The sequence below is a fragment of the Eucalyptus grandis genome, chromosome 2 (assembly GCF_016545825.1).
Source record: "Eucalyptus grandis isolate ANBG69807.140 chromosome 2, ASM1654582v1, whole genome shotgun sequence".
NCBI classification, from domain to species: Eukaryota; Viridiplantae; Streptophyta; class Magnoliopsida; order Myrtales; family Myrtaceae; genus Eucalyptus; species Eucalyptus grandis.
The window spans coordinates 35,150,920-35,290,931 of record NC_052613.1 but is presented as its reverse complement, the minus strand read 5'-3'; the positions used below and the strand labels follow the sequence as shown (position 1 = coordinate 35,290,931).

The 140,012-nt window shown below is 40.7% G+C and overlaps 10 protein-coding genes, 12 non-coding genes and 3 pseudogenes across 38 annotated transcripts; 7 read left to right on the top strand and 18 right to left on the bottom strand.

The window, feature by feature from the left end:
- Positions 1-4,123: 4,123 nt before the first annotated feature.
- LOC104430398 (DNA damage-repair/toleration protein DRT102) lies at positions 4,124-5,035 on the top strand. Its single transcript, XM_010043131.2, has one exon. The coding sequence runs from the start codon at positions 4,124-4,126 to the stop codon at positions 5,033-5,035; it is 912 nt and encodes a 303-aa protein (XP_010041433.1).
- Positions 5,036-7,459: 2,424 nt separating this feature from the next.
- Positions 7,460-10,980, top strand: LOC104430466. Of its 3 annotated transcripts, none has more exons than XM_010043214.3 (8): positions 7,460-7,563; positions 7,674-7,816; positions 7,971-8,083; positions 8,469-8,534; positions 9,413-9,495; positions 10,077-10,117; positions 10,315-10,393; positions 10,497-10,980. In XM_010043214.3, exons 1-8 carry the CDS (start codon positions 7,486-7,488, stop codon positions 10,584-10,586), a joined length of 693 nt encoding a protein of 230 aa, XP_010041516.2. In that variant the 5' UTR covers positions 7,460-7,485; the 3' UTR covers positions 10,587-10,980. The 3 variants fall into 3 exon arrangements, 2 of the variants coding, with proteins under 2 accessions (XP_010041516.2, XP_039161919.1); XM_039305985.1 differs by having other exon boundaries at positions 7,460-7,587; XR_005548048.1 differs by having other exon boundaries at positions 7,460-7,587; positions 9,413-10,194; positions 10,497-10,548.
- A 2,010-nt stretch (positions 10,981-12,990) lies between these two features.
- LOC104430475 lies at positions 12,991-14,543 on the bottom strand (annotated as a pseudogene).
- A 25,083-nt stretch (positions 14,544-39,626) lies between these two features.
- On the bottom strand, positions 39,627-41,566 carry LOC104430483. Its single transcript, XM_010043235.3, has 2 exons — positions 41,119-41,566; positions 39,627-40,142 (listed from the first exon to the last, which is right to left on the bottom strand). Exons 1-2 carry the CDS (start codon positions 41,496-41,498, stop codon positions 39,974-39,976), a joined length of 549 nt encoding a protein of 182 aa, XP_010041537.2. The 5' UTR covers positions 41,499-41,566; the 3' UTR covers positions 39,627-39,973.
- Positions 41,567-43,436: 1,870 nt separating this feature from the next.
- On the top strand, positions 43,437-45,697 carry LOC104430501 (40S ribosomal protein S24-1). Its single transcript, XM_010043249.3, has 5 exons — positions 43,437-43,640; positions 44,463-44,504; positions 44,634-44,804; positions 45,187-45,273; positions 45,365-45,697. The coding sequence occupies exons 1-5, from the start codon at positions 43,569-43,571 to the stop codon at positions 45,401-45,403; spliced, it is 411 nt and encodes a 136-aa protein (XP_010041551.1). The 5' UTR covers positions 43,437-43,568; the 3' UTR covers positions 45,404-45,697.
- On the bottom strand, positions 45,615-50,259 carry LOC120290674 (formin-like protein 14). The gene is made up of 4 exons (XM_039307029.1): positions 50,159-50,259; positions 49,119-49,776; positions 48,444-48,897; positions 45,615-45,712 (listed from the first exon to the last, which is right to left on the bottom strand). The coding sequence occupies exons 1-4, from the start codon at positions 50,257-50,259 to the stop codon at positions 45,615-45,617; spliced, it is 1,311 nt and encodes a 436-aa protein (XP_039162963.1).
- Positions 50,260-52,320: 2,061 nt separating this feature from the next.
- On the bottom strand, positions 52,321-55,855 carry LOC120290673 (protein IQ-DOMAIN 14-like). Its single transcript, XM_039307028.1, has 2 exons — positions 55,487-55,855; positions 52,321-52,653 (listed from the first exon to the last, which is right to left on the bottom strand). The coding sequence occupies exons 1-2, from the start codon at positions 55,853-55,855 to the stop codon at positions 52,321-52,323; spliced, it is 702 nt and encodes a 233-aa protein (XP_039162962.1).
- Positions 55,856-57,561: 1,706 nt separating this feature from the next.
- Positions 57,562-63,370, top strand: LOC104430524 (cysteine synthase). Of its 7 annotated transcripts, none has more exons than XM_039306323.1 (12): positions 57,581-57,794; positions 58,199-58,279; positions 58,593-58,644; positions 58,757-58,866; positions 59,445-59,502; positions 59,794-60,057; positions 60,164-60,301; positions 60,400-60,451; positions 60,785-60,864; positions 62,295-62,354; positions 62,491-62,571; positions 62,756-62,848. In XM_039306323.1, exons 3-12 carry the CDS (start codon positions 58,603-58,605, stop codon positions 62,846-62,848), a joined length of 978 nt encoding a protein of 325 aa, XP_039162257.1. In that variant the 5' UTR covers positions 57,581-57,794; positions 58,199-58,279; positions 58,593-58,602. The 7 variants fall into 7 exon arrangements, 6 of the variants coding, with proteins under 6 accessions (XP_039162257.1, XP_039162255.1, XP_039162256.1 ...); XM_039306322.1 differs by lacking the exon at positions 57,581-57,794 and adding an exon at positions 57,804-58,079; XM_039306321.1 differs by lacking the exon at positions 58,199-58,279 and having other exon boundaries at positions 57,583-57,794; positions 62,756-63,370.
- A 3,239-nt stretch (positions 63,371-66,609) lies between these two features.
- LOC108954014 (guanosine deaminase-like) lies at positions 66,610-68,075 on the top strand. Its single transcript, XM_039307027.1, has 4 exons — positions 66,610-66,671; positions 67,082-67,262; positions 67,725-67,826; positions 67,917-68,075. Exons 1-4 carry the CDS (start codon positions 66,610-66,612, stop codon positions 68,073-68,075), a joined length of 504 nt encoding a protein of 167 aa, XP_039162961.1.
- Positions 68,076-70,462: 2,387 nt separating this feature from the next.
- Positions 70,463-75,058, top strand: LOC104430566 (cysteine synthase). Of its 9 annotated transcripts, XM_010043351.3 has the most exons (12): positions 70,585-70,646; positions 70,728-70,815; positions 71,300-71,351; positions 71,452-71,561; positions 72,148-72,205; positions 72,532-72,795; positions 72,922-73,059; positions 73,153-73,204; positions 73,556-73,635; positions 74,240-74,299; positions 74,460-74,540; positions 74,653-74,745. In XM_010043351.3, the coding sequence occupies exons 3-12, from the start codon at positions 71,310-71,312 to the stop codon at positions 74,743-74,745; spliced, it is 978 nt and encodes a 325-aa protein (XP_010041653.1). In that variant the 5' UTR covers positions 70,585-70,646; positions 70,728-70,815; positions 71,300-71,309. The 9 variants fall into 9 exon arrangements, with proteins under 9 accessions (XP_010041637.1, XP_010041660.1, XP_018723897.1 ...); XM_010043335.3 differs by lacking the exon at positions 70,728-70,815 and having other exon boundaries at positions 70,463-70,646; XM_010043358.3 differs by lacking the exon at positions 70,728-70,815 and having other exon boundaries at positions 70,463-70,646; positions 71,255-71,351.
- Positions 75,059-75,471: 413 nt separating this feature from the next.
- LOC120291017 lies at positions 75,472-75,631 on the bottom strand. The gene has a single exon (XR_005548825.1). It is a non-coding gene; the product is annotated as a U1 spliceosomal RNA (small nuclear RNA).
- Positions 75,632-76,445: 814 nt separating this feature from the next.
- On the bottom strand, positions 76,446-76,611 carry LOC120291019. The gene has a single exon (XR_005548827.1). It is a non-coding gene; the product is annotated as a U1 spliceosomal RNA (small nuclear RNA).
- Positions 76,612-78,194: 1,583 nt separating this feature from the next.
- On the bottom strand, positions 78,195-78,357 carry LOC120291014. Its single transcript, XR_005548823.1, has one exon. It is a non-coding gene; the product is annotated as a U1 spliceosomal RNA (small nuclear RNA).
- Positions 78,358-79,401: 1,044 nt separating this feature from the next.
- LOC120291001 lies at positions 79,402-79,564 on the bottom strand. Its single transcript, XR_005548811.1, has one exon. It is a non-coding gene; the product is annotated as a U1 spliceosomal RNA (small nuclear RNA).
- Positions 79,565-80,512: 948 nt separating this feature from the next.
- Positions 80,513-80,675, bottom strand: LOC120291006. The gene has a single exon (XR_005548816.1). It is a non-coding gene; the product is annotated as a U1 spliceosomal RNA (small nuclear RNA).
- Positions 80,676-81,587: 912 nt separating this feature from the next.
- Positions 81,588-81,750, bottom strand: LOC120290999. Its single transcript, XR_005548809.1, has one exon. It is a non-coding gene; the product is annotated as a U1 spliceosomal RNA (small nuclear RNA).
- Positions 81,751-83,132: 1,382 nt separating this feature from the next.
- On the bottom strand, positions 83,133-83,294 carry LOC120291015. Its single transcript, XR_005548824.1, has one exon. It is a non-coding gene; the product is annotated as a U1 spliceosomal RNA (small nuclear RNA).
- Positions 83,295-84,898: 1,604 nt separating this feature from the next.
- Positions 84,899-85,045, bottom strand: LOC120291013 (annotated as a pseudogene).
- Positions 85,046-86,371: 1,326 nt separating this feature from the next.
- Positions 86,372-86,533, bottom strand: LOC120291000. The gene has a single exon (XR_005548810.1). It is a non-coding gene; the product is annotated as a U1 spliceosomal RNA (small nuclear RNA).
- Positions 86,534-88,209: 1,676 nt separating this feature from the next.
- Positions 88,210-88,369, bottom strand: LOC120291018. Its single transcript, XR_005548826.1, has one exon. It is a non-coding gene; the product is annotated as a U1 spliceosomal RNA (small nuclear RNA).
- A 12,274-nt stretch (positions 88,370-100,643) lies between these two features.
- LOC120291016 lies at positions 100,644-100,787 on the bottom strand (annotated as a pseudogene).
- A 1,811-nt stretch (positions 100,788-102,598) lies between these two features.
- Positions 102,599-102,761, bottom strand: LOC120291009. The gene has a single exon (XR_005548819.1). It is a non-coding gene; the product is annotated as a U1 spliceosomal RNA (small nuclear RNA).
- A 912-nt stretch (positions 102,762-103,673) lies between these two features.
- Positions 103,674-103,836, bottom strand: LOC120291010. Its single transcript, XR_005548820.1, has one exon. It is a non-coding gene; the product is annotated as a U1 spliceosomal RNA (small nuclear RNA).
- Positions 103,837-105,017: 1,181 nt separating this feature from the next.
- On the bottom strand, positions 105,018-105,183 carry LOC120291011. Its single transcript, XR_005548821.1, has one exon. It is a non-coding gene; the product is annotated as a U1 spliceosomal RNA (small nuclear RNA).
- A 2,627-nt stretch (positions 105,184-107,810) lies between these two features.
- Positions 107,811-134,241, top strand: LOC104430613 (protein MON2 homolog). Its single transcript, XM_039305894.1, is given in 45 exon segments — positions 107,811-108,061; positions 108,617-108,802; positions 109,796-109,885; positions 110,950-111,023; positions 111,229-111,384; positions 111,529-111,649; positions 111,803-111,858; positions 112,507-112,561; positions 112,655-112,673; positions 112,676-112,710; positions 112,812-112,913; positions 113,226-113,306; positions 113,391-113,443; positions 114,249-114,318; positions 114,920-114,983; positions 116,072-116,220; positions 116,317-116,444; positions 116,527-116,584; positions 116,769-116,866; positions 118,289-118,379; positions 118,498-118,563; positions 118,638-118,697; positions 120,250-120,336; positions 121,238-121,424; positions 122,048-122,091; positions 122,163-122,294; positions 122,391-122,519; positions 122,620-122,672; positions 122,772-122,820; positions 123,256-123,314; positions 123,835-123,980; positions 124,069-124,250; positions 126,549-126,677; positions 126,754-126,839; positions 126,932-127,047; positions 127,173-127,285; positions 127,449-127,572; positions 127,747-127,868; positions 128,612-128,795; positions 128,887-129,106; positions 131,629-131,953; positions 132,513-132,652; positions 132,977-133,101; positions 133,189-133,393; positions 133,900-134,241. Coding segments are annotated over 45 exon segments (4,977 nt in total). The 5' UTR covers positions 107,811-107,956; the 3' UTR covers positions 134,003-134,241.
- The last annotated feature ends 5,771 nt before the right edge of the window (positions 134,242-140,012 follow it).

The window sequence follows — 140,012 nt, the reverse complement described above, 5'->3', positions numbered from 1 at the left end:
CATGGAATCAACCAACACACTATTGGAATACCTCAGGAGTCGGGTCTCTTAGGGAGTTTATCCAATTTAAAAAATTTTGGTTAGTATGGTCCTAAAACCATAAATTTCTATAATAGATTTTCGAAAGTATTTGTTTCAGACGATCGCATGAAGCATTGAAATTCGCTTATGTGAGAAAAGAACCAAACTTGTAAAATTTCTAGGGAGACCCACATAATTTTTTCCATGTTTTCTTTAAACCGATTAAAGGACAAGAATGTTTCGGTTAAAATCATGTTGACATAATTTTGCCCCCTTGAGATCTGATCAACTATTCATGTCATCTTTGGACTTATGACGTTTCTTTGATGGGGGGAAATGATGAACCCGAAAAATGCCAAGAGGAAAATCTCACTTTTTTAGGTCATGAGTTGATTTTCAAAACAGGCAGTCAAAAATGCCAGTGGGTAAGTATTATTGTTGTTTTCAAGAATTTGCCTCATAACATAGACTTCAGTTCTTAAAAGTCATGCTAACCCTCACAACGGAATAATATATGTTGATGACCTAACAAGCTTATTCTCAAGAGATATTCCAGTGATGATAGTGTATTCTTCCAGAGTTGGGGTTAGCTCAAACCCACCAAACATAAAAGTAGTCGACTTCAGGCACCAGAAATGTGCCATGACCTGTATGACTTCAAGATGAAAAAAAATTTGGATCAACGATAGAATATGATTGACTTTGGCTTTCACGCACTCTTGGGCATACTAGTCCAATTGACCCCGCCATCTAAAGAGCTCTACTTTGGGAGCGGGAATAAACTAGATATCATCTTCTCCCATCGCATATAAATTGGGACTCGAAAAACATACCCTAAATTGCCATAGGCCAATAAAAAGACTGGGTAAAAGTAGAAATTACTTTACTTTTAAAGAAAATGGCAAGCACAGAGACACGCGCATGGGATGTGCGGCTCGATTTCTAACTGAGGAGGTTTGTTCAAATTAAAAAGGTGTCTACCTATCGCAGTCTCGCACTGGCAGCATACCCTCTTAACCTCGGCTCTACCTAAAGAAATTTGGGGAAAAGAAATGCAACATCTACATCGCAGTCTCGTGTTCAAGGTCGTATCTTTTTTAATACTATCCTAAATATCCTATGGCGGCCCAGATCCGGCGACCGGAGTGTGTGCTATGTGTAGTGCTAAAAACAGTAAAGCATGCACCACAATTTATAATCACAAAACATTCTAAAAAATAAACCTCTAAGCTACTGACCTGCATAAAAACAATAACAAGTCAGTAAAGTATCTAAACAAGATAAAACGGCCTAAGTCCTAAAGTGTCCCTGACGAAGTCGCTAAGCTGTCGCGACCTCTTTTTTTCAGCGCCCAATCAAGGATAGCGCTTGCGGAGGCTAATGCTTTGGTTAAGTCTATTAGGCTTAATCTAGACTCTCCCAAGTCCACCAATTCACGATTTAATAATCTAAGTTTTTAACTTATGAGTTAATTTTAAAATGGAGTCGCCACTAATCAAATTGAAGTAGGTCGATTAGGAACCCAAGCAAAAAATCGGGAGAAATGCTCGCTCCTACGTAACCAGAGAAATTAGAATCGGGGACTTGATTATACTAGTTAATCACTAATGCCCTTTCAGTACCTAATCTTGTTTAAACCCTAAGACATTTTAGATTTTTTAGGGGATTTTCCATACTTTTAAGGAGGAAAAACATTTTTGTCTTTTTCTCATTTTTTGAACACAAAACTTTTTTTTTTTTTTGGATTTTTGATCTTCTAGAAAATATAAGTCTTTTTGGGTTTTTTTTTTTTTTATTCTTTTGGCTTTTTTGAGAAAATATGAGTTATTTTTATTTTTTATTTTATGGAAAATAAATTATTTTTTGTTTTTTATTAAAATATTATATTATTAATATATTATAAAAACGAATTGGGTCGGATTCCTGGGTTGGGACTGACCCGGTTTGCTGGCCCTTAGCCCGAATGGCCAACACCTGGCCCGAATGGGCCTAAAGCATGGGCTTGGCCCATAATTTTTCAATTAAAGCCCGCACGAAAAGACAAAAGGGTCACTTGCTTCTGGGCCCACGAGAGACCAACCCACTTGAGACTGGCCCAATTGATTCAAAATTGCAAAAACCCAACCTGAAGAGCAAAACCAAGCCCGACCCACGCGAGAAAACCCTAGGGTGACCGGGTCATGCACCCGACCCGACCGAGGCAGTTCTTGGGAACCCTAGGGCTTGACAATGTGCAGCGCCGAGAAGGGAGGGTAGTGACGTCACCCGGCGGTGACTCGGTGGCGGCGACATAGATAGACAATGGCTAGGGTTTCAAGGGGGTGGAACGATGGTGACGGCGCGAGTGAGACTCATCGTTATGTGCTGACGAAAAGGGTTTGCTATGGAGAGGAATAAAAAGACATGGGGTTTCTTCTTGACAGTAACCACACAATAGACTTCTTAGAAGGACAGACGAGAAGGACGGACGCGATGACACTATGACAGTCACTCTTGAGTTCTATACACAATGATTTTGTGCTTTGGATTTACATCTAAATTGAGTTATTTATTTGTAAATACTTTAAGTTTGTGTTTAAATCTAGGTGTGAGAAACATTTTGAGCATATGAAAGATTGTAAACTCTGAAACTTGGATTATAGTAAATTATTTGCTACTGACTTTCTCAGTGGATGTAGACTTCGATACTTGAATCGAATCACGTAAATATCTAATATCCTTATTATTAATTGTTTATTTCTTTTATTCTATCGCATTGCCTAATTTGCAACATCTTGTCGTTTTCGCATTAATATTTACAACAATATATTATTATACATCAAGGCAGCACCTCATAACTAATTAATTAGAAAAAATTGCTAGACTGTGAAGCACTGATTTTGCACGCCATGCATGAGAAAAATCGAGCCCATTGAAAGTTACAAGACCTCTCCTCCCCCCCCAAAAGTTAGGCTTAATAAATCTGGTTTATAAAACCGGTCTTCAAAAGTATTATGCCAAACTATTATCGATTCTCGAATATAATTCACTTGTGTAACGAGACCAATGCCTGTTACAGCTGTACATCATTTTCTGGTGGATGAGCCCTTTTGCGAACCATTTATGTTGTAATTGGCAATATATTGCAAGATGAAACATTTTCCCATTCCAGTCACTTTAGTGTGCACCTTTGGGGATGATGAGTAAGCGGTACAAAACTATGAGACTCAATGTTAGTCATTTAGGTATCAACGCAGACATGCTTGACTTACTTTTCCAAGTCTTCATCACTCAATTCAAATCAACCATTTTCCACCGATTTGCTTGACATGTCAATTTCAATGAAGAATAGGAAAAGTAAGTCAAGAATGCCTGTCTCGATACCTCATGTGAATTTCAATGAAGAATAGGAAAAGTAAGTCAAGTATGCCTGTCTCGATACCGAGAATTTCAATGAAAAATAGGAAAAGTAAGTCAAGCATGCCTGTCTCGATACCGAGAATTTCAATGAAGAATAGGAAAAGTAAGTCAAGCATACCCGTCTTGATACCTCATGTGAATTTCAATGAAGAATAGGAAAAGTAAGTCAAGCATGCCTGTCTCATACCTCATGAATTTCAATGAATACCTCATGTCGAATATATATTTGACTGGAAAATGCTCGTTAATGGACTTCCCTGCCTGTGAGAACCAAAGGGGACACGAGTGTGTACGGTTGACAGGATCACACCCCTCCCTGGATTCGCGACACGTGGATCGGATTCACGATGGGTGGGGGCCCACGCTTCAGTTTCGAAAGTACTTATTCTATTATTGCTCTCATTGGACTTCTTATGTCAAGATATGAATCAAATAGTCAATATTCCTTTTAGGTGGTCTATGAGCCGGTGCTTGATGGATTAGTTAAAAATACCTCGCCCACGCACCAAAAGTCGACCACTCGCGATTACCGCTTGACGTTGCTGTCGGATCATTGGAGGCGGACTCCCCTTTAAAGACCAAATCTTTTTCTCCTCTCTCACCCATCTGCAAGCAGCCCCTCCAGCTCAACGCTCTCCATCTCTCTGCCCCCCTTCGCGGCCGACATCCTCCGTCGTCCCCGAGTTCTCGACCGCCGCCGCCAATGGCTGGTTTCCCCGTTGCTGCCGCCGCCATCGCCCGCCCCAACAAAATCATAGTGGGGGCCACTCCTTCCGGCGCTCCGCTCAAGGACGCCCTCGTCCCCCGCATCCGCGAGGAGCCGGGCATCGAGGTCCAGGACCTCGGCATCGGCTTCACCATCGCCGCCGACGTCGGCCGCCGCGTCTCGTCCTCCCGCGGATCCGGGGCCCGCGGCCTCGTCGTCTGCGGCTCCGACCACATCGGCTCCATCCTCGCCAACAAATTCTCCGGTATCTTCGCGACGGCCTGTCGATCCGTCGACGACGCCGTCGACGCCCGGTCCATTTCCAATTCCAACGTCCTCGTCATCTCCCCCAATTCCACGCCGTGGGACTTCGCCTACGATATCTTCCGCGCCTGGCTAAAGACCCCCTTCAAGTCCCCCTGCCCTGCCTCTGGCGGCTGGCCCTGGGGCGACGGCGTCCAGGAATCCCTCGATCGAGCCCAATTCGAAATGGCCCAGATAGGTGTGCGGATCTCGGAGCCGGATGTTTGCGTTTCCTGGCCATTTTGCTGCCTGGCGAATTCCCCGGTGACGAGTCCGTTCGAAAAGATCCCTGGGGGATCAGTGAAGATAATCCGAGAGAACCCGACATCGGCGACCGTGAAGTTCAACGCCGGGAGCTTGGAGCCACCTCATCACCATACCTCCGGGCACGAACGGCTGTTGCTGCAGGGCGAGATGAGCGTCTGGAACTTGAGCAAGAAGAAGAGGTACGACTTGGGGGCTGGGAATTACTTGTTCACGCCCGGTGGGGATGTGCACATGGTGAAATACCATAAGGACACGAAGTTATTTGTCAACTGGTTCGGCCCCTGCAACATGTTCTTCGACCGGGAACTCGACACTGCTGAGATGGCCATCGACGAGTAATCAGTGGCAGTGGCGGCGGCGGCGCGGTCGTTGGTCGCGTGCCCCATGGAATTGGTGTTAAGTTTGCTTCTTTTTTTTTTTGGTCGGTGTGTTAAGTTTGCTTTGCTTTGCTGTAGTCTTTGCCTGCGCTCTGGTGTCGATGGGCTTGAATTAAGCATAATGCCATTTATGAAGTGTTGTTGCATTTACCGAAAACTTCATCGAAGTGGCAACATCTTTATCGACAACTGAACTCGTTTAAAAAAACTAGATCAAACAATCTCGTCTCCAGAAACGGACGAAGAAGCACTTATACTCCTCACGACCATTAAACATCGCACGCGGCGTCAAAGAGATTTCTATTGCCTTCCTCTCGAATGTTCCGTGTGGTGGAAAACGGAGGAAAAAGAGCTCCGATGTTCAAAGTCAAAACCATCTCTGCATCCTTTCCCCTTCTCTCTTTTTACTTTTTCGTCTTTTTATCGTATAATCCCAAGTTCTTTTTCCTTTTTTTTTTTTTTTTTTTGGTCGAAGTATAATCCCATGTTCACAATAAAAGAAAAATAGCCCTTTTCCACTCCGCCGGTAATGTTAAAGAAAAAAAGAAGAAGCAAATGCAATAATAATGATATTAAAATGAGGTGAGAAAGATAAAGTGAACAGATTCCTAATTTTTTGATGAGATTTTCACGTGTCCCCTTGCCTGCTCTTTTGAGAGGTAATCATTACTGCCGTTAATCTGGAGAGAGAGAGACTCTTCGTTTGACCGGTAGTTTCCGGCGGCTGAATTGGGAGAAAATATAGGGTACCATTTTAAAGTATTTATACAAGTATAGATGTTAAGTGATTCCTTTTTTTTGGCCATCAATGTTAGGCAATTAAAGAGATTGATCATTATATCATTTAGAATCCAACATGTATGTATGCAAATTAGGTGCTAGATATTAATATTTTCCATCGGTAAAACAATGATTACTTTTTTTATTGAAAAAATATCATTGTTTTTGTTGCAATTGATGAGTGACACCTCATATCAAAACTTTGACTTAATGTGCAACATGGTCTCTAAATTTTTAATTATATTCAATGTAATCCTCAAACTTGAATTAATGAAAGGACAATACTAAATATTTTCATATAATTTAAGAACTAATTAAATATGTATCAATGATTTGGGGATCACATTAAAAAAAGAAAAAGTTTATGGATCACATTTATATGTTGGGTCAAAGTTCATTGACAATTCATTTCATTATCTCAAACGCAATTAAGATGGTAATCTAAATATCAATTTAATTTCTCATTTTATTTTAATTTTTTTGGAGCGTACGATGAGGGGTAGCCCACTTCGCATGAATCCTTCCCAGCTATCGATGAGACTTAAAAACCTACTCAAGCCAATCATAGATCGCATTTTAAGGATATTATATTATGTGGATTTTCGGAAATGTTGGATTTAACCAACACAAAAATATAATAAAATGAATAAGAAAAAATAAAGTTAATGGGCGTGTAAATTGATTTATGATGTCAAAAACTGCGAAGCGAGGGCGGACAAGAAACGTGGCATTTTCAGGTGGTCTTGAAGCGAAATAAGAGGGCAACAAAAGTCAAATCGAGGGTGCCGCAATTTACGGCTATCGTACGGATGTTAAGTTTTTTTTTTTTGGGACGAAAACAGAGAAAATATTATATCTTCGGTAACTTACATCCAGCCTTTAAAGCGTCAACATACACAAGGTCTAGCAAAAGGAAATGAGGAGATAATTACATAATATATATTTGCATGTATGTATGTATGTATGGACAAGAGAGGTTGATTGAAATTATAAACCCGAAATATAATTACATAATATATATTTTGCAGCATCTTTTTGTTATCAGGCCATGTTCATCATTCTCCTATTCACTTGAATGATCTCATATTGACGACGCCAAATTGATAAGGTGGAATCGCGTCAGTGGTCTCTGTACTCTCCCATGAAAATCAAGATGGTCTCTCCACTTAATTTTGTCGTTCTTGTATTTTTTTCCAGCATGATTCATCCTCGGCCCTCGAATCATTTGCACGAAGGAATTCGAAACGTGATTTTCACAATGTTAAAAGATTTGCTGTATTGAGTTTTTTTTTTAATAGTAATATTGAGTTTCTTTGCTAAGTTGGGAATTTTCACAACAAAAAAGAAAAGGAAAATTAAGGCCAAGGGCAAAATACAAACTCATCGAGAGATTACGCCAGCTGTATGATTATAAGAATAGAGGTCAATCTTCTTTTGGGCTCAGTCATGCGAGCCCAAAGTATCGCGGCATTCAGATGGGCCCCACGTTTACTCCCTGCGAGGTCAACTTTCTTTGGGCTCATGTGAGTCAGGCCCATTCCTAACATCGCTCCTTCGGCCCATTAAATCCGTCTCCGTTATTGAATCTTCGTAGGCTCATCGTCATCTTCATCGTCAACCTCTGGACCAGAAATGGCGGGAATCGCCTGCATCGCGAGGCCTTCTCCGATCACTCTGCGCTCGCCGGCGACTCTCGGCTTCCACCTCCCCGTCCGCGTTCTCTTCCACCTCCCCGTCCGCGTTCTCTCAATCTGCGGATCTCGCTTTTCTTCTTTTGTCCTTTTTGCTGTGTCGGCATCTGAGCCGCTGCTCACTCTCAGAAAGCTCGTCGCGCGCGATGGTGTCGCTCTCTGAAATCGGTCGGCGAGGAGGGAAGCACCGGACCCGCGCCGAAGTTGATCAAGCTCGCCGTGAGCGGAGTCACGGAGATTCTCAGGGTCTTGTCTCCCGCGAAGGACGGCAGGTGATTCCTGTTTCTCTCCGCTCCGGAACAACGTCGCGATGGACGCGTATGCGTTTCGGAGAAATGTTTCCAGAGTGACGACATGATACAGAGATGGTCACGATGCTTCTCGATTACTGATCTTGCTCTTCTGATTGCGTTCGACTTTCTGCAGTTCGGAGAGTGTGAGTGACGACGAAAGGGACGGGGACGGGGTTTCTGCTTCCAGCGTCGATGATGTCGTGATGATCCTCACGTCTGATTATGAGAAGGCTTATTTTGTCACAGGTGCCTTCACTTCCTTCCTTTTTCTTTATTCTGTATGCTTACTGGCAACAAACAATATCTGTCTGAGCATGCTCCGATATCGTACTTGCTTAATTGATGGATTGCTGATAATCTGAATCGAGTAAAGTATTTTCACGAGACGAGGTTTATGCTTGTTTGTATGAATTGGGAAAAATTGTTGCAAAGAATCTGGAGAAGAGATTTACAGGAATTGTCATTGAAAACCCATCATCAATCTAGGCCAGTGCTCGTTGTCTCCTGGAACTCTAGGAACTGATATTAGAACGTTCTGAGTTTGAGACAGGGGTAAAACTCATTGTTGCAGGGCCCAAAAGCACTGCATAGTCGCTCTTGTGTTTTATACTGATCTCTTTGCTGCAAACAGGAGTTTTTACTTCTGCAATTTATGCTGAAGATTGCATTTTTGAAGATCCAACAATTAGATTCCGGGGTAAGAGAATAAGCCTCTGCGCTGCAGTTTCTCTTGTTTACATGCCAAATGCTCATATTCTTTGTCGAATTATCTAGTTATATTCACATGTGGAAACTCTTTTTCTGAAGAACTGCTATGATAGAGCCCTGCAATTTCGGTTCAGCAGTTTACTCCCAGCTGGTTTGGATGATCATTTCCTAGAGTTTCTCCTAGAGTTTCTCGCATTAATAAAATACTTACAACTTGACATTTTCATCCTCTCTTGTATGGGGATTTCATTGGTTATATTCTGCTTGTTGACTCATCCGGTTTCTAATTTTGGTCTTAGATTGTGTTAATTTAAAGCCTACCTGGTCATCCCAACCAAAAAAGCCATCCCATCCTGTCCAAGCCAGTAATGTTGCTTCTTTTAGTCCTTTGTGGGCCCGGTCTTGATTGATATGCTTATTGAAGCACATCTGATGCACTAATCTTCTCTGGACGAGTCTATTAATCGTTCCCAAGAAAGTATTCACAGAAAGTCTCAAACTTTGGTGCCAGAAGAGCAGTGCTCATGTTTACTAGTCTTGCGGCTTTCTGTTTCTGTAGACACCATTTTTATTTCGAAATGAGATGCAAATGAACATGACTAGATTTTGTTTATATATTTGATGTCTATAGCATTCATAGCCTTCAAGCTAATTGCAGTCGAGTTTGGCTTTATCATGTCAAAGTACATTTTCTGAAGTCTATTATTACTTATCCAGAAAACTGGATGCAAATTTATTTTTTCCGTCCTCTGTGAGATTAGCCTTCTGAAGGAACTGAGTTATTATTAATCATTTATATATGTGCATACAAATAAAGCGCACATCCTCATGAGAAATCAACTAATTCCTCGGTGTTTGGCTGTTCAGGTAAGGGTCTGTATGAGCGCAACTTGAAATTACTTGTTCCTTTCTTTGACCGTCCATCGATAATGTTACACAGTATACAAAAGGTACTTTGTAATTTCAAATCTGGTTCAGTGATAGACATAACTAGAGTATCTTCATCAGCCCACCCACTTTGAGGTCGAACTTGGCATTTCTGTTGCCATGAGTGTCGAAGATAGCCACCAATATTTTTCCCATTAGGCTGACTGGTGCTCTTTCTTTGATACCCAGTGCTAGGGCTTCCCTTCCTTTCTGCGGGATCTTGCATATGCACATTTGTGACTCCATATTTTTGCATACAAACTTGAGAAAATTTAACCCACTAGTGAGAATATTAATCGTTACTTAAGGAAAATAAGAGATTTCCAAGTCTCATTTTCAGTACAAATGATGATATATATAATTCTTTCATAATTCTGTCTCAATGAATTCTCAGGACATGTCATTGCTTGCTAGCATTTGTTTGGAACTTGCAAATGCTCAATAAGATCAAGTCTGTCTTATGACTTGCGAAATTAGTGAATTTGTTTCGATTACTGGCTCATATGTGTAAAGCTAAAGTAATTAATACCAGATTCTGCAGATTTGTTTCATCATTGTTCTGAATCCGGGTTCTTATTTGCTGCTGATTTACCTATATCCACAGGGTGATGATGAGACTTACATTCTGGCTGGATGGAAGCTCAGGTACTTCAATTGATCACTGTTTACATCCTCCACTATTTGCTCTTTCCTCCAAGGGATCGGACCTGGCAATAAAATAGGTGGAAATGATTACGGAGACGGATGACTCGCTTGATCAATTGGAATGAATATCTATGATATATTTATTAATATATCACTATCCATCAATAGAGTCGCTCAAACAATTTCTCAACTTGCAGAACCTACTTAAAACTTCCGTGGAGACCTATCATTTCGATTGATGGGAAGACTGTTTATGAACTTGACGACAACTTTGCAGTAAGCTTCCTTTCTTTTTTCTTTTTTGGCTTAATCTCATTGTCTGAGTTCATTCTAGGCTGGCAAGAAATCATACTAATTGGTAGTGTGACCCCTTCTGCAGATAGTTAGACATGCCGAAAGTTGGAATGTTTCAGCTTTAGAAGCAATTGGCCAGATTTTTACCCCTAGCTTTGGCAGACCAAGTGACTGAAGATAAGTTTTGCCTGCAACTCTTGGAAAGACTTTATGGCAGCTCATGGTTAGAGAAAGGAAGGCTGTCCACTTTATAAAAGCAGACTCAAAATAGTCCTTCTGGCTATTGTCTGCACATCATGCTCTTCAAAACATGAACCTACATTTTTACAGTTGACCCTGAAGAGAGGTGTTGTTAGAGATAATTGTTAAGATTTAAGTTAAGTGACCTTGTAGACCTACTTGTGAATTGCTGTGCATGCAAAGGGTGTGTCGTCTCCCTCCGGTGTATATCATTCACTATGGGTTTTGTCCAATTTGTTTTCTTCAAGTAGTATCATGGTGAAATAGAACTACCACTTTTGTGATTATTATTATTATTATTATTTGGAAGTTCTACTATATTTCTGTCATCTGAAGTCATGAACTGCTACATTGTATTGAATGGGCTTCTTAGTTTAGGCCTATTCTATTATTGATGTATTATCGAGCGTGAGAAGCAGAGAGAAAGCTGCATTGGTAAGAGAACATGGCATGGTTAAACTTATGAAAGTACTTATGATTGTGTCCACGGTATACGATATATCATCACATCAAATTTTGCTGCCTGAAGGAGATGTTCAGATATATTATCATATCCATACAGAACTAAAAGTGGTACGCAAGATGCATTTTTGCTTTCCATTTGGACATTTCTCGCCGTGAATGTTTTGAAAACTCCGGAGCAAATTTGGTTGTTCTCATTTTCAGTCTGGACAGGTAAATTCTCTGATGCTTAGCTAAAAAAGGGTATTTTCTTTTTCACAAATTTGATATTTATAAATTTCTATTAAGGTCACTTGGCCTTCCTAGATAAATCGTACGAACATGCATGCATTGACCCTTTGACCTCTTCCACATCCTCCGAAAGCGCATCTGGCCTTGGATCTTTTGGCATGTGCATTTCAGCTAGAAAGCTGCCATTTCTTGTGGCAGCAGTTTTTTCCTCTCAAAAGACATGGAAGTTTCAATGAATCTGGAATCTTTAACATTGAACAAATTGACAGTTGTCTCTCTCTCTCTCTCTCTCTCTCTAAGTTTGACCCCAAATGCAGGTAGAGGTCAAGTGCGCTTAAATCAGCTTGACATATTAATGAAGCGCATGCTGTGGTCTATGATGGCCGAAACCACGGGCGGAGATTAGGAATCCCGTTCCTTTCGTCCTTTTCAATTTATGTCCCCCCTCCAGATCTCAGGATCTCCACCTGGCAGTGTTTGCACTCCGATGCACATGCAGCGATGAGCCAAATATTTGTTAGCATTCGAGCATTTAGTGCATACAAAATGAGCCAAAATTTGTTAGCATTTGAGCTTTAGTGCATACAAATCCTTATACTTTTGGCCTTGCTGCGCGCAATTCGAGAGGGCTCACTTGCGCCGACCGCACGTGTGCCGCGCGCGATTGTTTCTAAAGTCATAGCAAATAATGGAATGGGACCAAGTATGTAGGGGTTGAACCAGGTAAAGCCAAGCGAATTCGGGAGCGCGCAAATACGCCGTCGCGGCGATTCGAATTCAAATGGTTTAGAGAAAGTTAGGAGAACTAATAGACTGGAGTTACCATTGGGAGGGAGCGAGCAAAAGAGCTTTGTCATGATTGTAAAAGAGCATAAGCACGACCCCGTGTAATGATGGTAGGGAGCAATGTGACCAAATCGAGTAGAATGTATCTTTTTTGGGGTGATGGGAGCTCCTTACCTTACGCTCTCTGCTACACAAAGTCCAAGTTTTATAAAACTTTACCCAAAGAAACCCTAAAGAAAAAAAGGACAGCACCTGCAGTTTTCAATCCGCATGATGATGATGAAGTCCTCTTTATTTTATTTTGGGAGCATCCAAAGCAAGTGATGGGTGCATGCGGCCATGATTGTAGAGCTTGGCCCTTTTTCCGGGCCCCAGGTTGTGTTGGGCACGCTTTTGGATTTGAATATGATTCTCGTCCCGTGGCCAGCTCCAGATGTGCTAAACGTTCCCCTCTCAAGATCTTCACCGATTCATCATCCTGTTTGCTACTACTGCTCTTACAAATCGAACTCAAAAGAAAAAGGGTCAACTTCAAATTTTGATCAGGTCGCTCTAAATTACTTGTGCGATTTGGTCCTGATCCTCTAAGTTCGTCGCGGGACATTATGTAAAATCCGATTCTCTTTCTACATTTCCGACACGGGACATTACCACGTCGTCGAATCGTCATGGCAATTGCGACCTGTGTCCTTGTTTTGGATAAGTGGGGTTAACGGTTGCGAAGATCAGTACTCAAGCTGCTACAAGCTCCTGTTCTAAAGTCAGATCTCATTTTGAATGTACCCTTTTATTCCACTAATAGCTTTCTTACCCCCAATCATCTCAACGTCTACATCCCAACTAATTGCAAAGAAAGCTTCGGATTAGTTTCTGAAATAAGGGTCCGAACGTGACCTTAAGAACTAAAGAGATGCCAAGTTCCAAGGTGACGAAAATGGAGCTGGGAAAGATTGTTCTATTCACAAGTTCACAACAGGCTTATCTCACAAAAACATTAGCAAAATATTATTTTCACATGAAATCAATTAATCGCCAAGACCAAAAAAAAAAAAAAAAAGAGCAAGAAACGAGAAATCTCAAGAATCGATTCACTCACTCCTCCACGCATACACCATCAAAGAGAACCCCCCGCCACCGCTCCCGCTCGACCTCGTGGATGACGAGCAGCACGAGCTCCTGCTGCTCCCATCGCTGCTGCCGCTCTCCTCCGCCCACTGCAAGACGCTGGAGCACGACGGCGACGCCGGCGAGAACGTCGCCGGCTTCTGCGCCTTGGCCGGGTTCGCCAGAGAGGATTTGCTCTTCCTCATCAGCTTCTTCTCGGGCCCGATCATCTCCGGCCATATCACCCCGCAGTCGCCCACTTGGAAGACGAACACTCCGTACCCGCAGTTCCCGATCTCGCCCCCGGTAATGTTGCCGACCCAGTTCAAGACGTCCCAGAAGAAGTCGACCTCGGTGCCGCCGACCGTGATCCGCTCGTTCCCTCTGAACTTCCACGCCAGTCTCTTCACTACCAGGCTCGTCTCTCCATCGACTTTCACCTTCAACACGCCGCCGCTGCACTCGATGGAGATCTCGTGCTTGGACCCCAAGAACTGAGCCGTGCAGGCGTAGACCCGGCTCCCAACACGTGCTCTCGCCGCGACAGGAGCGTCGTCGTCGGCTCGGCGAGCTGGCGCGCCGAGGCCAGCCCGTGCCGCCGGGCCGGCTCGGCGTCTAGATCGCCGAGGTAGAACTCGAGCTTGCCATTGCACGTGAGGGAAAGGTAGAAGCGCGCCTCGGGCTCGGCCGAGCCGCGAGCGAACTCGGCCCGGGTGAAGTCCCAGTGGACCTTGATCTTGGCGTGGCGGTGGCTGTGGTGGTGGTGGTGGGGGTGGTGGGCGAGGTGTATGGATTTGGATCCGGGGCGGGTCCTGAAGAGGGAGAAGGCCGGAGGCTGGAGGGAGATGGTGAGAGAGAAGAGGTGGGGGGAGGAGTGGATGGTGAGCATGTGGGAGGAGGCGGTCCTCGACCAGGTGAGCGTGAGGTGGGCGGGGGAGTCAAGGAGGTGGGTCTGGTATATGGAGGTGACGAGGCTCTGCGGGGATTGGGAAGAGGCCGCGGCGCCGGCGGCGGGGGTGGCGGGCGAGCTCGGATTGCTGAAGCACGACTGTATCATCGTGCCAGAATCTTGGATCCTTGCGCTCTTCACAGCATCTGGGCTTACAGAAAGAGAGAGACAGAGACAGAGACAGAGGGAGAGATTCGCGGGTCTTCTTGGATTTTTCCTTTAGCTTTTCCGGGGATGTTTGGAGGAGAAGGTGGCGAGTTGAGAGCTCTTTTTGAGTCCTGAGTTTTTATGCTCTTTCTCCTTTTCTTTTCCCTGCTTGGTGGGCCTTTCTTGGAGGAGGGATCTTTTGAGTCCTTGAGCTGAATTATGACCATTTATATAAGGCCACCGTTGGCACCATCATCGTCATCATCATCATGATCATGCTATCTTCCCTGGAATATCATAAATGGATGACTTTAGATAGAGCCTTTTTCTTTTTCTCTTTCCCTCCTCGTCCTTCTCGCAAGCTGTTGTCGTCTTTGAAAAGGCGTTGCTCTTCTTACATGAGAGAATGGAGTGGCTACATAGGCCCACGTAGTCCCACGTAGCCTCGCCTTGGTCGTGATTCTTTTTTCTATGTATGTATGCCAGCGATATCTTTCCATCGCTTTCTGAAGGGCTTCGTGCGTTTCGGATTGCAATTGTCTATCCATTTGGATCCGTGAGCTGTTTTGGCATTTCGTGTATTTTTATGGAGAAAGTATGTTGTGAGCTTAATATGTGAGTTGTCTACTCTATAACGTGATAATGCATGCTTGTGATGATATTGTCAAATTTGGATGCGAATTGTCTTATAATTCCAAGCTTTACTTAGTAAGAGACATAGGATGTTGTGTAGACTTCGTCTAGTTATTTGTAAATTTCCATCATTTAATATGAAAATTATATAAAAAGTTCTAAATATATTATACTTTTACCAATTCAATCATAAACTTTTCACTTTTACCAATTGACTTATGAACATTTTTATATTTTACCAATTGTGTCCATTTGGTTAATTTTTTATCGGAATTTGTTGATATGTGAACAGCAATTGTCCAAAGTGGTAGAGTTGACACTGATACAAATAATTTTTTAATAATATTTTAATTTTTTTTTTTCCTTTTTACTTTGACTGGTGAGGATTGTTGGGCCCTCACCGGCCATTGGGCAAGGCCATCAGTGCTATAGAGAGACCATGGCGAGGCTGCCTTAGCCACGACCGGCGCCCAAAAGGCCATTGCAACCGTGGAAGAGCAAAAAAATGAAGACTTTGAAGAAGCAGCTAGAGAAGGTCATCCATGCAATAAAAACCATAGCAATTTCAATTCCACAATATTGGAAGTGAATGAGGAATGCGAAATTGGAGCAAGCTGAAAGCCCTAATTGGTGGAGAAGAAAGTAGCGCGACCCTCGCCCAAAATGCCTTGGAGGCCACGGGCAAGGCTATGAGGGTTGTGCGACCCTTGACCATGGTTGGTGTAGGTCCAATGGCCATCACAGGCGATCGATGAGGTCCAATCAAAGTAGAGAGAGATTGAAAAATATCTAAATTTATTAAAAGAATTGTCCATAAAAGCATGAGTTGTGTGCCATTTATGACAACTAACATCCACTAAGGGGTCAAATTTAGTTGGATTGATTCAATTGATAAAATGTAAAAATGTTCAAGATTCAAACGATAAAATTACAAATTTATAATTAAATTGACAAAAATACAATAAATTTAGAACCGTTTTGAATAATTTTTCCCTATTTAACAAAGCAAGGTCATTCCTTAAAAATAAAAATAAAAATGAAGTCATGATAACGGTTACACCTGGTTACTGTACATATTCAACTGTCCCCTCAGCGCTCATCAGTCTCATCATCATTAGGTAAGCGTTACATGTGGAGTTTGATATGTCTTCCTTAATTTGCGCCATTAAAGGGATCCAATCTCCCTCTCTCTCTCCCTCTCAAGTGAGCTGGGTGGCACCGAAACCTTCCCGAGTCTCGGTTGCAGGTGACATTGAACGTCCATGTCCGAAGACCACGAAAGCTTAGGGGAAAAGGCGAAACCCTTGCTTCTCTCTCTTTTTCATCTTTCTTGTTTTCTTTCTTCTTCCGCGCCCTCTTTTTCACCTGTCTTATCTCCAAAGCAGCGATGGGAAAATGATGGGGTCTATGAGAAAAGGCAAGAGGCCCAGCCAACAACTTTCGTCCGGCTTTTTTCCCTTCTCATTCGACAGAAATCAGATCCGAAACTCTATTTTAAGTAGTGTTAGGCGATGATGATAAGAGAGATTGAATTGATAAAGAAACGCCGGAACATGACAAAGACAACGATCTCGTGATGACACAGATCAGGGAGAGAATTTGAGGGGGAAAAGGCAGCGCCAGTTCTATCAAACCATGTATGCATATGTTACAATCGTCTAATTTGAATTTGTATGGTCCCAATCAATTTAATTTTTCTCTAAACCCAATGATTGCGATTGCTTCTACCACGCCAAAAATATTTATTAGAGGAATATCGGTGTGGTATTTGCTCTCATGAAAAATATGTTCTTATATGTTAGGTGTACTGGGCGCATGTACGCTCAAATATATACAAGCGCTTGGCTAAGGTGAGTTCGATTCAGTACTTTGCAGGTATTGCAAACTAATTTGAAATGTTCTTAGCCAAGAGCAAAGAGATTTTAACGTAGGATTTGCGTTTCAAATTGAGTTATTATAGATCAAATTGAAGTGCATCTTCTTCGAACCTTCCATAGTTATGCTAAAGGAGCAATCAGTGTCGGTCACCATTGTTGGGGCTAAACATATACAATTTAGATGGGAGCGGGGTGAGTAGGTTGTGTCAAGCAATCAATCTCCAATCTACTTGTAAAATTTAGTCCCAATTGATAATCTACCATGGGATTTGAAACTTGTAAATTCATTGATTCATAGGTACTTTACTAGCGGTTGATCAGATCCACTTGAAAAGTTTTTTAAAAAAGTTGATAATAAATTATGAAATTTAAAAGTGAAATTTTAAAAAGCATTTACAAGGAGTGATAAAGTTATTAAATTGCGTTTGGTGACTTACAAACTAACAACTTGTTAAATTAAAAGCTTGAACCAAACGCAGCCTTAATTGTGTTGGTGACTTACAAACTAACATCTTGTTAAATTAAAAGCAGTTGATAATCTACTATAAAATTTGAAGTTTGTAAAATCATTATTTTGTTGATAACTTAATAACAACAAGAGAATTACCAAAAAAATTTCTAAACCTATTGAAATTGTACCAATTTAATCCTAAACTTTTATTTTTTTTGTTAATTGAGTCCTAAATGTTTTGTATTTGTGTCAATTTAGTCTATTTAGCAAATTTTGGATAGAAGTTGCTAATATGGATACCGGTTGTCTTATGTGACGCGGTTGGTGTTGATGTTGGCAATTTTTTTATTTTTTCCTTTCTTTTTCCTTTTTTATTTTATTTTATTTTATTTTTTATTTTTTCCTTCTTCCTCTAGTTGATCATCGATCCAAAAATTGCCTAGAGGGAAGGGCCAGCCTCTCTTGGTGACGGCAAGGCTGAGCCTTGCCTTTTAAAAGGCAAGAGAGGCTTACCCCCTTGGCCCTTGCCTCTAACCGATTGCCGAGGTTGATGACTTGCTAGAGGAAGAAGGAAAAAAAAAAGACACAGAAAAGAAAAAAAAAAAATAACTAAAATAAATTAAATAATTCAAATATTGTTAAAAATATGCACGTTAGTGCTAGCTGCACCACGTAGGATGGTCAATGTCAATGTTAGCAATTTCTAATCAAAATTGGTTGGATAATTTTTTTTTTTTTTTAAACAGATGTTGGATCGATTGAATTAGCACAAATACAATTAGTTGGCAAAAAAAATGGGTTTTGGACTGAATTGGTGCAATGAGTTTATGTTAGTGATATAAGTGACTATTTTTAGGAAAATATTTTCAAAACATTCATTTTCAATAAAGTAAATGAAAATTAAGACTCCATTCATTTTATGGAATATGTAGTATTGCTGGAAAATGTTTTCCAAGAAGCCATTTTAAATAAAATGACAATATTTTTTTGTGTTCAACTGAATGAACTAGAAAAATATTTTTTACCATTCGGTATATAAAATATTTTCCTTCGTACACTTATTTCAGTAATTTTTTATTTTTATATTATAAATTTGATTTTTAATTATTTTTCTTTTCTTTTCATATTTTTCCTTCTTCCACCTTGGCCGATCGCTAGCCACAACAATAGTCAATGACCGGTCATAAGCAACCTTGAACCCTCACTTGATTATGTGAAGTCAAGCTCGTAACGGCCTCGAGTCAACTCTGGCCTCGCCATAAGTCAACAAGGGTTGACCTAGTTGGAATTTAGTAGGCTCGAGCCTCATTGGCTTGTGAAGAAGAAGAAGAAGAGAAAGAAAAGGAAAATTTAAAAAGAAAAATTGAAAATAATCAAAAACTCAATTTTTTTAAATGAAAAAAAAAGGAAAAAGTGTTAGGTGAAAAAAGGTTTGGTTTAAAAGTGAAAGAAAGATGGTGGAAAATGTTTTCTGCTTTCTGGAAAATGTTTTCTGCTTTTGAAATGTGGACCATTTCCCCACATTTGAAAGTGTTTTTTCCATTAGTTGAAAATGTTTTCCTTGACTAATTTATTTTTCGTGAACTGAACGCCAAAAAATCTAGAAAACATTTTCTTGAAAGTTGTTTTACATGAAATGAACGGAGCTTGATTAAGCGAACTTCTGAGAGATCACTTATGCTCATACAAGTTGCTACTTCCTTTGGAAAGATTTATGGGCTTAAGGTGCGTTTGGTAACCATTTAGTTTCCATGAACAATTTCTAATCATAAATATTTTTTTTTTTAAAATTCTATTACCTATATGAGTTTCAGAGCATTCGAAAGAGTTTAATAACTATCCAAACTTTCCATTCTTGCAACAGAAATGCGTTTGGTATGACTCTTAAATTTTTTTGTGACTTAGAATTTCTTTTTTAAAATAATTTTATTACATTTTTTCTTTTTTTTCTTTTCTTTTCGACTTTGCACTGAGATGAGAGCTAGCAAGGTCGCTAGCCTTAGGGGAGACTTACCCAGCCACTAGTGAGGCCGACCTCTCAACGATTGGGTGAGGCCGACCATTGTTAACTCCTGGTGAGGTCGCGCCTCGCCTAGCTCGCTGGCCAGTGACTGGTTAGAGGAAGAAGAAGATGAAGACTAAACGAAAGAAAAGAAAAAGAAGAAACCAAAGAGAAAAAAAAATGATTTGGGCTTAATTCTAAAGTTATTCTTCGAAAAAAAACAGTTTTTTCTTACTTTTTAATTTTGTCCCAAATTTATTCTTGAGAACAAAAAAGTTACCAAACGATTTTTTTTTTTTTTTGGAACAAAAGAATAGAATCATGTACTGCTTGACACGTTACCAAATAATGCCTCAAAGTGATGGGCTTGCCAACCTCGTATCTAGGGTCACGATTTGTGCTCAATAATTAACAGCTAAATGGGTGCACCTGCAATAACTAACGAAGTCTACTATCTACCATTATTCATCTACATGCTGGTGCACGAATTTGCTGGTAAAAGTGAGGATTTGCTTTCCATTCTATGAAGTGATTGGTGATGTTAAAGAAAAATTAAAAGAAGTTTGGAAAGAGATCAGAGATACTATAGCTCCGAGTTTCTTCCGTAATATTAATGCCAATTTATTTTACCACAATATTTTCGACTTAAATTTCATATTTGATCTGAGCTCCGTTGTTTCTGTATCAGAGAAAAAAGCGATACTAAATGACATTATAAATTGATGGAAGGTTAAATGGTAATTTTACGATAGATATCAACGCTAAAAATAGCACAGACAGATGATGCACAACACTCCTGCTTCGAAACATAAAAGGTCTTGATTATTTATTTCTTTGCTCTTGCAATTCCCGCGATGTCAATGCGGTTTGTAGGACTTCTTGCAATCTTCTGAGCAATTATCCATACAGGCTTTAGCCCTTTGGGCATCTGCATATAATGAAAAGCATTATTGTATTAAAAAATACTTTATTGATCGAGTACATATACAAAGATGACTATAGATATCGGCTTTCGTGGACTCATATAAGACCCACATGAGATCCATTATTCTTGATGATCCAAATTAAATTTAGTACATAATACATATACTATACTTATGTAAGAATTTCTCATTTTCTATGGATGCAGATTTTTTATACCTATGTGGTGGAACAATGGGCGACCCATGCTTAGGATTTTAACCGTACTCAGTCCAGCCTGATTTTCCTATTTAAAATTAATGACGCTTGTCATAATTATAGCGACCTGGCCAATTTCACGTGAATTGGATCCCTAAATGAATACTAAAATGGCGATTTTTTCGAGGCAAGTTCACTAATAAATCACTTCACAAATCTTGTCCCGTACTGCTTGTTCAAAAAAAAAAAAATCTGGTTCAAAAAAAAAAATTATTGTCCCGTACTGCAAGGGATAAGATCAGGAGAAGGCTCAGGAAATGATTCATAGGGGAGTCTCACCCAAAAGTATTCACCTCCTTGAATGTAACTTTAGGGGGCCTAGCTATGTGATCTAAGAATGAATTATTGCAATCAGATCGAGATTCAAAAAGATGATAAGAAACTCCATCTAAAGAAATGGCAAATACGATTTCAAATATAAATAAATCAACAGTGCATTCAGGTAGGCCTTAAAAGAGAGAAATTTTATGCAGATTCAAGCCGATGCAATTGACCTAGTCACCAGGAGTTTCAAGATGTGTTTCTGTGAATACCTGTATCAGGGTTTAAGCATGTGGCCGTCACACAACCGAGATCACAATGGTCAAGCGGGGTCGGGTGTGGCGAGACAGCCCCGCATTTCTTTCGGCAGCCTAAGTAGCAAAGCGGCGGACTGCCATCCTTGCCGCAGGACAGAATGCATGGTACATCGCATGCGGCGGGTCGACTTCCTTCGGAGGACACACCGAGTATGATCAACATCAGGAACACAGTCAATACCTTGCTGAGAGCTTTAATTTCCATCTCCATCAACACTTCTCGACCCTTCTTCTTCTGCTGTTGTTGGAGTATTTATGTTGGTGTAGCATTAATTGTTCAACGGCCTTTTGCTGTGAAATGGAAAAGAGAGGTTTCCGGTCTCATTTGATGAGGTAAGCCTGGTGAAGCTTGTGTTATATTTTCTTCTGCTTCCAGTCAATGCTTTTAATGACTAGCCAATAAATGCCAGAACCGGTGCAATATAAACTATTAACATCACTTATATGGAAGTTTAAGTAAAAATGAAAACTAATGATGGTTATATTTGTAATCCGCCAATCAATTTTCATACGAGTTCGATAAAATATTTATTTTGATATGTTGTATATTTGATTTAATATTTTTTGCGATCACCGAGTGCTGGATATATGCCTTTTGATAATTATAATAGGATGAAATTATAAGTTGCTCCAGGTCCATAGCGCCGTCAAATTGTAATAACACAAAAAAGCAGAAGAAATGTTTGCGTATTGAAATATAAGGATTTAGTACTTAGTAGTAAGTGCAATAGGTTTTGGAGTGAGTAGGCTGTAGGCCAAGAATATGGGACCGATTGACCTTGGAACTGGTTTGGAACCAAATCCATTAGTTCCAAGTCAATACGAAAATCATCCTACTTTAAAAAAAAAAAAAATTTTGGTCATATCCTTGAATCAACTCGGTTGCTCGCCCTTAATTAGTAAAGTGATTCGAAAGTGAAATGATTTTTTTTTACCATACATACTAGAAAAAACATATTTTTGTGTGCAGCCAAAAAATTGAGAAAATTTTTATAAAAAAAGAAAAGCTTCATCTAAATTTTTTAAGGAATGAATTTGAACTATTTCCAGCATTATTTTAATCTAATTTTATTGTATGAGTCATTTGTTAGACAAAACGACAGCTATATATTGAACGTTTTAACTTTGTCGTTTTATCAATTGTTTTGTAGTATATTATTACTGTTTGTCTTTTCTTTTGATATCAGATATGTCTTCACTCCCTCTGCTTCACGATGTAATGTAGAGATAGACGATAGAGGGTTGTTTGGATGAAGAGAAAAGCTAATCCTCCTAGGGCCCACATGCAACCAAAAAAAAAAAGAAAGTACGACCTAGAGGATTAGCTTTTCGATTTAAAATGTAAGTCCGAAATATATATCAATGTTTTAGCAACATTATTGTACTCTTCTAATTTTCAACATATTCCATGGAATCTTCTTTACTTAATTTATCAAGTAAATTCAAACTGAGATAGCAATGTAACCGGTCGACATGAAGACCCACATTGCCTCGTACCAAATAAAGCAACACCAACAATTAATAAAATTTGGAGCAGCGACCCCGTACATTTCATTGTCCCAATTTTGTTTCCCCTTTTGGTTTCTCTTGCCTCAAGTTGAAGTTTCATGTTTGTTGCCAGTTCATGTTTGGTTATTCTTGTGACAGACTAACAAGGAACGGGCAAATGTTACGAGAATATTCACACTCCCATGGGGACAATGGATCGTTGACGGACGATAATTGCGGGCCGCTTTCTTAGGGTTCTCTCATTATATATATAACTTTCGAATTTAATGAGTAAATTGTTAATTTTTTTTATCTTATTTAGGTAGCAACTAGCTTTAAGTCACGGGTGCCATTCAATTTACAAACTTTAACTGGAGTAGAGTAAATTACCACTAGTAAGATTTAGAAGCAAGTCATTATGTATTATGGAATATTAAACATGTACATTCATTGTTTCATTGGTAACTAATGGTTAATCCAATCCACCTGAGAATTAAAGGGTTGATAATGAACTACGAAATTTAAAAGTAATCAAGTCATTGTTTTTGTTGGTGTCTTGCAAGCTGGTACCCAGATCCCCCTTGGTAAAATAAAAAAGAAATGACAATCTACTATGAAATTTGAAACCAGTCAAATCTTTGTTTCGGTGTTAATTTACTAACAGCCAATCGGATCTATTCGTAAAATTCAAAAGAATGAAGTTGACAATCAACTATAGAATTTGAAAGTGGTAGATCATTGTCTTGGGTAGGACAAACAGCTAAATGGGTGCATTTTTGTGATATCTAAAGGAATTGATAATCTACTATTATTCATCTATTTATTGGTGCACTAACTTTGTAGATGAAATTGAGGATTTGATTTCCATCCGATGAAGTGATTGGTGATGTTGGAAAGAAAATAAGAGAAGTTTGAAAGAATAGGACATGTTACATCTCTAAATATCATCCATAGCGTGAATGCTTATATAACCGCAATCTACCCGTTTTCAAATTCATAATCGAGCTGAGTCGGATTAAGCGATCATTGGCACTCCAGGTTCGGGTATCCGAGAAAAGCGATAGTGAATCATATTATAGATGGAAGGTTATGCGGTAATTTTAGGATAGATACCGATGCTAAACTATCGCAGACAGATTATCCACAACACTTTGATTTCTCTCCAACTTCAAAAGGAGAAAGGTCTTGATTAATTATTTATTTGCTCGTGCAATTCATGGGATATCAGTGCGGTTTGTCAGATTTCTCGCAATCGTTTGAGTAATTATCCGCACAGGCTTTAGCCTTCTTTACATCTGCATATAACCCAAAGAAAGGTAAGAAATTCAGATGCAACATTATTCTCTATTAGAAAAATGTTCGGTGGATCTTGTACGTGTTCTAAAAATGATATTGACGGATAGATTTCATTGAAACCATGTAAGATCCATATGAGACCTATGATTTTCAATTATCCAAAATCAATTTAGTACATAGTACATAATCTACACTCATTTCTCATTTTGCATGGACGCAGATTCTTTAATCCTGTGTTGTGGCATATATATTACACATGCTTAGGATTTTGGCCCTACTTGTCCAACATAATTTTTATTTGAGAAAATTCGGTGAAGCTTGTCATACCATTCCACGTGAATTGGAGCTTCAAATGATTAATAAAATGGTTATTATTTTGAGGTGAGTTCACTTATGACTTAACAAATCTTGTCCCGCATTGGCGGAGATATGATCAGGACGAGAGTTAGACTTACAAGAGAGTCTCACCCCAAGTGTTCCTCTCGTTAATGCTCCTACTAGATAGGGGTAAGCATCAATTTAAGATAGACCTTGGACCGATCTCAAAACGGCATTGTGTGGTCCGGTTCCTACAAGAAACGGTCTAAGCCTTGGTCTCAAAAATTGAGAACCAACATTATATGGTAAGATTTTAGGGTCAGGCTGCTGAACTAGACCAACCTTGGATTGAACACATTTTAATTGTGTTTTTTGCTTATTTTATTTTCAAATGGTTAGAACGATCTTTATGGATGAATGAGAAATATTCTATAATTCATGTTCTATGTTATTTGTTTTTAGCAACTAAAGAAATTTTTTTTTTTAAACTTTCGTATTGCTTGACTAAGGGATGAGTTGGATAATTCTCTATAACTTTAGATTTCTATTTTGATTTTTTACTTGTGTTTTACTTCTTGATGTTGTGTTGCTCAATATTGCTGTTCTAAGTATTGTATTTGATGGATATGTACTTTGAAAGAGTGTGTTTAACCTTTTAAGAAATAAAAAAAAAAAAACAAAAAACAAATTCAGCCTGTCTCTTGGACCGACTTTGAAAGTGGACTGGATCAACTATATCAGTTTCCAAATTCTACCAGATTGTAACCAATTTAAGTTGTAGGGTTGGACCAGCCCAACCCTAAAATCTCTCATCCCTACTTTTGGAGGGCTTAGCCATGTGGTCTAAGACCGAATTACTGCAATATCCTATGAAAAATTTAATGAGAATGAACATATCAAGATACAGTAAGAAGATAAAAATGTCTCCATCTCAAACGGGTATGCTAGATAAAACTTTCACCATTGATTAAAGACGGTGCCTAGTGGTAGCTATCTATGCTTAACCTCTAGATTAAATAAAGTCATCTGGCAAATCACATAGGATCTATAGGCGACCGACAACTTAAATATAGACCTAACAGAAATCATGTACGATGCTAACACCGACAGTAGACTAATTAGCTTAGTCCAAATGGTTACCTAGCAACCTTGCCTTACTGGTAGGACCAATTGAAAATGCTGTCGTTGCTTATATGGTTCCATCAAACCATGGAAGGATACTTTTAAAATGACTTTAGAAATATAAAGGTCATCAATGCATTCAGTGAGACACTGAACAGAGATATTTCATACAGATTAAAGCCGATGCAATTGACCTAATCACCTAGGGTTTCAAGATGTGTTTCCGTGAATACTTGTGTGATCACAATGGTCGACCGGGCCGGTGTGGTGAGGCGGCCTCGCATTACTTCACGCAGAAGCATAGCATAGGGAAAGCTGCGGACGGCCGTCCTTGGAGCAGTGCAACATGCAAGGTAATTTGCAGCCGAAGTGTCTTCTTTCTTCGGGGGACACACCGAGTATCATCGACGTCATGAACAAAGTCATTACCTTCTTGAAAGATTTCTGTTCCATCTCTCTCACCCTTCTGGATCCTCTCTCTCTCTTTTCCTGTTATGGTCGCTTTTATGTTAAGCTAGGAGCAAGCAGTTAAATTTGCATCTGTATATGTGTATATGTAAAGGTATGGATACATGGTAGGGCATTAACTGTTCAATGGCATTTCGCTATGAAACGGTAAAATATAGTTTCCAGTCTCATTAGATGAGATAAGTTTGGTGTAGCTTAGGTTATATTTCTTCTGCTTCCGGTGAACGCTTTTTAGTGCTTTTTAATAAAATACCAGATACCGGAATTCAATTCTGGGCATCTATACGAGGGATAAGCTAGACAAAACAAGAGCTATATTTGGAAATTTTAATTTTCCTTTAGCCTTTTTATTTAGTAAAAGAGATAAAAAGAAGAGACTTGTTTGGATGGAGAAAAGTTAGTCCTCCAAGAGCCCTCATGCAACTATGGAAAAATAATTGTTCGACCTTGAGTAATGAAAGTTAAAAGAAAAGAAATGTTTGATAATTGCTGAAGATCTGCTATGAAATATTATTAGTTTCTTATCAAATATATGTATGTTTTAACAACCTAAATGGTAAAAAAAAAAATTCCAACATAAGTACGTGGAAATAAATTATGTAACATCTTTACTTAATTCGTCTGATAAATTTTAACTGGACCGTAATTTAACCAGTCCACGTGAAGAGATTGCCTCACCCTAGACAAAGTGACCCCGCGATTGATAAATTATGTAGCAGATATAAGGTACGTTTCATCACCGCAGACCTTTTTTCCCCTTTTAGTTTCTCTTGACTCGAGTTAAAATTATATGTTGCCTTACTTATGTTGGTTATTCATTTACTTGACATGGGACGCGGAAAATGTTAAGAGAATGCCCACACAACCTATAGGGATAATGTACGTCGGCAATTGGAGTGGACAGCTCTTTTAGGGTTTCGTCATGTGGGATCCGGGAAGAGGATCAAGTTGTCCTGGATGGGAATAGAGAAATCTGCTCCCGAGGGGCATGGGGGTGGAGATGAGACACTTCCTCAAATAATGATAGGGTAGGAGATGCACCTCGCTCCCACCGCCATCCTTAAACCTAATCAAGTATCATAATTACTAAGTTTGAAGGTTTAGTTTAACACTTTTTCGAATGAGGTCTTACTTCCATTATTTTCCTGTTTTGAGAGCAATATCATCTTAGATTCTTCTAGTTTGTCTTCTTTGTTATTCAAGTGTCCCTTAGGAGATTTAGATTTTAGTATCTTAATATCAAAATATTTATTGAAATTTATTTCTCTTTAAATTCAACTGTTTACTTTTTCATTGACTAGAAGATGAACCTTAAGTTAGCGAATCCAAACCCTAAGCTGATGAAATATCCTGTCAATATCAAGTAACAAAGCAAGACAGGAGTTAAATCCCAATGGGTGTCCAAAAACAATAGCAATTGCGTTGGTGCTTAATCTACACATGAAAGTCTAATAATTAACCGAGTCATGTCCATCAGTTCTTGCTTTGCAACCTGAAATATTCATTAATACTATTAGAATATTTAATTAATAAGCCACGCCTTCATCTATTAGCTTAATCTTTGAGAACACTCTGTTGTGATATCACAAAATCTCACTTGGTATCAGAATTAGAGATCTTGAGTTCAAATCTTACCAAGTCTCATTTGCCTTTTAAATTAAATTTTCATGCTTAATGTCAGGCAAAAGACTAGACTAAATATGAGGGAGAGTGTTATAATATTTAAAATAACTAATAAATCATACCTTCATAACAGCTTAAGCTTTTAGGATAATTGACTATGGTTCTATAAAATCTAACTAATACCGAAATTTCCACAACTTTATTTTCTGCTTTACACTTAACGTGGTATCAAAGGATTCTTTCCTAAGGCAAACCTAGTGCATCAGGTGCACCTCAGAAACTCCCACAAATGTCACTAATACCGAATATTCCACAACTTTATTTTTCGCTTTACACTTTACTTGGTATCAAAGCATTCTTTCAACAGGTGCACCTCAGAAACTTCTTGACTTTTTCTTTTTGCTTTATCATTCTCAACAGTGCACCCATGCATATGCAGCAAATAAATCCATCCCCTGCCGCTCGACAATGTTCACCCAAGCGAATCATTCCTATCTAAGTAGTAAGTACCATGATGGTTGTTTTAAGATGTCTTTAACACATTGCCACGTCGAGCTTTTCTTTTCCATAGAGTTATTTTTCGACACTGCAAAGATAGAATGTCTTTAATGTGTCGCCAAGTTGAGCTTTTCTTTTCCATGGAGGTATTTTTCAACGCTGCAAAGATGCGTCTTCGCACAGTGACTTTTCCCCTAGCAATGTCTAGCATACTCGCTTGCTATAATCATGTTAGTTGTATCGACTGCGTTTAAGTTACTTCTTGACAGCAAAGTCGACCGCAAAGTACGCATGTTGCTTGGCTTCCATCCTCCGATTCTCGACGTTTTGCGTGTCGTTTCAAAAAGCCACACCATCACCAAACTCACTGCTCTCAGTTCAACTAGATCTAGAAGTTTCACCATCAATAGCTGTCAAACGCCGCCTCATTTGCCACGTCTCAGTAGTAGGACATTATTCAGACTTGCATTAAAACTCAAGATGACATCTTCAAAGCACCTTGAGTTTGAGGGGATGTTAGAGTTATCTAGGAAAATTACAATGGCTTTTGTATCTCTCATTATTATGTGAATATCTTCTATGATTTTACATATCTTGATTGATATGTTATGTTATTTAGTCTTTCATAAAGCCTATAAATAGGCTGATATCTTATTTAGGAAAATTATAATGGCTTTTGAATCTCTCAAGATTATATGAATATCCTCTATGATTTTGTGTATTTTGATTGATATGTTATCTTATTTAGTCTTTCATAAAACCTATAAATATGCTAATAATCCTCATTATCAAATTATCAAAAAATATAGAAAATTCTCTATTCTCTCTTCCATATTCTTCTTAACTAATACAAATAAAGAACATTTGATTCCACATACGTTTTCTGTGGTATAAGTCACGACTACATAAATTTAAGAGATTACGACATAACTTATCTCTTGAACATTTGGTATGAGTCACGACACAGATCAGTGAAGATTTGGGGGGAAAGGCAGCGCTGTTAGAGCAAGAATTCTGAATTGGTAACTCGCAAATAAATGTTTCTGTTACTAGCTCACCGCGTCCAAGAACAAAATACGATGGCTGGACACTTGATCTTTATTGCAGGCATTGCAAACTAATTTGATATGTTTTTGATCAAGAAAAAAGAAATCTTAACGTAAGACTGTTGTTTTCCACTTCTTTGCCCTTTTTCATGCAACTATATTAACAAACAGGTGAGCTCAAGTAATTGCATGTCAAATTGGAAGTTCATATTATGGATGAATTGGACCCTTCGCAGATGATTTTGGTTATTTTGTCCTAATTAGGTTCGTTGATCAAATTTCAGCATAGTTTATTTATATTTGATTTTGAAGAGGACTTTATTTCCAAGTTTTGTCGTCGATTAAATTCCATTTGTATATACAGTTTCATTTGTAGAAAAGCCTATGATTTTCTTGTTCACTTCTATCTGGAGTCACCTCAAAACCCATTTCCTCAATAAAAACCGAAGAATGACATTTGATGAAAGATTTTTTCGCAAGATCAAATTCATATGAAACAGTCGTCGGTAAGCTATTAACAGCTAATTGCATCTATTTGTAAAATTTAGAATAATGAAATTGACAATCAACTATGGAACTTCATAGTGGTAATCATTTTCTCGATGGTAGATTATTACCAAAAATAGCCTCACTTGAAAGTGGTAAAACCTTTATTTATTCAGTAATGCGTTAACAGCCAACTGGGCGCATTTGTAACATCTGAAAAGGTAAATTCGACTACTACCTATATAAAAATGAGGATTTTCTTTCCATCCAAGGAAGCTTGGTGATGTTGGAGAGAAATTAAGAGAATTTATACATAAAGTGAATGCCAAGTCATATTGGATCATATTATATATTGATAGAAGGTTAAATGGTACTTTTGGGGTACATCAAAGCTAACTCTAGCCCAGACAGAAGATAAACAGCGCTTTGGTTTCTCTCCAACTTCAAAAGACAAAACATCTAGAATTATTCATTTATTTGCTCCTGCGATTCCAAGGATATCAGTACGATATTTAGTAGGCCTTCTTGCAATAGTCTGAGCAATGATCCATAGAGGCTCTAGCCATTTCGGCATCTGCGAATGATCGAAAGAAGGGTAAGAAACTCAGGTGCAACATTATCCAATATCAGAAAACACACAATAAATAGCAAGGTAAAATGAATGTAGACCGTTAAATTTCATTGGACCCATATATGATCCGCATAAGACCCATCAATTTCGATGATCCAAATTCAATTTAAAACATACTTGATAAAATATACCCTTGTAAATGATTTCTCGTTTTGCATGGTTGCAGATTCTTTACTCCTATATTGAGGCACATTGTATGACCCATGCTTAGGATTTTGGCCCTTCCTGTCCAACTTAATTTTCCTTCCTAGCGGCCTGGCCCATTCCACGTGAATTGAAGCTCCGAGGAATACTAGAATGGTGACTCTGTTGGGGTGAGTTCACTAATAAATCAATTCAGAAATCTTGTCCCATATTGGAGGAAATAAGATCAAGAGAAGACTTATGAAATCTTTCATAGGAGAATATAAAACATCATTTTATGAGACTCAAATAGATCGAGTTACAATGAGAGGGTATAAGAGATCTCCATCTCGAGCTGGTATACTAGATAAACTTTCATTATTAATTAAAGACAGTGCCTAATGGCATCTATCTATGCTTAACATCTAGACTATATCAACTCGTCTCGCAAATTACATGGGATCTATGGAAGACTGACAACTTAAATACGGACCTAACACAAATCACGTATTGCGTTAGGCTCAATCTATCGCAACCGAAACAGACTAATTAGCATAGACAAAATGGTTCCTAGCAACCTTGTCTTACCAGGTAGGACTAATTGAGAATGTTGTCATTGTTAATATAGTTTCATCAACTAAGATACTGTCAAAATAACTTCAAAAATATACACATCGTTAATGCATTTAATTTGACCCTATATAGTGAAATTTTGTACAAATTCAAGCCGATGTAGTTGACCTAGTTACCTAGGGTTTCAAAATGTGTTTCCCAAAATACCTGTATCAGAGTCCAAGCATGTAGATGTCATGCATCCGAAATCACAATGTTCGACAAGTGCCAGTGTCAATATCAGTGTCAATGTCGGTGTCGGTGTCAGTGTCAGTACAAGGCTTGGCAAGGTGGCCTCACATTTCTTGAAGCAGCCGATGCTGCAAAGAAGCGGATTTCCATCCTTGGCGCAGGACATAATTCACCGTACTTTGCATTCGTATGATCCACTTCTTTTAGAGGACGCACCGACGATCATCAACATCACGAACAGAGGCATTACCTAGTTGAAAGATTTAATTTCCATCTCTATTTACGCTTCTTGATTCCTTTTTCTTTTCTTTTTTTGCTAGTGTTGTTGTACTTATGTTAAAAAGGGAGCAAGCACTTGCAGCTATATGTATACAGAGATCTATATGTATTTGTACATGATAGAGCATTAATTGTTCAATGGCCTTTTGCTATGAAATGAAAAAAAAAAAACGGAGAGAGAAGGATTTCCCATCTCAATTAATGAGGGAAGCTTGGTGTAGCTTAGGCTATACGTCTTTTGCTTCCGGCCAACGCTTTTAATGACTATCCAATAAATGCTAGATTCAGAATTTAATGATGGGCTAGATTTTCATCATATCAGATATCCATACAAATTTTAATCATCACTCATGTGCAAACGAAATTTAAATTAAAAGTGCACGATGCTCATATTTATAATTTGCCCAATCAATATCAAAGTTGTTAGATAATACATGTCATGAAAACAAGCAATCAAATAATAAAATAAATTAGATCATGAAATAAATTGGACACTAGATTACATGGTTCATTTAGTATAACTTATGTCTATGGGAAAAGTAACACAACATCCATTATAGATCAAGTGATACAACAAGGATTATAAATAAGTTCGAGTCATTTAAGCACTTACAATATTTCAAGCCCCCTATTACACCTAATAAGGCCCATAATGATTAGCCTCATAATTTCTCATGAAATAAACTCTCAAACTTACAAAAGAAATAATCGATCTTAATACAAGATTTTCACGGTTTCAAAATACCCTAGATGTAATGCATGAGCACAAGCTCCTCTTGAATGATTTTCACAAAGAAGAAGACCACTTTTAATATAAATACAAGACTGGATTCAAAATAGGAAACCTTCTTCTTCTTCTTCTTCTTCTTTTAACTTTCTCCAATCAGGTAATTATTCAATTAGAAAACCCACTTGGATGAAGTAAAATTCCTTTTTTGGCTAAAACTCAATACATATTCTCAACAATCTCCACATTGGCTCAACATTGGAGCCAAGTTTCAAAATAGCCCCTCATAGACTCAATCACCATATATGCCTTTCAAGTCCAAGCTTGTTATTGCTATAGGTGTAACCTAGAGGGAGTAAATAGGTTATCAAACCAAACTTGATATAGCGAGATAATCAAACTCAAGTTTGCTTAAATATCAAGTGAAGTATAGTTGTATCGACTAAATACAAAAATGAAATAGAGAGAGATAGGAGAGTTCCATGCAAATCTTATAGAGGTTCAGCTTAAATTGAGCCTATATACACTCTCCCAACCTAACATCCATTAGTGGACTAGATTATGCTGGTAATTCGTTGAGAAGCCACAATGTAGCATGTGCCGCTTCTACACAAAACTAGCAGATCGCAGTAATGACTCCGAGAACTACTATAACATTCATACACTTCTCAACTGAGATTATAATAAGTGAATCACTTTCAGCAATAATGTACTGCTTCCTCAATAATAATTATTTGTGTATCTTAGAAAATAAAGGTTTCTCAACTTGTAAATGTTTTCGCAAGTGTGTCTTCTTTAGCATGTGTTGATCTTCTAATATAGTATGCAAGCACGCTAACAGCCGATCTTCAATGTGATCAATTTAGTGATTAAGATCTAATCACCTATACAATTAAATCTTCCAATGACAATGTGGTTTCCACGAATAAAGTTGCTTATTTAAAGGGACAATAATTCTTGGCAATTTGATTGACAACACATAAAATTTCTCTCATAAGTTTGTCTTTGGAAGGCATACTGTCGATATTCCATAAGATTTAGGTTTATCCCAAAAGAAATATCTCGATATTCACGACATGATGCATACTTATGTAGAAGACATTTTCTTCCCATATGATATGGACAATTTTTAGGACTTGATTATACCAACTTGACAAGTTTTATGATTCACTTGCAATTTTTAAAAATTTAGAACTCAATTACATTGTTGTGATAAGTTTTAAAACTTGATTACACTTTTGAATGTTTAATGACTCAATTGTACTTTCATGACAAGTTTTAGTACTTCTAATATAACCCCGAACCCTCTTGTTCAAAGAAAAGTGAGGATTTGCTTCCCATTCAATGAAGTGATTAGAGATGTCAAAGAAAATTAAGAGAAGCTAGGAAATAGATTGGAGATACTGTATCTCCAAATTTCATAATGGGAATGTCGTGTCATATAGCCGCGTTCTTGGCAGGATGAGAAATTGGAGGGATCCATCGCTGGCATATGCAGAGGAGAGGAAGGGGTGTGTGTTGGAGGCTTTATGCAGAAAATTCGAGCTCAATCGGCTTAAATGGGAGAAACCCTAGCCGTCCAACAGGCGTTAGTTTGGCTGAGGAGAAACCGAACTGGTCTGACAGAACCCTCTTCAGGCGCACGAACTGATCTGCTTGTCTCCCCCGTGTGCATCTCCAGCGATTGTATCTCAGCCGTGGATTCCATCTTGGGCCGAAATGAAGTATCTTGGGCCTCTCATCCTATTGTCCTGGACTGCAGAGAAATGTTGGCCCAAATGCCGAATGTCTCCTTGCGATATGAACCACGCCAATCCAACCGAGCTGCCGATTGGATCGCCAAATCTCACAACACAGGTTCTCTTCCGAGCAATTGGGTATCCCATCCCCCACATGAACTTTATCTTATATTATGTTTAGACTTTCGTTCTAGTTGTAATCAACCATCCCACTATTAATAAATGAAGTGTTTTCTGACCAAAAAAAAAAAAAAAAAATAGCCGCGTTCTCTCCGGTTCAAAAATCATATTTGAGATGAGTTGGGTCAATTGACCAACGGAACCCCGGCTTCATGCATACGAGAGAAGCATATTGAATCGAATCATAAATTGACGGGAGGTCAAATGATAATTTTTAGGAGAGATCTCAACGGTAAAAGTAGTGCACACAGATGATACAAAACACTTTGATTTCCATCTAACCCCTAAAGACAAAAAGTCTTGATTGTTTGTTTATTTGCCCTTGCAATCACCGGGATATTAGTGTGGTTTGTAGGACTTCTTGCAATCGCCTGAGCATTTATCCGCATTGTAGGACTCCCTGCAATTGCCTGAGCATTTGTCCACACAAGCTTTAGCCTTTCTGGCGTCTGCACGTAATAGAAAGTAGGGTAAGAGCCGTATAAGAGCCACATGAGACCCATCGATTGAATGATTCAAATTCAATTTAATACATAATATATATACTATACTCATGTAATGATTTCTCGCTTTGCATGGATGAAGATTCTTTATTCCTGTGTTGCGGCACAATGTATGAAAATGCTTAGGATTTTGACCATGCTTGTCCAACTTGATTTTCATTTTTTTTAAATACCGCAACGCTTATCACAATTACAGCGACCTGGCCCGTTCAACGTGAATCGAAGATCCAAAGCAATACTAAAATGGGTGATTATTGTGAGGTGAGTTCAGTCATTGATACTTAGCAAATTTTGTCCCCAAATGGATGAGATAAGATTAGGAGAAGGATTAAGAAATAATTCTTAAGAAAGTCTTACCCACATTTAGTAGTCCAAATGGACTACATAGCAATGTTGTCTAAAACTGCATTATTATAATAATTCTAAAAAAAAATCCAGGCATCATCACTTATGAGGATGAAATAGATCGAAATACAACAAGATAATAAACGATTTGCATCTACAGTGGGTATAATAGATATAACTTTCATCATTAATTTAGGATGGTGCCCGGTGGTGTTTCTATCTATGTTTAACATCTAGTTTAAATCAAGTCACCTCACAAATTATGGGATTTATGGGAGACCGACAACTTAAACATAGACTTTGTGGGTTATTGAACACCTTTCTGATGCAACCTTCCACCAATCCTTGGCTCGCTTTGCCTTTGGGGCCTTATGTTATCTCATTTAGAAAGTGAGGAATAACATTATCTTTCGCAATGAAAGATTATTCCTCCTGGCTTTAAAAGACCACCTTCGTAAAGCTATCAATGATAGGGCTTTAACCTTCCCCAAGGTCCCGGACAACCCCGGTAATAGAAGACTCCAACTTAGTTGGGGCATCCACTCCTCCATCTTTGATTGATTATGCTTACTATTGGCCCCCCTTGTTCCTCGGCCTGATAGTTGGTGAAGTTGTCCTTTGCTACATTACTGCACATCTCGCTGTTGCTGGTTGATGCTTCTGATGGAACTCTCCCGAGCCTTTCCAGATGATGCGGCTCATGTTCCTATCTTGGTGTCCCTCCTGCTCTTTTCCTCTTTGTATCTTTTCCTTGTGTGGGCCACAGTGTTGTGTGCTCTTCCCCTCGTCTTCTTTGTTGGCTACTGTTTTGGCCTTCTTTTGCTGCTGTTTTTATTTGCATTGTATCTCTCTCACAGCTCTTCCTCCCCTTTTCTCCCCCTGGCCCCCTTCCACTCGTTTGAATTTTCTGTCTTTCTGAGTGTAAGTTGGTGCCGGGGCCCCCTTGCTATACAGCTATAAAGCTTTTTGTGCAAAAGTCTATATACCTCTTACATTTTACAAAAAAAAAAAAAAAAAAAGACAACTTAAACACAGAGCTTACACAAATCATGTACTTTGCTAGGCTCATTCTAGACTCAAGGCGCGCATGGTATCGTTTCTACTTGGGGAAACAATTTCTTTTCAGAAATAGTTTTTTTTTTCCATTTATACTTCCTGAAACAATTTCTGAGTAAAATAACGAGTTTGGTAACTATACAAAATTTTTATTTTGAAATAAAAATGTGTTTGGTACAATTCATAAATTTTTGTATTTATTCATTTTTTTCTTCTTGCTCACGGACTGCCAAACGTTGACTGCCAACTGCTACTCACCGCCGCACGATCGCTAATCGCCTACCGTCATCGCCGACTGCTGCCACACTATCGCCACCCACAACCCACCAACCGCTACTGCCGATTGCCGATGGTCGGTCGTCGGAGGTAGATGGGCGACTGCGGGAGGGGGCAGCCGCCGATGGGTTGTGGGCAACGGGCATGTGGTGACAGTTGGCGCCATGCGATGGCGAGCAATGATCGATGGCCGGCTATCGCACATTGGGCAAAGCCGTTGGCCACCGGTGGTGGCAACAATCTATGCGGTTGAGTGGCGGCAAGAGCAATTGGCCTACAAAGGGCGATGGTTGGCAAGCGGACCGGCGGTTGGCAAGTGGTCGGTGGTGGCCGCAAAGAAGGAAGAAGAACAAAAGAAAAATAGAAAAGAAAAAAAATGGCTTATTTCTTAAAATTGTTTTCGAGAACAAGGATTGTTTTTAAAAAAAAAAATTATTATTTCTGTTCCAAATCTATTCCCTAGCTACTTTTCTATTCCGGGAAATAAAAAAATAAGTTAGCGTTACCAAATAGATTTCTATTCTTTTCTTTTTTCGGAGAATAATGTAACAGAAATTGGGAGAAATAGAAATGTTACCATGCGGGCCTCATTAGCTCTGACAAAATGATTCCCTAGCAACCTTGTCTTACCAGTAGGATCAATTGAGAATGTTGTCGTTGTTAATGTAGTTCCATCAAACAATAGAGATGACACTGTCGAATGGCTTCATAAAAATATAGGACATCAGTCCATTCAATTAGACTCTAAACAAAGAAATTTTGTAGATATTCAAGCCGATGCACTTAACCTGGTTAGCTAGGATTTCAAGATGCGACTCTGTGAATACCTGTAGCAGGGTCCAAGCATGTAGACATCACTCAACCGAGATCACAATAGTTGACGTGAGTCACTTGTGGTGAGGCAGCCCCACATTTCTTCATGCATCCGATGTAACAAAGAGTCGGCAAGGCAGAATACAACGCATTTTGCAGTCAGCGGATCTACTATGGGTGCATTTAATTGGATTTTTAAGGAAAGCCTTTGGAAAATGCAAAGAGATGCTTTGGGCTTTCAACCTTCAGAAGGCCAATTTTCTCCTATAGGATTTTTAAAATCTTTCTCAAACATCTAATATTTGGCCAAAAGGCCTTTAGGTGTCCAAAGCCCATTGAAAATGTAGGTTCCAAACGCACCCTTTCTCCGGAGGACATGCCGATGAACAGAGTCATTACCATGTTGAAAGATTTGATTTCCATCTCTTCTACACTTCTCTTGCTGTTGTTGTGTTCCTTCTATTGATCTAGGAGCGAGCACTTGAAGCCATATATGTACAGATATATAGATCTATATAGTAGAGCATTAATTGTTCAATGGCCTTTAGTTGTAAAATGTCAAAAAGAAGAAGCCTTGTGCAGCTTAGGTTATATTTCTGCTGCTTCTAGTCAAAGCCTTTTACGACTACTCAATAAACGCCAGATAAGGAATTTAATGATGGGCTAGATTTTCATCGTGTCTCATATCCTTGCTTTGCAAGTTATGAGTATCACTTGTTGCAAGCTTAATCGAAAATAGACAATGTTAATATTTGTAACCGTCAACCAATCGATATTAGATAATATATATATAATTTGATATGCTGAATACATGATTTGTATTTTCCGTGATTTACCAAATCCTACAGGTATTCAAAATATAGCATGTATCTTATATATCTCTTTCCATATCATTTTGCAGTGTTTATAAAGGAATATTATTACTTATATTTATTATTCCAGTGAAATATAGTGATAACTACAATTATCCGTGCTTTCAATAGGGGTGAAAGAATACATGCCCGTTTTGATGAGCATAATCGGATAATTGATAAGTGGGTCCAAGTCCAACGAGCCATCTAATTGCAACATCGGAAAAGATCAAAACAAACACTCGAGCATTGAAATAATCAGACTTTAGTAGATAGTAGTTGGGGTAACCAGTTCTATAAAGGGCAAGTTTCATACCAAAAGTCCAAAAATTTACCTAGTCAGGTTCATTCCAATTTTTTGAACTGAGAATCGAATCAATCGGCCTGAAATTAGCCCACCTTTTTTGGGGGGCTTTTAACCATGTATACTAACAAAAAGGACGTGTGTGTTCACACAAAAGCGAATGGACAAAAAAATTATGAAGGAAGAAAAGTTTCATTTAAAGTGTCTCGGGAATCATTTAAACCATCTTAAAGAAATTCTTTTATCAAAACTTAGATTGTACGAAAGACTTGTTGGACAAAAAGAGAGCTACATATTGAACATTTTTTACTTGTCGTTTTATCAATTGTTTTGTGGGGTATTACTGTATTGTTACTGTATGTCTTATTATAAGCTTTTGCTTCATCCAAGGACCCACGTGCAACTGCTGAAAAAAAAAAGGTGTACAACCTTAAGTACCGAATATAAAAGGAAAAAAAGCTTGATAATAGCTGGAGATGTACTATGAAATATTATTAGTTTCTTATTAAACATATGAGTGCGAATTCTATATGTATGATTTAGTAACATACACGATAAATTTAAACAAAAAAAAATACACTATAATATTCTAGTTTTCAATATATAATCCATACAATAAATTAAGCAACATCTTCTTTACTTAATTTATTAAGTCAATCCTAACTGAGATGGCAATTTATTTGGTACACATGAAGACCCACATTGCACATTGGCTCACCCCAGATAAAGGGACACCCACAAGTGAATGAGCAGATGCGAGAGGCACTTCTATGCCCTCAAATTCTTTTTCCACTTTTAGTTTCTCTTGCCTCAAGTAAAAATTATATGTTTTTCGTTCATGTGACTAATATAGGATGGGGCAAATGTTAGGAGAGTATTCATGCTCTCCATAGGGATAGTGGATTATAAATGGACGATACTTGGAGTGGGCGGTTCCCTCAAGGTCCCTCCGTCTGAGATACCCAAGGAAGAGGTTCGAGTTGACGTGGATGGGAAAAGAGAAAATTACTTGCAAGGGGCATGGGATAGGGACGAGACGCCTCCTAATCATAATAGGGTTGGCGATGCACCTCGCCCCCATTGTCATCCCTAAGTGTAATTGGATGTTTCGATTCAAAATTAGTTGGCATTGCCAAACGAGCTTTAGTATTACTAAGTTTCGAAGGTTTAGTTTTGACACTTCACCAAATAAGGTCTTACCTTTGTTATTTGGTATTTTCTGAGAGCATTATTGTCTTGGGTTCCTCAAGATTATCTTCTTCCTTTTAATAAAAACAAGTGTCCTTAAGGAGAGTAAGATTTTTGTTATAATTATTGAAACAACTTCTCTTCGGTTTCAGTTTTCTTGTTCCGTATAGAAAACTGAACCTTAGAGGTAGGCAAACTCCAATTCGATGTAACAATCCCGTCAATCTCAAGAAACCAAATAAGAAACAATTCGAAACCTAAGAGGCTTGCCCACATATGAAAATGTTTGTATTTGACGAGGCATGCTGGACAGTTGGACTTTGTGTTATGCTCCTAATCTGCATATGAAAGTCTGCCGTTCGTTAAACCAGCCATGTCCAAAAGTTCTTGCTTTGCAACCTGAAACATGTCCAAACATTCTTGCTCTGCAAACCTCAGACATTCATTTATACCAACCAAGAAAATTTGTTTCCATATATCTTATTTGTGGCCTGGAACCAGTCACGACTCCATGAATGACAACAAGAAATTAAAAGATGGTAAGATCATGGAGTGCTTCCTTGTTTTGAAACGGTGAACAAGGCTCAGTCCCTCCAAACATCATAATCTAACGCTCAGTTCTTTATGACAGATGAAACTGCACATCCACAAGCAGTTTCTGTTCAGATCCAATCCAAAACATGAATCCTCGTTCCTCTCTTGGCAATCATTCGATCAAGGAAAAGCAGAAATGGTGATGGGGGAAAAATCTTTCGACCATTAAATGTCCATTTCTTGGTGATGATGGACTTGCTCATGGCTGTGATGCTTATCCGATCGTTCCCCACAGAAGCAAAGAAACAGGCCTAACCTGGCTTTGTTTTTCCTCTCTTTAGCGCTCGAACGAGGCGTGCTTACAATTGTTGCTGCCGATGGGACCCTCTTCCATCTACAATGGCATACAACAGGGATGATTTTGTTAAGGAGTGTCCTCGTAAACTTGTTTAAGTAACTCTACGAGGTGTACTTAATGCTTATTGCGCTGTCCTCGTGGATCTGAACATCACAAGTTCAAATGACTTGAGGAGCTAAACCAATGTGCATGTGATTACTAAGACATAGTTCTTATTTAGTAAAAAGGGCGAAGAGTTACTGCTTAGACGGCGACAGAGTCGCCGTTCAATAGACTAAATACGTTTTAGTTAACTATAAACTTTTTGCTTTTCTAAACCAATTTAGAAAGACCAAAGACTAGTATCACCAGAACCTCCACCTATCCCTCTTGTCTCTTGTACTTGGCCCAACGAATAGTCAACCCATCAATTTCCATCTACTAAGGTTTGTTTGTTTTCAGTTCTTTGACAATGGATGAGCATGCGGTTCTGTTAGGTGTGACTTTCTTTATTATATTGCTTTTCAGCCTTCTCTTTTTTTAATCTTTTTATTGCTATTGGATTGGAACGGCCTTCTCTTTTTTTTAATCTTTTTATTGCCATTGGAATTTAACTTTTATTCAATGTCAAGTACTTAAATCTTACGAAATACATAAGTGTCGTCATGAAATTTACATGATTTTTTCCATATTCAAATTACTTCTTTTTGTCCTTTCCAAACTAATAGAGGCAAGACATGGCATAAGGAAAGAACAAGCATCAAGAAGAGAATTCATAAAAGATCAATTTCATTGACTAACGCAACGAATAATGTCATGGTGGATCTCCTGGTGAGAAATCTCTAGCTGAGAATGTGGTATTACTGAAAACAAAAAAATGCATCGTCCTGAGAAATTCGTATCGAAAGAATGCACTAAGTTTGCACCCTAATCATCCCAGAAGAAAACCAAATGAATCGAATTTTTTATTTGTGGGAGAAGGAGTCTTGAATTGATTTCCCCATTATTGCCTAATCTCTCTCTATCTTCTTACCTTTGCTCCAGTTCATGTTCAACGGCCTTGATGAACAAGCTATCCTCCTGGACAACCATCGCGACGGGCACGCCGCCGATCCCACGGGCCAACGCGAGCATGATCTCCTTGACAAACCCCTTGAACGCCTCGGGGTCGATCACCCCGTCCTTGTCCTCGCCACACCGATCCAAAGCCGCACCGAACAGCTCATCAGCCCCTTCATCTGCGTCCCTCTCGTGGTCCGAGGCTGTGCAGCTCCACCGGAGCTGGTCGCGAGAGAGCAGCCCATCCCCGTCGACGTCCAGCTTCTGGAACCGCTCAGCGGCGCACTGGCCGAAGGCCTCCCCGTCGTCGATGAAATCTAGGATGGTTTGGTCGTTGAGGAAGAGCACGGTCATGGTGGAGAGAGGTTTTTTTTTTTTTTTTTTTTCAAAAACAAAGTCAATGTCGAAGGGTTTGGTGGCTTGCGTGTTTATACCTAGAATTTGTTTGTTTTACACCTCACGACTCTTGCTTTATATAGATTTTGTTTCAGCCCATACGTCAGGTTTCCATTGATTTTGTGGGCCCTGCAGCCCGTGTCTTTCTAATCAAATAGGAATTATATCCGAGTTTAGGGTAAAAGAATTATAAAAAATCTCTTAAATAAACCCATATGTGGACAGCGCAATTGGTTAAGATCAACTTCTTCCATTGTATGGAAATCGAGAGTTCGAAACCCTAGCTTGCTAGCGGTTTAAGTGGGGCCCTTTAGCGGTGGTTTGTTGGGCCAATTTTTCTCGAGGTATAGGCGTTGTAAGTCCTCTATCGCGGAGGCCCATTAGACCCCGAATTGGTGTAATAAGCCAACAATCCAGTGGATCCTTGGTCACCAAAAAAAAAAAACAAAGAGAAAAATCTCTTAAATAAAAGATATGGAATTCGAATAGACTAGATTGAAGCTTTGATTAATAAGGACAAAATAGGAATTCTATAGATAGAAATTGGGAGGTGCTGTTGGTATCCCTTCAAAGGGGAAAGGAATATATGACCGAAAAAAGAGGAAAGGAATATATGACCGAAAAAAGAGGAAAGGAATAGAATTTGGGTGCATTCAATAATTTATCATGGGATTGAGTAGCATTCACGAGGAATAGAGAATTTTGCACTGGACTATGGTCAACCTCTGGTTGGAAATCAATTGAACCCACTTGATCTAATCTAACTTTCAACCAAGGTGAAAGAGAGTAGAATTGATTTCAAAGTAACCATCGACCTAATCAATCACGAAACACAAAATTTTTCATAAAATAATTTTTCTTTACAAACTAAAGAAATTTGTAATGCTCGATACTTTATGAGTGGTTGGAAGGAGTTGGATGGAAGGGGGAGGTGAGGGGTTCAAATCCCCACATTCTCAGGAGATGGGGTGGGGATGAGTAAGTTTCATGAGTGGGTTTCGACTCCCACACCCCGCAAGAGGCGGGCAAAAGTCCGAGAGTGAGTGTAGAGTAGGCGTAGAGTAGAACTGACCAAAAAAAAAAAAAGTATCACAATTCACAAGGGTCTCGCAAGTAAAGTCCTAAATAATCTATCTTTTCACCTTTTTTATTTTTTTATTTTTGCTCGCCCAATGCATCTTTCTATACTTCAACAAAAATAATATCGGTACGTTTGCCAGATTCAAATTTTTCCGTCGGTAAGTTCGTTTATTTGCAACAAACTTAACAGTCATTAAGCATAATTGGCATAACTTTGTTCGGAAGAGTATGGAGGGAATTGCAAGTAATTGACAACCAAAGGGTCTTCTACAAAAAAAAAAAAAAAAAAGGGGAGGGGGGAGGGGGAGTAACCGCAAAGTCCAAAGGATTTAAGGGAATAATTCTAACTAACACAAGAAAATCGTTTTTTTTTCTCCAAATTTGGGAAAATAGCACAAATAATCCCTCAATTTTGACCTAATATATAAAGCAATTTCTAAACTTATAATTTGTTCAACTAGTCCCTAAACTTTAGCCCAATACTTAATGTTGTCCCTAAAATTTTAAATTATTCAATATAGCCTTCAAAATTTTGGTACATACTCAATTTCAAGACCAGATTATACATTGGCCAAAATTGAGGGACCATTTGTATCATCGTTTCTTCTCTTTTTACCCATCGATTGTACTTGCCCAAAATTGGGCCGAAGACTAATTTGAGAGGATTATTTTACAAACTCGGATGGCCCAATAAGCCCACTAAGTAATCATTCATATGCAGGCTGCAGCCCAGAAGCCCATTTCACAACAGGCCCTCTTTCTCTCTCTCTTTCTTAAGACATCTTCTTCTCCGACGGGACCGAAAACCCTAACTATATATTCGCTTCCTTCGCCTCGCGTCCCTCCTCTCTGCTCGAGCTGCCATTGCCATCGTGCCGTCATCCCTTCTCGGTCGCCCCGGTCGAGCGAATCCGGTCTCTGACGAGGGAAGAGAGAGAGCAGTGAAGCATGGCTGACAAGGCGGTGACCATCCGGACGAGGAAGTTCATGACCAACAGGCTCCTCTCCAGGAAGCAATTCGTACGTCTCTCTCTCTAACGTTTGCGTTCGCGTTCGCGTGTGCGTGTGTGGGCGGATGAGGGTTCGTGGGTTTTTCGCTTTCTCAGTTTCGAGGAAGACCCACTTGTTAGTCGGCGGTAGTTCTGGATCGCGCGTTAGATTTTGTCTCTTTACAGGCTGGGTAGTGAACTAGTTCGATCCTGTCCAGACTTGCTAGCTTTGCTGTTCCGGAAAAAGTATGATTTTTTTGTTGTCGGGGGTGCTCGTCCTTGAATTCGGGAAAATGGGGTTTCGAGAGATTGTTTGAGCACGTCCACGAGTTGCCGCAGGAGGAGGTGCGTGAATCGTTTCGGCTATTTCGCGGGTAGCTGTGGTCATGGAAAGCAAGGTCTCTGAAGGGTAGCGATTGTTAGGAGCAGTGTCTTTGGGGTTTTGGTGATTTGGTTGGTGGGTTTTGAAAATCCTTCAGGTGGGTGCGAATTTGCCATTCGGAGTGGGATTTGCCTCTAAAAGGAACTTTGCATTAGAATTTCTGTAGTTTATGTTAAAACATTAGAGGAAGAAAACACTGCATTGTTAGGTTTTAGGGCGATTGAGCAATGCATACTTGTTGGACCTTGGTTGGATGTCTAATGAGGTGGGAATTGACATCACCTGTTTTGGGGTAAAATTTTCCTTATATCGAGGTCCTCACGTAAGCAGTTTGCTGTAGCATTAGTTTTAGCCCCTGAGTTGGGTTTTGGAGTTTTAAATGGAAGAACTGGATCCTGGATCTTCTTGTTGTGTCATATTTTAAAGAGGTGTATCACTTTATTTGATGATGCCTTGCCCCTTGCATTGTAGGTGATTGATGTTCTGCACCCTGGAAGACCCAATGTTTCCAAGGTAACCACAGTTTGTGAGTTGCAAAATTTAGTGTTGCTGTAGGTTATTTTGCCTATTCGATTGTCTTTATTTCGCCATTAATTTTACTGAAATTTGTTGGTTTGCTTTTGGTTTTTCTTTAAAACTTAGGCGGAGCTTAAGGAGAAGCTTGGAAGGATGTACGATGTGAAGGATCCCAACTCAATTTTTGTTTTCAAATTCAGGACTCATTTTGGAGGTGGAAAATCCACAGGGTTTGGCTTGATCTACGACTCTGTTGAGACTGCGAAGAAGTACGAGCCAAAGTACAGGCTCATCAGGGTAATCTCTTGTTTTCCTTTAGATACCTAGAAATGTGAGAGATGCTGCATGGATGTCAGTCTAGAGCTTCTTTTTCTGTGATCATTCATCTGAGAGCGAGTCCTAGAAGATGCTATGCCGTAACTTCTCGTAGTGTGTCTGCTGTGCTTGCTAGTAAGATATTTTTTCCCACAATCTCGAATCCTGGAATATATGTTTGGATAGAAGAGGATCATGTTAGAAAATCATGAAGCAACTTCCTTACATAACCTGTGGAACCTGAAAGACAGGCCCCACCCCACCTCACCTCTTGAGTTTTTGCTGGTTCGGATGTGATCAATGATTAGTTTGACCTTGATCCCTTGTGTCCTCTGACAATGACCTAAATCAATCCTCTGTGCAGAATGGACTGGATACTAAGGTTGAGAAGTCCAGGAAGCAAATGAAGGAAAGGAAGAACAGGGCCAAGAAGATCCGTGGTGTAAAGAAGGTACGGAGTTTTAGTTTTACTTATTACTGTTAATTTCTGTAATATCAGTGGTCACCTTTCATGGTGTATTTATACATTCTCATCCGTACAGACAAAGGCTGGTGATGCAGCCAAGGCAAAGAAGAAGTGAGGATGTAGCAATGCGCTAATCTCAAAAGCCCAGATGCAGCTTCCGGCTTCTCTTTATTATGTTTCCTTTCTTATATTTTATTTGTCGAATGCCATTTTTCACATCTTTTTGTCGGACTTAGATTGGTCAGAAGCTTAATCATATTTGCAGTTTTGGTTGTTCCGCAAAGGATAATTTTGATTCTTGAATGATGACTCTCATACCGAGCTGCTCATCGTAGTCCAGTTCCAAAATTCGAAACTCTGCCTGCTAAAATATTTTTACAGTCTAATATACTGAGATCCTTCAAGTTAAGATTGGAGTCCATTTCTATTACACATTCCATGAAATTAGAAATCACATCGAGTATGGTCGCATTCGGGTTCGCGTTTGGCTTTATAGGATGCACTTGCTTATTGAGCTTGGAATACATATTAATTCAATACACTAATTTTACGAGCTTTATTTACTGCATAGCATGCTCAATGTGGATCCACTTGTGTTTTTTGTGGCCTTGTGCTTTGCGGTAAGGTTGTGTTTGGTTGCCCTAAAAGTAGATGACAATATGGCTTTCTGGTTATATGGCAGAGAAAGAACTGAGGATATGGTATGTGGGCAAGGGTATGTTTTGACCTATTCTTACTCTCGATTATTCTACCCATTACCACAAATATACGGTTAATTATTATTTTTTTGATTTAAATTTTTTAAAAACCGTTGATCCTTTTGTTTTTATTTCACTTCACACAAATGTTATAGTATAAAGAATCCATATATTTAACTAATTTGTTTTGTACATGTTTCATCTTAACCAATGTTTGGCATTGTTCATCTCATTCGATTTTACTTTTGACGGCATTGATTATCAATAATGCACAAAAGATGACATGAACGCCATGTAAATTCAAATAATCGCAATTCTGTGCGCTTTTCACATTATTCAAAAGCATATAATTATATTACGAAGTTCTGTAAAATAACATCACATTGAAAATAACTCATTTGGTATGGATTTAAGGAATAAGAAACATTTAGCAATTGACGTATCGATAGGAACATCTATAAAATAACTTATTGATTATAAAGGAAAACGGACTGCGTTCACCTAAAATTGGAGGATCCTTTGCTTACTTAATGGTATAGAGAGAGTTACATTATATCTTTACTATTTATCTTCTAGATTTATTTTCTTCTCACGTTGCCTGCATATCAATTGACACATTGTACAGGAAAAAAAGACTTTAATTTCAATTGTTTAGCTGCAAATGAATGATTTGGAAAATATTTTTATAATAAAATCAAATATTACAATTCTAAAAAAATATTAAAATTTACTAATTTTAATTGAAGTACCTAATCGATCCATATTTTGACAGTTTAGATACTCAATTAAACATAAAAAAAAAAGATGTTCATTCATGCAAATTTAATTGCGCATGGCACAACTAGTATGGGCACTCCCAAGTGACATTAGCTTGAAATCGACATGCACTAACGCATTTGGTCATCCTCCGAATAATTTTAACAATGTATCAACTTCCTTTGGGCTTTTTCCTGATTCCTTTCCTATCATTCTATGACTGAACGTTACAAACACTCTTATAGAAAAGATACGGCAAATTGATGATGGAAAAGTTACCAAATAATTGTTCAATGAATCATGAAGTTGATCATGCTCAAATTTTTTTTTTTCTCGAGATAAGAAGAAATAGACTAGCTCATGGGGAATGATCAACGATACATGGAGTCAATGCTAATTATTCATTGTCATTTAATTAGACTTAATAACCCAATTTGATGGACTGAATTATTATATGAATTAGTCGTATTTTATAATTGAGTTATAAATGAGTTTTAAATAATAAAGTTCAGAATATTATGGGCATCTATGACTCTCTTTTCGCTCTCTCATCCTTGCTCAATCTTATGCTCGATTGTTCGTTCTGCGCTCTTGCCTCAACTTGAGTATGGATTTTCCTAAATTGGGTTATACATGAAAATATTTTAATAATATGGAATGAGTCAAATATGTACTAGGTATGAGTTCGATCAAATATGAATCACTAAATTTTTTATAGCAGGCTACTACCTTTGTATTATATGAAAATTGGTGGTTTTGGTTGAGCCATTTTTCACTTGACCTAAAGTCTATCGGATTCATGGGTTTGACAAGTAAATAAGAAGGTCCTTAAGAATGTGAAGCATGTCCCAATGGACCCAATTGTCAGGTGTCTCTCTCTCCCTCTCCGGCATGCTCTCTCTTCACGGGTGTAGACAAATTGCCGACCACCTCGACCTCTGTGGCAACCACCTCCTTTCGTGTGTCCATAAAGGTGCACGAGTGCTCGATCTGCCACAAAAGCTTTCCCACTAGGTAGATTCTCGGTGCGCACAAGCAATGCCACTACGAGGCCCCCACTTCCACCTCCTCCACTCCCATCGTCGCCGTGGCTGCTAGCGAGTTGAGCGTCTTGGAGGGCGTGGGGTCCACACACACTCAGAGCCAAGGGCATCGCGAGTTCGATATGAACGTCTTGGCTCTCTCAGATAATAAGAGAAATATTGGCTGGGTTTTACCCTCGTAGGCGTATGGGTAAGACAATCAGCAATCGACACGTGGCTCCACGTAGGCGAGGGCGTCAGGCGTTCAAAATTCGCGGGGCCGCGTGTGGGGCCCACCACTCGACGCTCCCTCTCGCTCCGCTCTCCTCTCGCGACGCCTACGCCCGTCGAAATCGTCCTTTCTCTCTCTCTCTCTCCACCGTTCTCGTTTCCCGTTGCGGAGGAGAACAAAAGTCACACAGCCGCTTCTCTCCCCTCCTTTGCTCTCTCTCTCCATTCTAGCCGATGAGCTCTCTCTCTCCATTCTCGACTCCGACGCCCCACCAACGACGCAGCCTCCGCCTCTGCCTTCGCCCCCAACGCCCTCTCGTTACTCCGACGCCCCCGACTCCGACGCTCCTCAAGCCGGTTGCCTCCGACGCCGACGCTGCCACCTTCGCCTCCGCCTCCGCGAGAGGGCGTCGGGGGCGGAGGCGGCGTCGTCGGCATCGGAGGCAACCGGCTCGAGGAGCGTCGGAGTCGCGAGAGGGCGTCAGGGGCGGAGGCGGCGTCATCGGCGTTCGAGGCAACTGGCTTGAGGAGCATCGGAGTAGTGTGAGGGCGTCGGGGGCGGAGACGGAGGCAGAGGCGGCGTCGTCGGCGTCGGAGGCAATCGGCTTGAGGTGCGTCGAAGTCGCGAGAGGGCGTTGGGGGCGGAGACGCAGCGGAGGCGATGCGGTGTCGGCGCCGGAGGCAACCGGCTTGAGGGGCGGGGAGTCGAGGGCGACGGAGTCGCGAGAGGGCGCTGGGGCTAAGGCGGAGGCGGAGGCGGCGTCGTCGAGTCGGAGGCAACCGGCTTGAGGAGCGTTGGAGTCGCGAGAGGGCGTTGGGGGCGGAGGCGGAGGCGGTGTCGTCAGCGGGGCGTTGGAGATGAGAATGGAGAGAGAGAGAGCAGAGGAGGGGGAGAGAAGCAGCTGTGCGACTTTTGTTCTCCTCCGCAACGGAACGGAACGGAACGGAGAACGAGGGAGAGAGAGAGGAGAGAGAGGACGATTTCCACAAGGCGCAGGCGTCGCACAGAGAGTAGAGCAGAAGGAGCGTCAGAGCGTTGAGCCCCAAACGCGGCCCGCGCGAATTTTGAACGCCTGACGCCCTCGCCTACGTGAAGCCATGCGTCAATCGCCGATTGTCTTACCCATACGCCTACGTGGAGGGTAAAACCCAGCCAATATTTTCTTCGGACTCGCGAGAGGATGTCGGGGGCGAGGCGGAGGCGGCGCGTAGGTGTCGGAGGCAATCGACTTGAGGGGCGTGGTAGTCGGGGGCAACGGAGTCGCGAGACTGCGTCGGGGGCGGAGGCGGCGACGTGGGTGTCGGAGGCAACCGTCTTGAGGAGCGTCGGAGTCGCGAGAGGGCGTCGGGGGCGGAGGCGGCGTCGTCGGCATCGAAGGCAACCGGCTTGAGGAGACTCGAAGTCGCGAGAGGGCGACGGGGGCAGACGCGGAGGCGGAGACGGCGTTGTCGGCGCTCTGAGGTAACCGGCTTGAGGAGTGTCGAAGTCGCGATAAAGCGTTGGGGGCGGAGGCGAGGTAGAGGCGGCGTCGTTGGCATCGGAGGCAACCGGCTTGAGGAGGTCGGAGTCGCAAGAGGGCGGCGGGGGCGAGGCGGCGGCGTCGGCGTCGAAGGCAACCGGTTTGAGGGGCGTGGGAGTTGGGGGCGACGGAGTCGCGAGAGGCCGCGAGGGTGGAGGCGGCGCGTTGGTGTCGGAGGCAATCGGCTTGAGGAGCGCCGGAGTCGTGAGAGGGCGTCGGGGCGGAGGCGGAGGCGTTGTCGTCAATGTTGGAGGCAACCGGCTTGAGGAACGTCGGAGTGGGGGCGCGAGTCGCGAGAGGGCGTTGGGGGCGGAGGCGGCGTCGTCGGCGGGGCGTCCGAGTCGAGAATGGAGAGAGAGAGCTCGTCGGCGAGAATGGAGAGAGGGAGCAGAGGAGGGGGAGAGAAGCAAAACAGTGTGACTTTTGTTCTCCCCAGCAACGGAACGGAACAGAGAACGGGGGAGAGAGAGAGAGGAGAGAGAAGACGATCTCGACAGGGCGCAGACGTCGCAGAGGAGAGCAGAGCAGAGGGAGCGTCAGAGTGGAGGGCCCCACACGTGGGCCGCGTGAATTTTGACCGCCTGACGCCCTAGGCTACGTGGAGCCACGTCTCGATCGCTGATTGTTTTACCCTTACGCTTACGTGGAGGGTAAAACCCGCCAATATTTTCTTCGGACTCGCGAGAGGGCGTCGGGGGCGGAGGCGGTGGCGTCGGCGTCGGAGGCAACCGGCTTAAGGAGCATCGGAGTTGCAAGAGGGCGTCGGGGGCGGGGGAGGAGACGAAGGCAGCCTCAGAGGCATCGGAAGCAACTAGCATGAGGAGCGACGGAGTCGCGAAAGGGCGTTAGGGGCGGAGGCGGCGTCGTCGATGGGGCGTCCGAGTCGAGAATGGAGGGAGAGAGCTCGTTGGTGAGAATGGAGAGAGAGAGAGAGAGAGCAGGGAGGGGGAGAGAAGCACTTGGCGATTTTCTTCTCCCCCCACAATGGAACGGAATTGAGAACGGGGAGAGAGAGAGGAGAGAGAGGACGATTTCGACGGGGCGCAGGCGGCGCGAGAGGAGAGCAAAGCGAGGGAGCGTCAGAGTGGTGGGCCCTAAACGCGGCCCGCGCGACTTTTGAACGCCCGACGCCCTTGCCTACGTGGAGTCTCGTGTCGATCGGGCCGATTGTCTTACCCATACGCCTACGTGGAGGGTAAAACCCAGCTAATATTTTCTCCGGACTCGCGAGAGGGCGTCGGGGGCGGAGGCGGCGGCATCGGCGTCGCAGGCAACTAGCTTTAGAGGCGTCGGAGTCGAGGGCGACGGAGTCGCGAGAGGGCATCGGGGGCGGAGGCGGCGTCGTCGGCGTCGGAGGCAATTGGCTTGAGGAGCGTCGGAGTCGCGAGAAGTCGTTGGGGCGGAGGCGAAGGTATAGGCAGAGGCGGCGTCGTCGGCGTCGTAGGCAACCGACTGAGAAGCGTCGGTCGCAAGAGGGTGTCGAGGGCGGAGGTGGAGGCGGAGACGGCGTCGTCGCGTCGGAGGCAACCGGTTTGAGGAGCGTCGGAGTCGCGAGAGGACGTCGGGGCGGAGGCGGCGTCGTCGGCACGGAGGCAACCGGCTTGGGAGCGTTGGAGTCGGGCGCGGAGTTGCGAGAGGGCGTTGGGGGTGGAGGCGGAGACGGAGGCGGCGGCGTCAGCAGGGCGTCGGAGTCGGGAATGGAGAGAGAGAGCTGGTCGGCGAGAATGGAGAGAGAGAGCAGAGGAGGGGGAAATAAGCAAACAGTGCGACTTTTGTTCTCCCCCGCAATGGAACGGAACGGATAACGGGGGGAGAGAGAGAGAGAGAGAGAGAGAGAGAGAGAGGACGATTTCGACGGGGCACGGGCGTTGCGAGGAGAGCGGAGCGAGAGGGAGCGTCGCCGTGGTGGGCTCCACACGCGGCTCGCGCGAATTTTGAACGCCTGATGCCCTCGCCTACGTGGAGTCACGTGTCGATCGCTGATTGTCTTACCCATACGCCTATGTGGAGGGTAAAACCCAGCCCATATTTTCTCCTGGACTCGCGAGAGGGCGTCGGGGCGGAGGCGGAGGCGGCGGCGTCGGTGTCGAGGCAACCGGGCTTGAGGGGCGAGGGAGTCGAGGGCGACGGAGTCGCGAGTGGGCGTTGGGGGTGGAGACGGAGGCAGAGGCGGCGTCGTCGGCGTTGGAGGCAACCGGCTTGAGGAGCGTCAGAGTCGCGAGAAGGTGTCGGGGGCGGAGGCGGAGGTGGAGGCGGCGTCGGAGGCGTTGGAGGCAACCGGCTTGAGGGGCATCGAAGTTGGGAGCGACGGAGTCGCGAGAGGGCATTGGGGGCGGAGGCGGAGGCAGCATCGTCGGCGCGGAGGCAACAGCTTGGGAGCGTCGGAGTCGCGAGAGGGCGTCGGGGCGGAGGCGGCGGCGGCGGCGACGGATGCAACCGGCTTGAGGAGCGTAGGAGTCGCGAGAGGGCGTTGGGGGCGGAGGCAGAGGCAGGGAAGGCGTTGTCGGCGGGGCGTCCGAGTCGAGAATGGAGAGAGAGAGGGGAGGAGGGGGAGAGAAGCAGTTGTGCGACTTTTGTTCTCCCCCGCAACGGACGGAACGGAGAATGGGGATAGAGAGGGAGAGAGAGGATGATTTCAACTGGGCGTAGGCGTCGTAGAGGAAAGTAGAGTAGAGGGAGCGTCAGAGTGGTGGGCCCCAAATGCGGCCCGCGCAAATTTTGAACGCCTGACGCCCTCGCCTACGTGGACCACATGTCGATTGCTGATTATCTTACTCATATGCCTACGTGGTGGGTAAAACCCAATCAATATTTTCTCCGGAGTCGCGAGAGGGCGTTAGGGGCGAAAGCAGAGGCGGAGGCGGCGGCGTCGTCGGTGTCGGAGGCAACCAGCTTGAGGGGCGTCGGAGTCGGGGCGACGAAGTCGCGAGAGGGCGTCGGGGGCAAAGGCGGAGGTGGAAGCGGCGTCGTCGGCATCGAGGCAACGGCTTGAGGAGCGTCGGGTCGCGAGAGGGCGGGGCGGAGGCGGCGTCGGAGGCAACCGGCTGAGGGGCGGGAGTCGGGGCGACGAAGTCGCGAGAGGGCGTCAGGGGCGGAGGCGGAGGTGGAAGCGGCGTCATTGGCGTCGGAGGCAACCGGCTTGAGGAGCGTTGAGTCGCTAAGGCGTCGGGGCGAAGGCGGCACGGAGGAAACGGCTTGAGGAGCGCGAGTAGCGAGAGGGCGTCGGAGGCGGAGGCGGAGGCGAAGGCGGCGTTGTCGGCGGGGCGTCGGAGTCGAGAATGGAGAGAGAGAGAGAGCTCGTCGGCGAGAATGGAGAGAGAGAGCAGAGGAGGGGGAAATAAGTAGCTGTGCGACTTTTGTTCTCCCCCGCAACGGAACGGAACGGAGAACGGGGTAGAGAGAGAGGAGGAGAGAGGACTATTTCGACAGGGCGCAGGCGTCGCAGAGGAGAGTAGAGCAAAGGGAGCATCAGCGTGGTGGGCCCCACACGCGGCCTGCGCGAATTTTGAACGCCTAACGCCCTCTCCTACGTGGAGTCACGTGTCGATCGCTGATTGTCTTACCCATACGTGTATGTGGAGGGTAAAACCCAGCTAATATTTTCTCCGGATTCGCGAGAGGGCGTCTGGGGCGGTGGCGAAGGCGGATGTGGCGGCGCGGAGCCGTCGGCGTCGGAGGAAATCGGCTTGAGGAGCGTCGAGTCGCGAGTGGGCGTCGGGGCGGAGGCAGATGCGGCATCGGAGGCAACCGGCTTGAGGAGCGTCGGAGTCGGGAGAGGGTGTTGGGGGCGGAGGCGGAGGCGGCGGCGTCGTTGGCGGGGCGTCGGAGTCGAGAATGGAGAGAGAGAGGTCGTCGACGAGAATGGAGAGAGATAGCAAAGGAGGGGGAAATAAGCAGCTGTGCGACTTTTGTTCTCCCCTGCAACGGAACGGAACGGATAACGGGGGAGAGAGAGAGAAGAGTGAGGACGATTTCGACAGGCGCGAGCGTCGCAGAGAGAGCGGGGCGAGCAGGGGAGCGTCGCGTGGTGGCCCCACACGCGGCCCGCGCGAATTTTGAACGCCTAACGCCCTCGCCTACGTGGAGTCACGTGTCGATCGCTGATTGTCTTACACATACGCTTACGTGGAGGGTAAAACCCGCTAATATTTTCTCCGGACTCGCGAGAGGGCGTCGGGGGCGGCGGAGGCGGAGGTGGCGGCGTCGGCGTCGGAGGCAATCGGCTTGAGGAGCGTGGGAGTCGGGCGACGGAGTCGCGAGAGGGGCGTCGGGGGGCGGAGGCGGCGTCGTCGGCGTCGAGCCAACCGGCTTGAGGAGTGTTGGAGTCGCGAGAGGACATCGGGGGCGGAGGTCGTGCGTCGGAGGCAACCGGCTTGAGGAGCGTCGGAGTTGCGAGAGGGCGTTGGAGGTGGAGGCGGAGGCGGTGTCATTGGCGGGGCGTCCGAGTCGAGAATGGAGAGAGAGAGCAAAGGAGGGGTAGAGAAGCAGCTGTGCGACTTTTGTTCTTCCCCGCAACGGAACAGAATGGAGAACGGGGGAGAGAGAGACGACGATTTCGACAGGCGCAGGTGTCGCAGAGCAGAGGGAGCGTTAGAGTGGTGGGCCCCAAATGCGGCCCGCATGAATTTTGAACGCCCGACGCCCTCTCCTACGTGGAGCCACGTGTCGATCGCTGATTGTCTTACCCATACGCCTACGTGGAGGGTAAAACCCAGCCAATATTTTCTCCGGACTCGCGAGAGGGCGTCGGGGGCAGAGGCAGAGGCGGAGGCGGCGGCGTCGGTGTCGGAGGCAACCGGCTTGAGGGGCATCGGAGTCGGGGGCGACGAAGTCGTGAGAGGGCGTCGGGGCGGAGGCGGAGGCGGAGGCGACGTCGTCGGCATCGAAGGCAACCAGCTTGAGGAGCGTCGGAGTCACGAGAGGGCGTTGGGGCGGAGGCGGAGGCGGAGAGGCAACCGACTTGAGGAGCGTCGGAGTCGGGGCGCGGACTCGCGAGAGGGCGTTGGGGCGGAGGCGGAGGCGGCGTCGTGTCGCCGGGCGTCCGAGTCGAGAATGGAGAGAGAGAGCTCGTCGGCGAGAATGGAGAGAGAGAGCAGAGGAGGGGGAGAGAAGCAGCTGTGCGACTTTTGTTCTCCCCGGCAACGAAACGGAACGGAGAACGCGGGAGAGAGAGAGGAGAGAGAGGACGATTTCGACAGGGCGCAAGCATCGCAGAGGAAAGCAGAGTAGAGGGAGCGTCGAGTGGTGGGCCCTAAACGCAGCCCGCGCGAATTTTGTGCGCCTGACGCCCTCGCCTACGTGGAGCCATGTGTCGATCGGGCCGATTGTCTTACCCATACGCCTACGTGGAGGGTAAAACCCAGCCAATATTTTCTCCGGACTTGCGAGAGGGCGTCGGGGGCGGTGGCGGAGGCGGAGGCGGTGGCGTCGGCGTCGGAGGCAACCGGCTTGAGGAGCGTGGGAGTCGGGGGGCAACGAAGTCGCGAGAGGGCGTCGGGGGCGGAGGCGGAGGCGGAGGCGGCGTCGAGGCAATTGGCTTGAGGAGCGTTAGAGTCGCGAGTGGGCGTCGGGGGCGGAGGCGGCGTCATCGGCGTCGGAGGCAACCGGGTTGAGGAGCATCGGAGTCGGGGACGTCGGAGTCGGGAGAGCGCGATGGGGGCGGAGGCGGAGGCGGCTTCGTCGGCGGGGCGTCGAGTCGAGAATGGAGAGAGAGAGCTCGTCGGCGAGAATGGAGAGAGAGAGCAGAGGAGGGGGAGAGTAGGTGTGCGACTTTTGTTCTCCCTCGCAACGGAACGGAACGGAGAACGCGGGAGAGAGAGAGGAGGAGAGAAAGGACGATTTCGACAGGGCGCAGGTGTCGCAGAGCAGAGGGAGCGTTAGAGTGGTGGGCCCCAAACGCGGCCCGTGCGAATTTTGAACTCCCGACGCCCTTGCCTACGCGGAGCCAGTTGTCGATCGCCGATTGTCTTACCCATACGCCTACGTGGAGGGTAAAACCCAGCCAATATTTTCTCCGGACTCGCGAGAGGGCATCGGGGGCGGAGGCAGAGGCGGCGGCGTCGACGTCGGAGGCAATCGGCTTGAGGGGTGTGGGTGTCGGGGGCGACAGAGTCACGAGAGGGTGTCGGGGGAAGAGGCGGAGTCGGAGGCGGCGTCGTCGGCGTCGAGGCAATCGGCTTGAGGAGCGTCGGAGTCGCGAGTGGGCGTCGAGGGCGGAGGCGGAGGCGGAGGCGTCGGTCATCGGGCGTCGAAGGCAACCGGGTTGAGGAGCGGAGAAGTCGGGGGCGTCGGAGTCGGGAGAGCGCGTTGGGGGCGAAGGCGAAGGCGGAGGCGGCGTCATCGGCGGGGCGTGGAGTCGAGAATGGAGAGAGAGAGCAGAGGAGGGGGAGAGAAGCAACACGGCGATTTTGTTCTCCCCGCAACGGAACGGAACGGAGAACGGGGAGAGAGAGAGAGGAGAGAGAGAACGATTTCGACGGGCGCAGCGTCGCGAGAGGAGAGGAGAGCGAGAGGGAGCGTCGAGTAGTGGGCCCCACACGCGGCCCGCGCGAATTTTGAATGCCTGACGCCCTCGCCTACGTGGAATCTCGTGTCGATCGCTGATTGTCTTACCCATACGCCTACGTGGAGGGTAAAACCCAGCCAATATTTTCTCCGGACTCGCGAGAGGGCATCGGGGCGGTGGCGGAGGCGGAGGCGGCGACGCGGAGCGGCGCGGGAGGCAACCGGCTTGAGGGGCGTGGGAGTCGGGGGCGATGGAGTTGCGAGAGGGCATCGGGGGCGGAGGCGAAGGCGGAAGCGGCTTCGTCGTCGGCGTTGGAGGCAACCGGCTTGAGGAGAGTCGGAGTCGGAGGCGGAGGTGGAGGCGGCGTCGGAGGCAACCGGCTTGAGGAGCGTTGGAGTCGAGGCGTCGGAGTCGCGAGAGGGCGTTGGGGGCGGAGGCGGAGGCGGTGTCGTCGTCGGGGTGTCCGAGTCGAGAATGGAGAGAGATAGCTCGTCGGCGAGAATGGAGAGAGAGAGAGCAAGAGGAGGGGGAGAGAAGCACCGTGGCGACTTTTTGTTCTCCCCACAACGGAATGGAACGGAGAACGGGGGAGAGAGAGAGGAGAGAGAGGACGATTTCGACAGGGCGCAGGTGTCGCAGAGGAGAGCAGAGCAGAGGGAGCGTAAGAGTGGTGGGCCCCAAAAGCGGCCCGTGCGAATTTTGAATGCCTGACTCCCTCGCCTACGTGGAGCCACGTGTCGATCACTGATTGTCTTACCCATACGCCTACATGGAGGGTAAACCCAACCAATATTTTCTCCGGACTCGCGAGAGGGCGTCGGGGCGAGGCGGTGACGCGGAGGCAACCGGCTTGAGGAGCGTCGGAGTCACGAGAGGGCGTCGTGGGCGGAGGCGGAGGCGGCGTCGTCGGCCGCGTTGAGGCAACCGGCTTGAGGAGCGCTCGAGTCGCGAGAGGGCGTCGGGGCCGAGGCGGAGGCGAAGGCGGCGTCGTCGGCGTCGGAGGCAACTGGCTTGAGGAGCGTCGGAGTCGAGGGCGTCGGAGTCGCGAGAGGGCGTTAGGGGCAAAGGCAAAGGCGGAGGCGGCGTTGTCGGCGGGGCGTCGGAGTCGAGAATGGAGAGATAGAGCTCTTTGGCGAGAATGGAGAGAGAGAGCAGAGGAGGGGGAGAGAAGCAAACAGGCGACTTTTGTTCTCTCGCGCAACGAATCGGAACGGAGAACAGGGGAGAGAGAGAGGGGAGAGAGGACGATTTCGACAGGGCGCAGGCGTTGCAAAGGGAGCGTCAGAGTGGTGGGCCCCACACGCGGCCGAATTTTGAACGCCTAACGGCCTCGCCTACGTGGAATCACGTGTCGATCGCAGATTGTCTTACCCATACACCTACGTGGAGGGTAATATTTTCTTCCAGATAATATGGGTCCGACACGAACCACGTATCGCGCTCTTAAAGATCTTTTTATTTGTCACGTTGGCATATAAGAGGTGCCCCTAATATTTGGTTTGACGGTCCAATTTATCCTTATCTTGACCGCCCTTGAACCAGTCGTCAAGGGTCGTTTGACTTCTGTCGGAAAAGCAAACGTGTGCGAGAAAGAGACGAATCCTTGGCAAGATTCCACCTCGACTTCCTCGTGTCCTCTCTCTCTCTCTCTATCTCCTTCAGTGTCTGCAGCTGCAAGTACACTCTGGAACGCAGCGCACGCTCGCCGGCTCCGGAATCCGGTCGATCTCGCTCTCTCTCCAGCCCGAGATCCTGCGGTGGAGGGAAGCCCATCGTAAGCATCCGGATTCTCGAATCGCTTCGTCGGGTTTCGCCCTTCCGATTGATTCCCGCCTGGGTTCTTATCCGTCGGTCGCGTCGAAGTCCATCGAGAGATCGAAACTCGCGCTCGTGCGTGCATGCCTACTAAGTTTGGCTGCTTTACCGCCTTTTGCTGGCGTTTTGCCACCTTAAATTGGAAAGCTAAACACACGGGGGGCTGTGTTCCTTAGCTCCTTAATCGAAGTGAAGGTTTACGGTACTTCTAAGTGGAAAAGTCAACGCTTTTGGAGTTGGCCGGGTAGTATCTTGGACAATGAAATTATCAAGCAAATCATTTTCAATGCAGTTTTAGACATTACGTACAAGTAGAATCTTGATGGAATGTGATAAAATGGGGATGATCTTATGAAAATCCAGGTGACTTCGGTTGTGACACCTTCCTTATCAGTCGATCATTCCAGGCTGCCATCAATAGTGTTGCGTTCTTTTTGATTTCTCGTACGTGCCTTTTCTACTATGGAATTTCTATGATCTTTTAGTTAGCGCTTCATCTGTTTGTGTTGCTTCATGAGTTGATGGGTCAATCTCCAGTTCTGAGTGTGAATTTTGTGTGACCTGGATGGAAAAGCTTGAATCTTGGGGTCAATTTTGGAGTGTTTTGTATGATGTGCTGAATAAGTGAATGGGGAATCTTGGAAAGTTACAGATTTTTTGCTGAGATTTCTCTTCTCATATGCCAAAGTGAGCTTCTTGGTTATTTGCACGGGTCCTTATTTTCTGAATCACTCTAAAACGTTGGTGGGTTTTGCAGTGGCACAAAAATGGTGGAAGAGAAGTCCATGATTGCAAAAGATGTCACTGAAGTATGCTATTTGCATGATTCATCTCACTAATTTTCTATAGTTTGAATACTGTGTTTGTGTGCTTATGTTACTACAATCTTACAATCTTGTTCATATTTTTCATTGCCTGCAGTTAATTGGTAAGACCCCTCTGGTGTACCTCAACCATGTCACCGACCGTTGCGTTGCCCGAATTGCTGCCAAGCTAGAAATGATGGAGCCATGCGCCAGTGTCAAAGACAGGTACAAGAAGATTTCATTTTGAAAAAAGAAAAATTCCTTTCCACGTTGAACTGCTAATGACTGTGCCTTTGTGTCTTATTTGCACCTTCATCCAATGTGCCAATCTGGATATCTGTCACCGATGCAACAAGATCCGTTAGTCTGGTCGGAGTTCCACTCTTTGACTAGACTCCTTGCCAGAATCTACTGTTAAGTAAAACAATCGACTGCAGTTATCGTGTGTGAAAATGGTCAACAAAATTCCATGTCCTTTAAGAAACTTTTTGTTTGTCTGGGGAAAGCCTTATGGCTGAAGGATACTACAATTAAAGAGTACGAACTGGCTATTTCTTTCCCTCCCATTTTCTTCACCATCCACTTTTCTTTCCTTATTTGCTCACGAATGAGCACCCCCTTTCTCACTTGCACACACATGCATGCACCAATCCTAGTGAACAACAACAGATAGAAGTCAAAAACTTGGAATAGATATATTTCACGTGGAATTCATTCCTTATCTCATCCTTGTGTACAGCCTCTAGGTATGTGGATTACTTCAAATTCTGGGTCTAATACGGATATGTTTTCTCTTCCTGCAGGATTGGGTACAGTATGATTGTAGATGCAGAGGAGAAGGGTCTTATTCAGCCGGGGCAGGTTAGTCACCTAAACCTCTCTTTTCATGTTCATAATAATTGGTGGCTTTGTGCACTTAATAATGAAGGACAGTGCTCTGGTATGATGACAATAACAATAATATCCTAACAAAGAGCTCCTAGTTCCTGAAGGATGGGAACATCTTTCCCATTGAAAGTAGTTATAACTAATTTAGATCATGGGCAATTTCTCTCTCTCTCTCTCTCTCTCTCTCTTCATTTGTAGGTTGTAGATTGATAGATGATGATGAAGAAATCTAACCATAAATATTACTTGCTCGACTTGATGAAGAGTGTTTTGGTCGAGACAACTAGCGGAAATACTGGGATCAGTCTGGCATTTATTGCAGCTGTGAAGGGTTACAAACTTATAATAACAATGCCTGCTTCAATGAGCCTTGAAAGAAGAACCATCCTTCGTGCATTTGGAGCTGAGCTGGTCCTGACTGATCCAGCCAAAGGCGCGATAGGTTCCATTCAGAAGGCGGAAGAGATAGCAGCAAAGATTCCAAATTCATACATTCTTCAGCAGTTTGAAAACCCTGCCAATCCCAAGGTACTTTTGGGTCTTGATATGATGCTTGCAGGTTTAAGGAGTTCATTCATAGGACTGATCAAAGCAAAAAAAAAGTTCATTGATAAGATCTTGTCTCTGTTTTTAGATTCATTATGAGACCACCGGACCAGAAATATGGAAAAGCACAGGTGGGAAAATTGATGTCCTTGTTTCTGGAATTGGAACTGGGGGTACGGTAACTGGAGCGGGTAAGTTTCTCAAGGAACAAAACCCCAATATTAAGGTTAGATCCTCTTGTGGTTATGATATTGGGATAGAAGTTTCGTTTTTCCAATGTTCCTATTTCTCATATCACTCGCACGCCTCTGTTATTGTCTCTAGCTCTATGGGGTAGAACCAGTGGAGAGTGCAGTTTTGTCTGGAGGGAAGCCTGGTAAGTTCTGATGTCACATGACTGACATTCTTGGTCTTTTAATCCATTAGGCTAGTTAGTTCTATCTTTTAAACACTACTTTCTGCAAGTGCCACAGTAACATGGACTAGTGACGGTCCATTAAATTAGGAAGCAAGTAGCTTTGTATGTCCTTTTATTTTTGCAACAGGGAACGCTGCTTTTTCAGCTTCCAAGGCAGTCAATTGTATCCTTTCTTGCTGTTTTAAGCATGTGAAGTGCCCAAAATCTCCAAAGAAGATTTCTTTCTTTTGAAAACTATCTCGTGTAAATCCTCTATCTGACCAAGAATTTCATGCCCATAAAATTTCCCAGGTCCTCATAAGATTCAAGGCATTGGTGCTGGTATCATACCTGGAGTTTTGGACATGGATTTACTCGATGAAATAATCCAGGTAAGAGTTTGTGCAAGAAATTGTTCTTTGTGCCCTTTCCCCTTATAAAGCAGGGACAACGGTTCATACACCTCATATATCTAGGGGAGACATAAGTACCATAGGTTTTGTATTTCTTTCTTGTTTTCCAATCATTTGAGTGCCATGAATTTTAAAAATCGTTCACTTGAGTGCTATTGCGATTTTCCTTAATGGAAAATCTAACGTGCCATTAATTTATTATAAATTGAGCTATATGACTCACCGGAGAAATTTAATCAGCAAAATATTGCGGAGATGATGGTGTTGGTTCTTTGTTCTTGTCCCGAATTGACAAGTTGGGGCTAATAGCTTCAATTAAAACCCTAACCCCAATTTGCGGGTCAAGAATCAATCAGAGAATCTAAGTATTGTAAAATCAAAGAGGAACAAGAGGACAATTGCTTCTTCATATTTTTTATTTGAAGCGGCTTTTGAATTGATCAACCAATCTTGAGCTCAGGCTCAGACAACTTGTGGTCAAGGCTTCAATTTTAAGAGGAAGATTGCTCAGGCATGCGCAACGTGTTGGATTCTCCACTCGAAGCACTTGCTTTCAATCACGCGGGCTTTGGATTCCTTGCTGCTGCGAACAACTTGTGGACCCTCATCGCCAGCACAGCAGTTCTCAGTTTCTAGCGTGTGCTCCCTCCCTCCCTCTCTTGCGAACACACTGCCGTGGTCGGATGAAGAATTTTCCATGTTGGACTCCAATTTCATTTCAAAAGTTGGATTGGAGTCAATATTATTTTCAAAAGCCCTATAGGACTAATCGCCAGGATAGACACTCAAGTGAACATTTTTCATCGACATGGCATTTTAGTGACCGCGAAAAAAAAAAATTATGGTACTCAAGTGAATGGCATACGAAGGTTATGGCACTTGTGGCATCCTTACACCTATATCAATTGATGGAAGATCTAACCGACATGAGGAAGGATGGTACTGGTTTGAGCAAGAATGGGTTCATGACCAATGTGCTTTCTAAGTTACAGTTTCTTTTCTTGGGAGTGAGCTTAGGTTTGATAAGGAAATTGCAAGGTGGCTATGAATAACAAGTGGTAAAACAAGCCTCCCATCCTCCGCATGGCTATGCAGTTATGTGTATGGACATTGTTACTTCATCCAACTGACGTACATTGACAGTCTCGTGCTAGAATTCCTAGATTGTTCCTTTTATAAGTGCTTGCTGACTTTGTACTCTTTGCAATGTATCTGGATAATGCAAGCGCACAACAGTGAAAGGTGTATTTACAAATCATTCGATACGACAAAAGTTTATGCGAATGGCTATATATGTTGTTTGTCAGCCACTTATGGAAGCAATCCTTTTTTCACCATCTAGTGTTGATCACCATTCTCTGAGCTTATACACGTTCCTGTATAAATTTTAATGCTGTCTCATTTTCCAGATATCAGGCGATGAAGCTATTGAAACTGCGAAGCAGCTCACATTGAAGGAAGGCTTGCTGGTAATCTGCGTTCAGTTTCTGCGCTTCTCCTGTTGTGCAAGTATTTGTGATCCATTAGGAGTGTCAACCACTGCTAGCTCTTATGGTACTTTCTGCATTCATCATGGTCTCATGATCGTTGGGATACACTTTGCAGGTAGGAATATCATCCGGAGCAGCAGCTGCTGCAGCAATTAAGATTGCGAGAAGGCCAGAAAATGCTGGGAAACTCATTGTTGTAAGTGTTTGTTTCACTGAGAAACAATTGTCTGATTTTACATTGGAAGTCAGATCGGCATCTGAAAACACTTTGTTGCAAGGAAGATTAATAATGTCTTGAGCATTATAGCTTTGATATCCGTAGGTTTTCATATTTGATTCTTCATTATTTCTCCGAATTTATACTGCATGAACTTCATCAGGTGATCTTCCCCAGCGGTGGAGAACGTTACTTGTCATCTGTGCTATTCGAGTCTGTGAAGGAAGAGGTCGAGAATATGGTTTTTGAACACTGAGCAGACCGAGTTCCGGTCAATAGAGACGCATGGATTTTGCGCTTCTCTTCGGAAACATTCCATGTGGTAAGTGTTTGCGTTAAGAAGGATTGTTCTCTGGCTGTATCATTGTGAGCTGTTGAAGCTGACAACAGAACTGGAGATCTGAGAAAGCCCAACATTCCCAGCAGCTTCCATCAACTAATTAGAAAAGGTAGATTGAATACACAATGACGGATTGAGATGAAGTGACTTATTGTAAGTAGGCCTTCGAACAAACCAGCCATATTTCAACCGTCCAATAGAACTGTTCCATATTACTTGATAAACCAACTTACTAGAGTAGTTTTAGTATAGCTTACATTATTCTTTACTGAACTGGCCTTAAAAGATTTCCAGTACCATACCATCAAGACCAGAAACCATTCTGTTGTTGGTTGCGGTCCAATATGAGCTTCCGTGAAACGATAATAGACAATGGTCACACCAAGAGAATCTTGTGATAATATAGGGAAGGTAAAAAAGAAGGATGACTTGCCTGCATGATCACTTTGTAGCAAATGCTTGATGAAAGTGGTTTTTCCAGTGGAGTATTGACCCAAAAGCATAACCATTGGTTCGTCATCAAAATCACTATTTCTCTGCAACAGAAATGTCGAACAGAACAGCAACAATTAGTTAACCGTGCCGACTAATTAGACAAAAGTCGGTAGATACTGTTAAGTGAGACTCTATGCAAAATTGTCACAAGTTACTCGCCAATAATGGCAACTTGGCATATTGAAGTGATTAGTGACCTCCAGTGGCTTCAGCTTCTGAATATACGTAACTCTTCAAGCCATAAAAAATGAATGGAACTTTTGTCTAATTACATCCATTGTTGATGCTTGAAGAGTTCGCATATTCAGAAGCCGAAACCACTGGAAGTCACTTATGCTTCTGCTCCTCTATCTACAAGGACATGATGACATTGAATGGTAGAGAAATCCATAAGAAAAAACGAGAAGTATTGCAAAGCAATCGGCAATCACCAAAGTGTCCGTTGGAAGCCATTTCAATTAAGGAGCTGTTGCCATCCTCCTTAAATACCATACTCGCGTTCTACGTGATCAAAGTTGCAGTTTGAAGACAAAGCAGGACGTATCCAAAAAAAAGCCCTCTGTTTCTATAGCCCGGTTGCCATCCTAATCTACCTGAACTACTTTCTGCGGATTCCAGGACTCGTAAGCGGTCGTGAGACACCAATTTATATTTAAATCAAATTACTAAAAATGTAGATCTTCTTTATCAAAATTATAGAGGCTTGTTGCCAAAGGGTCCCCTTCTAGTCTTTGCACGGTTTCTCGCCGAATTGTCCATCCACCTTCTAAGAGACATGTGTCACGGCCCGAAAGTTAGCATGTCCAAGAGGTTTTCATGGCACGGACGTGACACGTGATGACCCTCAACCTATGTTCCCGAGATGTACAGTATTCTCCTAGGGCGGGTAATACCATATTTGTACGCATACATTATAAATGCGAGTAGCTGGTAGTTGGCTGTAAATGCCGGTGGTTGGTAGATGGGGAGGTGCAATCTCCACCGTTAGATCTAAGGGAGATCTACGGATATGATTTGCCTTATACTTGTATATAAAGGGGTGCCATCCCTCATTGTAATTCATTCACAACATATATGAAAATCCAAAGCTTCTCTCTCATCAAGTGTTTCTCTCTCTAGAAGTTCGTTGTGAGTCAAGTGTGAAATGCTGCTTAGCCGTAAAACCTTAAGGCCACACGGGTGAATCGAGAGTTGATCAGTGAATCGAGAGTTGATCGATCGGCCTGTGACACATGTCTTACAGCTCGTTCACTTTCTAAGGTCCTTGTAGTCTTAGACACACTTCCCGTTTAATATCTTGTTCTCCTTCTTCTAAAGCAAAGCCTAATCATGCTTTCAAAAATCTTTTTGCGGACTCCATCTTGCTTGTGCACATATAAACTTTCTACATAATTAAATGCTTACATAAATAATTTTTATTATTCTGTCATCTTTTAAATATTTGGCAATTTTCTCGATAAGTTTTGCCTCCATAGACAAGTCAGAACGGAGAATGGCTAGAAATTTTTGCGTCGGAGTGGCCATCCTGGAAAAAATTGCCTTCATAGACAAGCCACCATGAAAAAAAGGTTTTTTAAATCATAATTCGACACAGGTTAAAAACCCAAGTCAATTTAAATTGGTCGGACGTGACGTCGTGGGGGACCTCATTGAAAATTTTAGCGAGTACAAGCACATTCTTAGACAAATTAGAAATTTAATGATTTGACTGGATAGGAGTAAATTGAACATATGGATCCACATGGTTACAGCCATTGAACGCGGTGGTCCCCACGGTAAGATCCACGCAAGCAAGCAAACAATACGAGGATGTGTCTGCTTTCGGAAAAGGGTGCGAGAAAGAGATAAATTCAATTGGTAATCACATGAAACAAGAATTGTGAAATTTTGATGTGTATTGAAAACGAACTAAGATAACATAAAAGAACTAAGATAACATATTAATCAAGATATGCACAATCAAATTTAGATATACTTACAATACTAAAAGATAAGAATTATCAATAGAATTACTGAAGTAATTCCGCAATTATAGAAATTTATCTGAGAGAAAAGCATAATTATCTCTTAACACTTAGGGAGACTGCGCTTCGACTCTCTCTCCCTTGGCTAGTTTCTGCAACTACGAGTACACTCGGCAATGTACCCGGCTCAGGAATTTGGTCAATTTCGCTCTCCCCAACCTGAGATCCTGCAATATGAGGATGTCGGTTCATGAATGTTCAAAATGCCTGCTTTCGGAAAAGGGTGCAAGAAAGAGATAAATTCAATGAGTAACCCAGCGAAAAAAGAATTGTGGAATTTTAATGTGTATTGAAAAAGAATTAAGATAACATATTAATCAAGATATGCACAATCAAATTTGAATATACATGCGATGGTCAAAGATAAGAATTATCAACAAAATTACTGAAGTAGTTCTGCTATTATACAAATTTATCTGAGATAAAACCATTATTATCTCTGACACTTGGAAAGACTGCGCTTCGACTCTCTCCCCCTTGGCTAGTTTCTGCAACTGCGAGTACACTCGGCGACGTACCCGGCTCAGGAATCTGGTCAATTTCGCTCTCCCCAACCTGAGATTCTGCAATGGAGGCAGGCCGCTGTAAGCATAACCGCTCGAATCCTCTTCGTTGATTTCGTCCTTATGGTTGTTTTCGCTCAGGTTTTAACTTCGTGCCTGTGCATCTGTTCTCGTGGTGATTGCCATTGATGGTGGACAGAAATTTGCTTCGTCTTCTGAATGGCCTTCGCTGGTGTTTTCGAAGATTTATCACCATTGTTTTTTCGTCGCTCGCCACCTTAAATTGGAAAGACAAAACGTCGTGGCTGTGTTTTTTTCTTATGATAGTTCAAGTGGAAAAGTTAAACACTCCCGTAGCTGGCCGGGGTAACGTTTTGGACATTGAATTATCAAGCAAAAACTACGTTCAACCCAGTTCTTTAGACGTTACGTAGATGTAGAATCTCCATGGAACGTCATCAAAGTTGATGGTTTCATAAAGTTACCTCATGACTTCAGTCATAACACCGCCCTTATCGATCGGTCCTTCTGATTGCTCTTTTTATCCGCTCTTGTCGAGTCTTAGTTCCTTTGAATTTCACGTCACGGCGAATTTTGTTGCTTGATGATGTGATAATCTGACTGTCTTTTTGTCTTTTCTCCGGTCATGATAGCAATGCCGGGCAGAGAACTCTCTACTGCTGCTCCAATCCATGGTAAGCAACAGGAGTTTGTTGGGTATGACTCTTGGTCATTGCATCGATCTATTTCAAGGCCATACTCGCATCTCGCCTCTTTGTTTCTTCATCCCTGATATGAGAACGGAGGGTAGGCTTCGACACTTGAATGTCCGTACTCATATGATGATATTTCTTGTCCCCGCCCATTCTGTATCCTAAGCATCATCTTTCCACCTACCGGCTTTCCACCCAAAATTGTTTGATCGGATATCATTGTGTTTTTTGACCTGTTGATTCGTGACGAACATCTAAAATTATATTTCATGCATGTTTTTGGTAATTAGGCTTTTCAACAATCAGACAATTAAAACGATGAAGTACATAGATGCTGGAAAACTAAATGCAGCTTGATTAGTAGAATACAACAGTGGTAACTCATGAACTTCTGTAACCAGTTGTTGAGTGTAGGGAGGAGGACATGGCCAGAGCAGTTGAAGAAGCACATAAGGGTGTTGAAGGGGAAGGGCTTCAGGTATTGATGGAGGTAGTTTTTCGTTACAATGAGGCTGTCGTGAGGGGTCACTTCATATATCCGGAGAAGAATGCCGAACCTAATGCTCATGCAGAAGTAGACGCAACACTGAGTGAGGTTAGGCTTTGGATTCCATCAAATCCAGTGGCATTGTTATCCGACATTTTCTTTCCTTTTATCCCACAAGTTACGCCTCCCGATCTCTTTATCATCATGTCAATTTGCTTAAATTCAGACTGATTTATGAAGTTTACTACCTGCCACACTTGCTGATGAACTCTCGTACCCTTGTTGGGTATCGTACCCGAACAAGTTTCGGCAATCGTTCGACGGCCTATAGCAACGAATCGGTTCTCTTCATCCCATGGCTACCCTTTTTACAATGTTCTTTGGGCTTGCATAGCTGAGTAAAGTCATCATTTTTTCATGAGTTTGAGGAATAGATACTTATTTTACACAACACAGGCTCGAAGTTCATGCGTGCATTCATGTTCTCCCTTCTTTACTTTGCCACTGCGTTTTTTCTCAGAATCATCTCACGCTGTTTTCATTAAGTCGATTTGGGCATTTCTTAATCAGTTCTGCAGAGGGCTGAATCAAATTGAACTCCCAGATTGTGAAATATCCGCCTCCCGCGAGCCTTGTCCCATGTGCTTCAGCACTGTCCAGCTCGTGATTAAGGTTTTTCTTCTGACTTGCGTTATCCTACCCAGTGGAGATTCTTGTATGATCTTTCTGAGTTTCGCCTGCACCTTGTTCCTTTGGCACCAGAGGCCGGTCCCTGGAGTGAAGACCAAAGCAACCACAGCAACCGCCCTTCGGGATTTCATTCTGAACGCGCTAAAGGCTACCGCAGCTGCTCTGGACAAGTTTTCAAAGGACGAAGGCGAAATTTCCGGGCATGATCTAGTGCAAGGCTCACACGGGTAGCTCGTTCAAAACGTAAGAGATAGAAGTAGAGCTAGCAAAATGGATCAAGGATTCACTTTCTAACTCATATTTAGTGGGTTGCTTTACATGCAATTTTTTTTTTTTTTTGGGTCTAAGCTTTACATGAGACTTTGTAGACCTATTGAAAATAGGTTTTATTAGGTCTAAAGTTGTAAAGTCTAACTAGATATTGGTTTTAATTGATTCCGACATACCCACTTTCGATTCATACCAAATTTAGAGAAAGAGTGCGAGCATTATATGATCCATGAATGTCCAATTTGTTCTTTTGATTAGAAAAGGAAAAAATAAAAATAAACATCAGTTTTCTCTGGTTTAAGAAGGAAATTGCTATTTGCTGATCCAGTTTCATACTGAGGCATCAAATTTAGTTTTTCAAGGACATTCGAATTAATTAATCACGTGAAATTTCTTCTACTTTGGTTCTTCTCATAGATCATTTGACATTTTGTATTCTTTTGAATTAAATAACTTACTAATGTTACAAATTTCTTCATTGCTGTTGTTTAGGTTTGTTCTCTCGTTTTTCTTAGCATTGGTGTTACACGAAAGTAAGACTAGAAATGAAAAAAGAATATAAAATTAAAGTAAATTTCAACCATCCAAACTTAATAATTAAAGATATGATCTCACAAAAATTGCTGAGAATCAAAACTTATTGCAAAAATTGGATCTAAATTTGGTCAAGTATCAATTGTGAGTATTGTATCACATGAAGATTGATTTCTCATTTTCGACCAGCACAATCTTGATCCTATCCGATGCATTCGTTTCATTAGTCAAAGAGAGAAACATTATTTAAATCTGTAATGATGATGCTTTGTAATCGCTCAAACAGATCTTCTGCTGCTGCTATATAATCTAAATTATCTCAACTTTGAGAAAAGTGCCTCAGCACCAAATCCGGGAATTGATGCCATGAGCACACGGTCTTAAAAGTGCCTCATTTCTATTTATTTTTTTCCAAACTCAGGACAAACTTTTTTCGTCCCTCGTGACCATGTCGGCCAACCACGATGGTGGTTGTGATTTCTGAACCCGTGGCGACGATGGCGCTATGAATTCTGGGGGCAATGGCCGTGCCCGAGCAGGTTGTGGTTCTTGTGCCGCCGCGTGCGGTGGTGGCGACTCCCATGGTGGGTGGACCCGACGAGGCGGTTGGAATAAGGATAGACACGTGAACCTCGAAACGTAAGAAGGAATTTTAGGTAGTTGATTAAAAGGGAAGAAAGTGTTCTTGTACTTGAAACTCAAACGCACGAAGAACAAAAAGTACAGGCCCTCCCGAAAGTCATTAGCCTAAAAATTGATATCTACCAACAAACTTTTCGTCCTCAGAACAGTGTTTCAATGATGTATCAACTTTCTCTGTCACCTTTCCTGATTCCGCTCTTATCTTTCTTTGGGCAAACAGCAAACTCCTGCGGAAAAAAGCAGGAGAAATAGCGTCCCTTGCGCCTGTAAAGTTCCCAAAGGATGCTCAATGAATCCACAAAATAAATGATACTAGTTTTTTTCTTTTTAAAGATAAATGTACTAGAAATTTTAAAACTTGTCACGAAATATAATTGAGTAAAACTTTCAAAATGTGTATTCAAGTTTTAAAATTTATCATAAAAATATAATCGAGTAATAAAACTTTTAAAAAGCAATGAATTAAAGGATCTGATTAGACTAATTTGATAACTTTTAGGACTGAATTGCATTTTTGGAAAATTTTAGCATTCAATTACACTTTCTGAAAGTTTTGAGACTTAACGATACTTCCATGATAAATTTTAGAACTTTCAATATACTTATCTTTTTCTTTTCTTTTTTTATCAAAGTAGAAGAAGAAATAGACAAGTCGATGAAAAATAGTCAAGGCAATGTTGATCTTTCATTGTCCGTGAGCATAAGAGAGGACCATCCATATATAGACCACCCTTGACCTCCAATATCATTGATTCCCATGTTTACCCCCACATCTAACATGGGGATGTGTTTAGTACAAGTGGAAAAATCATATTCGTGTTTATGCTTGACAAATCCAAATTCTCTCCCTCCACTTCTTGCTTTTTGTCCGAGTTGTTTTCCTATTCCGCTTTTTCCTTCTTCTTTTGGCCCTTTTTATGGTAAGGAATCCTCGTGAATTATGGTAAAATCCCAGTAAAAGGAAAATCTACATACCCAAAGGGAAAGTTCAATGACAATTTACCTACGACTCAGCAACTAAAATCCAATCCCTTGTCAATTGTCAATCGCACAGAGAGACAGAGAGACAGAGAGACACGTTAACAACCGCCAGCATGGGGACCCAGATGGCAGAAAAAAGAGAAGAAAAAGAAAGAGCCAGCCAGGTTTTCCTTTGTCATCTTTTCCAAAAAAGCCCTGGACTTTCTTAATCGACGAGGTACACTTGTGCCACAGAAGGATTTCCAGTTCAAGGCTGTCCGTGGATAAAAAGGGTCTATATAGAATTTGGCTGGCTTTTGGAGAATAGAAAAAGCCAGAGAAGTCTCTTTAGAGTGGTGTCCGGAGCTTTCCTTGTTGTAATTGTCTTTGCTCTTGGTAAGGTGAGCTCATTCTCATTCTTTTTCTCGTTTTTCATGTTACGCCGTTGCCCGTTTGAATTCTCTGTCTTATCTACAGAAAAAGGGCTGCGATTGTTTGTTGAAAAACCCAACCTTTTTGTTTTTCGGTCTTCCTTTTCATCCCACTAAAAGCTTCTTCCTTTAAGGTGGTGGGATATCTTTATGCAATATTCTGGGTTTGCTCCTTCGCTTCTCTTTCTTTCCTTGTTCTCAGGTTGATATTTTGGTATGTCAGTAGAATTTCAGATCATCTGTATGAGTTGTGAATGCACTCGAGGGTTGAACTCGAGATCAATAGTTTCGCTTTCTTTTTGATTTCTCAGAAATGCTGAATTATGAAATTTCTAGGACCTTTTAGTTGTCGTCACCTTCATCAATTTCTGTTGCTTCATGGGTTGATGGGTCGATCTCCAGTTCTTAGTGAGAATTTTGTGTGACCTGTATGAAAAGGTTTAGCCTTTGGGTCGATTATGGGAGGGTTTTGCATGATCTGCTGAATCGACAAATGGAAGATCTCGAGCTTTGGAATTTTTGCTAGGATTTTTCTTCTCATTTGGCAAGTGAGCTTCTTAGTTATCTGCACAGGACCTTATTTGCTGAATCACTCAAAAACCTTAGTGGGTTTTGCAGTGGCACAAACATGGTGGAAGAGAAGTCCACGATTGCAAAAGATGTCACTGAAGTAAGCTATTTGCATCACTCATCTCACTAATTCTCCGTAGTCTTAATACTGTGATTGTGCGCTTATGTTACATGCACGTTCATCTTTTTATTGTATGCAGTTAATTGGTAAGACACCTATGGTGTACCTCAACCATGTCACTGACCGTTGTGTTGCCCGAATTGCTGTCAAGCTAGAAATGATGGAGCCATGCTCCAGCGTCAAAGACAGGTACAGGAAGATTTCATTTTGACAAAAAAAATAAAATTCTTCTCCATGCTGAACTGCTAATGGCTGCGCCTTTATATCTTATCCATACCTTTATTCACTGTGCCAACCTGGATGTTCTTTTCTTAGACAACAAGATCAGTTGGTCTTGTTGGAGTTCCATAGTTTGGTTGGCTCAACTCCTTGCCAAAATCTACTGTCAAGTAAAGCTATCTACTACAGTTATCATGTGTGAAAATGGTCCACAAAATTCCAAGTCCTTTAAAAAACATTTAGTTTGCTTGGGCAAAGCCTTATAGGCTTATAGTTGAAGGCCGCTAGAATAAAAGAGTAAGAAATGGTTATTTCCTTCCCTCCCATTTTCTTTGCCATCCACAATTCTCTCTTTATTTGCTCACAAATCCACATCTCCTTTCTCTCTTGCGTACATGTACTTGCACCAGTTCTAGCGAACAACAACAGATAAGTTAGAAACTTGAAATATATTTTTTTGACTTGAAATTTATTTCTTATCTCATCATTATCTACAACCTCTAGATATGTGGATTACTTCATATTCTGAGTCTAATATGGACTTGTTTGCCTGCAGGATTGGGTACAGTATGATTGCAGATGCAGAGGAGAAGGGCCTTATCCAGCCAGGGGAGGTTAGTTACTGAAACCTCTCTTTCCAGGTTCACAATAATAATAATGATGGACAAACTAGCTCATGCGTCTTAGACTCTTGATATAGTTCCTGAAGAATGGGAACATCTTTCTCCAATGGAAAGTGATTATAATTAAATTAGATATTGGCAATCTCTCTCTCACTCTATACTAATTACATGACTTCTGAAAGGCTTACACAGGCCTTAGGTATTGCAAGGCCTGTTAAAACAAGTTGAGGTTATGTAATCTCATTTTGTAGGTCCTAGAGTGATATATGCAGATGAAGAAATCTAACCAGTATTGTTCCTTGCTTGACTTGATGAAGAGTGTTTTGATTGAGCCAACAAGCGGAAATACTGGGATTGGTCTGGCATTTATGGCAGCTGCAAAGGGTTACAAACTTATAATAACAATGCCTGCTTCAATGAGCCTTGAAAGAAGAACCATCCTCCGTGCATTTGGAGCTGAGCTGGTCCTGACTGATCCAGCCAAAGGCATGAAAGGTGCTGTTCAGAAGGCAGAGGAGATAGCATCGAAGACTCCAAATGCTTACATTCTTCAGCAGTTTGAAAACCCTGCCAATCCCAAGGTTTTTTTTTTCTTTTTTTTTCTTTTTTGTTCACAAGATTGATGCTTGCAGGTTAAAGAAGTTCATTGATATTACTGATAAAAAAAAAAAAAAAAAAGAGCTCATTGATCTTCTCTCTGTTGTTAGATTCATTATGAGACCACTGGACCAGAAATATGGAAAAGCTCAGGTGGGAAAATCGATGCCTTTGTTTCTGGAATTGGAACTGGGGGTACAATAACCGGAGCAGGAAAGTATCTCAAGGAACAAAACCCCAATATCAAGGTTAGATAATCTTTATAATATTTGGAAAGAAGTTTTTCTTTTCCAATTTTCCCATTTCTCATATCAGGTGCACACCTCTGTTTTTGTCTTTAGCTATATGGGATAGAACCAGTGGAGAGTGCAATTTTGTCTGGAGGGAAACCTGGTAAGTTCTGATTTCACATCATTGACATTCTTAATCTAATAATCTGTTAGGCTAGTTAGTTCTTGCTTTATTCCCTAATTTCCGCAAGTGGTGCAGTTACCATGCACTATGATGGCCCTTTAAATGATGAATAGCTTTGTGTTTCCTTTTATTGTTCTATTTTGCATTGTTTATATTATTTTTGCAATAGGGGACACTGCTTTTTCAGCTTCTAATGCCGTCGATTGTATTATTTTCTTGCTGTTATAAGCATGCTAAGTGCCAAAAGTCTCCTCAGAAGAAATGTCGCTTTTGAAGACTATCTTGTGCAATCCTCTATTTGACTATGAATTTCATGCCCATAATTCCCAGGCCCTCATAAGATTCAAGGTATTGGTGCTGGTTTCATCCCTGGAGTTTTGGATGTGGATTTAATTGATGAAGTAATCCAGGTAAGAATTTGTGCAACAAATCATAATTTGTTTCCTTTCCCCTAAAGATAGGAAAGCAGTTCATATACTTCCATATGTCGAAGGATGGAAGAGCTAAATGACGTAAAGAAGGATAATGCTGGTTTAAGGAAGAATGGGTTTGTAAGCAATGAGCTTTTGAAGTTACAAGGACTTAGGTTTAATAGGAAATTGCAAGGCAGCTTTGAATAACAGGTGGAAAAGTAGAACAAGAAAAACCAGGCACCTCCCCACTCTCCACATGGCTTCACAATTATTTATATGGTCATTGATGATTCATCTCTACTTTGACAGTCTATTGGGCTAAAATCCAAAATTGCTTCTTTTATGAGTGCTTAGACATGGACTTTGTAGTCTTTGTACTACATCTGGATAATGAAAGCATGACACCTGAAAGGTATTCGCAAATAATTGAGTGTGATGAAAGTATACTCCAAAAGGTTATGCATGTTATTTGTCAGGTGCTGATGGGAGCAATCCTTTTATAGTTGGATGGGAAGTCTGTACTTTTTGCCATCTAGTCTTGATCATCATTCTCTGAGCTTATACATTCCTGAGTAAATTTTAATGTCATATCACTTTCCAGATATCTAGTGATGAAGCTATTGAAACTGCAAAGCAGCTCGCATTGAAGGAAGGCTTGCTGGTAATCCGTGTTCAATTTTTGTGCCTTCCTGTTGTGCAAATATTGTGATCCATTAGGAATGTCTGCCACTTGCTAGCTCTAATGGCCAAAAGAAAATAAGAAAAAAGAGTAAAAAACTACTGCTAGCTCTTATAGTAAATCGTTGGGATACACTGTGCAGGTAGGAATATCATCCGGAGCAGCAGCTGCTGCAGCAATGAAGATAGCGAAAAGGCCAGAAAATGCTGGGAAACTAATTGTTGTAAGTGCTCCTTTCACCGAATTTATACTGTAGGCTTTTACTAATGATTCTTCGTTTCCTGGATTGACAATTCGGGTATTTCTCTAAATTTGCACTGTGTAAACTTTATCAGGTGATCTTCCCCAGCTTTGGAGAACGTTACTTGTCATCTGTGCTATTTGAGTCCGTCAAGCGAGAGGCTGAGAATATGGTTTTTGAGCCCTGAGAGGGGGGGAGTTCCGGTCCATAGAAGCGCATGCGTTTTGTGCTGTTCTTCTGAAACATGGTATAGAGTTTAGTCGTCAATCATCGTTGTCAATTATCGTTGTCAATCATCGTTGTTTGGTGTCGATATTTTGTGTGCTGATGTGTTTCCATGAGTGTTTGTGTTAGAAACGCTCGTTTCTACGTGATTGTATTATTGTAAGCTGTTGAAGCTGGCTGCGGAACTGGATATCTATGCTCTGTGACAGGATTAAATTGCGTCTAATTTCAAGTTTAGAGCATATTTGAGGAGAGCAAGAAAAGAGTTTCTTCTATACTTTTTTCATTATTCTTCTTTTCATATTCTGGGGAATAAAACATAAATTGAGTAATTCGGAACAATTTTCAAGCAGAATACCATTTCGTGTGCTTGGAATTTCTTAATTTAGCTAAATTATGTTCATTCTCAATCATTCATATCAAATTACGACATATGCACCCAGTTTTGTCGTTTTTGGATTTCCGGTAATGTCCTTACTAGATAACTTCCTCCTACCATAAAATGCTTTGCAAATTCTCAAGAGCTGTTATATACACTTCAAACTTTTTGCCAAAACCCTTGGACACTACCAAAGAATGTCAAGTATTCATAGATGACCCAATAAAACTCTCTCACCAATCATAGTAATTATGGGTTCAATATTTTGCGCAAGACGAGGATAACAATTATAGATTTGATTAGGAACTGGGAGGGGCCGCGTGAATTCAGGCCCCCGCGCCACAAATTATGATGTAGGCTCTGCAACAGTGAGTAGACTTAGGCTGATGCACCTCCCAAGTGCAATGGAGGCTGATGATGTAGGCCACGAGCCTTCTTGATAGCCCATTGACGCCATTCAGGTAAGTGATTTGATAGTGCCGTCACCTTCACTTTTGCCCACTTTTTCTTTTTTGGTCGAGAAAAGGCCACTTCATTTAACTAACATCACGAAAGAGGCAAATGATATGAGTTTCCGAGCATAAAAAGGTCCAACGAAAGCTGAATTGGTTAAGATAATTTGTTAAGAAGGGCCTTCTTGAGTTGGGCATGTCACCTGTTGCGACTTTAGAACAGTAAATCTGATGATGCCAAGATGGTAAGCTCAAACAGAAGGAAACGAGAGAGAGAGAAGGAATATGAATAATGGTACTGATAAATGCAGATTGGAGGACCTCCTTATGAAGGCTGGTAGTACAATCCGCACTAAAACTGAGAGCTCCTTCCTTGGGAAGTATTTCGGCATTACTAAAACTTGCAATGAAATCTTTTCTAGATTGTTTGTTTAACTTCATCGACTAATTTTCATTTGTTAGAATATATCACCATCCATACATTCTCTCTGGTACTTTACCATGACAAGTTGGAGTGAATTCTTGGCCATGGCCTAAAGTTGGCACGACATCACCATCTGTTACGGCTGACCACATGAAAGAGCTTCTGCTGGAAAAAATTGCAGAAGTTTCTACTCTTTGCTATCAGAATCATATGACACGTTCTGCTTATAGTTAAAATTACATAAATTGAAGTTCAAATTTCATATAGTAGCATGAGCATGCAATCTAGATTTTTCAGTCAGCATGAATCATTTCGTCCATTTAGGTCTTCACCAGGCCTTGCTATGAAAATCACCTAACATAAGCTTCTGAAAATTGGTTTTGTTCAACAATTTTTAGCTCAAATTGATAAGGGCCACACGAACGCTGGGCTCCGCTGCCGAAAATAATGACACAGGGCTCCTGCCGCCACAATAAGCAGTCCTAAGGCTGATGCACCACTGAAGTGCAACGGAGGTTGTTAACCCGGGCCACGGCATTCTTGATCAACCTACGACCCCGTCTTGGACTGTGTGAGCAAGTGACTGCTCATGGCACTTCCTCCTTTATATATTCTCAGGCTTCTCTCTTCGCATTCTAATCGATGTGGCACTTCTTACCATATGTAGTTAAAAGTTTCAGCTCGTAGCTTGCTGCACGGGAAAAAATAATGATATTTGACCTTACATACGGTGAATCAATTGCTTAGTGACTTATCCTTAATTGTGAACAGGGAGTACCTTGTGATTTTTTCCTTTTTGGCTAAGTAAAAAAGCAATTTTATTCAACTAATAAACTGTACAAATATCATATAGCTTTTAGTTTTTCTTGTAATATTAATTTGCCAGCTTTGACAAACTGCTAGATGCAAGGGACTAGAAGCTTTATAATATAAGGTCATATCATCAAGAATCATATAGTCTTCTTCTTTTTTTTTCCTTTTAAGCATCGAACTGGATCTAACATGCTGGGAACAAGTTGGGGTGTAGCATTTGACCAAAGACTTACATGTTATTGAATATTGAAACCTGATATTTTGCAATCTTCATTGCACAAATCCTATTTGCAAATGCAAGTTTGTCTGCTTAACTTCGGAAGCTGCTTCTCTATTATGTCAGTCTTTCACAAGGTTGAGTATACCTCTTAACATCACCTGCCCATGAAAAGAACTAGAGAGATTTTGGCAGTGATTGTCGCTGCCAGAAACTTAGCAATGGCGAAAATGTTACACATGCCAAGAGATACAAATCCATAGCAGTCTCATTGCAGTAAGCCACAGATTTCAAACTGTATGCTTCATAATGGATGCCATAGTTTGAGATTCAAACGTGTTATGAGATGAAATCTACACTGGAGTTTCTTCATTATACTGAGCACAAGTATGAAGGCCTCGTTTCCTAAGGAGGGCAGAATCAGTTTTCTGAATTTCTACAGCCAGAGAAACCGACCACCTATGTTCGCCATGATCAATGGGGTAATTAACTGCTTTAATTATCTGCTGAATTCAGGACTACTCAGCAAAGATAAAGAGGAATCAATGGCCCTCTCATCAAAATTCCATATTGTGGAAAATTCTACAATCTGACAGAGATGGTAACAGTTGCAATCTGCAGTTTGCCAAATGGCATTTGTCCATGGTTCAAAATTCAGATCATATGGATGTTCATATTCAGCCGATTCATATGAAAGCGAATAGATCTTCTGCAAGAGATTAGCTCCAATGCCAGTTAATGGAATATATTCCTGCATTAACACTGACTTCTAATTCAATCTTCTCGAGACTGTTTCTGCAACTTCATCAAGCTCTACATCTTCAGGCACTACTATTGGATGCACAAGTCAAATAAACTTCTCAACTAAGGTATACTACATTGGTGATTTAGCATGTGATCGCAGCCCATCACAAGCCAACCACATGAGAGATTCTCTTAACTGCATTTTCTCAATATTGTGGTGAATGGGGCCAATGGTTGTTATTTGAACTACACTCAGCTCAACTACAGATGTTGCGGAGTCAAAAAGTTGCTGCAACAGGTCACTAATGTATCAAAATTCCTGACATATTTTCCATCCATCAGCGCCAAGATCACCTTCACAAACAATTTTGAGCTCATTTTTGTGTCAGCTGCGCGAACACGGGCCCCAGCTACCACAATTTATGACTTAGGTTCTGCTACAAGGAGCAGGCCTTAGGCTGACTCATCGCCTGGTGTGCAATGGAGGCAGTGAACCTAGGCCATGGGCCATCTTGATCACCCGTCGACCCTGTCCAGGTAAGTGATTTGAGAGTTAGCATGTGCTTCAGTTTTGGCAGGGACTTCCTCTATTTCATCATCGTTAGTTCTTCTATGTGTGACTAAAGCCAGACTCAAATGCTTCAGTAAAATTTAGGAAGATGATCTCTACTTCCGATTCTCCTAGCATGTGTTTATTCATGATTTGGAACGGGAAAAGATGTTGGAGGTGCTGTTTATGCAATACGAATCAAAATGAATACTTCTATTTCAATATGAACTTCAACCGTCAAAAGTCTTGCTAAAAATCTCTGCTGTTCTGCTTCACCTCAGTATTCCATTTCGTTGCTTTGAACAATAAGACTCAGCCACAAAAGGCATTATTTTATACACGAGTGGGATTCTATGTTATAGCTTTATATGCAAAATGTCCAACTCTAGTAACCGTTTATGAACCGGTTTTTGATCCCGTTAGTAAAAGATTATGCTGATGTTTTCACTCGCTGCAAGCTGTGCAGAAAACCACCGAAGTACGAATGAAGGTAATCCTTCGAGGCATAAGATACGTGATAGAATCTACAGCTGAAGAGTTCTGCTAACGACAATCCCACGTTTGCCTACTAAAACTCTTACTAAAGATACAAGAGGAAGCAATGATTTTTGTTGAAGATTAGATGTCCACATGCTTCCGGAGTTGGCTCTTCTAACACAGTCATAGCCATCTATCTTGTGTAAAACCTCCCCCAAACAATAACGGTAAGCAGGGGCGGTTTTATGTATTCGGAAGCCGAAACTAAATTAGACAGAACCCAAACAGTCTGCAAAAGCGAAGGCGAAACCAAACCGGACCCAAACAGCCAGGAAAAGAGAAGGCGGAAGCAAGCCGGACAAACCGAACTGGACTGGATTGTATCTATTGATCCGAAACAATAGCATGTAAATTCTTTGATTCATATCTACCAATTCCAATTTAGCATACCACTCACGATTTCTTCTCAGGGCAAGATGTACATTAAATTAAGCCATTACCATGACTGTATGTACATTAAATTAAGCCATTACCATGACTGTTCTTTTGCAACTACGGATTAGCAGGGGCCGCGCGAACGCAGGCCCCCGCTGCCACAAATTATGACGTAGGCTCAACCAACTCGGGCTGACCTTAGGCGGGCGCCCCTCCGAGAGTGCAATGGAGGTCGCCAACCTAGGCCATGGGCCTTCTTGATCGCCCATCGACCCTGTCCAGGTAAGTATGTTGCAAGTGGGTATGAGGCCGCTTCTTATTCTCTCTCTTCCTTCTCTCTCTTTGCTATCTTTTTGATGTGGGACTTCCTAGTTTACTGCTACTTAGGTGCTTACCATATTGCATATTAAAATATTACTTCAGCAACGGTAGGCTAGCAAACCCTGAACATACACATTTGGCACAAGATTCAGAAAGTGCAGTATAATCTTCACTGAAGTCACAAATTACAGTTACCCAAGGATTTTTGCTCTAGTTCGCTACAAATTCGACCCGTTCCTGCTGAGTCTCTTGTTTTCAGGTCTTTCATTGGCAATCTATTCAACTCTTCTTCTGATCCGTTTTTTGTCAGGGGCATAACCCATAATTACAATCTGCAATCTCTCTTTTCTCTGGGGACATAACCTATTTCATCATTGTATTTCTTCCACATGGGACTCAAGTCAGAACGCTTGTCTCGAACTCAAGAATATGATCTGATCTCTCACTCCTAGCATACATTTATCCAAAACTAGGAACCACAGAAGATTTCAGCTGCGCTATTTATGGAAATGAGAAACCAAATAGATGCATCGCATTAGAGGAAGTAATCCGTTTCAAGAACTGGCTATGGTCATTTACTTGGCAGTGATTCTACGCGGAATTGGTGTGCATCGCAAGTTGGTATTCCGAATTATCGGCACTGCTGCTAAGAAACTGATGCACTCACTCATTCAGCCATTTCAGATTTTGCTGACTTTGTTGTGCAGTGAAGCTTAAAAGGCTCAGTCAAAATCAAAAATTTCACTGCTCGGGCCTGCTTTTCTAGTGCTGCAAGCAAGTTAAGCAGACGAACGCACCTCCGCCTCCCGAGCCTCTTGGCCAGGACCAGTCAAAGAGGCAATGAACATCACAAATCACTCACTGATGCAATCCTTCACAGGCATATATGACAAAAGCTACCTTTGGACTATGAATTGGTAGGGGCCGCGCGAACGCAGGCCCCCGCTAACACAAATTATGACGTAGGCTCAACCAACTTGGGCTGACCTTAGGCGGGCGCCCCTCCGAGTGTGCAATGGAGGTCGCCAACCTAGGCCATGGGCCTTCTTGACCGCCCATCGACCCCGTCCAGGTAAGTATATTGCAATGCCATGCCAGGCTGCATCTTATTCTCTGTCTTCCTTCTCTCTCTTCACCATTATGTCAATGTGGGACTTCCTAGTCTGTCTACTTAGGTGCATATTAAAATATTATGTCATCACTTGCAGGCTAGCAAACACCGAATTTACATGTTTGGCACAAGATTCGAAAAGTGCAGCGTAATCTTCGTTGAAGTCACAACCTACATTTACCCTAGGATTTTTGCTCTAATCTGCTACGAATTCGAGCCGTTTCTGCTGAGTCTCTTGTTTACAGGTCTTTCATCGGCAATCTATTCAACCCTTCTTCTGATTTATTTTTTTGTTATGGGCATAACCCATAATTACAATCTGCAATCACTCTTTTCTCTGGGGTATAACTCATTTCATCATTGTATTTCTTCCACATGGGAAAGCTTGTCTCGAACTTGAGTTTAAGAATATGATCTGATCTCTCACTCCTAGCATACATTTATCCAAAATTCAGAACCACAGAAGATGTTAGTGGTGCTGTTTATGGAAATAAGTAACCAAATAGATGCATCGCGTTAGAGGAAGTAATCTCTTTCAAGAACTGGCTATGGTCATTTACTAGGCAGTATGCGGAATTGGCGTGCATCGCAAGTTGGTATTCCAAATTATCGGTACTGCTGCTAAGAAACTGATGCACTCACTCATTCAGCCATTTCAGATTTTGCTGACTTTGTTGTGCAGTGAAGCTTAAAAGGCTCAGTCAAAATTAAAAATTTCACTGCTCGGTCTAGTGCAAGCAAGTTAAGCAGACAAACGCACCACTGCCTCCCAAGCCTTTCTGGCCAGGACCACTCAAAAAGGCGATGAACATCACAAGTCACTCACTGCTGCAATCCTTCCCAGGCATATATGACGAAAGCTACCTTCGGACTATTAATTGGTAGGGGCCGCGCGAACGCAGGCCCCCGCTGCCACAAATTATGACGTAGGCTCAACCAACTTGGGCTGACCTTAGGCGGGCGCCCCTCCTAAAGTGCAATGGAGGTCGCCAACCTAGGCCATGGGCCTTCTTGACCGCCCATCGACCCCGTCCAGGTAAGTATGTTGCAATGTCATGCCAGGCTGCATCTTATTCTCTCTCTTCCTTCTCTCTCTTCACCATTATGTCAATGTGGGACTCTCGTTACATATTGATCATAAGCGTGTCTGAACAGGAAAACTCAGATGCACCTTGTTCTTGAATTCTTGAATTCTTGAAGCCTCTTGAAGCCTTCCTCAATTTAAGACAACAGTTGGTATCGACAATCGAATTGCACTGGCTTTCTCATGTTTGGATTTAGAAATCAAATATCCCTGCTTTTTTGCTGTGGACATGAAAAAGGAATGCTAGCATCAGATAAGAGTTGGCACGGTCTTCACAGTCAGCATCAAAGCAGTAACCGAAAACTTAAACACAGGTTGCATTATTGTGAATACGGTCGGTCTGATGTTCAAAGTTGTGACTAGTAAGCAATAACCAATTGATGTTAATATAAATGCAGGTGAACCCCTTCTAAAAACCCAAATTGATTGTCCTAGAAAGAGTAGCCACTTCAAATGCAAAATCAAACTGAAAACCATAGTTCTAGTTCATACAAACTCTGTGCCCCAGATACTTCGCATAGCCTTACAGGATGACCAAAAAAAAGTCTGCAGCAGGTATCAGTTTTGGTACAGTTACTGTTCCATATTTTTTCAGTCTGTAAGCTTCCCCGTGGTGTTCATCATTTTGAGTGCTCAAAATATGATAAAGATCAACTCTGCAGCTCATTCGTTTTCCCTGTGAACTTCTATGTCTACAGCTAGGGAAATTTACCAATGACAATCCCACCATGGTTCGCATATCTTGCTCCACAACTTCATCGGGCTCCAAGTCCTAGGTGTTATTGTCTGTCACAAAAATTGGAGCAACTTCTCAACCAGAACATAATATTGCACAAGATTACAATTTACCACGAGCCAGCTGCACATAGAGTTTCCCTGAAGAAACAACTGTGGCTTGATATTGATACGATTCAAGGCAATTGCAGTCACTTTACGCAATGCTTGTTTCTGCACTTTGGCAAGTGGAAGAGCTTTCTACAGGGATGCAGTAGAGTAGCAACATCAGAAACCACAAATTTTGGTTTGCTAGAATAGATCGCTGTAGGTACATCCTCGCTTGTACTTTGACATGAAAAGTTGGAGAGAATTCTCGGCCAGGGCCTAAAATTGGCGTGACATCATTTTCTATCATCGCTGACCATGTGAAAGAGCTTTCTGTTTATAGTGAAAAGAACATGAATTGAAGTTCAAATTTCATATAGGAGCATGAGCAATCAATCTAGATTTTTCTGTCAGCATGACTCATTTCATCCATTGAGGTCTTCACCTGGCCTTGTAACGGAAGTCACCTACCATGTGCTAATGAAAATTGGTTTTGTACAACCATTATGATCTTGGATTGTTAAGGGCCACACGAATGCGGGGCCCTGCTGCCAAAAAGTAGGACGTAGGCACTGCTACAACGAGCAGTCCGAAGGCCAAGGCACCACCAAAGTGGAATGGAGGACTTTGACCTTGGCCATGGGCATTCTTGATCACCCAACGACCCCATCCCGGTCTGTTGGTCAGTGACTGCTCACAGCGCTTCCTTTTACATAATCTCAGGCCTCTCTCTCTTCACATTCTATTTGATGTGGCACTTCTTACCATATTCGTTAAAAGATTCCGCTCATAGCTAGCTGCACTGAAAAAACCCAATCTGTGACCTTATATACGGTGTATACTTAATTGCTTAGTGTCTTATCCTTAGTTGTGGACATGGAGTACATTGTGGTTTTTTTTCCCTTTTGGCTAAGTAAGCAAGCAATTATTATTCAACTAATAAACATTTAACAGCACAGAAAAACCACTCCTGCAAATTTCAAATAGCTTTTAGTTTTACTTGTCCTATAAATTTGCCAATTTTGACAAACTGCAAGGACTAGAAGCTTTATGATACAAGGTCATATCATAAAAATTAATAGTCATTTTTTTAAGCGTCAAATCGGATTAAAATGGTGGGAACAAGTTGGTGAGCAGCATTCCATTGAAAATTGAAACCAGATACTTTGCAATGTCCATTGCATGAATCCTATGCGCAAATGCAGGTTTGTCTGCATAACTTAGAGAGCTGCTTCTCTAATTTGCCATCGCCTTTTACAGAGTCAAGTATGCCTCTTGACATCACCTGCGCATGAGAAGAAGAAACTAAGGAGAGATTCTGGGAGTGATTGTTGCTGCCTGAAACTTAGCAATGTCAAATGTATTACACATTTTTAATGGATACAAGTCCATAACAGTCTCATAGCAAGGATCCTTATTATCTTCTTTCAAACTGTATGCTTCATCATGGATTATATAGTTTGAGCTTCAAGCATGCTGATTAAGAGATTGAAATCTACACTAGAGTTACTTCACGATACTGAGCACAAAAATGAGGGCTTTGTTTCCTAAGGAGTGAAGAATCATTCTCTCTGAAAATCTACATCCAGAGAAATTGACCAATAATGTTCACCGGGATCAATGATGTAATTAACCAATCTAATTTTGTCTGCTGAATTCAGGACTACTCATATGACCTAGAGAAATCAATGACCCTCTCACACACGTTCCATATTGGGAAAAATTCAACAATTCAACAAAGATGGTAACTGTTGCAGTCTGCCGTTTGCCAAATGGTATTTGCCCGTAGAAATAAAAGGAACGTGAATAATAATGTGGTTCAAAATGCGGATCATATTGCCTTTTATATTCGCCTGATTCATATGAAAGACAATAGATCTGCTGTGAGAGACGTGCTCCATTGCCAATTAATGGAATGTATTCCTGCATTAACTCTGACTTATCATTCAATCTTCTCAAGATTGCTTCTGCAACTTCAACCTCCACAACTTCAGGCACTACTGGCAGATGCATAAGTTGAATTAACTTTTCAACCAAAGCATACTATAATGGAGTCGATATGGCATGAGATCACAGCCCATCACAAGCCAACTGCATGAGAGATTTTCGCTTGACCACCTGTTCTCGATATTGTGGCTTATGGGGCTAATGGTGTTTATTTATAACTATGCTCATCTGAACTACAGATGTTGTGGTGTCACAGAGTTACCACAACAGCTCAAGTGTATCAAAATTCTCTTGCCGTCCATCAGCTTACAGGTGCATCAACATTTTGAGCTCATATTTGTGGGGCCCTTGCTATCACATATTATGACGTAAGCTCCACTACAATGAGCAGACCTTAGGCCAACACACTGTCCGGTGTGCAACGGAGGCCGTCGACCTAGGCCATGGGTCATCTTGATCACCCATCGACCCCATCCAGGTATGTGAAATGACAGTTGGCATCCCCTTTAGCTTTGGCAGGGGACTTCCGGCATTCCACCAATGTTAGTTTTTCTATGTGGGACTAAAGCCAGACTCAAAATGCTTCTGTTTAATTTAGGAAGATGTTCTCTTACTTCGGATTCTCCATACATGTGTTTATTCATGATTTGGCACCGGAAAAGATGTCAGAGGCACTATTTAAGTTTGAACATCAACCCTCAGAATCTGCTAAAGACTCGTTTTTCCACTTCTCCTTAGGTATTATATCCATGTTTCATGTTTTTTGACCCAAAATGCTTCTGTTTAATTTAGGAAGATGTTCTCTTACTTCAGATTCTCCATACATGTGTATATTCATGATTTGGCACCGGAAAAGATGTCGGAGGCACTGTTTATGAAATATGAATCCAAATGAGTACTTCTATTTGAGTTTGAACATCACCCTAAAAATCTGCTAAAGATTCTCGTTTTTCCGCTTCTCCTTAGGTATTATCCATGTTTCATATTATTTGACTTCTCATGTGAGCTTTCCAACTTATATGGCCAAATATTAAAGCTAAATGTTGATGATCCATTCAGCAATTTCACGTCATGCTATTACTTCATTTCTTTTCGCACTCTTATTTGCTCCTCTTTTTTCGTGTCAACAACTCTGTAACCCCTCTTTGCTTGCCATTTCATCGCTTTAAGAACAATAAGGCGAACACACGAAACGGATTGAATTCGTGACTGGATGATTCTATGTTTATAGCTTTGTACAAAAAAGTTCAATTCTGGTAACAGTTTACCGTGTGTATGCAGATGTTTTCACTTGCAGCAAGCTGCGCAGAAGAACACGGATGTACCAAATGAATGCATTCCATTTTAGTGAATATCGACTGCTGAAGAGTCCTACCAATGATGGTCCCTCTTTTGCCTTCTAAAACTCTAAGCAGAGATACGAGATAAAGCAAAGGCCATGTTGAAGATTAGATACCTAATGCTTCCCAAGTTGGCTCTTCTATTACAGTCATAGCCATCTATCTATCTTGCATAAAACCTCCCCAACCAATAAGGGCGGGCGAGGGCCAGTTTTTATTTATTTGGAAGCCGAACCCAACCAAACAGAACCCAAACAATTTGGAAAAGAAAAGGCAAGATGAAACCACCAGTACCATCTTTAATATTAGAACCGAACTCAACCGTACTGTACTATTTGACCCCAAATTCTAGCATGCATTCTGCTGATCATCTACCAATTCCAGTTGAGCATACCACTTAGATTCTTCGCAGCTTAAGATGCACATTAACCAAACACAGATATGACTGTTATTCCTTTTCAACTACAAATTAGTAGGGGCCGCGCGAACGCAGGCCCCCGCTGCCACAAATTATGACGTAGGCTCAACCAACTTGGGCTGACCTTAGGCGGGCGCCCCTCCTAGGTGCAATGGAGGTCGCCAACCTAGGCCATGGGCCTTCTTGGTCGCCCATCGACCCCGTCCAGGTAAGTATGTTGCAATGGGTTGCCAGGCTGCCTCTAATTCTCTCTCTTCTTTCTCCCTCTTCACCATATTGTCAATGTGGGACTTCTTAGTTTTCTGCTACTTAGGTACTTACCATATTGCATATTAAAATATGATGTCACCACCAGCAACACCGAATAAAATACACATTTGGTACAAGATTCCGATAGTGCAGTGTAGTCTTCCTCGAAATCACAAATTACTGTTACCCTAGGATTTTTTCTCCAGTCCACTATGAATTCCCGTTTGTCACTGCTGATCGATCTTTATGCACGACAGATGTCGACTATGTCTTGCTTTCAGGTTTTCCATCGGCAATCTATTCAACCTGCTCCATTTTGGTCAGGGCCATAACCCAAAATTGCAACCTGCAGTCAATCTTTTAGCTGGAGCAGCATATAGAGCATGCATTGGCATTGCTGCTTCGGCGAATCCAGGGCCTCACTAAAACTGATAAACTTTAACATAGATTGCAGTGTTGTGATTATGGTCGATCCAATACACAAGGTCGTAACTTGTAAGCAATAATCAATTGATGTCAATGTAAATGCAGTTGAGCACCTTCTATAAACTCAAAATAATTGTCCTAGAAAGAGTAATTTATTTCAAATGCAATATAAAAGGAGAACTGCCAGTCATACAACCTATAAGCCCCATATTTTTTGCATATCCTTTCAGGCCGGCCAATACAGAAGTCTATGGCAGACATCAGTTTTAGTAAAGTTACTGTCACATCTTTTTTCAGTCTGTGTGGTGGATGTTACCATTTTGAGCGCTCCAATTACAATAAAGATCAACTCTTGAGGCGTAGGATCGGTTTTTCTGTGAATTTCTGTTTCTATAGCCTGGAAATCTACCAAGTGTAATCACACCATGGTTTGTATATCGTGCTCCACAACTTCATCGGGCTCTAAGTCCTTAGGCGACTGTCCATCGCACAGTGGAGCAATTTCTCTACCGGGACATAATATTTGCACGAGATTACAATCTACCTCTATCCAGCTGCATAAAGAGTATTTCTTCAGAACCAACCTTGGCTTGATATTGTCACAAGGGGAGACTATTGCCGTCACTTCAAAACAATGCTCAAGTCATTCTTGTGGACGTTGTACAGTCCAGCCATTAACTCACAAAATTTCACTCTCGCGGTGGCATTCCATATTGGGAAAGATTCAACAATTCGACAAAGATGGTAACCGTTTCAATCTGCCATTTGCCGAATGGTGTTTGCCCATGGTGTAGATACAAAAGGAATGTGAATGCTAACGTGGTTCAAAATGCAGATCATATAGCTTTTCATATTCGCCTGATTCATATGAAAGTGAATAGATCTGCTGCCAGAGACTTGCTTCATTGCCATTTAATGGAATGTATTCCTACAGTAACACCGACTTATTAGTCAAATTAACTTTTCAACCATGGAATGCTATCTCGGGGGCAGTTCAGCATGAGATCACAGCCCATCGCAAGCAAACTGCATGAGAGATTTTTGCTTAACCACCTTTTCTCAATATTGTGGTTTATGGGGCTAATGGTTTTTATTTTGTAACTATGCTCAACTCAACTGCAGATGCTGTGGAGTCACAGAGTTACCGCAACAGCTCACAAACGTATCAAAATTCTTGAGACAAATTGCCATCCATCAGCTTACAGGTGCATTAACATTTTGAGTTCATATTTGTGAGGCTCTTGCGAACACAGATCATGACATGGGTCCACTGCAATGATTAAACCATAGGCCAACACACCGACCGGTGTGCAATGGAGACCGTTAACCTAGGCCATGGACCATCTTAATCGCCCATCGACCCATCCACGTTAGCTTTGGCAGGGACTTCCTGCATTTCATCATTGTTAGTTTTATTAAGTGGGACTATAGTCAGACTCAAAATGCTTCTATTTAATATAGGAAGATGTTCTCTTAGTTCCAATTCTCTGTACATCTGTTTATTCATGATTTGGCACCAGAAAAGATGTCGAGGGCACTGTTTATGAAATATGAATCCAAATGAGTACTTATATTCGAATTTGAACTTCAACCTCAAAGTCTGCTAAAGAATTTGCTGCTTCTCCTTTGGTATTATTTCCATGTTTCATGTTATTTGACTTCTCATGTGAACTTCCCTAAGTGATGTGCTGAAGAATTAACAATAAAAGTTGATGATTTGTTTGGCAATCTCAGATTATGCTATTACTTCATTTCTTTTCTCACGCTTATTCGCTCCTCTTTTTTTGTTTTTCCTTTTTGTGTCAACAACTTTATAGCCCCTATTTGGTTGTCATTTCGTCGCTTAAAAAAAAAAGTTTTGAGGTTTATCCCACATCGATTACGGAAGGGGCTGGTCAGTTTATAAGTATGAATACTAATAAGGTTCAAAATGCAGATTATATGGCTTTTCATATTCGCCTAATTCATATGAAAGTGAATAGATCTGCTGCAAAAGTTTTGCTTCATTGCCAATTAATGGATTGTATTCCTGCTCCTGCATTATTGACCACTTGCCTCTTCCATAATTGATGTGGAATAAACCCCAACAAAAGAACTCACCCGTGAAACGCGTTGATCTTTTAACTTGTGACTAGAAGGATTCTATGTTTAAACAAAAAGCGTTCGATTCTGGCCTCAGTTTACCGTATGTATGCAGATGTTTTCACTTGCAGCTAGCTGTGCAGAAGAACCCGGATGTATCAAGTGACGGTATCCCTTCTTAAGTGAATATGTACAGCAGAAGAATTCTGCCAATGACGGTCCCGCTTTTGCCTACTAAAACTCTTAGCAAGAGATACAAGATATAGCAAAGAGCAGGTTGAAGATTAGATACATCCCAAGTTGGCTCTTCTATTACAGTCATAGCCGTTCTATCGATTTTTGTTTGTTTTAATTAATATTTATATTAAAATTCAATTTTGGGACAAAACAACGTCGTTTTGCATCTTCATTGCCGAATAAGCTTTATGGCAAGTCACTTAGACCACTTATATTATTAAAAATAAGCTATGTTAGATTTTCAGCTACTCTTGCCGGACTCGCTGGACTTGACTTTATAAAAAAAAGAAGTGAGTAAACTTTTTGGAAGTTTTGGCACTTAGTGTTCCCATGCTAAGTTTTCGCACTTACACTCTACTTCTGTCGTGGGAAAATAATTAATCTTCCTGAGAAGAGTCGCTTGCAATCTGAAACAATGGGGGCATCATACGCATCAACCCCCTCCCACAATACCTTTCCCGACAAGATGACTGAAGATTGTTAGATGCAAAGACAAGGTTCAGTGTTGTAATTAATCATGACAACTGGCCATGTGCTATAAGTAGAATTCATGGTCCTGAATTTACCGAAGCCATGCCTTCTAAACCTAACCTGATCTATCATGGACGTGCTGCAAATTAATAGTTTAGCAACAATTTGATCAAGAGAAAAAAAAAAAATGATGTATTAACCGGATTAATTTCGTCTTACCACATTAGTTTCTTTAAAGATGTTAAATAAGAGGACGGAGTATACTGATTGGAAAAACGATTGCAAGGACACACCGAACATGTTTTCAAAATTCCCATTTTTATTGAAATTTTAGTCTTCAAATTAAACATGTTTTCAGGAAAACAAAAAACTGAAAACTGGAAACAAATTTCATCTTTAGGGTCCATTCGTTTTACGGAAAATGACTTTCAGGAAAACGTGTTTCGGATTTTTCGGTGTTCGTTTCATGGAAAATAAACTACTCAAGGAAAATGTTTTCCATCCATGGAAAAAAATAACCTTCAAAGATGAGGAAAACATTTTCCATAACTTCTTCCACTTGTCTCTTTTCACCAACACATTTTTGTTTTATTTTTATGCTTTCTTTTTCTTTTTCTTTCTTTCCTTTTCATCTTTCTTCCTTAGCTTGGCCAGTCGCCGGCCACGACAGAGGCCGGCAACCAGCGACCAGCTGCGGCCACGAGCTAGCTCGAGCTTCGCCCCAGGCCAGCGAGGCTCCACCTAGCCCGATCTAGGGAAGCCAAGCTCACCCGAGCCCGGTGAGCTCGGGCCTCGCCGAGATTAGGTGAGGCGGAGCCTTGTCGGCTGAGGCAAAGATGCGCGCGGCGGAGCTCGAGCTCCCGATCCAAGCGAGCCCGAGCTCCACTCCCAAATCCGGCAAGCACGCGGCTCGCCGAGCCGGCGAATCTCCGGCAAGCTTGGGCGAGATCGACCGAGCCTTAAGCTCACCGGATGCGCGGCGGGTCTTCGTCGGCCGCTAGGTAGCCGGCCATCGTCAGGCGTGCGGCGGCGGAGGAAGGAGGAAGGAGAAGGAAGAAGGAGGAGGAAGGAAAAGAAAAAGAAAGAAAAAATAATAAATAATAAAAATTTTGATTTAAAAAGAACAAATAATTAAAAATTCATTTTAAAAAATTTAAAATAACAAAAAAAAATTGGTCAATTAAAAATATTAAAATTCAATTTTTTGATAATTTTTCCCAAATAATTAAATTAGCTAACAAACGGTGGAAAATATTTTCCACTCAAAGTTCGAGGTTTTAGCCGCACATCGGAAAATATAGTCATTTTCCTGGAAAATGACTTCGGGAAAATGTTTTCCGGAAATGGCCAATTTTCCGCGAAATAAACAGACCCTTAGTTTCATCGAAATGATAATCGAAAATTATATGGGATAATTGTCCAAAATGTCCTAAACATATTGTGCAGTGTTTATCAATTTTAAATATTTCAATTGTACCAATTTAGTTCTCAACTTATTATACAGCGTTAATTTGGTTATGAACTTGTTAATTATGCCAATTTAGTCTTGAACCTTGTGACGATTTGCTATTTTTCGTTTTTATCAAATCGATTTGCTAATTTAGTTATAATTTTTTAATTATTGGCTAATGTAATCCTTTTGTATAATTTTGGCCGAAATTGCTAACGTGAATGATTTTTGTAATGTTTTTTACATTTATAATTATTTCTGATTTTCCTCTTTCCTTTCTCTTTTCTCCTTGTCCCCTATTTCCTCCATCAATCGCCGGGCTTCGACCATGGCTGGCAGTGGTTGTTGGCCACCAACAAGGGTCACCCAGATTAGGAAAGGGCCACCATTGCTAGATCTATGAGGGCATCCCTTACCGGCCTCTAATGAGGATTGCCCTCATCTATGGCTGACAAGGGTTAGTTGGCAAAGCATCATGGAGGCTCGGCAATGAGTGGAAGGAAATAGGGAAAAAAAAAACAAATTGTTGCTTGGGAGATGGGGCAGCCTCTCGTAGAGTGTATTTAAGTAAAGGTGTGTTTGTTTCACAAAAAACATAACGTTTTTGGAAAATGTTTTCCAGAAAACCATTTTCTAGAAAAACGGTTAGTTTTCCTTTGTTTGGTGATACGTGACTGAAAATATTTTCTGATGTTTGGATTGCATTTGAAAAATGATTGAAAGTGTAGAAGACGCCAACGAAGAGGAAGAGGAGGGAGCGAAGCCAACGGGAGCGCAGGAGGGGCTAGGGTTGGAGGAGGCGGTAGTGACGAAAAGGAGGGGCGAAGGAGAAGGAGAGAGGGGAGGAGGAGTTAGGGTTTATGTTCATAGGCAAAAAAAAAAAGAGAAAATAAGAAAAAGAAAGAAAGAAAAGAAAAGATATAATAATAACAAATTCAAAATTTTTAATTAGAAATTCTTTTTAATAATAAATTTTTATCAAGCAAGGACCTTAAAATATTTTGGAAAACGTTTTCCGGTTTTTCAAAAGGGAAATCGTTTTCCTGAATTTAAGCTTTGGAATGAAAACATTTTCCGTTAACTCATTTTCCTAAATGAACTAAACACTGGAAAATGAGAAAAATGTTTTCCTGGAAATTGTTTTTCGTAAAACAAACACACCATAAATCTATGTTGAATTTCGTCTTTATATATGATTTTTAGAGTTTTGATCTGTTCTTGACTAGTTCTATTAGTCATGCAGGAGACCTATGAGCTTCCTCCAGCTCGCCGAGTGGCTTGATTTTAACCTGTAATTATCTGATGTTGACATTGATATTGAACAGAATTTTATGCAGCGAAATTGCTTGCCAAATTGCATTTCACTTTGTGACCACACTTGTGTTTTGCTTGGTTTCGTAAATTCTCATTCATACTTGATTTGATCTTGTCATGAATTGCATCAAGCTTGGCAAGATACAATGATGGAGTAATTGATATTGACTTGAAACTTAGAAGATCAATATAGAATATTAGGGATGATTTCGCCAATTCATAATACCGTCAATTTGTTCATGTTAAATAAGAATGATGATAAGCTCAATTGTGCAAACATTAGAATTAGCAAAAGTGTCAGGTTGTCCAAGAACCACACTTCAAAAACCACATCCAAAGTGATATTTTTTTCAAATTTCTCTTAACAAATGAGGTTCTTGATTCTTGTCTTCTTAAGGTTGCTGTCGGAATAAGCATGTGAGTAGTGCATGAGACCGCACCCAAGTTGCACCTGAGTCGCACGTCCAAGCTGGTCCATGAGCTTATGCCTTTGTTTGAAACTAAATTAACCAATTCAAGCTTTCATTTGAGAAAAGACCCACTTTGGGTGTTTTTTTGAAAAAGTGGCCAATTTCAGCCATTATTTGAGGTGAGGTCTACTTTGTTCCTTTTTGAGAAAATGATCTCCCTATTTGATTTTTTTCTCAGAATTTATGCTCTCTAATGCAAAGCTCATTTATACGCTTTGAAAGTTGTCATTCTCATTATAATTAGACGTGGCTATACTTTAATATCATGCAAGTGCTATAGGGAACGTGACAAAATCGTCCCTGGTAGCTTGTACAAAAAACTAGCAGGATGTCCGATCAATGGCGTCTCAGGTTTTTGACTTAGGGACACTTCGTTGGCTTGTATAGAGAACTCCTGGATACTTCGTCAGTGGAAAATTACAGGGATATCTAAGAAATGTTACAGGGTGCTTGTTTAGGCTTTTGTCCCTATGCAGAAGGCTTGAAGCGAAAAAGACTTCCTCATACTACTACAAGATCTTAGGATATTTTAAAGAGGCATCCTTTTCCCTAGCGTGAGATGTGATTATGATGATGTCCCTAATAATTGAGAAGTGAGGACTCTTTGCTCATGAAAGGCATATACAATGGCTTTGATAATATTATTGGGAATGACAGTACTTAGGAAATTCATTTGTATTGGTAAGGGAAAGGATTCATGGCCAAATAGAGGTACCTATGGACTGCTTGTTTCCACTATTGTAGTGACACCAAGTAAGTCAATGCTGAATGCACAAATCTCTATCATTCTTTCCTCTAATGGTTATTGAAGAATCCACGTATAAATTGGTCATTTTTTTCTTGCTCGTAGACTCTGATATTGGAAGCCCTAGACTATCAGCTAGAGTAATCACTGGAATCGTGGGAGCTTAAGTGATTCTCTTTGTTTTGATATTACTAGTTCTTTGGCTAACATGATTCTTAAGCGGTAGAGAAATTGAAGATCTAGGTGAGATTATCATACTGACATATCTACTCATGCAGGAATGTGTCACTCTGTAATTCACCATAGAAGTGTGATGCTTAATTCAAAATTGTATTTGTCTACTTTTTTTTTTTTTTTGTTTTTTGGAATTCTTATAAGTAAATTGTGACACCACAAAAGTTGGCATTTTGTTTTTTTTAACTAGGATTGCATTTCTGTGAGGCATGACCATATAAGTGAATCACTCTTCCGATTGAGAATTTGTTGTAGAATTGTGCTTTTCCTTAAGTCATTACTGTCACTTTCCTGATATACACCTTGATTTTTTTTTTTTTAATTACGTTTGCTAGATCTCCAACTTGGCTATGATCTCTAAGTTGGCTATTTCACTTTAAGGCAAATCAAAACTACTATGGGCAACTTCAACTCTGTGAATAAGATAGTGAATGGGGGTTTGGTCTAGTTTACAAGGCAATTCACAATATGTTTATAACTTCATCATCCATTCATTGTGAAGGAAGCGTTTGATAATTCAATATGTGTCTTTGTTTTAGATTTACCAACCCACATCTTATCAAGCTAATCATTTTGTTAATGAAATAACATTTGATCAGTTGTGGTCGTATGATTAATTTTAGAGAATACTGTCGAATGGAACTATAATTGCTATGAAGCAACTTTCTTCTAAATCAACAAGATAGGCATGATAGTTGCTCTCTAGTACCCAAATCGCATATAGTTTTGCAGCTGCTACATTGAAGGAAAACAGTTGTTGCTAGTTCACAAATATTGAAGAACGATAGTGCCGCCCCCACACTTTTTGGCAAAAGATGCTTTCCTTAAGCTAATTAATATGCTATTAATGCGCATTCATCTCTCTCTCTTCCCCCACCCCACCCCAACCCCCAAAAAGATGAGATGAGCACCGGATTGAGTTAGACTAGGCCACAAGAAAGAATTATGTTTGGGAAGAGCAAGGAGATTGGCTTAACTTCACGAGGAATCTAGATTGAAAATTGTTCATAAGAACATAAAAGAGACAAATGTGCTACTTGATGAGGAAATAAATGCCAAGGTATTGAACATAAAAATCGCACGTGAGTTACACGTAAATCGCACGTGAGTCGCTCATGAGTCGTACACGAGTCACACGTGCAATCTGGTCAGTAAACTCGGGCCTTTATTTGAGATTACATTAATCAAATCATGAATTTCTCAATGAGATAAGCTTGATATATGCTCTCCAACACCCAAATCTCGTATAGTTTTACGGCTGTTGCATTGAAGAAATCAATTATTGGTACTTTATGAATATCTGGAGAAAAATAGTATCGCTACCGCACCTTTTGGTAAAAGATACTTTTTCCTAAGCTAACTAATATGGTATTAATGAGCATGGGGGAGTTATCCTTTCCCTTCCGAAGATGGGAAGATGAATAGAAAAAACAGGTCAACTTTCTCGAGTGGAAAAATTACTCATTTGGAGTGGTCGTCTAGACCTTAATAGCAGTTTTAACCATGGGAAGCTTCAAGAGAAACTACGGAACATACTTCAAAAGCAGACTTAATCAATGGGAATTATATCTACCAACGTAAATTATAGGAACAAGACTATTATGAAACAATTCCAGCATTCAACTACTCTCTCTCTCTCTCTCAGATAAGATGAGCGGTTGAATGAGTTGATCTCTCTCTCTCTCTCTCTCTCTCTCTCTCTCTCTCTCTCTCTCTCTCTCTCTCTCTCTCTCTCTCAGATAAGATGAGCGGTTGAATGAGTTGATCTCTCTCTCTCTCTCTCTCTCTCTCTCTCTAGATAAGATGAGCGGTTGAATGAGTTGAACTAGCATATAGCACCAAATAGTGAAAAAAAAGAAAGCGACCGATTCCATTGGACCAGTAGCTCAGTTTGGTTCCCATTTCTAAGACCAACCGATCTGGTCCTTAGTTCCTAATTATGGGAAATGGGAACCAATCACCCATAGAGGAAATCACAAAAAAACATGCTATGAGTTGGGTGAAAACTATTATGATTCCACCTTATCTTATTATTGATAACGTTTTCCGTAATTCTTGATTGATCTTTCTTAAGCACCTGATTATCAATTTTCTCAAGCTTGTATCTGTGTAAGAATTGTAGCAATCTTGGGAATCTACATCAACTAATTTGTCAGAAGTTTAGCAGACTATTGCTTGAGAATTTTAAAAGTTCAAAGTGAGCATTCTTTGCAAGTAGAGACCTCACTCATAACTACATTAGTGGATTGCTCCCCACAACTCTCACTAGGATACCACTTAGCATTTTGTAAGTTAACCTTATCATGCATCAGAGATCATTATCCCATTTAATTAGGAGTTCAAAAGAAGCATACTTTTGTCTTCACTTTGGTGCTTCAAGTCACCTGGAAATCACATAAGTGGTATTCCCAAGGAAATTGGCAACATCACCATGCACTGAATGAGCTATAAGACTTACTATAAATCACATACCTTTGTATTGAGAATGTATTAGATCTTATAGTGATAAGTTATGGCTATGCTAGTGTATTAGAGGACAATCTGCTTGAAGGCGCTCTTGAGCCAAATATTGGAAACTTAAGCTGCTCAACAAGACTGTAAGTAAATTAGAGTACATCAATTGGCACACTTTTTCTTGGATAACATATTTCAAAAGTCCTTTCTTGATGTCCGTGCGCTCTCTTGATTGTGAGATTCTGAAATAAAAATTTTGACTCTAACCTTCCTGCTTAAATTGGAACGAAGTTCCTCTTTGTTTGGGGAGATGAAAATACACTTTGTTCTATGCTATGTACACTTATACATTGAGATTTGGTCCTTTAGTATCCCTAATTCCTAGATTTTTTTTTTTTTGGCAGCCTTCTAGCTGCTAATATTTTCTTGGGAACAATACTCAACTCCCTTTGCAATATGAAAAAATTAGAAGATTTGTAAGTGGCATCATACATTTTATTTTTCAACATATTGAATTTCCTTTGAGGCATTTTGATCTATAGACCATTGGCAATCATATAGATGGAAGCACATCATTAGGAAAGATACATGATTTTTTCAAGAATTGGACCAAAATTACAAGATTGTTCGTATCCCCACCCTTCTCAATTAGGGACAAAAGATTTATTTATGACTTATGAGATACTTGAAAGGTGTTCTTATATTACGACATTAAGTTTTCAGGAACATGCAGACACATCTATGGAGGGCCCTATTCCATCAAGCATATCTTTGTTGACAAAATTGACTGAGTGTGAGCATTCCTGCAATTGTTCTTTGTCTCTCATAATCTTGTAAGATTGTGTTTTATCAAAAAAAGGTAGAATGGTTGTTAATGTTAAGTGATGAAGTGGTTTTATGCCCGTCTAGAGGAACATCTGATTTGAAAGGTCCAAGCCCAAATTTTCCTAATTTGTAGGGCATGAATATAATGGAGACTTTGTGAGCTCAATACAATGAATATTTGATTTGTCTCTTTTGTCTCTTATTATTCTGATTGGACACCGCAAGTGCCAAAACTTAGTACAGAAGAAGGATACTTAACTGTCAAAAGTTTCAAAAGGTACACTTAAGTGCCAAAATCGGAGAAAAATTGAATACTTAAGTGTCAATGACGAGAAATTCTAATCAAATGGCTAACGTGGCATTTTTCCAACGAGATAAGTGCAAAACAACGTCGTTTTTTGCGCTGACGTAGCCAAATAAATCCAAAATGACATCTTTTTGCTCAAAATTGAATTTCAATATAAATATTAATTAAAAGAAATATAATGTAGATATTTTTATATAATTTAAATTTTTATTAATCTTAATTAATATTTATACATGAGTCGCACGTGAGTCGCTCCTGAGTCACATGCGTAAGCTAGTCAGTGAGCTCAAGCCTTTCTTTGAGATCGCATTAAATAAATCATGAATTTCTTAAAGAGATAGGCATTATATCTACTCTCCAACACCCAAATCTCGTATAGTTTTATGGCTGCTACATTGAAGGAAATCAATTGTTGCTAGTATACAGATATCTGGAGAACAATAGTGTCGCCCGCGCACATTTTGGTAAAAGATGTTTTCCTTAAGCTAATTAATGTGCTATTAATGGGCATTCAACTAAAATCTCTCTCTCTTCCTAGGATGAGATGAGCAGCTGATTAAGTTGGACTAGCACATAGCATCAAGTAATGGAAAAAACAAAAAGTGACTGGTTCCACTGGACCCGTGGTTTGGGAACCAATGCCCTATAGGGGAAATCATAGAAAAACATGCTATGAGCTGGGTGAAAACTATTATGATTCCACCTTAGCTTATTATTGATAACGTTTTCCATAATTCTTGATTGATCTTTTTTAAGCACCTAATTATCAATTTTCTCAAGCATGTATCTGTTTGAGAACTGTAGTAATCTTGGGAATCTACATCAACTAATTTGTTAGAAGTTTAGCAAACTATTGCTTGAGAATTTTAGAAGTTCTAAAGTGAGCATTCTTTGCAAGTAGAGAGCTCACTTGTAACTACATTAGTGGTTGCTCCCCATGGCTCTCGTTAGGATACCACTTAGGATTTTGTAAGTAAACCTTATCATGCATTAGAGATTAATATCCCATTTAATTAGGAGTTCAAAAGAAGCATACTTTTGTCTTCACTCTGGTGCTTCAGTTCACTTGGAAATCACATAAGTGGTATCCCCAAGGAAATTGGCAACACCACCATTCCGAAGGAGCTATAAGACTTGCTATAGATCACATATCTTTGTATTGAGAATGTGTTAGACCTAGTAGTGATAAATTATGGCTATGCTAGTGTATTAGAAGACAATCTGCTTGAAGGCGCTCTTGAGCCAAACATTGAAAACTTGAGCCACTTAACGAAACCGTAAGTAAATTGGGGTACATTAATTGGCACACTTTTACCTGGATAACACATTACAAAAGTCCTTTCTTAATGTTTTTGAGATTGATTGTGAGATTATGAAATAAAAAATTTGACTCTAAAATCTTCCTGCTTAAATTGGAACGAAGTGTCTCTTTGTTTGGGGAGATGAAAATACAATTTGTTCTATATTATGTACACTTATATATTGAGACTTGATCCTTTAGTATTCCTACTAGATTTTTTTTTTTTTTTTTACTTTTTTATTTTGCAGCCTTCTCATTACTAATATTTTCATGGGAACAATTCTCGAATCCCTTGGCAATCTGAAGAAATTAGAAGATTTGTAAGTGGCATCATCATATGTTTTATTTCTCAACATACTAAATTTCCTTTCAGGGATTTTGATCCATAGACCACTTGCAATCATATAGATGGAAGCACATTATCAGGAAAGATACATGAATTTTTCAAGAATTGGACCAAAGTGACAAGATTGCCCATATCCCCATCCTTCTCAATTAAGGCCAAAAGATTTATTTACATGACTTATGAGATACTCAAAGGGTGTTATTATATTACGACATTAGGTTTTCAGGGACATGCAAGGCACATCTATGGAGGTACCTATTCCATCAAGCATATCTTTGTTGACAGACTTGACTGAGTGTGAGCATTCCTACAATTGTTCTTTGTCTCTCAAAAACTTGTAAGATTGTGTTTTATCACGTAAAGGTAGAATGGTTGTTAATGTTATTTGATGGAGTGGTTTTATGCGCATATAGGAGAATATCTCATTTGAAAGGTCCAAGCTCAAATTTTCCTAATGTGCAGGGCATGAACATAATGGAGACTTTGTGAGATCAATACAATGATTATTTGATTTGTTTCTTTTGTCTTTTTTATTTTGATTGGACACTGCAAGTGCCAAAACTTGGGATGGGAGGAAACTTAGCTACCAAAAGTTCCAAAAAGTACACTTAAGTACTAAAATAGGAGAAAATTTGAACATTTAAGTGCTAACATTAAGAAATTCCGATCAAACTACTAACGTTATATTTTTTTGATGAGATAAGTGTAAAATGTCATTTTTTGTGTTGATGTGGCTAGATAAAACCATAATAACATCATTTTGCCCAAAATTGAATTTTAATATATATATTGATTGGAAAAATTTAATGCATATCCTTTTATATAATTTAATTTTTCTATTTTAATTAATATTTATATTAAAATTCAATTTTATGACCAAATAAAGTCATTTGAGTAAGCTTTCGACAAGCCACGTAAACCACTTATATTATTAAAAATAAGCCATGTTAGATTTTCGGCTACGCTCGCCGAACTTGGCAATTAAGTATCCTATTTATTTTTATTTTTTAAAGTGGTACGTAAGGGTACCTTTTGAAAGTTTTCGCACTTAAGTATCACCTCGTGCTACCCCATGCCAAGTTTTTACACTTGCGCTATACTTTTGTCATCATCTATCTATCTTGATTAAAACCTCCCCGACCAAAAGGGTGAGCAAGGGGGCGGTTTTAATTTATTTGGAAGCCGGACCCAACCAAACATAACCTAAACAGTTTGGAAAAGAAAAGGCGAAACGAAACCACCAGTACCATCTTTTGTATTAGAATCGAACTGGACTGAACCACACTAATTGACCCCAAATGATAGCATACATTCTGTTAAACATCTACCAATTCCAAATGAGCATACCACTCCGCAGCTCAAAATGCACATTACCGAACACAAATATGACTGTTATTCCTTTTCAACTACAAATTAGTAGGGGCCGCGTGAACACTAGCCCTCCTGCCACAAATTATGACATAGGCTCAACCAACTTGGGTGGCTGAGTTTAGGCAGGAGCCCCTCCGACCTAGGCCATGGGCCTTCTTGATCATCCATCAACCCCGTCCAGGTAAGTATGTTGCAATTGGTTGTGAGGCTGCTTCTGATTCTCTCTCTTCCTTCTCTCTTCACCATCTTGTCATTATGGGACATACTAGTTTACCACTATTAGGTACTTATCATATTGCGTATTAAAATATAACATCGCTACAGGCATTCTAGCAACATTTACCATTACACTTTCGGTACAAGATTGAAAAGGTGCAGTGCAACCTATATTTGAAGTCACAAATTACAAGTACCTTGGGATATTTGCTCTAGTCTGCTACGAACTCACGTCTGTTGCTACTGATCAATCTTTATGCACGAGATGTCCAAATATATTATCTCTTGTTTTTGGGTTTTTATCGGTAATCTATTCAAATTGATCCATTTTTGTCAGGGGCATAACCCATAAATACAACTTGCAAACGCTCTTTCCTCTGGAGTAGCATATAGGGCATCCATTGCTGCTTCGGCTAATCCGAGGCCTCACCAAAACTGATAAACGAACGCATTTTACTTCATTGTTCTTGCCTATGCTACTTTGACACGGTCCCGTGACACTGAATGTATGCTTGTAGTTCATGGGCCGATTATGTGTCGAATTCCTACCTGTGAGCAGCTCCTGCTGCAAATGGACTTATCCAATCTTATGCCATAATCGCCAACGTCATCTGAAGTAAAGTTCGGATGCATTCATGATTAGTTGAATGATCTGCTTAAGCATAAACCGATTCCCTACTGTGTTCTCATGGACTAATTATTCATAAGAAACCTCTGATTTAATCTGTCAAAAAGTAGAATGTATTGTGACATTCGAAGTTTATTCTTTATTTTGTGGCTAAACTAGTGTTTTCATGCCAAAAATGAAGTTGAGAGACCAAACACATGAATCAGGCTGAACACTTGATTGTGTAGCATCGAGTTTGGAGATAAAAAAAGAACTATTGAATTTTGATCAAATTCTAATACCATGTTAGAAAGTTCAACCCAAAAACTTAAACTAATAGATAGAGAGAGACCACATGAATATAAATGTTCAGAACCGTTATTAAAGCAATATGAGATAATACTTGAACAAGAACCAAATGATTTTGTAAGTGCCGTTCAATCATCTACTATTAGTGAATGATGATTGAATGATTCTAGATGATAGACCGCTCTCGAATCCTCCGTTACCACAAAATATAATTAATACGGGCTGCACGATCGGCTTTGCGACTTGGGCAGACCTTAGACTTGGCGCCCCTACAAGAGTGCAATGGAGGTCACTAGCCCAGGCCATATAGGCCTTCTTGATGCCTGTCAACCGGGTCCAGGGAAGCAGGTTTCGAAAGTTGTGATTGGTCCCTTTTCTTTGTCGCTCTTCAACCGGACATATTTGATGGGAACACACAGAATTAAATCAAAAGTAAGATTTGCCCCCATTTCATCGTTGTATTCCTTCCATACAGGACTCAGGGTCAGACTCAGAAACCTTGTCTCGAACTCAAGTTTAAGGAAAATATGATCCGATCTCTCATTCCCGGCATACATTTATCCACAAATCGGAACCACAGATGATGTTAGCCACGCTGTTCCAGGAACCAGCCACGGGCATTCGCTGTTGCCAAGAAACTGATGCGCTCATTCAGCCATTTCAGATTCTGGTGCCTTTGTTGGGTAGCGAAGCTTTGCAAGCTGTGTCAAAATTAACAATTTCACTGCTTGGGCATGCTTTCTGGTTCTACAAAAAGTTATTCAGATCAACGCACATAGACAAGGACAGGCATCGAACATCAAATCACTTAGCTATGTGATGCAACCTTTAAAAGGCATTAACTACAGGCATTTGGGACTATGGATTGATAGGTGCCGCGCGAACGCAGGCCCCCGCTGCCACAAATTATGACGTAGGCTCAACCAACTTGGGCTGACCTTAGGCGGGCGCCCCTCCGAGAGTGCAATGGAGGTCGCCAACCTAGGCCATGGGCCTTCTTGATCGCCCATCGACCCCGTCCAGGTAAGTATGTTGCAAAGGAGGGCCAGGCTGCTTCTTATTCTCTCTCTTCCTTCTCTCTCTTCACTGTGTTTTCGATGTGGGACTTCCTAGTTTACTACTACTGAGGTGCTTACCATATCGTATATTAAAATATTACTTCACCAAGGGCGGGCTAGCAACACCGAATGTACACATTTGGAACAAGATTCAGAAAGTGCAATGTTCCTTGAAGTCACAAATTACAGTTACCCTAGGATTTTTGCTCTAGTCAGCTACGAATTCAAAGCGTTGCTACTAAGTCTCTTGTTTTCGGGTCTATCTTCAGCAATCTATTCAACCCTCCTCCCGATCCATTTTTTTTGTCAGGGGCATAACCCATAATTACAATCTGCAATCACTCTTTTCTCTGGGGCATAACCCATTTCATCATTGTATTTCTTCCACATGGAACTCAAGTCAGAACGCTTGTCTCGAACTCAAGAATATGATCTGATCTCTCACTCCTAGCATCCAGTTATCCAAAATTTGGATCCACAGAAGATGTTAACGGCGCTGTTTATGGAAATAAGAAACCAGATAGATGCATCGCGTTAGAGGAAGTAATCCATTTCAAGAAGCGGCCATGGTTATTTACTTGGGAGTGAGTCTAGGCGGACATGGGGTGCATCGCTAGTTGTTATTCCTAATTATTAACACTGCTGCCAAGAAACTGATGCACTCACTCGTTCAGCCATTTCAGATTCTGCTGACTTTGTTGTGCAGTGAATCTCAAGAAGCTCTGTTAAAAGGTACAATTTGACTGCGTGGGCATGACCTCTCGTGCAATAAGCAGTTGATCAGACCAAAGCACCTCGACAAGGACTCGGGCAACGGCCATCGAGTCATTCGGGGACTAAAGCTTTCACAAGCACAAGCGGCAGACAATTTTGGACTATGAATTGGTAGGGGCCGCGCGAACGCAGGCCCCCGCTGCCACAAATTATGACGTAGGCTCAACCAACTTGGGCTGACCTTAAGCGGGCGCCCCTCCTAGAGTGCAATGGAGGTCGCCAACCTAGGCCATAGGCCTTCTTGATAGCCCATCGACCCCGTCCAGGTAAGTATGTTGCAATGGGTTGCCAAGATGCCTCTTATTCTCTCTCTTCCTTCTATCTCTTCACCAAATTGTCGATGTGGGACTTCCTAGTTTGCTGCTACTTAGGTACTTTGCATATTGTATATCAGTCTCCACCGGCAAAGTTAACAACACCAAATATACACTGCATCAGTGTAATCTTTCTTTGAATTCCCAACTTGCTAGTACCCTAGGATTTTACACTAGTCCACTACGAATTTGGAGCTGTTGCTTAGGTGCTTACCATATTGCATATTAAAATATCACTTCACTAATAGTAGGCTAGTAACACTGAATATACACAAAGATGTAATGTGATCTTTCTTTGAAGTCGCAACTTACTAGGACCCTAGGATTTTGCAATAATCTGCTACAAGTTCGCACTGTCGCCGCTGATTGATCTTTCTGCACAACGGATTTCAATTATACTCTCTCTTGTTTTTGGGTTTTTCACCGACAACTGATTCGGCGGACCCTTCTTCCGATCCATTTTCCCGGGGGCATAGCACATAACTACAGTCTGCAATCTCTCTTTTTCTCCGAAGCAGAAGCGTGTAGCATCCCAGTGCTGCTCCGGGCAATCCGGGACCTCGCCAGAACCGATGAACGAATACATTTTTTACTTCCATATCTTGCCCAAGAACCCATCCCCAATCTCGAGCACCAGAATCAAATTCCACATCTGCAGAACAACCCGAAGATGGGATCCGAAATTCTGCAATCCCACACAGCTTGCCCGACACGAGCGCAGTCGCTTCATGCCTCAACTGAAATCCAAACGGCAACCTTATTCCTCTGCTTCCCCAGAACTATTTCCAGAAACCCTTTCAACGATGTTCAATCACACTCAGCCCCACTTCTGCAGAAGGACACAGCTCGCTCGACACGAGCGCAGTCGCTTCATATGCCTCAACCAAAATCCAAACGGCAACCTGATTCCTCTGCTTCCCCAAAACTATTTCCGGAAACCCTTTTAACGATGTTCAATTACACTCGGCCCCATTTCTGCAGAAGGACCAGACGACTGCAACTCAGCACAACTTCTGGCAAACCCCAAATCTCCTTCCGAATCCAATTCACTAGATTCGACCCGTCCCGACCAAGAAGCTATCAGAAAATCAATAAATTAATCAACAAACAAAAGAATTTATGATTGGGGTTACGGAATTGGAGGGGGTCGGCGCGTACGCTGTCCCCCAGCTACCACAAATTACGACGTACAGTCTCCGATTTGGAGATGTTAGGCTGAGTCCGCCTTCGGTCGAGTGCAATGAAGGCTACTTGGCCTAGGCCATGGGCCTTCCTGATCACCCATTCGACCCCGTCCAGGTATGTATGAAACCTTCTCCCTTCTTTCCTCTTTCCTTAAATACCGCCGCTCGTCACCCCCCTGTGTCGTGGCATTCGATGTGGGACGCGTTCGAGGTGCAACGTCCGCTTCTATTCTTTTCGTCTTAAGTTTTTCGCCATGTTCTTCTTAGGTTGCCCTTTCCGCTTTTTTTGTTCCGTGATGAGGCATGAACTGAATTTTGCATTGAAAAGGGCAGTTCCTCCTCCTGGGAGATGCTCATTCAAAACAATTCTTATGAAATGGGGGGAAAGGCAGAAGCCGAATCAGGCATAAGATTAATTAAGTTGCCAGATTCGGGGTCTCGAGTATTTTCATTTGTGGGGATTTTGTGTGTTTGTATTTGAATTTGTATCCGCAATAAATGTAAAAAATAGTGATTTTTATAGTCGGAAAGTTAGGATGCCTAGCCATGGGCATGACTGGAAGAGAGAGAGAGGGGTTCTTGCCCTTTTGAGAATTCAACAGTGGGAATCCGAGGAGCATATCCGGAGAGAATCATCCAAGGAGCATGCTGGATATCTTCTTTGAGGGAGCACAGATGATTTTGACAGTGTGCCAATGGAAGGATTTCAATTTTCATTTATTGCATCTCTTATTTCGGAACTTATGATGTCGTTTTTCATGGCAACAACTGCTATTACACAAAACTTATGCGAATAGCATGCGATCCAAATGAAAAAAGAGAATCGAGAGATATGAACTCGTTGCAAGCAAAAGGCAAAGGGAAGGGATGAGTAGTCGAGTATTCGAGGAATATACCTTCAAGTATCAAACAAAGATTGGACCAGAAAAAAAGAAAAGATCAAACAAAGGGGAGAAAATTGATTGTGCCATGGTGTCTATTTTGTGCTATATTATGTCCATGGAACATGGAACATGTGTTTTGTTCTTGAGGATTGAGAAATGTTTTTGGTTGACCAACAAGGTTTTGAATTAAATAAACTCTATTGTTTTATTTCATCCGTTGTTGAATAACTTTCATGGCATTAAAGAAAATATATGTCGTTTAAAATATTTGTGTCACTCATTAATATATTTTATCCTTAGTTTGATGAATTTAACTTAATTATATCTTCTTCTTCTTTTTTGTAGTTAAATAGATTTTAATTAAATAAGATATAACCGTCGGGATGATAAGTCCATAATCTTATTGGTCAAAGTTAGGCCACGGGGCGAAATTCTGTCTCATGTCTTGCGACATGACAATCATAGAGCAAAGTGAAATGGCATGTGGCGAGCATGGGATGGCATTTATACTTTTCCATGAGTATATTTTTGGGTATAAATTAGATTTTAGATCTAACTTTAGATATGAGAATACACATAGATTGTTCGCAATTCAATAAATGCAGCACAATTTCTAATTACAGTGGAATCATTGGACTCCTTTGACTCTTTCATTTCTCAAACATGATTCAAAGGCCTTGATGACTCAATCTCAAACTGGATGTAACAAAATTTGGATCCTCTACGTGAGCCGAATTCAAATGCCTAAACTTGAATCAAGGGAAAATTAAGCTCGTGATGACCCCAATCAAAATTCAGGTTGTTGAAACTTTTTTGATCTCCAAGAAAATAACATCCAATAAATTCAAAAAGAACGAACACAATTTAATACAAATTTAATATTGATAAAAGTCAATTTAATTTATGTAATTGACTAATAGTCATATAATAAACTAATAAATTAAAACTCATGAACTTATCTCGCATGTGTTTGTTTTGGTTAAATTTAAAAATATATAAGATAAGTTAAAAAAATATAATTTTTCGAGTAGGATAATGAAAATATATTTCAAGATTTTACAAAAACAATTGAAGAATTTCTTTTATATATTTTTCAAACTTAAAGTTAATAATGATAAAAAATTGGAGATGGCAAATCACTAAATAATTTGGTAATTGGTTGAATATGAGCTTTGTGACAATATTATGAGCCACGTGGCAAAAACAAAGTTAATTTTAAGTGCCATATGGCTGCTTTGAGAGCGAGTATTCTTTTAATTCTGACTTTAATTAGTCTCAACTTTAACTATATATAATATAATAGAAGAGAATAATAAGTTCCCTATTCTCCAAAACTATATAGTCGTTTGGTGTGTTGGTCCATTATTTGGTTTTTATTTAATCATGATGCAAATATGATTACTAACACTAATTAATATGTGATAATAGAATTTGCAAATTTAATAATATTTTTATGCATTAATCAAAGATCCAAAGTTAACCGATTCATGATACGTACAAGATATTTCATGGGCCATTAGGTAGCATAGTCTTTATTACATACCTAATCAAAATCAACATTGTGTTGATTAAGAAACTTGCACTAGATCCATTTGTTTTTATAAAAAATAAATGAATGAAAAATACTTTAATCATTCATGAAAATATTTAGAAATAAATTATTGTCGGTATTTTTTCACTGATTAATTATTTTAGGCGATTTGAGCAATCATTTACTAAAATATATTGAATTTTTGCAAAATAAAAGCAACCTCAATATTGGGTCTATTCCATTTCGTTCCCACGGGTCGCAAAAATAGCACGTGCGAGCCCTCGAATCGGAGCACAGCGACGAGCCAACAGATCCTCGAACGTCACAGAAATTCCGCAACTCCAAACTCCGCTCGATCCGGACGGAAGCTCTCTCTCCTTCGCTCTCGATTCGGGCGGGCGGGCGAGCGCGCGCGCGATCTCATGCCGATCTGAGCGGATTCCCGCGTTCGCGACCACTCGATTTCGCGGCGGCCGCAGCAATGGCGTTCATGGCCGTGCTGGAGTCGGATCTCCGCGCTCTCTCCGCCGAGGCTCGCCGGCGGTATCCCGCCGTCAAGGACGGCGCGGAGCACGCGATTTTGAAGGTCAGAACGCGGCCTTAGCCCCGCCGGATGAATTCCCGCAGCGCATCTGCGCGTGAAATGCTTGTATCGGTGCCTCGCGTGCTTCTTCTGTGCGTGCACTTGTAGTCTCGTAGGTGGCGCGATGCTATTGGATTGAACGTGACGTGCTGTCGGGATGTGTTTGGGCGGTAGTGAAGCGGTGTGATGGTGAAGGGGTATAGATTCCGTCTGTTTGTGCAGTTGTATCTACGTTTTTTTTGTTGATATGAGTGGCCGCGGATGGTGGAGTTCGATTTGGTTGGAGCTTGGGAGTCTGTCTGTCTAGTTTATGTATTTTGGAAACAGCAGGGGCTTAGGCAATGTGAATTTTGAGTAGCTGCGCTTTGGCGACGTTTTCGTGGAACTCGTGTGTGTGTGTAGCTTATAGTGGCTGACGGCTGCATCTCTTTCCGATTCAATAGGCACTGCAGTTATTCCACTTGTTCATGAATGTATCGGGGGAAGTATGTATGAGGTCTGGAATCGTGGAAGAAATTGTCATAAGAGGATGACGCCTTATTTGATTTTGACTTGCAGTTACGCTCGCTCTCAAGTCCAAGTGAAATTGCACATAACGAGGACATATTACGGATCTTTCTGATGGCTTGTGAGGTCAGAACGGTGAAGCTGAGTGTCCTCGGGCTATCGTGCCTACAAAAACTCATATCTCATGATGCCGTTGCTACATCAGCTCTGAAAGAAATACTTTCCACTCTTAAAGATGTGAGTTATCCATGAATATGGCCTATTCTGTCTTTAACTTTAAATTTAATGCAAATTACTGCCACGTTAGTTTGAACCACTTGATTGCCTTCCCTCTGGAGTTGGCATTACCTGACTATATGTCTGGAGTAGAGTGAAATTCCACCACCAACATTCCCCCCTTCAACTTTCCCATATCTTTATATTCTGCCATGATATTTTGTTCTAGCCTCTCCAGAGAGCAAACAGTTGGCATATGTCTTAGCTTGTTGAGCTTTAACAAAGCCATGGTTGCAGTATGATGAGATATATTCTAGCAAACAGGAGTAGAGTAAATTTCCAAGAAACTCTGCCATCCTAATTTGTTAATGTAAGCAAGGACTGCTTTTGCAAGTGAGCTGCAATTGAATAAGATCGATGCTTCAACATGGATGTTGCCACCTAGTATCTGGTTTTTTGTTGAAGAATAGTGTTTTCATGGGGTTCTGTTTCCTGCACTGAAATTTTATTATCATGATTTTGTCCATCATGTTTTTCTCGTTACTGCACAAATCACTTTAGAAATTCACGGGAAGCTATAAACATGGAGTCCTCTGCATCATAAGCCTTTGACCTTCCTGGTCGATGTTTAGGATTTCATTAATGCCACGATACTGATAAAAGAAACTGAAGTTGGACACCTTGCTGATCAACGAGCCACTATAAGTCTTAAGGAACTGTTGGATTTGGCTTGATGACTGGGTAGAGAACAGAGGCAGGGATGCTAAGTATTCTTGTTAAAATTTTGAAGTAGTGACTGGAATTTACTACAATCTTGTATGTGCTAGGGATTTTGGGACCTTCCTTGTGTAACTAATTCCTTGTGTGACTAATTCTTAATGTATAAGAAGATATAGGAAACAAGAACTTCAATAAGAATTGTAGTTGATCTTCTTACTGGACAGTTTTGGGTCTTTCTCAATACTCAAAATCTAAAAATCACATTTGGAAGCTAACTTCCTTTTCTCCATGCAGCATTCTGAGATGAATGACGAGACTGTTCAACTGAAGACTCTACAGACTATATTGATTATACTGCAGTCACAATTGCATCCTGAAAATGAGGTAATCTAATGTCTTTCCAGATCGTTGCCTTGAAAGTGCATCAATATTCCATTAAAAATTGGCTTTTAGCAGAATTGAATATGTGGACATTTTTGGAGACAACAATGTGAAGTGTTTTCGTTTCATTATGCCATCATGGCTGACCTCAAACTTACTCTAATGATAGAACTTGGGCTTTTAATCTTATGTTTTCATCATAGGCATTGGAGCCTTTTGCTTTGGCATATCTTAGGGGGACTTCTATTCCTTTTCTTGTACCTTTATGCAGGATGTTTAAACTGTTGCGAGCATAAGTGAGCATATTTTTTATTGCCATGCTGAATTTGCACTATTTACTTCAGTATAATTACAGATCAAGATTAAATTACTATGATACAGTCCATGAAACCTTGCTGATCTCATATATTTACTTTTCTTGCATATTTAAGCTGAATATAAATAGATTACCTTTACTTTGTCTGGTTAATGCATTCATCCAAGTCAGTTTTGTGTGGACTTAGTGGGTAAATTTCTTTATACGGTTTGCTTTTGTCTACTTATCAAAATTAATATGTATTTTATCCTGACGTGGATTAATCTGGTATACAGGCTATGTGAAGTGTTTTCACACAAGTTGTGTCCATCACAGTGGATGTAGGTGGTTATCTTTTAGTTATTAACTACCTAAATTAATGATAATAGAGGTGGTTGGTGTAAAGAACACAACATAGACTGTGTATGATGTGTTAATCTGTCTTAGATTACCTTACTCATTAACTTTATAATCTGCCACTGCAAATTATAACTTTCGTGCATGTGCACTAGGTAACTTGAAGCCATTTTGTTTACTATTTTTCTCTTCATGACAGATTTTGTTAGGTTACTATCTTCAGTAAGTGAAAGCCTGTGTTTTTTGTCTGTGATCTTGTATATATAGCCTCTTCCAATTCATGAGATGTAGCTATTAGGATGGAATATTGTTATGGCTTTCTTGCACCGATAACTTTTGGTATTGTTGTTTTGAAGTTCTACATGCCAATGACTGCCTTTGTTTGTTTTTTTTTTTTTTCCCTTATGACCTTTAGGAAAACATGGCTCAAGCTCTTGGCATCTGTCTTCGACTTTTGGAGAGCCACCGTTCTTCAGATAATGTGCGGAAGTAAGTCAACTACATTTTGGCTGAGGACATGAAGTTTCCAGTGGCAGTGCTTGTAGATGCTTACAGTACACCTTATTTTGTTGTATCAACTCTTTCATTAGCAGTTTCCCAGTAATACTAAACACTGATTTTGTGCTTTTCATGAGGAAGTCATTTTTTACCTTGCTCACATGTGGATATTCACTGGAATTACTGTTCTCTTCAGTACTGCAGCAGCAACTTTCAGGCAAGCAGTGGCATTGATATTTGACCATGTGATTGCTGCTGAGTCTCTTCCTGCAGACAAGTTTGGTCTTGGAGGCCATGTAGTTCGAACTAGTTCAGTTACTGGTGATGTTGGCCGCAGCATGAATCTATCAGAGTCAGTCCTTTAGTCTCCTGCTGCATTATTTTGGTATATAGACACTCTAGTTTAGGAGCTTTGTTTGATGGTTGTTTATGTGTCCTAATAATTCATTTTTTCTTGGTGTTTATATCATTAATAAGCTGTCCAATGGATTTACAGATCACTTGAGCATGATTCTGATTCTGGAGGACCATCTTCAAAGAGGGAAACATTGGGCAAAACTGGAAAGCTTGGGCTTCGGTTGCTTGAAGACCTAACAGCTCTTGCCGCAGGTGGATCTGTATGTGTGCTGAATTGGACCATTAGATTTCATCCAAGCCAAATGCTTATGTGTTTTTGTAGGCTTGTATGATGAATTAACTACCGTTCTTCAATTTTAGTAGCTCTATGTCACCAAAATCCTTTCTGATACGCATTTGCATATATCCTTCAGGCGGTTTGGTTACATGTTGGCTCTCTTCAGCGGATTTTTGCACTTGAAATACTCGAGTAAGTAATAAGTTTTCCTGTGTCACTATCTTTCTAAACATTGTGCCTGACTTCTGGTTTTAGACATTGGGATGCACAGTTGGTGCAGAAGTATAAGGCTATGCTTTTGCTGAACGTTGTCCTTGTGACAGAGTTATCTAGGGAATAGATGTTATACGGATAGAATTTCAATTTTCAGTTTAGTCTGCTGAAATTGGAGAGTAAAATGGAATGAGATGATCTTGTTTCCTTTCTGGTGCGGTTGTGAGTACTTTTTACCTAAGTAAGCTGCTTTTCCAATATGATTAATTATCACCCGGCTGGGGGGGGGGTTGTAAATGCAATGCGAATCATAGAATAACTTGTGTGGGAATTAATATGATTAATTATCACCCGGCTGGGGGGGGTTGTAAATGCAATGCGAATCATAGAATAACTTGTGTGGGAATTAAAATGTCCGCTGTGCACTTTCACTTATTTTGTCAACCCGAAACGACCCTTGCTTATTTTGTATCGGGGGGATTATATTTCTTCCTACCTTGTATTGGGAAGCTTTTTCTGCAAATGGCAAGCAGAGATATCCCCCCATGATTTCACTTAGACTGGATTTACAATGTCAGTGCAAACTATTTTGGACTTGCTCTGAAGTTTGCATATTTCTCATCGCAGGTTCATTCTCTCCAACTATGCTGTTGTTTTCAAGACCTTAATATCCTATGAACAGGTTAGGAGTCAAATCTCTTAATCAATATCCCTGTACTTTGCTCATTTAAGTGACAGTCTTTATAGTTGAATATATGCTGCACCATTTCAACAGGTTTTGCGTCACCAGATATGTTCCTCCTCATGACTTCCCTTCGGACTAATGCTGAGGTAATCTCTCTTCTGGAAGATACTATGCATCTGGCTTTTGATAGTGGACTTGATTGGGATGATGATGGCTTCGTCTTTTCTAATTCTATATACTGAAACAGCTTGAAGGGGAAGCTGGGGAGCCTTCTTTCCGACGGCTGGTTTTGCGGTCAGTTGCTCATATTATCAGGCTTTACAGTTCATCTCTTGTCACTGAATGTGAGGTATATACTATTTTGACCATCTCTTGTACATGTAAATCGCATCTAACATAAGTCATCCTATTGAACATCCTTGAAAATCACGATCTGATGGACTAGCATACTATTTCGCATCATAGGTCACTTTGGATGTCTGCTTCTCATATTTTTCTTCGTTATAGTCCGGTTTTCATATAGGTTATGACACTCACATTCATTTTTATCTTTCTTGGAGCTATTTGATCCCCTTGTTTCTCTTTCCAGTTAATATAATTCCATTGACAGTAAATTTTTGTGGCTTTTATTCAGCAAACTCCATTTTCTGTCCTTGTGCAGGTTTTTCTTAGTATGTTAGTTAAGGTTACATTTCTTGACTTACCTCTGTGGCATCGCATTCTTGTTCTTGAAATTTTGAGGGTAAGCGTTCTACATTTTATTATTACAAAGCTACTTTTACACTGGAAATAGATGCATCAAATCTCTATATGTTGTAATTGGCAGGGATTTTGTGTTGAGGCACGGACACTAAAAACTCTTTTTCTGAACTTTGACATGTAAGTCATACAAGTCTACGTGTTTATTATAAGCCTACATGTTTTTTCTAATGTGTTCTCTCTCTCTCTCTCTCTTTTTTGCACACACGCACGGGGAAGCATTCACTGGCACATACACGTCATGAACACACGCATATTGTGTATTCTCTCGTGCACACGCATGCACAGGGAAGCATTTACTGGCATGTACACATCATGAACACACATATTCTAGTTGAAATGCAAGTACAAGCAAATTTTTTTTAGAAAACTGTTGTATCTTTCCTTTTTCAATTTGAAGGATCAAAGTGTGAAGAAAATTGAAGTTGGAAACACCTCATACAGTTCTAGAATGAGAAATTGTAAATGGAAAGCAGTTTAGGCAAATATTTAGGAGGAACGATGTTGCAAAATTTGTTGAGTGACAAAATCCACTAAAATTGTGTCAATAGTCCAGCTGAAAGTTAAAATGGTCTATTAACAAGTGGGTAGCTATGAGCAATTCACTTGTGGTGGATATGATCTCAGATATGGCTCTATCTCTGCATGATCATTTTCGAATAGCAGTACTGGACCTTTTATCCCACCTTCCTTAAAGTCGACGGTTTAAAACATCAACCAATAGACAAGATCTCTAGTTGAGCTGAGGTTCAGTGCCTGTATTTTTGGGCACTTTGAGAAATATACCAGCATGTGTATGACAAATTTAGTTCTCGTTTGTTGAATTAAGAACTAGTGACATAGATAAAGCAAGAATGGTCGCATAGATACTTGTTTTAACCAAGCAGTTTAGTTTCTTTCACTGTAATTCTTCCTATAATTGTAGGAACCCGAAGAATACAAATGTGGTGGAGGGTATGGTTAAAGCTCTAGCTCGAGTTGTTTCAAGTGTACAGGTGAAATTTATCTAGTAGTTTTAGTTATACAGTATAATTATTTTTGAACATCTTTTATTTTTTGATTTGATTCTTTACATCCTGATTTATGTAGCTTTGCACATCCTATAATTCTTTTGTAGAATGCTTAATAGCCAGAAATTCTTATAGGTAGATATGCATTCATGGCACAGCCAATTATTCTGAAAGTTTTCCACAATCATGACTGCACTGCTTGTGTCGGATGCAAGTTTAAATAGCTGCGAGTGTCACTAGTTTCACTATGACATGGGCAGTTTTATGGGCTGCAGGGAGAGTATTTACAATGTCTGGATGGCTATATCTTGTTATTACTGTTGCTTTATCTTGTTGGTTTTAGGACCTTCTTCGAGCAACCTGTGCTTTTTATTTGACCTATACATATATATATATATTGGCAAGTAAAATTGCTTAGAATTTTTCATAATTTTGCTATACTTTATAATATATTTTTTGGTTGAATTTAATTCGGCTCTTGTGTAGAGTTTTCTGTGGTCAGGAGTGTTGTTTATTGACAGGAAATAATTAGCATTTGGAAATTTTTAATCGAGGAATAACTTATAGCTATATGAATCTAATGTAGGTTCAGGACACGAGTGAAGAGAGTCTGGCCGCTGTTGCCGGGATGTTCAGCAGCAAAGCTAAAGGTTATTTTTTGTATTCTCAGCTAATACTTGCAGTTGGTAATAATTTTGAATAATACGTGGTCATTTAAGGCAAATATGTCTTAATTATTATTTACTCCTCGGTAATTCCTTCTTTGGAACTTTGTCGGAGCTGATGCCCTTTCTTTGATGAGTAGTTTCAATGTCACTGTTAGCTTCTCTTTCTCAACATTGCTATGCCCAGAACAAGGAGCAATCATCAAATCACTTATTAAAATCTGGTGTGGATAATATTCTGAACATTGCAAGAAGAAAACCGGAACTAGCTTGGAAGGATCATAATCTGGACTTCCTAAAAATTAACTATTTAACTCCTCTAAATAGCTAATATCTCTAGGAACTCAATTATTTGACTTACATCTGTTAGGAAATCTCATGGCACACTGCTATGTCGCTCATAGTAAGTATGGGATGGGTTGAATGGCATAACAATAGTTTTTCCTTTTCTATTCCCCCACCGTGGGGGGAGATAATGTTTGTCCTGCTCTTTCTTCTCGTCCAAAACTGGTTGTTTTTCTTCTTTTCCTGCATGAGTCTGTTGTCAATTACTTCAACTTTTGGTTGAAAGTGATTTGTTTCGGAGTTTCAACTAATATGACTGGCTTCTTGCGAGTGCAAGAAATTATTTATTTTTATTTTTTTCATTTTCAAAAGACCCATTTCTTTTTAAGACCAATAAGTGTTTGCTTCCTTTATGTCCATAGTTCACTCAGAGGTTCTGGCGTGTCCTTATATTTTGACCTCTTGAAGTCCAAATATTATGAGCCTGTTACATGTGTATAGGACATGCTGGGACTGATATACTAGTTACAGCTGGATTTATAAGGTATAGCAACATAAATGTTGGCAGCCTACAAAATAGAACAAGTATAAAACTTGATAGACAAGTTGCTATTCTAATCAGGTAAAAGGTCATCAAGTTAACACACAACCTATTTCTTTGTGCAGTTATAATGTGTCACGGTTGTGGATTGTCTATATGAAACAAGAACAAAATTGCCAGTCTCTGCTTCTCCTTTATTTTAAATTTAGCAAGCACTAGAAGAACTGATGGTTTGACTGAACCACAGGGATTGAGTGGAGCCTCGATAATGATGCATCCAATGCTGCAGTCTTGGTTGCTAGTGAAGCCCATGCAATAACTCTGGCTATTGAGGGTCTTTTAGGTGTTGTATTTACTGTTGCTACATTGACTGATGAAGCAGTTGATATTGGTGAGGTGATTGTCATATTCTACCCTATCATGTGCCTTTAATGTTCTTTTCTGTGCTTGTTATGCAATGAACATGATCTTACACTCTTTTGATGTATCCAGCTTGAATCCCCTAGGAGTGGATATGACCAACCACTGAAATGTACTGGGAAGACTGCCCTTCTCTGCATTTCCATGGTTGATTCTTTGTGGTTGATTGTACTTGATGCTTTGTCCCTGATATTGACTAGGTACTCTAGTTTCCTCTTACACTGGTTTACCTATTTCGAAGAAAATATACTATTATTTATCTGATATAGATGCATTTAAAAGGTCACAAGGGGAGGCGATTGTGTTGGAGATCTTAAAAGGATACCAGGCTTTCACTCAGGTTATACACTGCTTTCTCTCTTGTGCTACACTAGCAACATCACTTAACTATAATCTAAAGATTGCTAGTTTTCCATTTAAGTACAAGTGGGTTTACCTAATCTGTTAAGCTGTTCTACACTGCTTCTGAGTTGCTTTTTTACGTGGGGTGCTATGCTCATCACTGTTTTTCTGTTGCTTCACAGGCGTGTGGGGTTCTTCGTGCTGTGGAGCCTTTGAATTCATTTCTTGCATCTTTATGCAAATATACAATCAGCTTTCCTGTCGAGGCAGATAAGAAGAGGTACTAAGAAGAGTAATTGAACTTTTGGTTCTAGGCTGAGTTCTGGTTTGTTAAGTAAGGTCTTCCTACAGAAAATGTCATGACTTATGTAATAAAAGGGTCTCCGTTTCATTAAAGAATGTAGGCTCATTCCTAATTTGTTGTCTCTACTTATCTGCAAAACCAATCCTGTCAATTTAGCTAGTTTTTCCTGCCAACGTGGCCCTTATATTACCTTGAGATTTGGTTTTAGTGTCACTGAGTGGTTTGGCAATAATTAATTTAGTTTCATTTTTATTATTTCAATTCTAAAGAGCTTCATTTCAAAAATTTTATCATTATTGTGATTACATGTTCTTCTCCAAATTTATATTTCTTAGAGAGTGGGCTATTTTTACACTATCTGATAAATCCACTCCCTTTTGACTAAATTGATGAAATTGCTATTGGTGGATTTTGCATTTGTACCCTTTCCCTTCAATTTCGTTCTTTGAAATTTCCTTCAACTCAACATTTTATTGGTTGCTGCTATCATCACAACTTGTCTGTTCTTCTTTTCTCCTATGTAAAAGGCTCATATTGTGGTGAATTTGTGATTTAATTAGTATCAATAAATGATATCAAGTCTCTTTATGTATAGGGTATCGATGAAACACTTTTACACAGTGCATGTAAGATGTTACATGGGAACATATACGGAGTTTCCATTTAATTGAGTTCCATCTATCAAATATTCATCATAGTGGAATGTAATTGTGATTGTGCCAAATCTTTAAAGAGGGCTCTTTTGTTTTTGGTTTCATCCTGTTTTCTGTATGTAAATGATCCCTGATAAGAAAGTTTGGTGATGAAATGAACAATAACTTAAAAGTCTGAATATTTTACTGTGTCAAGAAGTTTTTTGTTTGAGATTTTAAAGATTTGAGTTAGCAGTGGGTCCATAAATTTGCTAAACGTGGTAAAGAACTAAGTTTGTTGGGAATTTCTCTCTTGGACAAAGCTAATACGTACAGAGTTTAAAATGAGAAAGAAAATGTAGTGCTTTGAATGTCTGCTTCACTTAAATTTTATATTTTAATAAGGCTAAGTGGATCTGACATAGAAATATAAATACCTATACTAAAAAGAAAACAAGGCAATTGAGTAAATTTAGGGTTGCCTCTTTAAATTTCAGTTGGAAAATAAAGGCAATTTGTCCATTTAGTGGAAATAATGTTGTTTAGTTGCATGGGATGTGAAAATATCCTTGCCTTTTTCTTTTCTATTTCATTTTGTATGTGTACTTACATCAGTTCTCGACACTCCTGGTGTGGCTAATAATAAATCTGGCTGCTCATTTGTTATTTCAATTTTAGAGAACTTCCTCATTCTTGTAATATGGCGATCACGGTTTCAGGATCTTCTCCAGTTGATCATTTCCTATATTTTGTTTTATTGTTGCAGTAACAGCAGTTTGCATTCTCCCGGTTCAAAGCGTATGGAGTCAACAGTTGATCATAAAGACAGTATTGTCCTTACACCTAAGAATGTACAGGTAGTGGTTTTGCTCTATTCAGTTATTGTGTGAAATAATCCATGATGCTTGCAGTACTAGCCTTGCTGCATCACATGCCCTGGATCGTTTGCTAAGTCCAAATGGTTTTTCCTACTAGGCCTTGAGGACTCTCTTCAACATAGCTCATCGATTGCACAATGTGTTGGGGCCGTCTTGGGTCTTGGTATGATTGATATATGCTTCTTAAATGCACATGGAAGAAGCAGATCTGTAATTGTTATCGCGATACAATTGCAGGTTTTGGAGACCCTAGCTGCTTTGGACCGAGCAATTAATTCTCCTCATGCTGCTACACAGGTGAAGAATGGCATCTTTCTAATACATCATTCATTTGAAGTGCTTTGTCTGATCTTTGGAGTATAATTATCACACTCTTGTGTAGCATTTGTGAAAAATTTATGTAGTTTCATAACTTATATTATGATGTGTTGCCTCTGATTCATTTCAGTGGAAATGCTCTCTTGGTATTTGCTGGATCTATATTGGATCTTTTCAACATATTCCATCATCCACAATGTTACCATGTCTTTCGTTTTTACTTTTGATGTTCTACTTCCTTTTTTTGTTTTCAATAGAGCTTTTCATGAAGCATAAAGAAGCTTGATTTTGCAGTTTATCTATTCAATGTATTTGCCAAAAAGAAGGCCCTTTGAGAATATGAGCTTCAATAGTGTGGCAAATGCGGTCAGGCTGATCCTTGATCTTCAGAGAGGTGGTTGTTGTGGCTTCAACCTCAAGCCTTGTCCTCCATGTCATCATGGAGAGACATGGCTGTTGCACTCCTGTGACTTCTGAATCTCCAATTTAATTTTTTTTTTTAATTTTGCACTTCAAGAATTTGCAGACGAACCAGTTTAAGTATGCACTTAGATCCAAAGAATTTTCAGACTATAGATAGCTCCACTGATTGGCTTTTTTCAATGGTCAGTGATTAAGCAGGGTTTCAATAATACACTAATTCAGAATTGGTTTGTCATTTGAAATATTCTTTCCCTCTTATGGTACACTGCTGATTTGGAACAGCAAAATAATGTTTTGAAAGTGCCGAATCATACTAATTTAGTTTCCCATGACCCGTTACCTATACTAATCCCAATTCTAGGCATGTACTTTAACTATTAATGTCTATTTTTCCTATTAAATGGAGTCTTTTAACTACGGATCAAATATAGTACGATTCATCTTGTTTTGAAAAAACTAAATTCTTGTATCTTATTTCAACTGTAAGACCCAAAGAAGCGTTACTTTGTTGCACCAAAATTGTAATTAAGGATGGGTATATGTGAAACTGCAGAACAATGCTACTCTGTGGTAAAATGAGTGTGCAGAAATAGTATTGTTTGAATACCTTGAATAATTGCGAGATGGTTTGTCTGATTTGAGTGGTCATTTGCAAGTTATTGGATATATTTGTATTAATGTGGACAACTGCTTGTAGCTGAATGGTGGCATCTAGATCTTCTTTCTAGTATGACATTTTAATCTTATTTATTCAGTGGGAGTATCCTTATATTTCCTCTGAACTCGGGTAGTGACTACTTAAATAAATAATATTTCTAAGTTAAAGTTAATGTTGGGTCCTTAATGTTTAAGCCTTACTTCGACATTAGAGTCCATTATCAAGTGCGTAGTTATGGCAACAGCTTTTCTTCTGGCAGAATAAAGTCTGCTGTTGTCCACAAAACAAATCACGCCTTTGTAGTTTAAGCAACAATTGTCGAGGTGCATATGCTCTTCATATCACCAAACAGCCAAATTTTGGCATTATTGAAATGTTATTAATATAAATTCTAAAGGTTTCTTTTCCAGTAATTGATTCTATGTTGGCATTCATCTTTATGTTGTGTAGGAGGTTGCAACGACTGTACCGAAGCTTACGAGAGAATCGTCTGGCCTATACAGTGACTTCAACATTCTCTCTTCCTTAAATTCTCAGGTGAGTGGTGATGATGTGCTTTGTCTAGGTGCATTGAAAGGGTTGTTAGGAAATCTGACAAAAGTTTTTCTGTCATATTTATTGCTATCATTATGTCAAATTCTCCTCTTTATTTTTAAAATTTTTGCATATATATAAGTGTTAATACCTTGAAAAACCCCAAACTGGTACACCTGTGACAAATTTACCCCAAACTATTTTTTTGACCACCAAAAACCCCAAACTGGTATACCTTTGACAAATTTACCCTAAACTAGTACACTTGTGACAAATTTACCCTCTGTTAGTTTTAGTTAAATTTTCTTGTTAAATTATAAAGTTAAATAACACGTGACAATTGACCGGTATATCAATTTGAGATTTTACACTCTGTTTGTCACAGTTTATAATTTTTGTGATTTTTTTGTGGTATTAATCTAATTTTTCGGAGGATATATTAGTCACAAATTTACCAGTTTGGGGTTTTTTGTAGTCGAATAAATTAGTTTGTGGTAAATTTGTCATAAATGTATCAGTTTAGGGTTTTTTATAGTTAGTCGGGGTAAATTTGTCACAGGTGTACCGGTTTTGGGTTTTTCATGGTTAAAAAAATAGTTTGGGGTAAATTTGTCATAACTGTACCAGTTTGGGGTTTTTTAAGGTATTAACCCTTTATATAAAGGTATTTCTTTGATGCCCCATCTTAATCAATTTCTGTGTAGAGAGAAGGAACAACTTTCTTCTCAAAGAGAAAGGATAGATTTTCTTGTTTGATAATCAACAAAATCCATATTACTCGAGATTGAACAGAACAGAATTTCTTTAGTTGATGACTTGTATTCAGAACAGATGTTTGCAGATGTTGCTCCTTTTTTGTAGCTTTATCACTTTACTAATGTGCTACCTCTGTTTGTGGGTGAAGCTGTTTGAGAGCTCGGCGCTGATGCATACATCTGCAGTTAAATCACTTCTTACTGCATTACATCAGCTGTCGCATCAATCTATAACTGGGATGCCAAGTGTATTTGGGGCAGCATCAAGTCAAAAGTTTGGTGCCATTAATTTTTCAGTGGAGAGAATGATGTCCATCTTGGTCAACAATCTCCACAGTACGTGTTGTGCTTACTTTTATTGTTTTTGCATGTTACTTTGGTATTATCTTATGTTTCTAGTATTCTCTCGAGGAGCAATATCACGCCTGCTTGAGATTTGCTTTTTTTGACTTGTGTCCATGGTGGATTCTCATTTAGAATAGCTTTTCCTGTTTGTATGATGAATGTCATTTTTGTGCCTAATCTCCCAAATTAGTAGAAAGATCAAATGGAGGCCTGTATTTTCATAGTTGCTGTTGCTTAACTTAATTCTGACTCTTTTTATTGGAAGAAAATAAGCTTCTTGAAATGTTGTCCGGAAAGTTCATTTAGCGAGACATTCTGTGTCATCTTCCTAGATTTTAATGCTACTTCATCGAATGTGGATGTTGTTGTTGAGAAACCTGATACAAGATCTATAATCAAAATGGATGCTCTCACTCAATTTTTCCATACTGAGACACCTTAGGCATCAGCCCTTCACCTTACTAGCAACGTATGGTGATAACAAATGTACATGTTATTTACTTTTGTACTGAAGCACCTTTTAGTATCTTACGAGATACCTAAGATGACGGAATGCTTATATCATCTTCTATTTGCGTTACGTTCTTTTACCATGAGTTCTGTACCTATTACAGGAGTGCAGCCAATATGGGATCAAGTTGTTGGTCATTTTGTTGAGGTATTTTTCGGGTTTCAACTATGTTTTGTCAATGTTATTTCAGTTTTTTCTGACAAAATAATATCTTGCAGCTCATTGATAACCCCAATCAGCATGTACGGAATATGGCACTTGATGCATTAGATCGATCAATATCAGCTGTTTTAGGTTCAGATCAGTTTCTGGAATCTTTGTCATCTGGATTTGGAAGCGGGTCTCAAGATGTGCGTCATCTCCCCTTTTTTTTCTCTGGGTTGATGCTTTGTATATAGATGCGAATAAGAAATATTATTAAAGGCTCTCTATTTTTTTCTCTTTAGATTGGTGCAACAACAGAGACAGGGTTGCTTGAATGTGCTGTCATATCTCCTCTAGGGGTTCTTTACTCTTCCAATCAAAGCATTGATGTTCGGGCCACGACTTTGAAAATTCTTTTGCATGTTTTGGAGGTGACTTGGTATCCCTGATGGCTAATGAAGCTTTACTGGCATTTCTGATCTATACATCTCCTTTGATCTGACAATTTATGCTAATGATTCTCTATTTCAGAGGTATGCGGACAAGCTGCGCTTCAGTTGGCCAGATATTCTTGAGATGTTGAGGTCTCTTTCTCCTCTATTTCTCTCTAACATGCATACATGTCTTAAGCTGTATCTTTGTCTTTCTAACTTTGCTGTCCTTTTTCCTGCTCAATTGTCAAGATCTGTTGCAGATGCATCAGAGAAGGATCTTGTCACTCTAGGCTTCCAGGTTAGATATTGACTCTCTTCACTGAAAAGAATAAAACTGTTTGCCTTTTTTTTGGGGTTGGTAGTTTGGGTGGAAGAGGGGTGGGGGGTGGAGTGGATTGTGTTATTATACGTCAAGAGACAGACATCGTGCACCGTCACCTGTCTGCATGCAAAAATACACATCATCTGGTGATGGCACTTATTTTCTATAAATTATATTAAGAGAAACATCATGCTTGGGTTGTTGTTTCTTTCCACAGTGCAAAAGCTCATGAAGACCTCTTCTATGTAAATATGGAAGCATCTCTGATTAATGGCGTTTGAAAACATAGACTAGATGTCGTTTTTATAGGGATGCAAATAATGAAAAGAGATTGCTCCTTTGCTAATGTTTGAAAAGTTAATTTTGGTCTAATTCTTACTTACTCAATCTGATTGCTTTGCTTGTTTGCAGAGCCTTCGTGTTATAATGAACGACGGGCTTTCAACTTTACCAGCAGAATTCCTACCAGTGTAAATGCTGAACTTATGTCTTTGACAATCAACATTTATGTCTAGTCCATTTTTTTGGATGCTGTTATGCAATGGCAATTGTTAGTGTAAATGCATAAAGAATTTGCAGTTTACAAAAATAATTGATGAAATCTGGACATTGAGAGAAGTAAGCTGTGCAGCTAAGCTGCTGTTGATTTGGGTAAGAATTTCCCATACAGGAATAGAACCAATGGGTGCCTGGCCGTGGCTGCCACCCCCAGTGATGTCTAAATTTTATTTGTGAAACTGAAGCCAAGAGCAAGTTGGTGCAAGTTATTTTCATATAAAAAGTTGCAGTAAATATCCTGAATCACTTTGCTGTTAAGCTCTGAATTTTTGCATTTAAGAACACATGTATCTATCGAAATATTTAACCTGGGTAACAGATGGTAGCTGGAAACATTTAATGCTCGTTTCTGATCAGCGCATGTAAAAGACTTCTGCAAAAGTGTCAATTCTGTTATGCTTGAATATGTTCTGCTTTCATCTGATTTGGCAGATGTATTGATGTTACTGGAGCATATAGTGCTCAGAAGACAGAGCTGAACATTAGCCTAACAGCAATAGGCCTCTTGTGGACTGCTGCTGATTTCATAGCAAGAGGGCTTAGCCAAGAGCCCTCTGAGGAAAAGGAGAGCGAAGCAGGTCCAATTTTTAATTTTAAAGTTTTCTTTCCATCCTTTTGCATTTTCATATAGTCTAAAAGCTCTGTTCTTGTTTTCCTTGACCTTAGGACAAGGAGATGTGCAATATATTCCTATGTCAGTGGATGATGAAGAGAGTTTAGATGAGACTCGTGTTGCATCAGGCAGAGAGAATGATGAGGCTTCTTCGAAAAGTACAGAGGGTCGTGACAAGTTGCTATTCTCCGTTTTCTTGTTACTTCAGAAGCTTGGAGCTGACGAGAGACCAGAGGTATGGTGATGGACTGAATGATGGCATATTGTTCTCAAGACTTGCCCTTTTCTTTGATTGGCTTCTTCATGTCCTATCTTCTGTTTCTTTCCTTCATTTTGGATGTCACTTTAGTTGTGCAGTCTCTTATTAGATCTTATTCTAATTGAACAAGCTATTGTGCTTAGCCAACAAAGCTTTGTGGGTTTTGGAAATCAGTTGTGATTATTACCACCCTGTTTATGGTGGTTTTGAGGAAAATGGAGGATGTGCAATTGACGAGTGGAATCAAAGAAATTCTTGCAAGTACAATAGATGAGCATTATCATAACTCCAGTCGGCTATTTGAATTTTTTTATGCCATTGTGCTTGATTTTTTTTTATCAGTTTTCCGAAAATTCAAATGCTCCATATTATTCCTGTGGTCTCCTCCCATATCTTTTTAATTCTTTCTCTTCCCCTTTTAACCTTAGTCTCCGTCATATTTTAGCATCTCCACTGGACCAATGGAAAGCCTTCATTCCATATCCTTTTAGTTCTTTCCCTGCGCCTTGTAGCCTTTGTCTCCATCAACTAATCACATTTCTTCACTGGACCATCCAAAAGCCTTCATTCTCCTTGACAAACCATCTCAAGAAGCTTCTCTCGACTCATCCTTGATTGATGCCACATGAGTAAAGTTCTTTCTCCCCTACCCTTCTCTTCTTTGGGAATCTACCTAAAATTATACAGTTTCCATAAAATCGTCTAAATGTTGACTTACATTTGAGCAAAATAATCCCTATACATTTTGAATGTTATCCTGGATATTGGAGCTGGTATGCAGTATGTCTTTTTCCTTTATTTTATGTTGGGAAGCTTAGTGTTCATCGATTTTTCATATGAATGTGCCTTTAGTATTGGGGAGGTTTCCATTCAATAGTACTAGGATTATTAGATAGTGTGTTACCGGATTATTGAGGTATTTTTGAATGTGATAGTGAGATATGATGAAGTGAGTTATTCTGCGCTTGATTTGAAATACATTCACATTATTTTATCAGCAATAAACAATTACATTGGACCAGTTCAGTAACCATAAAATATATACGCATATTCAAAATGCATCTTGTTATGATATTGTAAATAAATTAATTTTTACTTGTAGAATTTTTCCTCAGTAGAAGTGGGATTCTGCAACTGAACGAGTCTTCAACTGCATTTCTCTTGGAAACTTCTGTTGACATCCACATTAGTATAAATAGATGCTACGGTTCCTTCTTACCTCGAGTGTTGTGGATTGTTTTCTGCATACAGTCTGCTTTTCATCCACTTAATTCATGGCAGGAATTCATTTTTTCATCTTGTGAACTTTTCAAAAGCACCTGTTGCTTCATTCTTTTACAGAAACACTATTATTTATAAATGTAAACCTAGGGCAGCTCAAGTTTAGTATGTAGCTTGTGAGTTAAGTCAGGAGTCTTGAAGTTTATGCTTCTGTGATGTAAGTCAACTGAAGTGACCAAAAGTTAAGGCTTGAGAGCTGTAGACAGTGGTATACTGTAAGTTGAGTCAGTTCTACTGATATAAGTAGACAAGTGCTGTTGTCCTTACAAGGATTTACCTTGTGACATGAAGACTAAAGCAGGCCACCCTATGGTTTATAGCTCTAGTTACCATTCATATCCATTTCTCTCTCTCTCTCTCTCTCAACCCTTGAATTACAACAGTGTGAAACCCCATATGTTTTGCTTCATCCATTCTTTTCAGTAGGATTTGATATTTCAATTCAAGTTTCTTAAAGGAAATAAAAACAACAATCTTCCTGAATTCTAACCTGTTAAAGTGGGATTTTGTGTTTCTTAAAAAGCTCTTTGGAGCTGGTTCCTCTCATTTGAAACCTTGTAGAATCACCTTTAACACCTCTTGGTTTTAAAACCTATATAGCACTGGCTAATGCTATTGTCCACTCTTGTACATGCATCTCTCTGTCTCTGTCTCTGTCTGTCTGTCTGTCTTTCTCTCTCTCTCAGATGAAAAATGTCTTCTACAAGTGCTTTCAGGCCATTTTTGGTGATATTATCTACTTCATGGCATTTATATGATAATGCAACCAAAGCTAGAGTTTTGTTCCAATATTTGGTTCTCAGAGGCTTATTTGGATTATAGTCCTGCTGAAGAAGCTTCTAGATGTAGCCCGCCCTTCTCAGTGAGCTTGTGTGCATGTTTATTTCTTTCCATATTTTTCCTCATTGAGAATGTTTTATATCCTCCACGTATAATGTATCAAGGAAATCGGTTGTTCCTTGCACTCACATAGGTAACAATCCTGTGTTTTAGGTGAGAAATTCAGCTGTCAGGACACTTTTCCAAACTCTTGGCAGTCACGGACAAAAACTCTCCAAAAGCATGTGGGAGGATTGTCTTTGGAACTATGTCTTCCCAATGTTGGACCAAGCATCCCATATGGTAGTGTCACATGATTTCAAGGTTGTATTTAAAACATTGCCGTAGTCTCTGCTAATGAAATGTAAATTTTGTGTAGGCAGCAACCTCGTCAAAAGATGAATGGCAGGGAAAAGAACTTGGGACAAGGGGAGGAAAAGCAGTTCACATGCTCATTCATCATAGGTACCCTTCGACATTTTCATTGTCGATGAAGTTTACAGCATAGGTCATCTAGAACATCTGTACATACTAGATTTTGGTCTATGTATATGCAGTCGTAACACGGCCCAGAAGCAGTGGGATGAGACACTTGTGCTGGTCCTCAATGGGATATCCCGTATATTACGATCTTTGTTCCCCTTTCTCAGAAGCTTAAGCAACTTCTGGTCTGGTAAGATTATAGTTAACCAAATTGTAGTTTCTTTAGTCATGATTTTCAGTGGTAGTTGTTACTTGGGAGTATGTTTCCCAAGTGTTCATTAATTTGAGTTATTTTAAGGGGATTTAAATTTGCAGGATGGGAGTCTTTGCTCATTATAGTCAAAGATAGCATTTTAAATGGAAGCAAAGAGGTTGCTCTTGCAGCAGTTAGCTGCCTGCAGACGACCATTGTATCTCATTCTCTCAAGGTGATCACCAATTCACTGATCTTGGTTGGCCAAAAAAAATATCACTGTTTCTGGAATAATTGAAGTAGAATTAATCCTCAGTTGGCTTTCATTATTTTAGTTTCTCTGTTTCATTGAAACGCCAAGAGATGCAATGTCCTCATATTTAACTTCTGTGCAACAGGGGAACTTGCCAATGCCTTACCTCACCTCGGTACTTGAGGTCTATGAGTTTGTTTTCCAAAGGTCACCCAGCTATGGCGTTAATTCCACTAGCAAGGCAAAGCAGGAGATTTTACACGGTCTTGGTAATGTAATCCGCTATATAATAGAATCCCATCTTTGCACAAATCATGGCAATTATTACAATTATCTTCTTCTGGGGTTGATTCCAGAATATCTTTATGAGTTCCTTACAGTCCTATCAAAGTCACAAACATGACTTTCGTTGACATCTCCATGTCTGTTTGATCTTTTTGCAGGGGAACTATATGTTCAGGCACAGAGTATGTTTGACAGTCAAATGTACACACAGTTACTAGCAATTATTCATCTTGCAATTAAACAATCCATGATGGGAAGTGAAAATGTTGAAACTGACATAGTACGTTTGATATGCCCTCTTTCATTTCTCCTTGTATCTCAGTTTAATTGACTGACAACTCTTGAAGTTGCTTTCTAGTGCCTTTTCCTTTCATATATGCATGTTTTTTTTTTGGGTCTTTTAAGGTGTGCATGGTGAAAACTAAAAATGAGGGATCATCATGTAGTTTTTGTGAAGCAGATGAGATAATGAATTGGGACTGAGTTTTTGTGGTTTAAAAGAATGAAATCTGGAAAAGGAAATTCAAGAGGTTTTGGTTTGCTTTACTAACTGAGAAGTCCCATTTTGTGACAGCTTCTAGATCCCTGTCTTGTAAATAAGCACTCTTTGTTCCTTTTGACTTTCTGATTGCGTTGACTTCCACCTACTCTGTGTCAAATTATTTATTTACTCTCTTCTTGAAAATTGAAAATCAAAGTTGTATTTCTATTTTTTAGAAGAAGAAATGGGTGAAATGATGGTCTTATTGTACCCCTTCGATAGGCACCATTTGTATAGGGAGGTGGATGAAACCCGTGATTTCATCCTCTTTTATAAGATGTTGTCCGTTGTAGTAAAGACTAGAAAATAGTTTAACTTATGTTCCACATGCTCCTGCCTTTTACAATCTCATTTTATGTCATCCTTCTACTTCAACTGATGGTTTTTGTCTCAGTGATTACCCTCATTTTTATTTTTCCTAGTTTTGATTATCATCCTACCATTCTCTTTGACAGCTCTGTATTCTATCATCTTTTTTCCAGGGAAATATCTCACCTATTCAACGTACTGTGCTGGAAATTCTGCCTCTTTTACGGCCAACTGAGCAATTTTCTTCATTGTGGCTGATCTTGCTTCGAGAGATCTTGCATTATCTCCCACGACCCGATGAATCACTGCGAAGTGAGGAAGAAGTTAAGAGAACCAATGCTCCTGATGGAAATCAAGGTAAATTGACTTGAGAGCTATATCGAATAGATTTGTTTGAATGTTGGAGTTGGATATAAAAATGTTTTGGTATTTATGTCTCATTTCATAGATGTTCACGCAGAGACCAGAGATGAAACACCCAATGGCATTGCTTCCCCTTCATTAAGCAAAGCAGAACTGGATAGTCATTCAAGCAAGACTAAAACGATGTGTATCTCAAGTAACGTGTTCCCAGAAAAGGTCATCCCTTTGTTGGTAGATATCTCTTTACAAGCACCAACAGTTGAGAAGCATATCATACTACCAGAAATTGTTGAGAGTCTTGGAAGGTATAAACCTTTCTCTGTGTATTTCCGTTGCATATCTTTTTCATGAGAAACCTTTTTGTGCTACTTGTTAAATGCTTTGCACTTGTTTGCGTTGATAATTATTTTGACACTTGCATCCAAGGAGGAAGGTGGGAGTTTTAAGTTTGACCAAAAATATATGTTAGGATACTCTATGCATGAACGCACTGACTAGAAACTTGAAAAATATGATATTGTATCATGTGGACCAGAGTGCCTTTTCCAGAATTTACAGATCTGCAGGTTCGATAGTCGCACAGGCTCTTTGATGGAGCAACAAACTTGGTTCTTTCTGTCATTGAACATGCAATGTGTAAAGTTGCCATTCACTTCATACTGGTTGGTAGCAGGCATGACCAAATTAAGCCAGCATAAAAATCTGTTTTCCTATTCTTTCAGGATTCATCTGTTGCTAACAAAAGCACTTGTTCTTTGCTTCTGTATTGGACATGTCAGCAATAATTAGCGTGCCAAATAATTACTTGAGATTTAGAGCAAACATAAATAATGCAGGAGCAATGTATTATTGAGATTGAGATCAGGTTAAGGAATAGAAGACCTTGTGGGTTTTATGTCTCTGCTGTTACTGTGCTTGTGTATCATTTTTGGCATCGGCAAGTCAAGTCCTGGACCTGCAACATATATTGGGCGTGATTGCTTACACTTATACAAAAGCACAAAGGAAATTTTATACTTTCCCACTGAAATTTAAATTTCAGAAAATTATTAAAAAAAATTGTATATGAATCTACGTGTTGAAAGTGATTGTTCTAAAAGATACAGGAGTTCTGGATTTGAAAAAAAGTAAAAAATGTGTGAATTGCAAGATTAAAATTAAGCAAAAAGGAAAAAGAAAATGACTATCTGGACAGATCCTTTGTATCTGCACATAGGTCTACAATTGAGGAACTGTTTATAATGCTTCTGCGCAATTGCTCTCTCCATACATAGCGTCTGCTGCTATAGTGAGACCTGGGAATGACTTTGTACGAGAATCTCAGCCCACCTGAAAGATTCTTCTGTAATTACATTTTTTCCAATCATGAAGCATTTGGAGCTTGATGCTTGTGTTTCAGCATCAGTCTGCCACGATGGCTAACATGGTAGAAACATATTATTTCAGGGGCTAAATTTGCCTGTGGTCATTGTTCTTTGACTTCACTTTGGTCACAGTACTTGAATTTAATTATAATTGATTCATCTTGCAATTTTGAGGTTCTATAATCGAAAGCTCATGTCCAGCATGTGCTTGCTTGTGTGTTTCTTCTTTAATCATTTTGACTGGCCGATGGGGTTGATATTATGCAAATTAGATGCCATATTGACAGTGCACGAGAGAAAAATCCAAGGGGGGTGTGGGGGCACGAGAGCTTAAGTTAGGGTTGCATGATTCTTGCCTAACCATCGCCGATGCTTTTCATGTTCTCTGCCTTACTTCCTCAGGGAAGGTGCTACCCTATCTCTGATGTAGCACCAAGTAGATGCCACATCAGGACTGTACTGAATTGAAAAAAATGTCATGCATGTGTCTGGAACCTAGAAAGCAAGTTCATGTATAATCAGATGAAGATGCCATCTCCTTCACTAAACATGTTGTCCATCAAGCAGTTGCCAAAAAAAAGCCAAGTGTCTCAATCGAAATTTCGAAGACCAGTGCATTTAGTGACAAAATTATAGTAAGAGTAATCCATTGGAAAGTTGTCTTCAAGTGCAAATTGTACCTGTTGAATTTGTGCTGAACTTAGCTGCAAAGTTTGCATTTCTCTTTGTGAGATGAGACATGTTGCTCATATGTGGAGATTTCTTATTATGAAAGTGAAATTTGATTTATCCTATGGAGATTTCTCTTGGAAGCACTATGTTGCTGGAACTCCAGACATGCTTGTAGCATGATGAAATTTCGTTTTAACTCTACAATCAAAAATATGATTTTCTTTACATGTTGTGAGCCTTGGTGTAGTAGTACAAGGTTACTCCATTATAGCTGAGGTCATGGGTCAAATTGCAAAAGCAGCCTCTGTGGAAACTAGCAGTTAGGTTGCCCAAGTCAACCCCTCGCCAGACCCTTGTAGTATGGGGAGGGTTGTGTGTTGGGACGCCCTCTTTTACACAAGTTGCGAGCCTGCTCATGCAGAGATATTAGAGGCACTATCTTGCTGGGATTCTAGAACATGAATGTAGCATGATTGGCATCAAAGAGGCATGTAGTTTGCCATCTATGGAATGTCCTTTCTTCAATTTTATAATGACTCAAAGTGTTCAGTTATTTTTTATGCAAATTGACACGATTTGACATGTGCATAGAAGCAGATATTAATAAACTCCAAAATTATGCCAATTGAAACAAATTCAGAATAAATCAATTTTTGTTCATTGATAAATGATGATAATGTCTTGTGATGACAAGAGCCCATATTTGACATGTGGAGATGAGTTCGATCTACTGGATCTTGCAAACTGCTTATATGTTTTTTATCTGATGATTATATTGGGCGAACTGGCAGGTGCATGACATCGAGAAGAGACACTCCAGATGCTGGTCTCTGGAGAACAGCAGTTGAAGGTTTCAACCGCATTGTTTTCGATGATGCCAGTAGGCTAAAGATGAACAGTGGCCCTGATGCAAGTATTAGTAGACAAGCAAGGGTCCGTTTTTGGAAAGAAGTTGCAGATGTATATGAGGTATTCCTTGTAGGTTGCTGTGGACGAGCTCTTCCAACAGATAATCTCCCTGCAGCAGCAGTTAAGGCTGATGAGTCCCTTGAGATGACCGTCCTGAACATTCTGGGTGATAATATCCTCAAATCGCCAATTGATGCGTCAGCCGATGTAATTCTCTCACCCAGATGTGTAATAAAAATATCTTCAATTAAAGGGCTGGTCAATTGAATACAGAAGCCGTGCCTAAAATTATACATACATACATACATACATGCAATATGCATTTTTTTTTTCTTTTGTAAAAGATTGAACTTGGATCATATTTGTCATAATCCTAACAATAATCGCGATAACAAGAGTTGAAGCTTCAATCCTGGTGATAAAGTCACTTCTATCATGATCTGCAGCTTAATATAAACTTCGAGATCTGTTCTTGCTAATTATTTGTATTGAGGGAAACTAGCATGGTCCATATCATTATTTTGAAATTCATGTTTGTCTCCCATTAAATTCTTACAGATGAACAACTATTAGGTACTGGAATGTTTACCTTTTCTCTTTCTAATTGGGTTTTTGTTAAATAATAATAATAATAATAATAATAATTATTATTATTATTATTATTATTATTATTATTATTTTTGGGAATTTGTGGTTGTGAGAGATATCAGTCATAATTTGTGGAACTCCATTCTGTTGGTAATATTTTCTTTTATAATTTATGCAGATATTGCAACGACTAGTATCCACCTTGGATCGATGTGCATCCCGTACATGCACTTTGCCTATTGATACAGTGGAGCTGATGCCTATTCATTCTAGCAGATTTTCCTTGACTTGTTTGGAAAAGTTATTTTCCTTGACCAGGTAAGATTGTGTTTTCTGTTGATAGTTTCTTCCTTGCAGCATGTGATCAGTCTGTCATTTATGAAGAGGTACCTTCGGTGTCTTCATACCGGTGTTATTGAGTTGTCTCTAAGTTTCTCTCAATGAGGTAGTTTGCTGATATATTATTCAAGCAAAATGTCTCTCCACTTCAAACTCAGCTGTAACTCATGAAATCACCATATGCTGGTAAAATTGTGCACAGTAATTTGTGTAGCTTTGGTAAGAATATATCCATCTAAAGTGGCCGGTTCAGTGGATATGGCAAGCTGCTCATGAACTAACACCTTTTCGTTTTCTTGTCAGTTATGACAGTGAAGCTTGCAATTGGAACTCAGTAACATCCAACATCAGTAAAATATCAGTCATGGTCTTGATGGCTAGATGCGAGTATATTTTGAATAGGTTTCTCATTGATGAAAATGACTTGGGTGCGTGACTCATAATACTCATGAATGCCTAATATGTGAAATTTCACTTTTATTTGGCTATCTGATAACTTGGCTTTGTTCATGCAGGTGAACGTCCACTGCCCAAAGCTAGGTTGGAAGAGATGATTTATGTCCTTCAACAATTGGCACGTCTTGTAATCCACAAAGAGACAGTATGCGAGCTTCCTTTACATCCTCACTTAAGAAGAGGCCTCAGGCCAGATGATGAATATAACCGACGCGCACATCTTCTTGTTCTTTTCCCATCTTTTTGTGAACTTGTCGCATCAAGGTGAGTCTCCTACAAAGCATCTTACGTGTGTAAAAGTAGCTGGAAATTGTGGTTGTGACTGCTCTTGTATGCATCAAAGAGCCTCTTTTCCTCATCATTTAAATGTCCCATGTGAAGTGCACGGATATAGTTTTGAATATGTGCATGCATCACTTAGTCTAATAGCATTAAAATTTATTAGTGATGTACACTTCATTGAATATTCTTGATAATCTTAGGTGGATATTTATGCTTGCTTCTAATTTGTGCAAATGAATGTGCAGAGAATTTTGAAAGATTAACTTTGTATAGGATTCTGTAGTTCCCATTTTTTTCACCTGAATACTCCCCAAACGTGTATTTCACTTTCTCTTGCTTAGTGATAGCAGCAAACATCTAACTGCAACCACATATATTAAGATACACCTGATAGTTCACTGCGCAAACTACATGATATGTTGGTCAGCATGCCGCGTCAATAAGTTCTGAATTCCGAAACATTGACTCATGCACCATTCCACATGCAGGGAGTCTAGAGTGAGGGAACTAGTGCAGGTGCTCCTAAGGCTCATTGCCGAAGAACTTGCTCTCGGAAAGTTTCAAGCCCTGACCGGACTATCTCTTCAATGACGTTGCTGAGCTCGATTCTTTGGTGGAGCTTTCTTTAGGTCAGGATTTTCTCCCCGTTTTTGCCATGTGTGCGCAATCTCTATGTTGTATTGTAGTAACATATAGGAATATGTATATTTTCATGCTCCCGATTCAATGAGCATGGTTTTGTATTGGTTGCTCTATTGTTTGTAATGTCATATTGATTTTTGATGATGCCCCAAAATTAAATGAGCATAGGTTTTTTTTACTGGTTATAATCTATTGTTTGCAATGAATGCTCCATTTTATATTTTCCACTACTCAAGATATTGGAATCTTAGGCTTGTTTATTTTGCGAAAAATAAATGATCTAGAAAAGATTTTCTATAATATAGGTCTCTTGTTTTACTCAAAAAATTAAATGAATGAAAAATATCTTTATTGTCAACGAAAATAGTTTGATAATGAAAATCATTGTCATTGTCTAATTATATCACATAGTTATATTGTGTGATATAAGTAATATATTTAGGGAGATTTTTTAAATCATTTATTAAAACAAATGGAGCTTAATTAGTTTACCAGTTCTAGTTCGTCGAATGTGAACACCGTCGAGTGGAAAGCACTAGCCACTCAACTTTTTCTTCAATTTATGTCATTTTGGACAAGTTTTGCGATAGGAAAAAATGGTGATAAGTTTTGAGAGAGAGAGAGAGAGAGAGATATTTCATGCAAAGTTCAATATTTTTCAGTCTTCTGTTTTTCGGTTATCAAACAAGTGATTTAACCTCGATGTTTAATTTTCGACTACGGGTTGATAAGATGGCGGCCGTAGAGCCTCCATATACGAGATGATTCATCTCTTTGCAGCTGTTCGGACTTCGGAGTGAACCCGATATACCAAACATGGCCGACATATCATGGAACTGGGGACCCAACCGCGGGTCCGCGATATGCAAACTTTCCATCCCCAGCATTCTGACTCGAATCTGTCATTTCAAATTTGTTGAATTGAATTGCTTTATTATAAAAGAAAAACTTATGGATCTCCTCCCCGGTCACTTTTGCTAATTTCTAAATGAGTAGTCAAACCTCCAATGGAATTGTATGATTCAATTCGAGATAGAGAAATTATTGAATCAGTATTAAATCTATTGTATGAATACCCATTCAATATTTAACTTTTTAATATTGTCATTTTTTCTTTTTTTCGGATAATTTTGTCAATATAGTCTTAATTCTTTATGTAAAATTCTAATCTAGTCATTCAAATTAATTTTTTCTTCGAAAATTGCCGATGTGTCATTGTATCACGTAGGATGGTTGTCAATTACTAGATCGACATGTTAATGATTTACTGTGAAAATTGATCATAATAGTTATATTGAAATTTTGCATAAAGGTTTAATATTAAATTAGCAAAATTGAAAAATTTAGGATTTGATTGGTATAAGTACGATGAATTTGAAATTGATTAGTTAAGTCATTCTCTCAACCACTCGCATGTATCATAACATTCAAAAAGCCCACATAGTTAGTTGATTAAAATAATTATAATACTGCTTGGTTTTTGAGGAATCCGAGTCATTGGAAGGTCGAACCACTCTAACACTACTAGTGACAGAGCTATCTTTTAGTTGCATGAATTTGATTGTACATTTTGAAATGTCTATGAGGTTCATGTCTTGACCGATAAATTTCATTATGGTCTGAAGCACATTCTAAAACTAGGGGGAAGCACTTCCACTTGGATAAGCACAAACTAATCTAGCTGTACAAGGATTTATACTTACCCATATCAGGTGCAACTTGAATAACCATTGAGAGTGTTCAAACAACAAAGCAAGGATAAGAAAGAGCAACAACAAAACCTTGACGTAACACTAATATAACATGAAGGAGTGTGACCCGAGCGCGCTATGCGTTCTATCATTTTGTGCACCGATCACTTGTTTTGATTGAGCCTTGCTGCCATCACCACTGAGTCCGCCACCGAGCCTCATTCCTCATCTCGGCACCACCCACTCCCTCTCCATGTCTCGACGTGACGTGACGCCGGTTTATCCGATGGCAATTTACAAATTGCATCCCGCAAGGAAATTGTGGTCATACATTGTGCGTACCCTATTAACATAGTTTGCAACATCCGCAAACAGAATCAATGAGTACTAAGGCCATCCTAGATGAATACCTGAGAACATTATCAGAAACCTTCCCTCCAGTACTGAGCATGAACTCGCGCATGGGAAGCTCCTGAACTGCTGCACCACTTCATGCTAAATTTCGAAACGTAACTCAGACAACGAAAATGCCAAAGGATTGAGGTTGCCCTGTCGGCCCAACCTGAACCCAAACTGATAACGGACTAAGTAGATGGAGAGCGAATTTATACATACGTGTGCGAGCCCGCGAGAGAGAGAGTTAGATCCAGTGGCTAATATAGGAATGACGAAGATGGCCATGCGTGTGGAGGTAAAAAGGCGAAGAAAGCAAAAGAAACAACGAGGGTTTCTTCTCCAATGGGGTTTGCGGCGATCGCATCTTCCGTGGGATATGCCGCGACCATCCCCGCTTTTAAAATTTAATTGATCCGCAAACTGTAACCCACTCAGCCCTTTTTCCCTGCTTTTCGTTTGTAGTCTCTTCCCCTTTTTTCTTACCTCGTGATCAATAATTGAACCATCCCCTTGCTTTCTAGCGGGGTGATCCATATTTCATCATGTTTGTCCCCACGTTGATGTGGGATCGGGCTCGATATGATGACGACACGTCTATCGAAGTATCTCGATGGGGCCGGTGAAGTTCGCTGGTCAAGCCTCTCCATTTCATTAGGTATAATTATGTAAAAAGAAGGTGATAAATCTATTTTACGGATACTTTTTTTGTCTTAAACTTTTTAATATGGTAAATTTTTTTTTTTTTTTTTGGTCAGGAACTGGTAATATATTATATAATAGTAGCATTACAACCAGAACTAGAAATATCAACTGCTAAAATATCGAGCAAAGGAGCCGGAGGAAAGGAAGCCCAAGAAGGCATCAAAAAACCATTGTCATGGGCCTTTGCAGCCCAATCCGCAGCAGCATTGGCCGTTCTAGGGCAAAACGAAAATCGCGACTGGACGAGGCGAGAAAGAAGAAACGCAGCTTCGGCTATGAAGGGGCGAACCTCCCATGGCGACGAAGAGGATCGTGCACGGCGTCCACCAAAACCAGGCGGTCGATTCAATGAGCACGGGATCGGAGGTTCGGTTTGAGTTGATCAAATGATTGAGAGCAAAACACAAAGCTTGAGCTTCCACACCAAAGCGAGGCGCGGTTACGCCTTGGTAAGTCCTTCAATGATTTTTCCATTATGATCTTGGCAAACGAAGGCGACCGATCCCCGATCATTGCCTCGGCTTGAAAGCCCCATCTACATTCAACTTAAGAACTCCTGAATCGGGCGGACGCCATAAGCTGTCCGAGATCTGGATGCGGTCGATCCACGACGAAGATATGGCAGCAATACGGACTGACCGTGAGCTTCAGCTATAACAAAGGATGGAGCGGGACTCGATAACGAAATATAAACCGATGCGGGACTTCCGGATATTCCACGAAGCGTGGCGATGAGCGTAGATCCAGTGTAACTTGTTTTTATTAGCAAGTATGGTAGCTAGCCGTCTTCAATACGTGTAATTTCTGCTTTGGTTGTATGGGGCAGTTGATTTGTGGGTTAGACCAGATGTGGGAAGTCCAAGGGCACAATAAAAATAGATGCTCGAGGTTTCGGGTTGTTTAGCCGAACATAGGGTGCAAATGGGATCGGGGCGAGATTTCGCCGAAACAGGTTAACCTTAGTGGGAAGGGCATTTTGGCATAATGACCGATGAAAATTTTAACTTTGGGTGGGATTTGGAGTTTCCATATTTGCCTCCATAAGATGTTAGGAGGCTGATAAGAAGAAGATGGTTTAGATATAGGAGTGCGGAGGCTCTCCCGGCTAAGAATAGTGTAAGCACTTTTAACAGTGTAATTTCCTTTAGATGTACTCGGCCAAATAAGCTGGTCTCGATGCGAAGCCTGGTCTAAGAGGAATCTTAATAATTTCTGCAATAGTAGTGCTATCATACCAACAATTCAGTAAATTCAGATTCCAGAGGTTAGTAGTAGAATCAATCAGTTCAGATACCTTTTTAGGTTCCCGTGCGCGAAAGATAACCTCCTATTTTCCCTTTCGATAGCCACCTGTCTTCTCTAATCCGGAGACTAGATCCATCTCCGACCGACCATTGAGTTGAAGGTAATATGGATTCCCTGCCCATAATGATACTCTGCCATCCCCGGGAAGAGCGAGTTCCTTTTGATGCTTTGATAGAAAATCTCTGAACGAAAATACAGCCCTTTAAACGATGCGCCCATAATGAGGTAGGCTGAGTTAGGAGACGCCAAGCTTGTTTACCCAACATAGCTTTATTAAACGCCACAAGGTCACGAAATCCGAGGCCACCCATCTGTTTTTCAGCTTTTAAAATATCCCAGCTTTTCCAATGGATTCCGTTTTTCGATTTGTCATTTTGCCACCAAAATCTTGCTATCTTTTTTCAATAGACTTACACAGCGAGACAGGGATCTTGAATATTGACATAGCAAACTGAGGTATTGCCTGCACAACACTTTTAATGAGAACTTCTTTACCACCCTTCGAAATAAGACTCTCTTTCCATCCATCTAGCTTAGTATTGAATTTCCCTAGTATCCAAGCAAACATTTCTCTTTTAGATTTGCCCCAATCTGACGGAATCCCAAGGTATCTTCCTGTTTTAGTTAAGATTGGGATTCGAAGTTCCTGCGCTAAGTTATCTTGAAGCAGGGGGGGCATCCTTTGCTGCAGAAAATGCCAGATTTGTTTCGATTTATCATCTGTCCCGTAGCCATACAGTACTGATTAAGAATATTAGCTAACTCATGACATTCTTGCCGTGTCCCTTCTACAAAGAATATAGCATCGTCGGCAAAAAACAAGTGAGTTAACGTAGGGCAGCAACTGTTAAATTGGATACCTTTCAGATTACCCATATTGAGAGCTTGATGGATGAGAGTACTTAACATATTTGCCATTAGAATAAAGATATAAGGTGATAAAGGATCCCCCTGTCAAATCCCCCTTGATGGTTGGAAATATTGTAACTGAGTGCCATTAAATTTGACACTGAAGGAAACAGTAGTAATGCACTGCATAGTCTATTGAACCCACATTGGATGAAAACCTAACTTGGATAGATAGTCTTTGAGAAAGTCCCACTCAACACGGTCGTAGGCTTTAGACATGTCCATCTTGACCACAGCCTGGAATTTTTTCTTTCTGGTTCGTGTCTTAAGCCGATGTAGAGTCTCCTGCACAATTAAAATGTTGTCCTGTATCTGACGGCCACTGACAAATGCACTTTGTTCCATAGAGATGATGTCAGGCAGGAAAGGCTTTAGTCTGTTGGCTAACACCTTAGAAATAATCTTATAGGCGAAATTACGAGACTAATTGGTCGGTGCACGATCCAAACTTTCTGGATTAGGGACTTTCGGTATGAGAGTTATGATAGTTTTGTTGAGATCGGGGGTAATAAACCAGAATGAAAAAACTGTTGCACCGAGGAAAATATATCGTCTTTTAAAATATGCCAATATTGTTGGTAAAATAATCCATTAAAACCATCGGGGCCAGGGGCCCGGGATTTCCCTAGTTGAAAAACAGCAGTGCGAACTTCCTCTCGGGTAACATCAGAAATGAGTTGCTGGTTCATAGCCTCAGTCACAACACACTCACATCGTTGTAGAATAGGCCCATAGGCACGAGTGCCTTTAGATGTATAGATTGTAGAAAAAATTCCAGAGTCATGTCTTTAAGCATTTGATCATCTCTAACCCATCTCTGTTGTGCATCCATGAGCATTCTGATTCGATTTCTGTTTCGCCTTTGAATAGTAGTGGCATGAAAAAACTTTGTATTTTTATCACCCCACCGAAGCCATTTAATCCGTGATCTCATTGCCCAATACTGCTCTTCCTGC

Coding starts and splice junctions, on each gene's coding strand:
- LOC104430398 (XM_010043131.2), top strand. CDS start 4,124: ATGGCTGGTTTCCCCGTTGCTGCCGCCGCCATCGCCCGCCCCAACAAA.
- LOC104430466 (XM_039305985.1), top strand. CDS start 7,486: ATGGCGGGAATCGCCTGCATCGCGAGGCCTTCTCCGATCACTCTGCGC. Junction 7,588..7,673: donor GCGTTCTCTTCCACCTCCCC/GTCCGCGTTCTC, acceptor GCTCACTCTCAG/AAAGCTCGTCGCGCGCGATG. Junction 8,084..8,468: donor GAAGGCTTATTTTGTCACAG/GTGCCTTCACTT, acceptor TGCTGCAAACAG/GAGTTTTTACTTCTGCAATT.
- LOC104430483 (XM_010043235.3), bottom strand. CDS start 41,498: ATGACCGTGCTCTTCCTCAACGACCAAACCATCCTAGATTTCATCGAC. Junction 40,143..41,118: donor GAACATGAACTGGAGCAAAG/GTAAGAAGATAG, acceptor ATGCCATTGTAG/ATGGAAGAGGGTCCCATCGG.
- LOC104430501 (XM_010043249.3), top strand. CDS start 43,569: ATGGCTGACAAGGCGGTGACCATCCGGACGAGGAAGTTCATGACCAAC. Junction 44,805..45,186: donor CAAAGTACAGGCTCATCAGG/GTAATCTCTTGT, acceptor TCCTCTGTGCAG/AATGGACTGGATACTAAGGT. Junction 45,274..45,364: donor AGATCCGTGGTGTAAAGAAG/GTACGGAGTTTT, acceptor TCATCCGTACAG/ACAAAGGCTGGTGATGCAGC.
- LOC120290674 (XM_039307029.1), bottom strand. CDS start 50,259: ATGCTCCTTAAGCCGGTTGCCTCCGACGCCGACGCCACCGCCTCCGCC. Junction 49,777..50,158: donor TGGCGGGTTTTACCCTCCAC/GTAAGCGTAAGG, acceptor ACGTTCCTCAAG/CCGGTTGCCTCCAACATTGA. Junction 48,898..49,118: donor CCCTCCACGTAGGCGTATGG/GTAAGACAATCG, acceptor AAAGTCGCACAG/CTGCTTCTCTCCCCCTCCTC.
- LOC120290673 (XM_039307028.1), bottom strand. CDS start 55,855: ATGACGCCGCCTCCGCCTTCGCCTTCGCCCCCAACGCGCTCTCCCGAC. Junction 52,654..55,486: donor CCCTCCACGTAGGCGTATGG/GTAAGACAATCG, acceptor ACGCTCCTCAAG/CCGGTTGCCTCCGACGCCAA.
- LOC104430524 (XM_039306321.1), top strand. CDS start 58,603: ATGGTGGAAGAGAAGTCCATGATTGCAAAAGATGTCACTGAA. Junction 59,503..59,793: donor GTCTTATTCAGCCGGGGCAG/GTTAGTCACCTA, acceptor GACTTGATGAAG/AGTGTTTTGGTCGAGACAAC. Junction 60,058..60,163: donor AAAACCCTGCCAATCCCAAG/GTACTTTTGGGT, acceptor CTCTGTTTTTAG/ATTCATTATGAGACCACCGG.
- LOC108954014 (XM_039307027.1), top strand. CDS start 66,610: ATGCCGGGCAGAGAACTCTCTACTGCTGCTCCAATCCATGGTAAGCAA. Junction 66,672..67,081: donor AAGCAACAGGAGTTTGTTGG/GTATGACTCTTG, acceptor TGTTGAGTGTAG/GGAGGAGGACATGGCCAGAG. Junction 67,263..67,724: donor TAGACGCAACACTGAGTGAG/GTTAGGCTTTGG, acceptor TTTCTTAATCAG/TTCTGCAGAGGGCTGAATCA.
- LOC104430566 (XM_018868350.2), top strand. Junction 72,206..72,531: donor GCCTTATCCAGCCAGGGGAG/GTTAGTTACTGA, acceptor GACTTGATGAAG/AGTGTTTTGATTGAGCCAAC. Junction 73,060..73,152: donor AACAAAACCCCAATATCAAG/GTTAGATAATCT, acceptor TTTTGTCTTTAG/CTATATGGGATAGAACCAGT.